This window comes from Dipodomys spectabilis, unplaced genomic scaffold, assembly GCF_019054845.1.
Source record: "Dipodomys spectabilis isolate Male_0828 unplaced genomic scaffold, ASM1905484v1 ptg000102l, whole genome shotgun sequence".
Lineage (NCBI taxonomy): Eukaryota > Metazoa > Chordata > Mammalia > Rodentia > Heteromyidae > Dipodomys > Dipodomys spectabilis.
The window spans coordinates 6,457,420-6,601,598 of NW_024870779.1; positions in this window are offsets into that span (position 1 = coordinate 6,457,420).

The window sequence follows — 144,179 nt, forward strand, 5'->3', positions numbered from 1 at the left end:
CTTATCAGAAAAAGAAGAGAACACACCCAAATAAATAAACTCAGAGATGAGAATGGAAACATCACCACGGAAACAACCAAGATACAGAACATTATAAGGGAATATTTCTCAAAACTTTATGCTAATAAGTTTGAGAACTTGACAGAAATGGACCTTTTCCTAGCAAATATTGACATGCCAAAACTAAACCAAAATGAGTTAAACCAGCTTAACAGGCTCATATCAAGCATTGAAATAGAAACAGCAGTAAGAGACCTTCCATCTAAGAAAAGTCCAGGACCAGATGGTTTTACAGCGGAATTCTACAAGGCCTTCAAAGCAGAGCTCACACCAATACTCCTCAAACTCTTCAATGAAATTGAAAGAGAAAGTTCACTACTGAACACATTCTATGACGCCATCATAACCCTCATCCCAAAACCAGGCAGGGACTCATCAAAGAGAGAGAACTATAGACCCATTTCTTTGATGAACATTGATGCAAAACTTCTCAACAAAATTTTGGCCAATCGACTTCAACAATTCATCCAAAAAATCATACACCACGATCAAACAGGTTTCGTTTCAGGGATGCAAAGATGGTTCAATATACACAAATCAATTAATATTATTCAATACACCCACAGGAGCAAGGATAAGAATCAAATGGTTATCTCAATAGATGCAGAAAAAGCATTCGACAAGATCCAACACCCCTTTATGATGAAGGTTTTGGGAAACTTAGGAATCCATTGGACATTCCTCAATACAATAAAGGCTGTATATGACAAACCTACACCCAGCATTATACTTAATGATGAAAAACTAAAGCAATATTCTCTTAACTCAGGAACAAGACAAACATGTCCACTCTTTCCACTTCTCTTCAATCTAGTATTAGAATGCCTAGCTACAGCAATAAGACAAGATGCAAACATAAAGGGGTCCAACTAGGGAAATAAAACTCTCCCTCTTTGGAGATGACATGATCTTGTATTTAAGGAATCCCATAGCCTCCACTCCCAAATTACGCAAGCTGATTCAAAACTTTGGCAAAGTAGCAGGGTATAAAATGAACCCCCCAAAATCAATGGCTCATCTGTATGCCAACAATGAGAAAAGTGTGGCTGAAATTAGGAAAGCAACTCCATTTGTAATAGCCCCACAAAAAATAAAATAACTAGGAATTAACTTAACCAAAGAAGTGAAGGACCTCTATGATGAAAACTTTAAAAACTTGAAAAAGAAAATCAAAACAGAACTTAGAAAGTGCAAAAACTCCCATGCTCCTGGATTGGAAAGATTAACATCGTGAAAATGGCAATACTTCCCAAGGCTATCTACAACTTCAAACAATAACTATCAAAATTACAACCTCGTTCTTCAAGGAAATAGAAGAGGCAATCCAAAAATTCATATGGAACAATAAAAGACCCCGAATAGCAAAATCACTCCTCAACAGAAAGAACACTGCTGGAGGAATATCAATACCAAATTTCAAACTCTACTCTAAAGCCATATTAATCAAAACAGCTTGGTACTGGCACAAGAACAGACCTCACGACCAATGGAATAGAACTGAAAACCCAGAAATGAACCTACAGACCTATAGCCATCTAATCTTCGATAAGGGAGCTAAAAAAATAGAATGGAAGAAAGACAGCCTCTTCAGTAAATGGGGCAGGCAATATTGGTTAACTACTTGTAGAAAACTAAAGCTAGATCCTTATATATCACTCTGCACCAGAATCAACTCCAAATGGATCAAAGACCTCAGAGTCAAAGCAGACACTGAAAACATTACAGGATGGAATAGGAGAACCCGAGGTCTCCTTGGCTCAGGCCGAAATTTTCTTAATAGAGACCGGGAAATATAACAAATCAAAGACAGGTTGGACAAATGGGATTGCAGGAAGTTGCATAGCTTCTGCATGGCAAAGTACATAGCTAGCAAGATGAATAGAAAGCCCACAGATTGGGAGAAGTTCTTCACTAGCCATACAATGGACAAGGGTCTCATATCTAAAATATACTTGGCACTAAAAAAATTAAATCCCTAAACAACAAATCTTCAATAAATAAGTGGGGTAAAACTTAAGGAGAAACTTCTCTGAAGAAGAAAGAAGGATGGCCAATAGACACATGAAGAAATGCTCAACATTCCTAGCCATAAAAGAAATGAAAATCAAAACAACATTAAGATACCACCTTACCCCAGTTAGAATGGAAAAATAAAGAACTCTAATAACAACAGATGCTGGAGGGGATGTGGACAGAAGGGAACCTTACTGCATTGTTGGTGGGAGTGTAAACTTGTTCAACCACATTGGAAAATAGTATGACGGTTCATCAAAAGACTCCACATAGAGCTAACGTATGACCCAGCAGTCCCACTTTGGGGCATTTACCCAAATGTTTACAAACAAGGCCACACTAAAGCTATCAGCACAACTATGTTTATTGCAGCATTATTTACTATAGCTAAGATATGGAACCAACCCATGAGCCCCTCAGTAGATGAATGGAACAAGAAAATGTGGTATATATACACAATGGAATTCTATTCCTCCGTCAGAAAGAATGACATTGCCCCATTTGTTAGGAAATGGAAAGACTTGGAAAAATTATATTAAGTAAAGTAAGCTGTGCCTAAATAAACATAGGTCCCATTGTTTCCCTTATTTGCAATTTCTAGTATATGTATGAGTCAAGCAGAAAAGGTCAGATAAGGTGATGTTAGGAAAATGAACCCTAAGATATGTATTCAAATGTTTTTTTTTCTTTCATGCATTTGTTTCTGACGCATTTATAAGATTATTTCTTAGTTGCTTTGTATGTCCTTCCCCTACAACAGCAGTATAACCCCTGCTTTGACTGTATTTTATGTCGGTATAATTAGTGGAGGCGAAGGGAAAAAACAAGTAGTTTCAATAAGGATACAGGTGGACCCATTGCAACAATGAGAAGTACATGTTGTCATGTCGAAAACGAACTTTACTACTTTGGTGAGAGGGGGGAGGAACGGGTGGGAGTCTGGGGGGAGGCTGGGAAGGGATGGGAAGGGGAAACAAAGGAGGAGGAAACAATGCTTGATAAGAAATGTCCTCATTATCGTGCCCATGTAATTGTAACCCCTCTGTATAGTATTTTCACAATAAAAAATAAATTAAAAAAAATAAAATGCATATATAGTCAAAAAAAATTTTTAAAAATATACTCATGGGCTGGGAAGGTGGCACAGTGGTAGAGTGCTGGCCTTGCATGCATGAGGCCCTGGGTTTGATTCCTCAGCACCACATAAGCATAAAGAAAAAAGCCGGAAGTGACGCAGTGGCTCAAGTAGTAGAGTGCAGCCTTGAGATGAAGAGCTGAGGACAGCGCCCAAGCCCAGAGTTCAGACCCCACGACCGGACCCCCCAAAAAAAGGAAAAGAAAAAAAAAAGAAAAAAATGTACTCATTATATTGCCCATGTAATTGTAACCCTCTGTACAATATTTTCACAATAAAAAAATAATTGGATGATAAAGATTGGCCATTGCTCAATAGACGCTATGAAAATTGTAGTTTATAGTTGGTGCTCCTACAATAATGAATAGGTCCTGACAAGTTTGACACACTGAGTGGATGGCAAGTTTTCAGTTTATTGGGATAAGATGTTTCTAGCACAAGGAAGAATACATGAGGCACCAGACTGGAATCCTACCACTGATAGAAGACCATAATCCACATGTTAACAAGCTTTCCAGACTTTCACAGATAAAATACAAAATGATTTGGCTTCTGTGTGTCTGTGTATGTGTGAGTAAGTGTACACAAATATGTGTGTGTGCTGACCTGGGGTTTGAACACTCAGGCTTAATCTCAAGGCCTCAATCTCACTTGCATTTTTCACTCAAAGCTAGTGCTCTACCCCTTAAAATCACATCTTCACTTCCAGATAGTCAATGCATCATTAGAGACAAGATGTTAATGGACTTCTGTGCAGGCTGGATTTGAACCCTGACCCTCACATTTCAGTTTCCTTAGTAGCTGGAATTGCAGGCATGAACTACTGATGTCCTGCTAGCATCAAATTTTCAGGTGCTGCTATGTCACAGCAGGACCTGAACAGTTGTGTGAGTGGTGTTTGCCTCTTAGCATTAACTACAGGACCAGATTGTCAGATTGCCTTTTTACAAGATAAAGAACATCCCTGCCTGATCTGCAATGAAAATAAACAGCCCTGTGCACACAGTTGTGTGCATCTGAGCGTTACTTAGGAACTCTATGGCAGGATACCATATTAAACAAGAAAAAGGACAAAAGAAATACAAATATCAAACACACAGCCCACCTCCCCTTCCCACTCCAAACACACTGGAAACCACTGAACTATCCGCAGCCTTGTTGAAAAACTTTGGGATGGGGCCTCATTAAACTGTTCAGCTGACTTTGAACATGTGATGCTCCCTCCTCAGTTGCCTACATGGCTAGGATTACAGGTATGTGCTACAATTACCTATATACCTAATTACACAAAAACATTGTGATGAAATGCATGCATTTTCATGCACATTCATAAAGAAAAGTTGACTGTAAGCAGGACATGTGGCTGGGATGGATTGTAGCTCATAGTAAACCTTGCTTAGCATGTGCAAGGCCTGGGTTCATCCTCAGCATTGCATGCCAAAATACTGCTATCACTCATAATCAAGAATCCTCATTAAATGGGACAAGCACTGGTAGCTCATGACTATAATCCCAGCTATCCAGGAACATGATAACTGAGGACTGATATTCAAAGCTAGGCTGGGTAGACAAATCTAACAAACTCTTAACTCCAACCAATCAGCACAAAACCAGAACTGAAGGCATGGGTTAAGTTGTGAAACACCAGCCTTGAACAAACCAGTTGAGTGGGAAGGCAAAATACAACATTCAAGCCCCAGTATCAGCAAAACTATACCATGTTTACCAGACCAAACACTCAGAGCTCTTTCCCTACCCTCTCATACCCACTAACTTCTCTACAATACAACATTTTAGTTTTACTTCTATAGAACTTATTACAACCAATACAATTCTCTTTGGGATGGATGTACTATAATGCTTTCCTTATTAATGATTCATATTTCTCCACGTTATTTCAAAGTGCAGGAATAAATTTCTAATTGCACACTGGAGTGTGGTGGAGCACAACTGGAATGCCAGCACTAGGGTAATAAAGAACAATGTTCATGAGTTCAATGTCACACTGCGCAATAGAGAAAGACTCTTGTTTCAAAAACATAATTTCAGGCATTTTTCTTTTGGGAGTCATATCGATACTGAAGCTGGAACTAAGCGCCGTGGACTGGCTAGGCACTCTGCTACTGGAGCTCACTCTTTCAGCTTGAGTCAGTATTTGAATAGGATCGTATGTTTCTGCCAGGACTAGTGTGGCTTGTACCAAATGACAGGCAAATACTACCAAGTCCAGCTTCATTATTTGAGATGAGGTCTCTGAACCCTTTGCTCAGGCTGGCCTCACAGCAAGAACTTCTTAATCTGTCTTCAGAGTAGTTTTCATTACAAAGTAAGCTACATGAATTTTATGTCATAATACCAGTATTTTATTGCATCGTGAGATTATCACAAACCATCATTATAAACTTGGATTATATTTCAGCAGTCCACTAATTAGTCACCAGTTTAAACTTTTCCTCCTTTTTCTGTTTCATTTCTAGAAACAAACAGCATCCAAAATTTCCCTGATATCTTGTTTGTTGGGCTAAAGCTTGCCTAATAATTGCATCTGAATTAGAAAGGCATTCAGCATCCTTTCCTTCAAGGATTAAAAGAGTTCTTGGGCTTCAGACACTGAACAAGCCACACCCGTCCTCATCCACACTCCAGATGTATTTCTCACCCACCAAATTTCCCCTTCCATTAAAAGACCCATCTCCTGAATAAGAATCTTGAGGGAAAGGAGCTGACACAGAGCTCTTCCTGTAAGAGGAGCTGCTGGATTACCAAGAGAACGTTCTTCATGAAGACACAGGAGATCAGTGGTTGGTTTGCTGTTTCTCAATGGCAGCCTGGAGTCTGCTCTTTTTCTTCCCAAAGAGGAGTCTTACACTGTCTCTGTAACTCACTGAAATCTGCCTTCATGATCACTGTGTGTCTCTTCCTAGACATATGCATATTCTGGCTGCTCAGAGTGGTCTTCATTCCCCCACCTGATGCTCCAAACACATACTTCTTTATTTATCTCTCTCCATCTCTGTTTTTCTCTGTCTCTCTACATATGTTATTATATGGTGTGTGTGAATGCGTGTATGGGTATGCACATGTGTCTGTGGTGGAACTGGAAGTCAGGACCTCTGCTTTCACTTGACTTTTTTGCTCAGGGCTAGAGCCACAGTGCCAAATACACATTTGCAGGTTAATTGGGAAAAATGTCTCACAGACTTCACTTCCATGTCTGGTTTCAATTCAAGAACCTCAGATCTCAGCCACCTGAATAGGAAAGATTGTAGGCATAAGCCAGCAGCACCTGGCTTGATGTCTTTGTTCAGATGGAATCTTACTGTGGAGTCCAGGCTAACCCAAAACTCATGATCCTCTTGCCTCTTTCCCAAGTGCTGGGATTACAAGCATGCAGATTCAAATTTTTAGGATACTAAAGTTCTCATTACAACAGCACATCTCAATTCAGATTGTTCCCACATTACATTTCAATTGCTAAAGTGACACCTCTGAATTACTGGCTACCTTTGGGTTCTAGAAAAATCTTCAGTGGCCAACTGCATAGGAGGGAGACATGCCCTCACAATGTCTACTTATGTGCTATCCAGAAGAAATTCTGGAGTTGCAATCACTAGCATAAAAATTTTAGGATGGCTGGAGATACGGCACAATTGGTACAGCATAGTAGATTAAGGTGAGTTGAAATTTCTGATCCATTTGCCCTTTTATTTTTGCTCTTGTTTTGTATTGTTAGTTTCCTATTTTCTCTCTACAGTCAGAGATGGAAGATAGAATTGTCCTGATGTGAAATTCACTGAGATTTACTTCATATCTTAATATGTGATCAAGTTTTTAGTCTTCCTTAAAGCTTGAAAGAAAAGATGTCTTCGAATTGTAGGGAAAATTCTGTTATTTTCATTTGAATTCTTATTTGTTCAAATGCTCTGTGTCTCATTATATACAGTCTTGTTCTTTTGCTCATTGAAGGACTGAGAATGTTCCAGTCTCTTCCACAAAGTATATATTTTAATATGTTTCCACTAACTTTACAAATGTTTTATAACTTTATCTGCTATGTTCAAGTCTCCCAGTCGATGAATACAGTGACTCTGTGTATGTCAACATGTATAAAATGATACAACTAGGTTGTTGGTGGCTTCCACTTGAAATCCAATCCTGATAGCCAGGCAAGAAGCCTGCTGGGCAGGAAAGTCTGAAAATCTTATCTCCAGTGAACCAGCCAAAAGCCACAGTAGAAGTGCTCTCAACTGGTAGAGAGCCAGCCCTGAGCACAAAAGCTGAGGGACAGTGCACTGCCGTGAGTTCCAGCCCCAATACTGGCACAGTCATTTCAAGCAGCTGTCAGTGGACTGGCAGGTTATCAGACCACTGCTGCACCTGGCCAGCTGGCAGAGCTGGGACTTGGATTCCTGTGTGAGATTGCCACCTCCCTGTCCCAGCCTGGCTGCCTTAGGAATTATGTGCCAAGGAGGTTGTGTGTTTGTGTGTGACTATATTGAAAGAACACAAGGGAAAAGCCAGAAGCCATCTGCTCTGCCCGGAATGCCCCATCTAATGGGCACCTGGACTAAAAGGTCAGCACATTCAGGAAGTTCCCAGGCTCCCTCTAGTGTTTGAAGTTTAAGTTGACAGTTACAAAATTACCATAGTGGGTGTTTCACATTTTTCTGGGTATGACCAAGTCCAGGTCTTGAACTGACGATCTTGTGCTCTCATTCAAACCACATCCCCAGTTCCATCTTATTGCTTGCTAATTAGAGATAAGAGTCTCATAGGCTTTATGTCTAACCTGGCATCAAACCTGAATTCTTAGATTTCAGCCTTCTGAGTAACCAGATTGAGAAGTTTAATTCAGATGAATTCAGATTTTACTATACCTATTGAATTTTGTAACTTTTTATGACATTGATCCTTCTACTAATAGAAGAATTGCACCATGTCTAAAAGAAGAAAGGACTTCATTTTAGAAATGTATGTTGCACATGCTTTATCTAATTGATCTCATGGTCCAGGCATTGTCTCCAAGCTTCAGTGCTCAAGGCCAGTGCTCCACAGCTTGAGGCAGACCTCCAGGCCCAGCTCCTTGGTTAACCAGAGATAAGTTAAGTGTCTCTTGGACTTTCTGGTTCAGGCTGGATTTCAAACCACAATTCTCAATCTCAGCCCGCTAGTAGATAGAATTATAGACATGAGCCACCTGTGCTCAAAGAATGTATGCTTTTAGAAATATCTAACATGTGTACTCTGTGTGGCACAAAAGAAACATGTAGTGAGGTCTCTTTTCTATTTTACATTAATACATGTACGTTTTTATGCATTAAACATACATATCTTACATGTTTTTGAAGATGAGGAGAAAGAGGACTGAGGAAGAAGGAAAGAAGATTTGGAGTGTCACACAAAGTGCCAAATGAAACAGCTTCAAGAGAAAATACTAAGTGAGAGGAAGTGTAAATTGTAAGCATTTTATCATTTGTGCAAAAAATATGAATATTTGGCCAGGTGTGCAGACTTTGGCCTCAAATTCTAGTTAATGCAGGGGCACAGATGTGGAAAACCAAAATTGTGACCAGTGGAGGCGAAAGGGTAGCAAGATTCCTATGAATCAATGGAAAATGGAAGGGGTGGTGCTCACCTACATTCCAAAATCAGGAGGTTATCAGTCCAGACTGGCCAGGCAAAAAACGCAAAGCCTTATAAGAAATCTAAGAAAATCACAAAAGTGTGGAGGTATATTTCAATTGATAAAATGCTTGCCTTGGAAGCTTAAGGCCAAGAGTTCAGACGCAGAACTAGGTAGGTGGGTGGGTGGGTAGGTAGGTAGATAGATAGATAGATAGATAGATAGATAGATAGATAGATAGATAGATAGATAGATAGATAGATAGATAGATAGATAGTTGGATAGATAGATACATAGACAAATAAATAGATAGATAGATACAAAGATAGACAGATACATAGATAGACACATAGATAGAGAGATACATAGATACATAGATAGATAGATACATACATACATAGATACATAGATAGATACATAGATATATAAATACACAGATAGATAGATACATACATACATACATACATAGATGAAGAGATACATAGATAGATGCATTCTTGGGAATGCTAAATGTCATTCTCTTTGTTGGGGAAGTGCATGACAAGTCAAATTGCTCTTTGAGTAGCTCTTTCAATGACACCACAATATCTGGGTGAAATGTTGGGCAGTCTAGAAGCTTGAACTTCAGTTTTAGCCTCACCTAACTGTTCTGCTGGATCCCCTGCATGCTTTATGGGTTTTGCTTTTCTTAGGCTTTCTTTTTTCAACCTGCCACTGGGGATTGAAAGGAAGTCTCTGCTCTCAAAATTAAGCTATTTAGCTCAAGGCTGGTGATCTACCACTTCAACCAAAGCTCCATTCTGGATTTTTGAATGTGAATTGGACAGAAGAGTCTAATGCACTTTTCTGCACAGGCTGCTTGAAACATTAACCCTCAGATCTCAACCTCTTGAGGAGCCAAATTTACTACAATTATCCACCAGCACCCAGCTTCCTCCCCACTCCCCACCTCCAATTGGATGTGGGGCTTGAACTCAAAGCCTGGGCACTGTCTTTGTGCTTATGGCAAGCATTTAGACTTGAGCCACAGTGCCATTTGCAGGTTTTGTCTGGTAAATGGGAGATTAGGGTCTCATGGGGGCTTTTCTTCCAAAATTGGCTTCAAATCCCAAACATCAGATCTTAGCCTCCTGAGTAGGTAGCATTACAGGCATGAGTTACTGGTGCCCATTATAGAGCCTGGCCTTTGGTTTGGATTTGCATTCATGTTATGCTCAAGTCTCAAGACCTCTGGCCCTGCAATTTCCCTTACACTTCCTTGTCTCTACGGCTCCCACATAGAGCACAGGTTTGAATTCTGACAGGTGTTCTGTGGCTTGGTCTGGGCATTATGCTCCAATGACCAATACCAGACTTTGTTGTAGCTTCCTATTCTTAATGAGTTTTCCTATTCTTAATTAGTGGGAGAGAAAAGCGTACAGGAAAATGTGGTTTAGACAACAGAGACATTGAAAGTGTGGAATGAACTTCCCTCCTACCTTGCTAGGATTAGAGGAACAGCAGGTGGGCATCAAGAAAATAGGGCAGAGGCTTGTTGAGGAGGAGGAACAGTTTAGTACACAATTGGAAGTACAGGAGTGGAAGAGGGTGATCAAGAGCCATTACACAATGCACAGGGAAATCCCAGCTCAGTCTCCAGCTCACCAAAGCTCTTTTGTCTGCAGGGAGACTCCAGCATGGCCATTCCAAGAAGTTTGAGACTCTTGTGTCTCTGCAGCAGGCAGAAGGGACTCCATAACAGGTGCTCAGAAGCCTCTTATGGTGCACACCTGGTTCCAGTACAAGTCCATGAAGAGTCCTGGAGCGGGTCGTCTGGAGGCCTGGCTGGCCAGTGAGAGCCTCCTGGGTTCAAGTGGGAGTCAATGAAAACTCATGCAGGCTGCTGTTGTTTTCCTTCTGTGATAGATGCTGGTGAGCAGGAATGTAAACACTCCTAAAAATCATCAGGGCATTCCTCAAGATGTGTTGATGGGAAGGCATAAGGAAAGGGAAGGGCTTCCTCCAGCACTGAGGGTTGTGTGAGCATCTCCCTGAGACACATGGCGTCTGTTCCCTGCTGACAGCAAGAGTCACTGGCTGTTAGGTGCTTCCTCTATGCCCCTTAACCAACAGCACCTGGCTTTGCCTGTACTCAGGCCACTGAGTCCTCACTGGGAAAGCTTTCTAAGCTGCTGCAACTCTATAGAATATGATGGGATGAGAAAACCTCTCCACCCATCCTTGTGGCTGTGATCGTTATGGGTTTGTGAAGTCCCTGGGGCATATTTCCATTGGGCCGCCAGACTTTTCCATTTATTATGGTATTGGGACTTGATCTCAGAGCCTAACCTCTGTATCTTTGCATTTCTACTCAAGGCTGGTGCTCAATTACTTGAGCCATATGCTAGTTTTGACATTTGCTGGATAACTGGAAATAAGAATCTCAAGAACTTTTCTGTCCCTGGTGGCTTCAATCTGTGATCCTCAGACCTGAACCTCCTGATCAGTTAGGATCACATGTGGGAGCCACTGGGCATCAGGCTGCTACCACACACTTGCCAGAGGAGGGAACTACTGTAGGAGAGCTGGTCTGCACTGCAGTGATCCTCAACTCTTACCCAGGTCACCTGAGGTTGCACCAGGCTTAAGAGGAGAGAAACACAGTCTCAGTGCTTCCCCCTCCTCTCCCCAAATCAGATGAATTTATACACAACTAAAGGGAACAAAAATCAAAAATATCAACAGAGGCAATAAATAAAAACAGAGAAGAAAGGAACTGCAAACAGTACCATGGGACAGAGAAGCACAGAAATGGGGGGGAAAGGGTTATCCAATTGAGCAGTGAAACTCCCTAGATACCTTGTTGGAAATAACCTATAACCTTGGGGGGAGATGGCTGGGAGGGGAATAACGGGGAGAAATTGAGGGAGAAAGTCAAAATATTTAAAAGGAAATTTCACATTACCTGACTTGTATAACTGTACATCCTCTGTCCACCACATTTACAACAACATTTTTAAATCTAAAGAAACAAAAGAAAAACCAACATTACCTTCTGCATTCATATTTTGTTCTGATTATATATTTTAGAGAAAAATATTGCCTCATAAGGCTAGTAGTCATCAATGTAAGGTGATGCTTATTTGATTTTAACAACTTGATTCGCTGATGCCAATTTTCAGTCAAAGCAAATACTAGCGCAGTGTCTTTTCAGTCTTCCTCCATTAGAGAAAAAATAAAATCTTGATGGCATAGATAATATCTTGATGTTTTTGTCGGTTGTGGTACTTCCTCACTCTGTGGCGCTGATGAAATTCATTTATTTTGGCATTTTTTCCCTCCCTCCCTCCCTCTCTCTCTCCCTCTCTCTTTTGTCAGTTGTGGGTTCTGAACTCTGGGACTGGGCACTGTCCTTCAGCTCTTCAGCTCAAGGCCAGTGCTCTACTACTTGAGCCAAAGCACCACTTCCAGGTTTTCTGCTTATGTGTTGCTGAGGATAGAACCCAGGGCTTCATGCATGCAAGGCAAGCACGGTACCTGAGCCACTTTCCCAGACTCTGAGCTTAAATTCAGCACTTTGACCCAGACTTGGTTTTCTTGTTCAAGGCTGTAACTCTACTACTTGAGCCACCATACCTTCACTGTGGCATTTTGCTGGTGGGCTGGAAGTCAGAATTTCCTGGGTTCCTTGATCCAGATGTGATGTGAACCATGATGTTCAGATCTCAACCTTCTGAGCAGCTAGGAATTGGGGCATGATCCAGCAATGCCTGGTTGCAAGCCAATCCTTTCAAAATAATTAGATGAAGAAACATAGGTCCCATGGTTTCCCTTATTTGCAATAACTAGTGTATGTCTGAGTCAAGCAGAAAAGGTCAGATAAAGTGATGTTAGGGAAATGAACCCTAAGATATGTATTCAAATGTTTTTTTTTCTTTCATACGATTGTTTCTAACATATTTGTAAGATTATTTCTTTTTTGCTTTGTATGACCCTCCCCCACAGTATAACCCCTGCTTTCACTCCACACAGAACTCCCTATGAACCAGCAGTCCCACTTTGGGGTATTTACCCAAATGTTTACAAACAAGACCACACTAAAGCGACCAGCACAACTATGTTTATTGCAGCATTATTTACTATAGCTAAGATATGGAACCAACCCAGATGCCCCTCAGTAGATGAATGGAACAAGAAAATGTGGTATATATAAACAATGGAATTCTATGTCTCTGTCAGAAAGAATGACATTGCCCCATTTGTTAGGAAATAGAAAGACTTGGAAAAAATTATATTAAGGGAAGTAAGCCAAGCCCAAAGAAACATAGGTCCCATGGTTTCCCTTATTTACAATATCAAGTATATGTATGAGTCAAGCAGAAAAGGTCAGATAAGGTGATGTTAGGGAAATGAACCCTAAGATATGTACTTAAATGTTTTTTTACTTTTATGCATTTGTTTCTGACACAATTATAAGATTATTTCTAAGTTGCTTTGTATGTCCCTCCCTCACAGTGTAACCCCTGCTTTCACTGTATTTGATGCTGCTATAATTTGTGGAGGGGAAGAGGATAAACAAGTCGTTAAAATAAGGATACAGGAGGACCGCTTCCAACAATGAGAAGTACATGTTGTCATGTCGAAAACGAACTTTACAACTTTGGTGGCTGGGGGGAGGATTATGGGTGTTGGGGAGGCTGGGAAGGGAGAGGAAGGGGAAACAAATGAGGACACTACAATGCTTGATAAGAGATGTACTCATTATCTTGCCCATGTAATTGTAACCCCTCTGTACAGTATTTTCACAATAAAAAATAATTTAAAATAAATAAATAAAATGCATAAAGTAGTCAAAAACAATTAAAAAAAAAAAAAAAAAGATATGTACTCATGGGCTGAGAAGGTGGCCCAGTGGTAGAGCATTTGCCTTGCATGCATGAGGCCCTGGGTTTGATTCCTCAGCACCACATAAGCAAAAAGAAAAAAGCCAGAAGTGGCGATGTGGCTCAAGTGGTGGAGTGCAGCCTTTTGCTGAAGAGCTGAGGGACACTGCCCAGGCCAGATTTTAGGCCCCAGGACCGGCCCCAAAACAAAAAAAGAATAAAAAAGAAAAATACATACTCATTATCTTCCCTATGTAATTGTAACCACTCTATACAGTATTTTTACAATAAAAAAGATAATTGGATGATAAAAATTGGCCATTGCTCAATAGACGCTATGAAAAATATAGTTTACAATTGGTGCTCATACAACAATAAATAGGCACTGACAAGTTTGAGACACTGAGTGGATGGCAAGTTTTCAGTTTATTGGGATACAATGTTTCTAGCACAATAAGGAAGAATACATGAGGCACCAGACTGGACTCCTACCACTGACATAAGAACATAATCCACATGTTAACAAGCTTTGCAGAATATCACAGATAAAATACAAAATTATTTGGCTTCTGTGTGTCTGTACATGTGTGTAAGTGTACACAAATATGTGTATGTGTTGATCCTAAGGCTTGAACACTTGGGCTTAATCTCAAGGCCTCAATCTCACTTGGATTTTTCACTCAAAGCTGATGCTCTACCCCTTGAATCACATCTTCACTTCAAGATAGTCAATGCATCATTAGAGACAAGATGTTAATGGACTTCTGTGCAGGCTGGATTTGAACCCTGACCCTCACATTTCAGTTTCCTCAGTAGCTGGAATTGCAGGCATGAACCACTGATGTCCTGCTAGCATCAAATTTTCAGGTGCTGCTATGTCACAGCAGGACCGGAACAGTTGTGTGGGTTGTGTTTGCCTTTAACATCAACTACAGGACCAGATTGTCAGATTGCCTTTTTACAAGATAAAGAACATCCCTGCCTGATCTGCAATGAAAATAAACAGTCCTGTGCACACAACTGTGTGCATCTCAGCATTACTGGAAGTAAGAATCTATTAGGTTCATTTATCCAGATGAGATGTGAACCATGATTTTCAGAACTCAACCTTCTGAGCAGCTAGGAATTGGGGCATGATCCAGCAATGCCTGGCTGCAAGACAATCTTTTGAAAATACTGAGATGAAGAAACATAGGTCCCATGGTTTCCTTTATTTGCAATATCTAATGTATGTGTGAGTCAAGCAGAAAAGGTCCGGTAAGGTGATGTTAGGGAAATGAACCCTAAGATATAAATTCAAATGTTTTTTTTTCTTTCATGCATATGTTTCTAACATATTTATAAGATTATTTCTTTGTTGTTTTGTATGTCCCTCCCCCACAGTATAACCCCTGCTTTCACTGTATTTGATGTCCGTATAATTTCTGGAAGGGAAGGGGAAAAACAAATCGTTTCAATAGGGATACAGATAGACCCATTGCAACAATGAGAGGTACAAGTCGTTATGTTGAAAACAAACTTTACAACTTTGGTCCCATGGAGGTGGCCGTGGGGAGGATTGGGTGGACGAGCAGGGGAAGATGGGAAGGGTAAACAAAGGAGGAGGCTACAATGCTTGATAAGAAATGTACTAATGAAATTGAAAGAGAAAGTTCACTACCGAACACATTCTATGAAGCCATCATAATACTCATCCCAAACCCAGACAGGGACTCATCAAAGAAAGAGAACTATAGACCCATTTCCTTCATGAACATTGATCCAAAACTTCTCACACAAAATTTTGGCCAATCGACTTCAACAATTCATTCAAAAAACCATACACCACCATCAAACATGTTTCGTTTCAGGGATGCAAAAATGGTTCAATATATGCAAATCAATTAATATTATTCATCACATCCACAGAAGCCAGTATAAGAACCACATGGTTATCTCAATAGATGCAGAAAAAACATTCGACAAGGTCCAACACCCTTTTAGGATGAAGGTTTTGGGAAAATTAGGAATCCATGGAACATTCCTCAATACAATAAAGGCTGTATATGACAAACCTACAGCCAGCATTATACTTAATGGTGAAAACCTAAAACCATGTCCTCTTAACTCAGGAACAAGACAAGGATGTCCACTCTCTCCACTTCTCTTCAATCTAGTATTAGAATGCCTAGCTACAGCAATAAGACAAGATGCAAACATAAAGGGGATCCAAATAGGGAAAGAAGAAATAAAACTCTCCCTCTTTGCAGATGACATGATCTTGTATTTAAAGAATCCCATAGATTCCACTTCCAAATTACTCGATCTGATTCAAAACTTTGGCAAAGCAGCAGGATATAAAATGAACCCCCCAAAATCAATGGCTCTTCTCTATGCCAACAATGAGAAAAGTGTGGCTGAAATTAAGAAAGCAACTACATTTGTAATAGCCCCACAAAAAATAAAATACCTAGGAATTAACTTAACCAAAGAAGTGAAGGACCTCTATGATGAAAACTTTAAAAACTTGAAAAAAGAAATCAAAACAGAACTTAGAAAGTGGCAAAAACTCCCATGCTCCGGGATTGGAAAGATCAACATCGTGAAAATGGGAATACTTCCCAAGGATTTCTATAAATTCAGTGGGATACCTCTCAAAATTCCAAACTCATTCTTCAAGGAAATAGAAGAGGCAACCCAAAAATTCATATGGAACAAAAAAAGACCCCGAATAGCAAAAACGCTCCTCAACGGAAAGAACACTGCTGGAGGAATATCAATACCAAATTTCAAACTCTACTATAAAGGAATAGTAATCAAAAGAGCTTGGTACTGGCACAAGAACAGACCTCAAGACCAATAGAATGGAATTGAAAACCCAGAAATGAACCCACAGACCTATAGCCATCTAATCTTGGATAAGGGAGATAAAACAATAGAATGGAAGAAAGACAGCCTCTTCAGTAACTGGTGCTGGCAAAATTGGTTAACTACTTGTAGAAAACTAAAGCTAGATCCTTATATATCACCCTGCACCAGAATCAACTCCAAATGGATCAAAGACCTCAAAGTCAAAGCAGACACTCTGAAAACATTACAGGATGGAATAGGAGAAACCACAGGTCTCCGGAAACACAACAAATCAAAGAAAGGTTGGAAAAATGGGACTGCATGAAGTTGTAGAGTTTCTGCATGGCAAAGGACATAGCTAGCAAGATCAATAGAAAGTCCACAGATTGGGAGAAGATCTTCACTAGCCATACAACAGACAAGGCTCTCATATCTAAAATATACTTGGAACTCAAAAAATTAAATCCCCTAATAACAAATCCTCAAAGAAACAACTGCCCAATAAATAAGTGGGCTAAAGACTTATAGAGAAACTTCTCTGAAGAAGAAAGCAGGATGGACAATAGACACATGCAGAAATACTCAACATCCCTAGCCATAAAAGAAATGCAAATCAAAACAACACTGAGATACCACCTCACTCCAGTTAGAATGGCAAAAATCAAGAACGCTAACAACAACAGATGCTGGAGGGGATGTGGACAGAAAGGAACCTTACTTCATTGTTGGTGGGAATGTAAACTTGTTCAACCACTTTGGAAAGCAGTATGGAGGTTCCTGAAAAGACTTCACATAGAGCTCCCCTAGGACGCAGCAATCCCACTGTTGGGCATTTACCCAAATGTTTACAAACAAGACCACAGTAAAGCTACCAGCACAGCTATGTTTATTGCAGCATTATTTACCATAACTAAGATATGGAACCAGCCCAGATGCCCCTCAGTAGATGAATGGATCAAAAAAATGTGGTATATATACACAATGGAATTCTATGCCTCCATCAGAAAGAATGGCATTGCCCCATTTGTTAGGAAATGGAAAAACTTGGAACAAATTATATTAAGTGAAGTAAGCCAGGCACAAAGAAACATAGGTCCCATGGTTTCCCTTATTTGCAATATCTACTATATGTATGAGTCAAGCGGAAAAGGTCAGATAATGTGATGTTAGGAAAATGAATCCTTAGATATGTATTTTATTGTTTGTTTGTTTTTTTTTGGTCCAGTTGTGGGGCCTAAACTCTGGGCCTGGGCACTGTCCCTCAGCTCTTCAGCTCAAGGCTAGCGCTCTACCACTTGAGCCACAGCGCCACTTCTGGCTTTTTTCTTTTTGCTTATGTGGTGCTGAGGAATCGAACCCAGGGCCTCAGGCATGCAAGGCAAGCGCTCAACCACTGAGCCACCTTCCCAGCCCTAGATATGTATTTTAATGTTTTTTTCCTTTCATGCATTTGTTTCTAAGGCATTGATAAGATTATCTCTTTGTAGCTTTGTATGTCCCTCCCCCACAGTATAACCCATGTTTCACTATATTTGATGTCAGTATAACTTGTAGAGGACATGGGGAAAAACAAGTCGTTTAAGGATACAGGTGGACCAGTTGCAACAATGAGAAGTACAAGTTGTCATGTCCAAAACTGAGCTTTACAATGTTGGTTGGGGGTTGAAGGGGGGAGGATTGGGTAGCAGTTGGGGGGGAAGGCTGGGAAGGGATGTGAAGAGTAAACAAAGGAGGAAGCTGCAATGCTTGATAAGAAATGTATGCATTAACCTGCCCATGTAATTGTAACCCCTCTGTACAGTGTGTTCACAAAAACTAAAAATAAAAATAAAAAAAAAAAAAGACTAGGACTATTCAGGAATCTGAGAATCTAGATGTTCCCACAGTGCAAGACCCCAGAGTAAACCATATTATGAATCAATTCATTGTGGGAGGAAAATACGAATGGGTTCCCATAGAGCGGTGGGTGTGCTGGGTTTTCTCTTACCTCTCCCCTCCTTCTCCTTGTCCCCACACAGACTATTTGTGCTATTTGTGTACATACACACACACATGTGCACACGCACACAAGCACACACAGAGAGCCATCAGGTAGTGATGTGATACTGATATTCAGATAATTTGGAAGATTGTTCCATGTTTGTATGTACACTGTTTGTGCAGTTTATAAAGTATCTTTCTTTTCTCAGTGCTGATGGCTTATGCTAATAACCTTAGCTCGTCAGCAAGCTCAGATCTTATCATGTTGTTTGAAGCCAGACAGACAAGAACGTTCCTGACTCATATATTCAATTAACCAACAAAAAATCAGAAGCAGAGCCAGGGTTCTGAGTTAATGAGTACAAGGCTTGAGCAGAAAAAATCACCTATGCACTGAGATTGAAGCCTAAGATGGACAAAAGGAAAACAGAGAATCTTTCGTTGTATGGTTAATTTCTTCCACAGGGTGTGTGTGTGTGTGTGTGTGTTTGTGTGTGTGTGTGTGTGAGTGTGTGTGTTTGTGTGTGTGTGTGTGTTTGTGTTTGTCAGTCATGGTGCCTGAACTCTGGGCCTAGGCACTGTCCCTCTGCTCTTCAGGTCAAGGCTAGTGCCCTACCACTTGAGCTACAGCAATACTTCTAGCTTTTCTTGCTTATTTAGTGCAGAGGAATCCAACCCAGGACCTAATGCATGCAAGGCAATCACTCTACCACTGAGCCACCTTCCCAGCCCAGTATGTTTTTAATACTAAGAATAGTCTGTGTGATGTTTTCAGCTTTTGTTTTTGTTCTTTGGTTTGCAGTAGGGCTTAAACTCTGGGTCTGCACACTGTCTCTCAGCTCTTTAACTCAAGGCAAGAGCTGTATCTATTGAACGACAGTACCACTTGTGGCTTTTTTCTATTTATGTGGTGCTAAGGAATCGAACCCAGGGCCTTATGCTTGAAAGGCAAGCACTGTACCACTGAGCCACCTTCTTAGCCCCTATTTTCAGCTTCTTAAAACTCTTTAGGCCTATTACTTTAAGAGAGGATGTCCATTAGTTCTCTATCAACTTCAAAATTAGGTTTCTTTTTCCTGACACTTTTCTTCCAAACAGATTTTAATCAGCATTGTCTTTGCTATTTTATAGATTATTTCATATCACTACATTTGGACTACTTGATTTATCAGTTTAATAGAATACTTTTAACTCTAAGGTATTACCTATGCAAAGAAATAATATATTTTGTCACTTTTCTTCCCTATTGCAATTTCCCTAATTGAAGTATATAAAACATTTTCCCTTTTCTTATGCCCCATTCTGCACCTGCTTTGGTCTTGTTCTGTAGTGAAATATAAGCAATGCTCACAGACAACCCTACTGCAGTAAAATCTCCACTTATTTCTCAGTCACCAGAAGTCACCTCACCATAATGGAGTTTTGGTCAACATCTGAAAAAGTAATTCAGCCTGTTCCCTAGAAATGCGGAAGGACAGCTGGGACAAAAGCCTGTGTTCAACAACCTAATGATTTCAGATATGAGGAATGAGAGACCAGGGAGAAGGAAAGAATGGATGCATGCAGGACAGAGTTAATATGCACTCTAAGAAAATAGCCCTTGTACTCACAGGGATAGACTGGAAACTCTATGAAATGTGTTTTGAAACTGTCTCCCCAAACAATGACTGTATTTCCCCTCTGACTCTTAGACTGGCCAGTGAAAGCCCTTCACCATCCCAAAATTCTGCTTTGAGAATCTATGTGTGGTGGACAGGACTCACCATAGGATGAGGTGATTTGCAGACACTGAGGTTGTAATCTCTGTTGTCAAAGAGAGACACCAGGAAGGCAGGGTAACACCAAATGGAAGGGAGATGGTACACAAGAGGCAGCACAACACTTAATATTTAACACATCTAAGTAGCTATACCAAGAGGTTTCCATTCATGCTAGATTATGAGTACAATGCATCCTCTCCTCAATGTGCCAAACCCAGCAATCCCATCAAGTTACTGGTTGCTTTTATATATGGACATTGACTCCAATGACGGTAGTGGCTCACCCTTCTCTCCATTTATTTGCTCCATTTACCTTCCCAACAGTACATGTTTCAGCACTGTAGTATGCATCTTATAAAACTAGAAGTTAGTTTTCTAAGGAGTTACACCAAACCAACCTCCTTTAGTTATACCACACTTCAGTCAGTGTATTCATGTTTATGTGCTGGTACATGATTTCATATATGATTATATCCAGTATGAATAATGCCTTTGAGTAGATTAAGGTGAGTGGAAATTTCTGATCCATTTACCATTTTATTTTTGCTCTTCTTTTGTATTATTAATTTCATATTTTTTCTCTACACTCAGAGATGCAAGATAGAATTGTCCTGATGTAGAATTCACTGAGATTTACTTGAAAGCTTAATATGTGATCAAATTTTTAGTCTTCCTTAAAGCTTCAAAGAAAAGATTTCTTCCAATTATAGAGAAAATTCTGTTATTTTCATATGAATTCTTATTTATTCAAATGATCTGGGTCTTGTTTTGTACAGTATTGTTCTTTTGCTCATTTAAACACTGAGAGTGTTTAAGTCTCTTCTACAAAGCATGCATTTTAATGTCTTTTCACTAACTTTCCTAACTTTTTATAACTTTATCTGCTATGTTCAAGTCTCCCAGTCAATGAATACAGTGACTCTGGGTATGCGAACTTGTATAAAAAGATAAACAACTAGGTTGCTGGTGGCTCCCACCTGAAATCCAATCCTGATAGCCAGGCAAGAAGCCTGCCTAGGCAGGAAAGTCTGAGATTCTTATCACCAGTGAACAAGCAAAAAGCCATAGTAGAAGTGCTCTCAACTGGTAGAGAGCCATCCCTGTGCATAAAAGCTGAGGGATACTGCACAGCCATGAGTTCCAGCCCCAATACTGGCACAAACAGTCATTTCAAACAGCTGTCAGTGCACTGGCAGGTCATCAGACCACTGCTGTGCTTGGGGAACTGGCAAAGCCGGGTCTTGGACTCCTAAGCGAGCGATGGGGACCTCCCTGTTCCAGCATGGCTGCCTTAGGAAATATGTGTGAAGCAGGTTGTGTGTTTGTGTGTGACTACAATGCATAAACACAATGAAAAATCCTGAAGCCATCTCCTCTGCCCTGAATGTCCCATCTAATTGGCACCTGGACTGAAAGGTCAGCACATTTAGGAAGTTCCCAGGCTCCCTCTAGTGTTTGGAGTTTAACTTGACAGTTACAAAATGACCATATTAGGTGTTTGACATTTTTCTTGGTAAGGCCAAGTCCAGGTCTTGAAATCAGGATCTTGTGCTCTCATTCAAACCACTTCCCCAGGTCCAGCTTATTGCTTGCTAATTAGAGATAAGAGTCTCATAGGCTTTATGTCTAAACTGGCATCAAACCTGGATTCTTAGATTTCAACCTTCTGAGTAACAAGATTGAGAGGTTTAATTCAGATGAATTCAGATTTTACTATACCTATTGAATTTTGTAACTTTTTGTGACATTGATCCTTCTAGTAATAGAAGAATTTCACCACGTCTAAAAGAAGAAAGGACTTCATTTTAGACCATGTATGTTGCACATGAATTATCTAATTGATCTCATGGTCCAGGCATTGTCTCCAACCTTCATTGCTCAAGGCCAGTGCTCCACAGCTTGAGGCAGACCTCCAGGCCCAGCTCTTTGGTTAAACAGAGATAAGTTAAGTGTCTCTTGGACTTCTAGTTCAGGCTGGATTTCAAACCACAATTCTCAATCTCAGCCTCCAAGTAGATAGAATTATAGACATGAGCCACCTGTACTCAAATAATGTATGCTTTTACAAATATATAAAATATGTATACTGTGTGGCACAAAAGAAACATATATTGAGGTCTCTTTTCTAGTTTACATTAATACATACTAGTTTTTAGACATAAACACATATATCTTACATGTTTCTGAAGATGAGGAGAAAGAGGACTGAGGAAGAAGGAAAGAAGATTTGGAGTGTCACACAAAGTGCCAAATGAAACAGCTTCAAGAGAAAATGCTAAGTGAGATGAAGTATAAATTGTAAACATTTTAGCATTTGTGCAAAAAATATGAATATTTGGCCAGGTGTGCAGACTTTGGCCTCAAATTCTAGTTAATGCAGGGGCACAGATGTGGAAAACCAAAATTGTGACCAGTGGAGGCGAAAGGGTAGCAAGATTCCTATGAATCAATGGAAAATGGAAGGGGTGGTGCTCACCTACATTCCAAAATCAGGAGGTTATCAGCCCAGACTGGCCAGGCCAATAACGCAAAGCCTTATAAGAAATCTAAGAAAATCACAAAAGCTTGTAGGTATATTTCAATTCCTAAATTGCTTGCCTTCGAAGCTTAAGGTCAAGAGTTCAAACGCAGAACTAGGTAGGTAGGTAGATACATAGATAGATAGATACATGCATACATACATACATAGACACCTTCTTGGGAATGCTAAATGTGATTCCCTTTGTTGGGGAACTACATGGAAACTCAGATTGCTCTTTGAGTAGCTTTTTCAATAACACCACAATATCTGGGTGAAATGTTAGGCAGACTAGAAGCTTGAACTTCAGTTTTAGCCTGACCTAACTGTTCTGCTGGATCCCCTGCATGTGTTATGGCTTTTGCTTTTCTTAGGCTTTCTTTTTTTAACCTCCCAATTGGGATTGAAATAGGTCTCTTCTCTCAAAACTAAGCTATTTAGCCCAAGGCTGGTGATCTATGGCGAAGTGGACAGAAGAGTCTAATGCATTTTAATGCACAGGCTGCTTCAAACATTAACCCTGAGATCTCAACCTCTTGAGGAGCCAAAGTTACCACTATTATCCACCAGTGCCCAGCTTCCCTCCCAACATCTCCCCCCACATTGTATGTGGGGCTTGAACTCAGAGTCTGGGCACTGTCTTTGTGCTTATGGCTAGCATTTAGACTTGACCCACAGGGATATTTCCAGGTTTTGAGTGGTAAATCGGAGATTAGAGTCTCATGGGGGCTTTTCTTCCCAAACTAGCTTCAAATCCCAAAACACAAATCTTAGCCTCCTGAGTAGGTAGCATTACAGGCCTGAGTTACTGGTGCCCCTTATAGAGCCCGGCCTTTGGGTTGGTTTTGCATTCATGTTATGCTCAAGTCTCAAGACCTCTGGCCCTGCAATTTCCCTCACATTTCCTTGGCCTTTAGAGCTCCCACAGAGAGCACAGGTGGAGTGGGATTGAATTCTGAGAGGTGTCCTGTGGCTTGGTCTGGGCATTATGCTCCAAAGACCAATACCAAACAGTGTTGTAGCTTCCTATACTTAATGGGTGTTCACAGGTGGTGCACTGAGTGGAAGAGAAAAACATACAGGGATATTGTGTGGTTTAGACAACAGAGACATAGAAAGTGTGGAGTGAACTTCCCTCCTACCTTGCTAGGATTAGAGGAACATCTGGTGGGCATAAGGAAAATAGGGAGGAGGGGTTTTGTGGAGGAGGAACAGTTTAGTATACAATTGGAAGCACAGGAGTGGAAGAGGGTGATCAAGAGCCATTAAATACGGCACAGGGGAATCCCAGCTCAGTCTCCAGCTCACCAAAGCTACTTTGCCTGCAGGCAGACTCCAGCATGGCCATTCCAAGAAGTCAGAGACTCTTGTGTCTCTGCAGCAGGGAGAAGGGACTCCATTGCAGGTGCTCAGAAGCCTCTCATGGTGCCCACCTGGTTCCAGTAGAAGTCCCTGATGAGTCCTAGAGCACGTCGCCTGGAGTCCTGGCTGGGAGAAAAGACATATATTGGGAATAGGTAGGGGTGGAGATATCCTTCTAACCCCAGTGAGAGCCTCCTGGGTTCAAGTGGGAGTCAACGAAAACTCAGGCAGGCTGCTTTTGTTTTCCCTATGTGACAGCTGCTGGTAAGCAGGAATGTAAACAGTCCTAAAAATCATCAGGGCATTCCTCAAGGTGTGTTGATGGGAAGGCATAAGGAAAGGGAAGGGCTTCCTCCAGCACTGAGGGTTTTGTGAGCATCTCCCTGAGACACATGGCGTCTGTTCCCTGCTCACAGCAAGAGTCACTGGCTGTCGTGTGCTTCTTCTATACCCCTTGACCAACATCACCTGGCTTTGCCTGTACTTAGGCCCACTGAGTCCTCACTGGGAAAGCTTTCTAAGCCGCTGGGACTCTATAGAATATGATGGGATGAGAAAACCTCTCCACCCATCCATATGGCTGTGATCGTCGTGGGTTTGTGAAGTCCTTGAGGCATATATCCATTGGGCCACGGGACTTTTCCATTTATTGGGGTACTGGGACTTGCTCTCAGAGCCTGGCCTCTGTTCTTAACATTTCTACTCAAGGCTGGTGCTCAATTACTTGAGCCACATCCTAGTTTTGACTTTTGCTGGATAACTGGAAATAAGAATCTCAAGAACTTTTCTGTCCCTGGTGGCTTCAATCTCTGATCCTCAGACCTAAACCTCTTGATCAGTTAGCACCACATGGGGAATCCACTGGGCATCAGGCTGCTACCACACACTTGCCAGAGGAGGGAACTACTATAGGAGAGCTGGGCTGCACTGCAGTGATTCTCAACTCTCACCCAAGTCACCTGAGGTACCACCAGGCTTAAAAGGAGAGAAACAGTCTCAGTGCGTGACCCTCCTCTCCCCAAATCAGATAAATTTATACACAACTAAAGGGAACAGAAGTCAAAAAACATCAACAGAGGCAATAAATCAAAAACAGAGAAGAAAGGAACTGCCAACAGTACCATGTGACAGAGAAGCACAGAAATGGGGGGGAAAGGGTGATCTAATTGAGCAGTGAAACTCCCTAGACACCGTGTTGGAAATAACCTGTAACAGTTGGGGGGAGATGGCTGGGAGGGGATTAACGTGGAGAGAATGAGGGAGAAAGTCACAATGTTTAAAAGGAAATGTACTGATTACCTGACTTATGTAACTGTACATCCTCTGTCCACAACCTTTACAACAACATTTTTAATTCTATAGAAACAAAAGCAAAATCAACATTAGCTTCTGCATTCATATTTTGTTCAGATTATACATTTTAGAGAAAAATATTGCCTCATAAAGCTAGTAGTCATCAATTTAAGGTGTTGCTTATTTGATTTTAACAACTTGATTTGCTGATGCCAGTGCTCTACCACTTGAGCCACAGCACCACTTCTGGCTTTTTCTGCTTATGTGGTGCTGAGGATAGAAACCAGGGCTTCATGCATGAAAGGCAAGCACTGTACCTGAGTCACTTTCCCAGCCTGTTTTTTTAAAATGCCAGCATCTGAGCTTGAATTCAGCACTTTGACTCTTACTTGGTTTTCTTGTTCAAGGCTATAACTCTCTTACTTGAGCCACCATACCTCTACTGTGGAATATGCTGGTTGGCTGGAAGCAAGAATACCTTGGGTTCGTTGATCCAGATGAGATGTGAACCATGATTTTCAGATCTCAGCCTTCTGAGCAGCTAGGAATTGGGGCATGATTCAGCAATGCCTGGCTCCAAGCCAATCCTTTAAACATAATTGGATGAGGAAATATAGGTCCCATGGTTTCCCTTATTTGCAGTATCTAGTATATATCTGAGTCAAGCAGAAAAGGTCAGATAAGCTGATGTTAGGGAAAGGACCCCTAAGATATATATTCAAACGTTCTTTTTCTTTCATGCGATTGTTTCTAACACATTTATGAGATTATTTCTTTGTTGCTTTGTATGTCCCTCTCCCACAGTATAACCCCTGTTTTCACTGTATTTGATGTTGGTATAATTTGTGGAGGGGAAGGGGAAAACCAACTCGTTTAAATAGGGATATAAGTGGACCCATTGCAACAATGAGAAGTACAAGTCGTTATGTCTAAAACAAACTTTACATCTTTGGTGGGGTAGGCCTGCGGATTGGATGGGGTGGGTGAGGGAAGGATGGGAAGGGATGGGAAGGGGAAACAAAGGAGGAGGTTACAATGCTTGATAAGATATGTACTCATGCACTGGGAAGGTGGCCCAGTGGTAGAGTGCTTGCCTTGCATGCATGAGGCCCTGGGTTCAATTCTTCAGCACCACATAAACAAAAAGAAAAATGCCGGAAGTGGCACTGTGGCTCAAGTGGTAGAACGCAGCCTTGAGCTGAAGAGCTGAGGAAGAGCGCCCAGGCCCAGAGTTCAAGCCCCACGACCGGACCCAACCCCCCCCCCTCAAAAAAGAAAAGAATTGTACTCATTATCATGCCCATGTAATTGTTACCGCTCTGTACAGTATTTTCACAATAAAAAAAAATTGGATGATAAAGATTGGCCATGCTCAAAAGACGCTATGAAAAATGTAGTTTACAGTTGGTGCTCCTATAATAACGAATAGGCCCTGACAAGTTTGAGACACTGAGTGGATGGTAAGTTTTCAGTATATTGGGATACGATGTTTCTAGCACAATAAGGAAGAATACATGAGGCACCAGACTGGAATCCTACCACTGATGGAAGAACATAATCCACATGTTAACAAGCTTTGCAGACTTTCACAGATAAAATACACAATTATTTGGCTTCTGTGTTTCTGTGCATGTGTGAGTAAGTGGACACAAATATGTATGTGTGCTGACCTGGTGTTTGACCACTTGGGCTTAATCTCAAGGCCTCAATCTCACTTGCATTTTTCTACCCCTTGATTCACATCTTCACTTCCAGATAGTCAATGCATCATTAGAGACAAGATGTTAATGGACTTCTGTGCAGGCTGGATTTGAACCCTGACCCTCACATTTCAGTTTCCTCAGTAGCTGGAATTGCAGGCATGAATTACTGATGTCCTGCTAGCATCAAATTTTCCTGTGCTGCTATGTCAAGGAAGGATCTGAACAGTTGTGTGAGTGGTGTTTACCTCTTAACATCAACTACAGGACCAGATTGTCAGATTGCCTTTTTACAAGATAAAGAACATCCCTGCCTGATCTGCAATGCAAATAAACAGCCCTGTGCACACAGTTGTGTGCATCTGAGCATTACTTAGGAACTCTATGGCAGGATACCATATTAAACAAGAAAAAAGACAAAAGAAGTACAAAAATGACACACACAGCCCCCCTCCCCTTCCCACTCCAAACACACTGGAAACCACTGAATATGCCCAGCCTTGTTGAAAAACTTTGGGATGGGGCCTCATTACACGGTTCAGCTGACTTTGAACATGTGATCCTCCTTCCTCAGTTGCCTACATGGCTAGGATTACAGATATGTGCTAATATTACCTATACAGCTGAATTACACAAAACCTCGGGATGAAATGCATGGATTTTCATGCACATTCATAAAGAAAAGTTGACTGTAAGCAGGACATGTGGTTGGGATGGATTGTAGCTCATAGTAAACCTTGCTTAACATGTGCAAGGCCTGGGTTCATCCTCAGCATTGCATGCCAAAATACTGCTATCACTCATAATCAAGAATCCTCATTAAATGGGACAAGCACTGGTACCTCATGAGTATAATCCCAGCTATCCAGGAACATGATAACTGAGGACTGAGATTAAAAGCTAGGCTGGGTAGACAAATCTAACAAACCCTTAACTCCAACTAATCAGCACAAAACCAGAACTGAAGGAATGGGTTAAGAAGTGAAACACCAGCCTTGAACAAACAAGTTGATTGGGAAGGCAAAATCCAGCATTCAAGCCCCAGTATCAGCAAAACTATACAATGTTCACCATACCAAACACTCAGAGCTCTTTCCCTACCCTCTCATACCCACTAACTTCTTTACAATACATCATTTTAGTTTTACTTTTATAGAACTTATCTCAACCACTACAATTCCCTTTGGGATGGATGTACTTTAATCCTTTCCTTATTACTGATTCATATTTCTCCACGTTATTTCAAAGTGCAGGAATAAATTTCTAATTGCACACTGGAGTGTGGTGGAGCACACTGGAATCCCAGCACTAGGTATTAAAGAACAATGTTCATGAGTTCAATGTCACACTGCGCAATAGAGCAAGACTCTTGTTGCAAAAACAAAAAGTTCAGGCATTTTTCTTTTGGGAGTCATATCGATACTGAAGCTGGAACTCAGCACCTTGTACTTGCTAGGCACTCTGCTACTGGAGCTCACTCTTTCAGGTTGAGTCCGTATTTGAATAGGATCTTATGTTTCTGCCAGGACTAGTGTGCTTTTACCAAATGACAGGCAAATCACCAAGCCCAGCTTCATTAGTTGAGATGAGGTCTCTCAACCCTTTGCTCAGGCTGCCCTCACAGCATGAACTTCTTAATCTGTCTTCAGAGTAGTTCTCATTACAAAGTAAGCTACATGAATTTTATGTCATAGTACAAGTATTTTATTGCATCATGAAAATATCACAAACCATCATTATAAACTTGGATCATATTTAAGTGGTCCAATAATTATTCACCAGTTTAATCTTTTCCTCCTTTTACTGTTTCATTTCTAGAAACAAACAGCATCCAAAATTTCCCTGATATCTTGTTTGTTGTGCTAAAGCTTGCCTATTACTTGCATCTGAATTAGAAAGGAGTTCAGCATCATTTCCTTCAAGGATTAAAACAGACACTGAATAAGCCACACCTGTCCTCATCCACACTCCAGATGTATTTCTCACCCACCAAATTTCCCCTTCCATTAAGAGACCCATCTCCTGAATAAGAATCTTGAGGGAAAGGAGCTGACACAGAGCTCTTCCTGTAAGAGGAGCTGCTGGATTACCAAGAGAACGTTCTTCATGAAGACACAGTGAGAACACTGCTTGGTTTGCTGTTTCCCATTTGGCAGCGTGGAGTCTGGTCTTTTTCTTCAGAAGGAGAAGGAGTCTTACACTGTCTCTGTAACTCACTGTAATCTGCCTTCATGATCACTATGTGTCTCTTCCTAGACATATGCATATTCGGGCTGCTCAGAGTGGTCTTCATTCCAACAGCTGATGCTCCAAACACATACTTTTTTATTTATCTCTCTCCATCTCTGTTTTTCTCTGTCTCTCTACATATGTTATTATATTGTGTATGTGGGTGTATGGGTATGCACATGTGCCTGTGGTGGAACTGGAAGCCAGGACCTGTGCTTTCACTTAGCTTTTTCGGTCAGGGCTAGAACCACAGCGCCAAATCCACAATTGCAGATTAATTGGGAAAAATGTCTCGCAGACTTCACTTCCATGGCTGGCTTCAAATCAAGAACCTCAGATCTCAGCCACCTGAATAGGAAAGATTCTAGGCCTAAGCCACCAGCACCTAGCTTGATGTCTTTGTTCAGATGGAATATTACTGTAGAGTGCAGACTAACTTCAACCACAAGATCCTCCTGCCTTTTTCCCAAGTGCTGGGATTACAAGCATGCAGATTCAACTTTTTACCATACTAAAGTTATAATTACGACAGCATAGCTCAATTCAGATTGTTCCCACATTACTTTTCAATTGCTTAACTGACACCTCTGAATTACTGGTACCTTTGGGTTCTAGAAAGGTATTCAGTGGCCAACTGCATAGGAGGGAGACATGCCCTCACAATGTCTGCTTATGTGCTATCCAGAAGAAACTCTGGAGTTGCAATAACTAGCATGAATATTTTAGGATGGCTGGAGATGTGACTCTATTGGTAGAGCAACAGAATACTGCGCTCAAAGACTGAGAACCAGCCTACTCCGACTGCACCACCAATCTCCTGGTGGAGACAAAAAGGGATACAGAAAAAGGGCTACAGGTGGTTTCATTGCAACATTGAGATCTACAAAATGCTATATTGAAAAACAAACTTTACAACTTTGGTGGTAGAAGGGAGGGAGTGCAGTTGTGGAGATGGAAGGGCAGGGATGGTAAGTTAAAAACAAAGGAGTAGACAATAATGCTTGATAAGAAATGTTCTTATTACCTTATTACATTGCTCATGTAATTGTAACCCCTCTGTGCGCTATTTTCACACTAAAAAAAACTTATTAAAAATGAAAAAAATCTAAAAAAAAAAAAAAAACACCTTCAAGATAGGAAGAAACTATAATTCCTGGCTGAATCCTAGAAGGCCCAGGCTAGGACATTGGATGTCTGTATAGTATCTTCCTGAGATGTTCACTTGTTCATTGTCTGTCTGGTCTATGACAACACTACACAGGGATGGAAAGGGAGCACTTACCATGTCCTTAGGTAAAAGCCAAGCTCCTTCTAAGCAGCTTTTCTTCACTCTCTCCAGTGTCAATAATCACTCATGGCTTTCATTGCTCAGTTTGCAGGAATTCTCTGAAGAAGTCAGCTAATAGGGTTAGGAACTAAGCTGGGCACCAGTGGCTAGTGACTCTAACCCTAGCTCCTCAGAGGCTGAGACAGGGAGCATGACAATTCCAAGCCAAAGGGGCAGAGAAGTCTGTGTGTGAGATTCCCCCTTCAAATAACCAGGGGAAAAAAACAAGGCCAGAGGCATGGTTCCAGTGGTAGAGCATCAGAGAAAAACCAAGCCTAAGGAGTGCATGTCCTTGAATCCAAACTCTATCACATGCAAAGCCTGGAACTGGGTGGACCAAGTCCAGGTTGTGACCATGTTCACACATGTCTCATCACTATAAATCAAACATCTGATCCCAGAAACTTTTCTATGCATCCACCCCAACATCAAAAAGCATTTTTCTTGATCACACATGTATAGTTTTGATCTGGAAGGTTCTCTACAGGCCATGTGGTAAAGACATGGTTCCCAGTGTGGTGCTATTGAGAGTTGATGGAACCTTTAAGGGTGACAATGAGAGAGAGGTTGTTGGGTCATTGGGCATTCCGTTGATAAGGACTAGGGAGATCATACCTTAATAAAGTAAGGTGTGGTGGTACATGTCTGCATCTCTGTTACATGGAAGGTCTGAGTAGTAGTATTTTAGTTCTAGCACAAAGCATGAGACCCTATCAGAAAAGAAAGGAAAGAAAGGAAGAAAGGAGTAGGGGCACCATGGTCAAAAGCTTCCTTTAGCAAGAATGAGACTCACAGTTCAAATACTAGTACTTGACAAAACAGTATAAAATAATTTAACTGGAATCTACTTACTCTCACACTTAAAATTAGATTAAAAAAACCACAAAACATAACAAGGCAGTGCAATTAACAAACCTCCAGAAAAAAAAAAAACAACTTTTGGTCTGTGTCATGGGGTTGAACTCAGCCTGGGCACTGTCCCTCAGCTTTTCAGCTCAAGGTGAGGGCTCTACCACTTGAGCCACAGTGCCACTGCTGGTTTCTGGTGGTTAATTGGAGATAAGAGTGTCACAAACATTTCTGCCCATGCTGGCTTTGAACCATGATCCTGAGATCTCAGTTTCCCTGAATAGCTAGTATTATAGACATGAACCACCAACCCCAGCTTCTAGAAAACTTCAAGACAGCAATAATATCACTGAAAGAAATTCTAAAATGGGCCAGGTGTGTTGGCACATAACCAGTGTGGCCAGCACTGCAGATGCTGAAGACAATAAGAAACTTGTGCCATTTCCTGTGTCTTCACATTTATCGATATCAACTTGTATCCCCTCTGATCTGTGCCAGGCCTCCACTCTCAGAGTCACCTGACTCCCAGTTCTGTTGGTGGTTTTCCTGTTCTTCCTCTCTCCTTTTCTGTTCCTAAGGCAGGAGGACAGATACCTCCACTGCATGGAGGAGCACAGCCACACCCTCATTCAGCTGGAGTCCTGGTTCACAGTCACAGGCCACAACCACGTCACTGTGGTGGGTCCACCCAGGGCCAGGCAGTGGCTGATGGGCATGATATGGCTTTTGGAGCCCAGGAACTTTCACTATCAAGTTCGAGGTAAGTGTCTGTGATCTAACTGTGGTTGAGGCTTGATGCCAAACTTGGTTCTCATACATGGATCTTAAAGACTAGGACTGCTCAGGAATCTGAGAATGGAGATGTTCCCACATCCCCCAGCACTGCAGGACCCCATAGTCAACCATATTATGAATCAATTCATTGTGGTTGGAAAATGAAGTGGGGGCATATGAATGAGTTCCCATAGAGGGCTGGGTGTGCTGGAATGTCTCTTACCTCTCCCCTTCTTCCCCTGTGTCCCCACACAGGCTTTTTGTGCTCCTAGACTGTCTGACCTTTCTTCTTCCTGCCCAGGCTACCAGGTGCTACAAAGTGTGTGGAGCCAGCCCCTACCCCAGAAGGACTTGAGTGCCAGTCTCAGTGTCAGCTTGACTCCGTGGTGGTAAAAGGCCCTCAGGAGGAGTGATCCAGCTCTCCGCTTTCCTCAGGATTCCTTGAGCTGAGGACTTGATTTTCTTAGGCTCCCTCATACTTCATTATCCCAGGAAGGCCTACCTCCTCTGCATAGCTAAGTGAAGCCATGGCAGACAGTGGTGGAGGTGGACATATTTGCCTTTGTTATCTCCATGAGGACTTCTAGGCACATATCTGAGGGCAGTCTTCTAAAGTCTGTGTTCTGCTGGTGAATGAATGATATCCAATAAACCCGTTCTGCAGGCTACATAGCTTCTATATGGCTCCCTCTCTCTCTCTTCCCTCACTCTTTCTCTGTAAGATTTTCCTGCCCATTCATTTCCCCCAAATCCCTCCCAACTTCGAAAAAACACAGCCTCTCTCAAGAGATCTCAGATTTCTTACCTTTCCAGTTAGTGTATGTAAGGTTCCCGTGGAACCATTGATTACATTGTGTTCTCAAAGCAGGAAACAATCATGGTTTGCATTTGTCTCCTGAAAGCAGTGTGTTCAAAAATGGGATGTCATGTGGCAAAATCATCACTTTACCTGCTACCAAGTCTCCGGTTCAACCAGCTAACAGTGACTTTCTTTATATCAACTTGAATGAAAATAACAAAAAGCTTGCGTGCTGAGTCATTCCTATATTCCTAGCTTCTCAGGCGGCTGAGGTTGGTTTAGGAAGCCAGCCCATGCAGGAATATTTGGGAGAAAGTAATCTCCAAGTCATGAGCAAAATCACAAGTTTTGGCTCAAGGGGAAGGGATACTAGGGCCATCGGGCCTCCTCACAGTGTGAGGCAGGAGACCGGGGCTGGTTATGGGCCTGGGTGACAGGATGGCCAGGGAGGACAAATCTGTAGTGCAGCACGAGTGGTTTACCTGAGACTCAGCTGCTGCTACCTCTGTCTTCCAGCCACAGGATCTACACACCTGTCCTCTGATTCTGCAGAAATTCAGTGTAGGGGGCTGGGAAGGTGGCTCAGTGGTAACGCACTTGCCTTGCATGCATGAGGCCTTGGCTTCGATTCCTCAGCACCACATAAGCAAAAAGAAAAAAAGCCAGAAGTAGCACTGTGGCTCAAGTGGTAGAGCACTAGCCTTGAGCTGAAGAGCTGAGGGGCAGTGCCCAGGCCCACAGTTCAGACCCCACGACCGGACCTAAAAGAAAAAAAAAAATATTTAGTGCAAACCTGACCCCACCTCTGCCCTGGACAAGCCACCACCTTGTGTCCTGTGATTCCCAACAGCCTCCCTATGGTCATTTGGCAGCTGATTTTACAGAGCCCAAGTGATGGCCACCTCTGAAGACTCTCAGCTCAGCCACCAGAAACCCAAGGTGCAAGAGAAAGAGCTGGCCCCACCCCCCTTATCTCCACCCTGCCTCCCCTCCCCACTACACACAGCCTTGGGCACACAGGGGACAGGAGATCCACACACCACTGCATTTTGTTTGCCTTCTTCCAACCCTGGGTGTGCCTAGACTTTCTTTCCACAGATGAAGAGCTGGGAAAAGCTTTTCTGAGCACACAGTCCATGTCTCTTAACTATGAGGGGCCTTGCCTCAGATGCAAGTGCACCCACACAAGGCTAGATCCATGGCCACTCCTCTCACTGTCACCTGCTCCCTGCACACCATGGCCTTCCCTCCCACCTCCTCCAGGTAGCTGTGAGGGTCCTCCCCTCAGGAACACAGGCTTCATGTGGGGCTGCTTCAGTAAGCAGCTGGAGCTCATCGTTCTAGAACAGGGAGCTGGATTAGTATGAATGATGCAACTCAAGTGAATAACAGTAAAGTTTTATTAAAATACATCTTTAAATTACATAAAGAAAAAAATAAACAGGAACAATTCCCTGCAGATAATTGGCAAGCAGAGGGAAAGGACTTGTTTAAGTGCTGCAGCTGGGCTCAGGGCAGCTCAGGACTTCCTGAGTCTCTACCTCCACACCCAGAGTTGTGCTCCCAGTGTTAATAGGGAAGCACACATGGGTGTATCTGCTGGTGCTAAGTTGCCCTCTGCAGGTAAAAGTGGGTCCAGATCACACAGTCTGTGGAGCCTGTGACATCTCTAGAGCAGCAAGGACACTCACAGGTTGGAGTCCATTTGTTCTGTTGTGTGCCCTTGGGAAACTGGAGACCAAAGTCAGATATAATGTGGAATTGCTCTTCAGACATCCACTGGAGGAAGAGTGTTTTCTTCATAAGCATCGCTCAGAGACGCCTTCTGATGCCAGCAAAATAGTGCTTTACCTTGTGGTTGTTCTTCGTCTTCCTCCTTTGGTGGAATAGAGTCTGTGTCAGATACACTGGACAGCTCTGGGTCAGCAAAACAGAGTTGTGCTTCTTCATCTTCTGACTCATGTGCAGAAGAGTCTGTCTCAGATGTCAGAGACAAGTAATCCTCCAGGTACAGATCAGCTGCCCCCTGCTTGGAAGTTTTAGCTGCCACAAGTGGAAACTGTTCTTCCTCTCCTGATGCAGGCAGAGGCTCATTGAGGGCCTCATCAATGGAGCCCTGTGGTTGTTCTGAGTCATTTGCCTCTGATGGAGAGGTGTCCTCATCATGTGCCCTAGGAAGATCCATAACAAGATGCAGAACTGCTCTTCTGGACTGTGGATCCTCTGCTGCTGTTTCTAGCGGGACTGGGACTGTCTCCACAACTGTGCACACATCCACTGGGAGATCCACGTGGGTACATGGCAGTGCTGGTTCTACTGCAGACACAGCTGGACATGCAAGGATCTGACGTGAAGAGGACTCGGCCATCCTGGCCTCCAGGTCAGCTCGAGCACATGCTGATTCTTCAGCTGCTATCTCAGCCCCACACAGCTTTGTCTTCAGTGCAGTGGGCACAGCCCACTTGGTGTCCACCACACTTGGCACCTGGGGTTGGCTTGGAGGAGTCACAGCAGTGTCCCCATCCCTGCTGTCCTGGGCTGGGCTGCCAGGTGCCACTTGCCTGTCTCTCCTTAGGAACTGCCAGAAGGTTCTTCTGGGTCTGGGTTGGGGCTGGGGTCTGGGTCGGGGGTTGATCCAGTGTCTGCAGGTGTCAGCCAGGCGCTCTCTGCAGGATCTCCTGGAGTCTGAGGTAGTGAAAAGCCGGCAGCAACAGGAAAACATGTTGCTTTCCTTGCTAACTCAGATGAGTTTTACTGTTGTGGTTCTGGAATGTGGCTACTTGGAGACCTGGGTTCCAAGTTCTCTTTGGTCTTCTGTCAAGTCTGTGGTCACATCCTGGGGTCCTGTTACCTAAGACTCTCCTCCATCAGGACCCCACACTGTGCCCCTGGGCTTCTGCCTGCTCCTCATAAGACACTCACTATTTCCATAACTGTACATAGTTTTACCAGTACACCCCACCATCTCTGAAAAGGCCTGGGTGCAGTCAATGAGTCAGTTTCCAGGAAATGAAGTAGAATTCAGATGATTTAATATCTGTTGCTTTGAATATTGTCATGTATGCATGAGATTCCCAAGGTTTGGTGTTGTAACTAATGCAACAAGTATTTGGTGTTGGAAATGAACTTTTTGGGGAGGGAAGGAGAGATTAGGGGAGAAAAGGAATAGAGGGACAATAAAGGAGGAGTGGGTAACAATGTTCCACAAGAAATGTACTCATTACCTTACTTATTTAACTGCAGCCTGTCTGTAAAACATCTTTAGAATTACAAAAAATCTCATCCCCCAGAGACTCATAGGTAATGGAAACTCTTGTGGAGACTTACATGGGTTCACATAGGTGCACACACTCAAGTAGACACATACATACTCAATTTACATATGGTATCTGAGTATCTGATCTCATCTTCAAGAGGAATATATTAGGAATAAACCCTACTGTGTGGTTCAGTTCAAGTACAGGCATCTACATTAGAACTAATACCTTTATCTATAGGACTAGAAACACATCTCCAATTAACCTTCAAAACACAGGAAGTGAACTGGTTGCCAGTGGCTCACATTTGTATTCCTAGCTACTCAGGAGGCTGAGATCTGAGGGTTAAAGCCAGCCCTGGCAGGAAAGTCCAGGAGACTCTTGTCTCGCATAAACCACTCAGAAATCCAGAAGTGCCACTGTGGCTCAATCGGTAGAGCACTCACCTTGAGCTGAAGAGCACAGAACAGTGCCTAGGCCCAGAGTTCAAGCCCCACAATGGAGAAAAAAAATGCAGCAAGTGGACCAGGGGCTCATACCTGTAATTGTAGCTATTCAAGAAGCTGATGTATGAAGATCCCTTTTCAATATCAGACTGGACAGCAAGTCACAGAGATTTTTAGATTTAATTAACCATTAAATCCAGGAAGTATAGCTGTGGCTCAAATGATAGAGCAATAGCATTGAGCAAAAGAGCTCAGAGACAGTACCCAGGACCTGAGTTAGAGCCCAAGGACCAGGCTGACACATGAGAGTGTACATGCACACATGCCCACATGTGCACACAAACACACACACACACACACACACACACATGTGTGTGCACATGCACACAAGCACACACACAGAGCCATGAGGTAGTGATGTGATATTGATGTGATATTGATATTCAGATAATTTGGAAGATTGTTCTATGTTTTTATGTATACTGTGTTTGCAGTTTAAAAGTATCTTTCGGGCTGGGAAGGTGGCTCAGTGGTAGAGCGCTTGCCTTGCATGCCTGAGGCCCTGGGTTCGATTCCTCAGCACCACATAAGCAAAAAGAAAAAAGCCAAAAGTGGCTTTGTGGCACAAGTGGTAGAGTGCTAGTCTTGAGCTGAAGAGCTAAGGGACAGTACCCAGGCCCAGAGTACAGGCCCAGTGACTGGACCAAAAAAAAAATTAAAAAAAATAAAAAGTATCTGTCATTTTTCAGTGCTGATAGCTTATGTTAATAACCTTAGCTGATCAGTAAGCTCAGATCATATCAAGTTGTTTGAAGTCAGCCAGGCAAAAACATTCCTGCGACTAATATATTCAATTAACCAACAAAAAAAATCAGAAGCAAAGGGGGGTTCTGAGTTAATGAGTACTAGTTTTGAGCAGAAAAAATCACCTATGCACTGAGATTGAAGACCAAGATGGACAAAAGGAAAACAGAATATATTTCATTGTATGGTTTGTTTCTTCCACAGGGGTGTGTGTGAGTGTGTGTCTCTGTGTGTGTGTGTGTGTGTGTGTGTGTGTGTGTGTGTGTGTTTGTCAGTCATGATGCCTGAACTCTGAGCCTAGGCACTGTGCCTCACCTCTTCAGGTCAAGGCTAGTGCTCTACCACTTGAGCTATAGCACTCCTTCTAGCTTTTTTTTGCGTTTGTGGTGCTTAGGAATTGAACCCAGGGCCTCATGCATGCAAGGCAAACACTCTACCACTGAGCCACCTTCCCAGCCCAGTATGTTTTTAATACTAAGTACAGTCTGTGTGGTATTTTCAGCTTTTGTTTTTGTTCTTTGGTCTGTTGTAGAGCTTAAACTCTGGGCCTGGACATTGTCTCTCAGCTCTTTAGCTCAAGGCAAGCGCTCTATCTATTGAGCCACAGTGCCAATTGTGGTTTTTTGTACTAATGTGGTCCTAAGGAATCGAACCAAGGGCCTGATGCCTGAAAGGCAAGCACGGTATCATTGAGCCACCTTTCCAGCCCCTATTTTCAGCTTCTTAATACTCTTTAGGCCTATTACTTTAAGAGAGAATGTCCATTATATCTCTATCAAGTTCAAAATTAGGTTTCTTTTTCCTGACCCTTTTCATCCAAAACAGATTTTAATTAGCATTGTCTTTCCTATTTTATAGATTATTTTATATCACTAAATTTGGACTACTTGGCTTATCAGCTTGATAGAATACTAGTAACTCTAAGGTAATACGTATACAAAGAAATAATACATTATTTCACTTTTCTTCCCCATTTTACTAGATTTAAAATTTCCCTAATTGAAGGATTTAATACATTTTCCCTTTTCTTATGCCCCATTCTGCACCTGCTTTGGTCTTGTTCTGTAGTGAAATATAAGCAATGCTCACAGGCAACCCTACTGCAGTAAAATCTCCACTTATCTCTCAGTCACCAGAAGTCACCTCACCATAATGGAGTTTTGGTCAACGTCTGAAAAAGTAATTCACCATGTTCCCTAGAAATGGGGAAAGACAGCTGGGACAAAAGCCTGTGTTCAACAACCTAATGTGGGAAAGGATTTCAGAAATTAGGAATGAGAGACCAGGGAGAAGGAAAGAATGGATGCATGCAGGAGGGAGTTAATACGCACTCTAAGAAAATAGCCCTTGTCCTCACAGGGATAGACTGGAAACTCTGTGAAATGTGTTTTGAAATTGTCTCCACAAACAACGACTGAATTTCTCCTCTGACTCCCAGACTGGCCGGTGAAAGGCTTATACCACCCCAAAATTCTACATTGAGAATCTATGTGTGGTGGACAGGACTCATTGTAGGATGAGGTGATTTACAAACACTGAGGATGTAATCTCTGCTGTCAAAGGGAGACACCTGGAAGGCAGGTTGACACCAAAAGGAAGGGAGATGATGCACAAGATGCAGCACAACACTTAATATTTAACATATCTAAGTAGCTATACCAAGAGGTCTCCATTCATGCCAGATTATGAGTACAATGCATCTTCTCCTCAATGTGCCAAACCCAGGAATCTCCTCATGTTACTGGTAGCTTGCATAAGTGGACATTGACTCTAATGACTGTATTGGCTCACCCTTCTTCTTTCCATTTATCTGCTCCACTTCCCTTCCCAACAGTACATGTGTCAGCACCATAATATGCATCTTATAAAATTAGAAGTTAGTTCTTCTTAGGAGTTAAACCAATACCAAACTCCGTTAGTTATACCACACTTCAGTCTGTGTGTTCATGTTTATGTCCTGGTACATGATTTCATATATGATTATATCAAGTATGAATAATGCCTTTGAGTAGATTAAGGTGAGTTGAAATTTCTGATCCATTTGCCCTTTTATTTTTGCTCTTGTTTTGTATTGTTAATATCCTATTTTCTCTCTACAGTTAGAGATGAAAGATAGAATTGTCCTGATGTGAAATTCACTGAGATTTACTTGATATCTTAATATGTGATCAAGTTTTTAGTCTTCCTTAAAGCTTGAAAGAAAAGATGTCTTCCAATTGTAGGGAAAATTCTGACTGTTCTTTTCATTTGAATTCTTATTTGTTCAAATGCTCTGTGTCTCCTTATATACAGTCTTCTTCTTTTGCTCATTTAAGGACTGAGAATGTTCCAGTCTCTTCTACAAAGTATATATTTTAGTATGTTTTCACTAACTTTACAAACTTTTTATTACTTTATCTGCTATGTTCAAGTCTCCCAGTCGATGAATATAGTGACTCTGTGTATGCCAACATGTATAAAATGATACAGCTAGGTTGTTGGTGGCTTCCACCTGAAATCCAATCCTGATAGCCAGGCAAGAAGCCTGCTGGGCAGGAAAGTCTGAAACTCTTATCTCCACTGAACCAGCAAAAAGCCACAGTAGAAGTGCTCTCAACTGGTAGAGAGCCAGCCCTGAGCACAAAAGCTGAAGAACAGTGCACTGCCCTGAGTTCCAGCCCCAATTCTGACACAGTCATTTCAAGCTGCTGTCAGTGGACTGGCAGGTTATCAGACCACTGCTGCAACTGGCCACCTGGCAGAACTGGGACTTGGTTTCCTGTGTGAGATTGCGACCTCCCTGTCCCAGCCTGGCTGCCTTAGGAATTATGTGCCAAGGAGGTTGTGTGTTTGTGTGTGACTACATTGAAAGAACACAAGGAAAAAGCCAGAAGCCATCTGCTCTGCCCTGAATGCCCCATCTAATTGGCACCTTGACTAAAAGGTCAGCACATTTAGGAAGTTCCCAAGCTCCCTCTAGTTTTTGAAGTTTAAGTTCACTGTTACAAAATGACCATAGTGGGTGTTTGACATTTTTCTGGGTATGACCAAGTCCAGGTCTTGAACTGAGGATTTAGTGTTCTCATTCCAACCACATCCCCAGTACCCGCTTATTACTTGCTAATTAGAGATAAGGGTCTCATAGGTTTTATGTCTAACCTGACATCAAACCTGGATTCTTAGATTTCAGCCTTCTGAGTAACCAGATTGACAGGTTTAATTCAGATGAATTCAGATCTTACTATACCTATTGAATTTTGTAACTTTTTATGACATTGATCCTTCTTGTAATAGAAGAATTTCACCATGTCTAAAAGAACAAAGGACTTCATTTTAGACCATGTATGTGGCACATGCATTATCTAATTGATCTCACAGTACAGGCATTGTCTCCAAGCTTCCTTCCTCAAGGCCAGTGCTCCACAGCTTGAGGCAGACATCCAGGCCCAGCTCTTTAGTTAACCAGAGATAAGTTAGGTGTCTCTTGGACTTTCTGGTTCAGGCTGTATTTCAAACCACAATTCTCAATCTCAGTCTGCTAGTAGATTGAATTATAGACATGAACTACCTATCCTCAAATAATGTATGCTTTTAGAAATATATAAAATGTGTACTCCGTGTGGCATAAAAGAAACATATCGTGAGGTCTCTTTTCTAGTTTATATTCATACATACATGCTTTTAGACATAAACACATATATCTTACATGTTTTTGAAGATGAGCAGAAAGAGGACTGAGGAAGAAGGAGAGAAGATTTGGAGTGTCACACAAAGTGCCAAATGAAACAGCTTCAAGATAAAATACTAAGTGAGATGAAGTGTAAATTGTAAGCATTTTATCATTTGTGGAAAAAATATAAATATTTAGCCAGGTGTGCAGACTTAGGCCTGAAATTCTAGTTAATGCAGGGGCACAGATGTGGAAAACCAAAATTGTGACCAGTGGAGGCGAAAGGGTAGCAAGATTCCTATTTATCAATGGAAAATAGAAGGGGTGGTACTCACCTACATTCCAAAATCAGGAGGTTATCAGTCCAGTCTGGCCAGGCCAAAACACAACTCCTTATAAGAAATCTAAGAAAATCACAAAAGTGTGGAGGTATACTTCAATTGATAAAATGATTGCCTTGGAAGCTTTAAGCCAAGAGTTCAAACGCAGAACTAGGTAGGTAGGTAGGTGGGTAGGTAGGTAGGTAGATAGATACATACATACATACATACATACATACATACATACATACATACATACATACATACATATATAAATACATAGATACATAGATAGATACATAGATAGATAGATAGATGTATTCTTGGGAATGCTAAATGTCATTCTCTTTGTTGGGGAAGTGCATGGCAAGTCAAATTGCTCTTTGAGTAACTCTTTCAATAACACCACAATTTCTGAATGAAATGTTGGGCAGTCTAGAAGCTTGAACTTCAGTTTTAGCCTCACCTAACTGTTCTGCTAGATCCCCTGCATGCTTTATGGGTTTTACATTACTTAGGCTTTCTTTTTTTAACCTGCCACTGGGGATTGAAAGGAGGTCCGTGCTCTCAAAACTAAGCTATTTAGCTCAAGGCTGCTGATCTACCAAAGCTACATTCTGGGTTTTTGATGGTGAATAGGACAGAAGAGTCTAATGCACTTTTCTGCACAGGCTGCTAGAAACATTAACCCTCAGATCTCAACCTCTTGAGGAGCCAAATTTACCACTATTATCCACCAGCACCCAACTTCCCCCCCCCCCACCATTTGAAGTGGGGCTTGAACTCAGAGCCTGGGCACTGTCTTTGTGCTTATGGCTAGCATTTGGACTTGAGCCACAGTGCCATTTCCAGGTTTTGAGTGGTAAATGGGAAATTAGAGTTTCATGTGGTCTTTTCTTCCCAAACTGGCTTCAAATCCCAAACATCAGATCTTAGCCTCCTGAGTAGGTAGCATTACAGGCATGAGTTACTGGTGCCCATTATAGAGCCCGGCCTTTGGGTTGGTTTTTCATTCATGTTATGCTCAAGTCTCAAGACCTCTGGCCCTGCAATTTCCCTCACACTTCCTCGGCCTCTAGAGCTCCCACGGAAAGCAAAGGTGGAGTGGGATTGTGTTCTGAGAGGTGTCCTGTGGCTTGGTCTGGGCATTATGCTCCAACGAACAATACCAAACAGTGTTGAAGCTTCCTATTCTTAATGAGTGTTCCTATTCTTAATGAGTGGGAAAGAAAAACATATAGGAATATTATGTGGTTTAGACAACAGAGACATTGAAAGTGTGGACTGAACTTCCCTCCTACTTTCCTAGGATTAGAGGAACAGCAGGTGGGCATAAGGAAAATAGGGCCAAGGGGTGTTGAGAAGGAGGAAGAGTTTAGTATACAATTGGAAGCACAGGAGTGGAAGAGGGTGATCAAGAGCCATTAAATAATGCACAGGGGAATCCCAGCTCAGTCTCCAACTCACCAAAGCTCCTTTGCCTGCAGGGAGACTCCAGCATGGCCATTCCAAGAAGTTAGAGGCTCTTGGGTCTCTGCAGCAGGGAGAAGGGACTCCATTGCAGGTGCTCAGAAGCCTCTCATGGTGCCCACCTGGTTCCAGTACAATTCCCTAAAGAGTCCACAGCAGGTCGCCTGGAGGCCTGGCTTGCAGAAAGGACATATATTGGGAATGGGTAGGGGTGGAGATCCTCCTTCTAGCCCCAGTGAGAGCCTCCAGGGTTCAAGTGGAAGTAAATAAAACTCATGCAGGCTGCTTTTGTTTTCCCTCTGTGATAGATGCTGGTGAGCAGAAATGTAAACACTCCTAAAAATCATCAGGGCATTCCTCAAGGTGTGTTGATGGGAAGGCATAAGGAAAGGGAAGGGCTTCCTCCAGCACTGAGGGTTGTGTGAGCATCTCCTGAGACAGGTGGTGTCTGTTCCCTGCTGACAACAAGAGTCACTGGCTGTTAGGTGCTTCCTCTATGCCCCTTAACCAACAGCACCTGGCTTTGCCTGTACTCAGGCCCACTGAGTCCTCATTAGGAAAGCTTCCTAAGCTGCTGCAACTCTATAGAATATGATGGGATGTGAAAACCTCTTTCCACCCATCCTTATGACTGTGATCACCTTGACTTTGTGAAGACCCTGGGGCATATTTCCATTGGACAACCGGACTTTTCCATTTACTGGGGTACTGGAACTTGATCTCAGAGCCTAACCTGTGTATCTTTGCATTTTTACTCAAGGCTGGTGCTCAATTACTTGAGCCACATGCTAGTTTTGAGTTTTGCTGGCTAATTGGAAATAAGAATCTCAAGAACTTTTCTGTCCCTGGTGGCTTCAATCTGTGATCCTCAGACCTGAACCTCCTGATCAGTTAGGATCACATGTGGGAGCCACTGGGCATCAGGCTGCTACCACACACTTGCCAGAGGAGGGAACTACTTTAGGAGAGCTGGACTGCACTGCAGTGATCCTCAACTCTCACCCAGGTCACCTGAGGTTCCACCAGGCTTAAGAGGAGAGAAACACAGTCTCAGTGCTTCCCCCTCCTCTCCCCAAATCAGATAAATTTATACACAACTAAAGGGAACAGAAAGCAAAAAACATCAACAGAGGCAATAAATCAAAAACAGAGAAGAAAGGAACTGCAAACAGTACCATGGGACAGAGAAGCACAGAAATGGGGGGAAAAGGGTGATCCAATTGTGCAGTCAAACTCCCTAGACACCGTTTTGGAGATAACCTATAACAGTTGGGGGGAGATGGCTGGGAGGGGAATAACGTGGAGAGAATGAGGGAGAAAGTCACAATATTTAAAAGGAAATTACTCATTACCTGACTTGTATAACTGTACATCCTCTGTCCACCACCTTTACAACAACATTTTTATATCTAAAGAAACAAAAGAAAAACCAACATTAGCTTCTGCATTCATATTTTGTTCAGATTATACATTTTAGAGAAAAATATTGCCTCATAAAGTTAGTAGTCATCAATGTAAGGTGTTGCTTATTTGAGAACATACTGTACAGAGGGGTTACAATTACATGGGCAGGATAATGCATACATTTCCTACCAAGCATTGCAGCCTCCTCCTTTGTTTACCCTTCACCTCCCTTCCCAGCCTCCCTCCTCCCCCCCACCCAAGCATACCCCTCCTGCCCACCCACCGACATTGTAAAGCTGGTTTTGACATGACATTTTGTACTTCTCATTGTTGCAACAGGTCCACCTGAATCCTTAAACGACTTGTTTGTCCCCATCTCCTCCACATGTTATACTGACATCAAATATAGTGAAAGCGGGGATTACACTGTGGGGGAGGGACATACAAAGCAACAAAGAAATAACCTTATAAATGCGTTAGAAACACATGCATGAAAGAAACAAAAACATTAAAATACATATTTGAGGGTTCGTTTTCCTAACATCACATTCTCTGACTTTTTCCGCTTGACTCATACCTATACTAGATATTGCAAATAAGGGAAACCATGGGACCTATGTTTCTTTGGGCCTGGCTTACTTCACTAAATATAATTTTTTCCAAGCCTTTCCATTTCCTAACAAATGGGGCAATGTCATTCTTTCTGATGGAGGCATAGAATTCCATTGTGTATATATACCACATTTTCTTGATCCATTCGTCTACTGAGGGGCATCTGGGTTGGTTCCATATCTTAGCTATGGTAAATAATGCTGCAATAAACATAGTTGTGCTGGTAGCTTTAGTATGGTCTTTTTTGTAAACATTAGGGTAAATGCCCAAAAGTGGGATTGCTGGGTCATAGGGGAGTTCTATGTGAAGCCTTTTGAGGAACCTCCATACTGCTTTCCAAAGTACTTGAACAAGTTTACATTCCCACCAACAATGAAGTAAGGTTCCTTTCTGTCTACATCCCCTCCAGCATCTGTTGTTGTTAGAGTTCTTGATTTTTGCTGTTCTAACTGGAGTGAGGTGATATCTCAATGTTGTTTTGATTTGCATTTCTTTTATGGCTAGGGATGTTGAACATTTCTTCATGTGTCTATTGGCCATCCTTCTTTCTTCTTCAGAGAAGCTTCTCTTTAAGTCTTTCTCCCACTTACTTATTGGGCAGTTGTTTCTTTGAAGATTTGTTGTTGGGTGGTTTAATTTTTTGAGTGCCAAGTATAAAATGAACCCTCAAAAATCAATGGCTCACATTTTAGGCCACAAAGCAAACTTGTCTAAATTCAGAAACATTGAAGTTATACCTTGCATTCTCTCTGACCACAAGGGAATAAAATTAGAACAAAACACCAAAAGCCACCAAAGAAAGTCCGGTAACACATGGAGGCTGAACAACACACTGCTGAATCATGAGTGGGTCATGGAAGAGATTAGAAAGGAAATTCAAATGTTCATGCTATTCAACAAAAATGAACACACAAAATACCAGCTCCTCTGGGACACAGCAAAGGCAGTACTCAGAGGCAAGTTTATAGCTCTGAGCTCCTACATCAACAAATTGGAGAAATCTGAAACTAACAATTTAATGACACATCTAAACCTCCTTGAAAAAGAGCAGCAAGATAAACCCCAATCCAGTAGACGGAAAGAAATAATCAAAATTAAATCAGAATTAAATGAATTAGAATCCAAAAAAACTATAGAAAAAATCAACAAAACAAAGAGTTGGTTCTTCGAAAAACTCAACAAAATTGACAGACCCTTAGCAAATCTTATCAGAAAAAGAAGAGAACACACCCAAATTAGTAAACTCAGAGATGAGAATGGAAACATCACCACGGAAACAACCAAGATTCAGAACATTATAACGGAATACTTCTCAAAACTTTATGCTAATAAGTTTGAGAACTTGACAGAAATGGACCTCTTCCTAGCAAATATTGACATGCCGAAACTAAACCAAGATGAGTTAAACTATCTTAACAGGCCCATATCAAGCATTGAAATAGAAACAGCAATAAGAGACCTCCCAGCTAAGAAAAGTCCAGGACCAGATGGTTTACAGCGGAATTTTACTAGGCCTTCAAAGCAGAGCTCACACCAATTCTCCTCCAACTCTTCAATGAAATTGAAAGAGAAAGCTCACTACCGAACACATTCTATGAAGCCATCATAACCCTCATCCCAAAACCAGGCAGGGACTCATCAAAGAAAGAGAACTATAGACCCATTTCTTTGATGAACATTGATGCAAAACTTCTCAACAAAATTTTGGCCAACTGACTTCAACAATTCATCCAAAAAATCATACACCACGATCAAACAGGATTCATTTCAGGGATGCAAAGCTGGTTCAATATACGCAAATCAATTAATATTATTCATCACATCAACAGGAGCAAGAATAAGAACCACATGGTTATCTCAATAGATGCAGAAAAAGCATTCGACAAGATCCAACACCCCTTTATGATGAAGGTTTTGGAAAAATTAGGAATCCATGGAACATTCCTCAATACAATAAAGGCTGTATATGACAAACCTACAGCCAGCATTATACTCAATGGTGAAAAACTAAAGTCATTTCCTCTTAACTCAGGAACAAGACAAGGATGCCCACTCTCTCCACTTCTTTTCAATCTAGTATTAGAATGCCTAGCTACAGCAATAAGACAAGATGCAGACATAAAGGGGATCCAAATAGGGAAAGAAGAAATAAAACTCTCCCTCTTTGCAGATGACATGATCTCGTATTTAAAGAATCCCATAGACTCCACTCCCAAATTACTCAAGCTGATTCAAAACTTTGGCAAAGTAGCAGGTTATAAAATTAACCCCCAAAAATCAATGGCTTTTCTGTATGCCAACAATGAGAAAAGTGTGGCTGAAATTAGGAAAGCAACTCCATTTGTAATAGCCCCACAAAAAATAAAATACCTAGGGATTAACTTAACTAAAGAAGTGAAGGACCTCTATGATGAAAACTTTAAAATCTTGAAAAAGGAAATCAACACAGAACTTAAAAAATGGCAAAACCTCCCATGCTCCTGGATTGGAAAGATTAACATCGTGAAAATGGCAATACTTCCCAAGGCTATCTACAAATTCAACGCAATACCTATCAAAATTCCACCCTCACTCTTCAAGGAAATAGAAGAGGCAATCCAAAAATTCATATGGAACAATAAAAGACCCCGAATAGCAAAAACACTCCTCAACAGAAAGAACACTGCTGGAGGAATATCAATACCAAATTTCAAACTCTACTATAAAGCCATAGTAATCAAAACAGCTTGGTATTGGCATAAGAACAGACCTCAGGACCAATGGAATAGAATTGAAAACCCAGAAATGAACCTACAGACCTATAGCCATCTAATCTTCAATAAGGGAGCTAAAACAATAGAATGGAAGACAGACAGCCTCTTCAGTAAATGGTGCTGGCAAAACTGGTTAACTACATGTAGAAAACTAAAGCTAGATCCTTATATATCACCCTGCACCAGAATCAACTCCAAATGGATCAAAGACCTTGAACTCAAAGCAGACACTCTGAAAACATTACAGGATGGAATAGGAGAAACCCTGGGTCTCCTTGGCTCAGGCCGAAATTTTCTGAATAGAGACCCGGAAGCACAACAAATCAAAGAAAGCTTGGACAAATGGGATTGCATAAGGTTGCAGAGCTTCTGCAGGGCAAATGACATAGCTAGCAAGATCAATAGAAAGCCCACGGATTGGGAGAAGATCTTTACTAGCCATACAACAGACAAGGAAGGGTCTCATATCTAAAATATACTTGGAACCTGAGCCACTTTCAAAGTCTCTGAGCTTAAATTCAGCACTTTGACTCTGACTTGGTTTTCTTGTTCAAGGCTGTAACTCTATTACTTGAGCCACCATATCTCCACTGTGCCATTTTGCTGGTGGGCTGGAAGTAAGAATTTCTTGGGTTCGTTGATCCAGATGAGATGTGAACCATGATTTTCAGATCTCAACCTTCTGAGCAGTTAGGAATTGGGGCATGATCCAGCAATGCCTGGCTGCAAGCCATTCCTATGAAAATAATTGGATGAAGAAACATAGGTCCCATGGTTTCCCTTATTTGCAATATCTAGTCTATGTCTGAGTCAAGCAGAAAATGTCAGATAAGGTGATCTTAGGGAAATGAACCCTAAGATATATATTCAAATATTTTTTTCCTTCATGTGATTGTTTCCAACATATTTATAAGACTGTTTCTTTGTTGGTTTGTATGACTCTCCCCCACAGTATAACCCCTGCTTTCACTGTATTTGATGTCGGTATAATTTGTGGAGGCAAAGGGAAAAAACAAGTCGTTGCAATAAGGATACAGTTGGACCCGTTGCAACAATGAGAAGTACATGTTGTCATGTCGAAAACGAACTTTACAACTTTGGTGGGGGGGGGAGGACCGGGTGGCGGATTGGGGGAGGCTGGGAAGGGATGGGAAGGGGAAACAAAAGAGGAGGAAACAATATTTGATAAGAAATATACTCATTATCTTGCCCATATAATTGTAACCACTCTGTACAGTATTTTCACAATAAAAAATAAATTAAAAAAATAAAATGCATATAGAAGAGAAAAAAAAATTTTTTAAATATACTCATGGGCTGGGAAGGTGGCCCAGTGGTAGGGTGCTTGACTTGCATGCATGAGGCCCTGGGTTTGATTTCTCAGCACCACATAAGCAAAAAGAAAACAGCGGGAAGTTGCGCTGTGCCTTAAGTGGTAGAGCGCAGCCTTGAGATGAAGAGCTGAGGGACAGAGCCCAGGCCCAGAGTTCAGGCCCCATGACCGGACCCCCCAAAAAAAGGAAAAAAAAGAAAAAAATGTACTCATTATCTTGCCCATGTAATTGTAACCACACTGTACAGTATTTTCACAATAAAAAAATAATTGGATGATAAAGATTGGCCATTGCTCAATAGGCGCTATGAAAAATGTAGTTTGTAGTTGGTGCTCCTGCAATAATGAATAGGTCCTGACAAGTTTGAGACACTGCGTGGATGGCAAGTTTTCAGTTTGTTGGGATACGATGTTTCTAGCACAATAATGAAGAATACATGAGGCACCAGACTGGATTCCTACCACTGATAGAAGAACATAATCCACATGTTAACAAGCTTTGCAGACTTTCACAGATAAAATACAAAATAACTTGGCTTCTGTGTGTCTGTGCATGTGTGAGAAAGTGGACACAAATATGTGTGTGTGCTGACCTGGGGTTTGAACACTTGGGCTTAATCTCAAGGCCTCAATCTCACTTGCATTTTTCACGCAAAGCTGGTGCTCTACCCCTTGAATCACATCTTCACTTCCAGATAGTCAATGCATCATTAGAGACAAGATGTTAATGGACTTCTGTGCAGGCTGGATTTGAACCCTGACCCTCACATTTCAGTTTCCTCAGTAGCTGGAATTGCAGGCATGAACCACTGATGTCCTGCTAGCATCAAATTTTCAGGTGCTGCTACATCACAGCAGGACCCGAACAGTTGTGTGAGTGGTGTTTGCCTCTTAACATCAACTACAGGACCAGATTGCAGATTGTATTTTTACAAGATAAAGAACATCCCTGCTTGATCTGCAATGAAAATAAACAGCCCTGTGCACACAGTTGTGTGCATCTGAGCATTACTTAGGAACTCAATGGCAGGATACCACATTAAACAAGAAAAAGACAAAAGAAATACAAAAAAGAAACACACAGCCCCTCTCCGCTTCCCACTCCAAACACACTGGAAACCACTGAACTATCCGCAGCCTTGTTGAAAAACTTTGGGATGGGGCCTCATTAAACTGTTCAGCTGGCTTTGAACATGTGATCCTCCTTCCTCAGTTGCCTACATGGCGAGGATTACAGGCTAGGATTATATGGCTACTATTACTCATACAGCTGAATTACACAAGAACCTTGTGACAAAATGTATGCATTTTCATGCACATACTAGAAAGGAACATTGGCTGTAAGCATGACATATGGTTGGGATGGATTGTAGCTCATAGTAAACCTTGCTTAGCATGTGCAAGGCCTGGGTTCATCCTCAGCATTGCATGCCAAAATACTGCTATCACTCATAATCAAGAATCCTCGTTAAATCGGACAAGCACTATAATCCCAGCTATCCTGGAAAATGATAACTGAGGACTAAGACTCAAAGCTAGGCTAGGTAGACAAATCTAACAAACTCTTAACTCCAACTAATATGCACAAAACCAGAACTCAAGGCATGGGTTAAGAAGTGAAACACCAGCCTTGAACAAACAAGTAGAGTGGGAAGTCAAAATCCAGCATTCAAGCCCCTGTATCAGCAAAACTATACAATGTTCACCATACCAAACACTCAGAGATCTTTCCCTATCTTCTCATATCCACTAACTTCTTTACAATACAGCATTTTCCTTCTTTTTATTTTTACTTTTATAGAACTTATCTCAACCAATACAATTCCCTTTGGGATGGATATACTTTAATCCTTTCCTTATTACTGATTCATATTTTCCATATTACTACAAAGTGCAGAATTAATTTCTACTTGCACACTGGGGTATGGTAGAACACAACTGGAATCCCAGCACTGGGATACTAAAGAACAATGTTCATGAGTTCAATGTCACACTGCGCAATTGAGTAAGATTCTTGTTGCAAAAACAAAAAGTTCAGGCATTTTTCTTTTGGAAGTCATATTGATACTCAAGTTGGAACTCAGGCCTTGTACTTGCTAGGCACTCTGCTATTGGAGCTCACTCCTTCAGCTTGAGTCCGATTTTGAATTGGATCTTACGTTTTTGCCAGGACTAGTGTGGCGTGTACCAAATAATAGGCAAATACCACCAAGCCCAGCTTCATTAGTTGAGATGACGTCTCTCAATCCTTTGCTCAGGCTGGCCTCACAGGGTGAACTTCCTAATCTGTCTTCAGAGTAGTTCTCATTATAAAAGTAAGCTACATGGATTTTATGTCATAATACAAGTATTTTATGCATGGTGAAAAAATCACAAACCATCATTATAAACTTGGATCATATTTCAGCAGTCCTCTAATTATTCACCAGTTTAATCTTTTCCTCCTTTTTCTGGTTCATTTCTAGAAACAAACAGCATACAAAATTTCACTGATATCTTGTTTGTTGTGCTAAAGCTTAACTATTAAAAGCAGCTGAATTAGAAAGGAGTTCAGCATGCTTTCCTTCAAGGATTGAAACATTTCCTGGGCTTAAACCACTGAATAAGCCACACATGTCCTTATCCACACTCCATATGTATTTCTCACCCACCAAATTTCCCCTTTCAATAAGAGACCCATCTCCTGAATAAGAATCTTGAGGGAAAGGAGCTGACACAGAGCTCTTCCTGTAAGAGGAGCTGCTGGATTACCAAGAGAACAATCTTCATGAACACACAGTGAGAACACTGCTTGGTTTTCTGTTTCCCATTTGGCAGCCTGGAGTGTGCTCTTTTTCTTCCCAAGAATGAGTCTTACACTGTCTCTGTAATCTCACTCTAATCTGCCTTCATGATCACTGTGTGTCTCTTCCTAGAGATAAGCATATTCTGGCTGCTCAGAGTGGTCTTCATTCCCACAGCTGATGCTCCAATCACATACTTCTTTATTTATCTCTCTCTATCTCTGTTTTTCTCTGTCTCTCTACCTATGTTATTATATGGTGTGTGTATATGCGTGTATTGGTATGCACATGTGCCTGTGGTGGAACTTGAAGTCAGGACCTGTGCTTTCACTTAGATTTTTTGCTCAAAGCTGGAGTTCTCCCCTAGAGCCACAGCGCCAAATCCACATTTGCAGGTTAATTGGGAAAAATGTCTCACAGACTTCACTTCCATGGCTCGCTTCAAATCAAGGACCTCAGATCTCAGCCACCTGAATAGGAAAGATTGTAGGCATAAGCCACCAGCACCTGGCTTGATGTCTTTGTTCAGATGGAATCTTACTGTGGAGTCCAGGCTAACCCAAAACTCATGATCCTCCTGCTTCTTTCCCAAGTGCTGGGATTACAAGCATGCAGATTCAACTTTTTAGGATACTAAAGTTCTCATTACAACAGCACATCTCAATTCAGATTGTTCCCACACTACATTTCAATTACTAAACTGACACCTCTGAATTACTGGCTACCTTTGGGTTCTAGAAAGATCTTCAGTGGCCAACTGCATAGGAGGGAGACATGCCCTCACAATGTCTGCTTATGTGCTATCCAGAAGAAATTCTGGAGTTACAATCACTAGCATGAAAATTTTAGGATGGCTGGAGATGTGACTCAATTGGTACAGTAAGAGACTTCTATGCTCAAAGTCTGAGAACCAGCCCACACCACACCACCACCAGGACTCAAAAAGGGATACAGAAAAAGGGATACATGTGGACTCATTGCAACAATGAGATCTACAAAATGCTATGTTGAAACACAAACTTTACAACTTTGGTGGTAGAAGGGAGGGAGTGAAGTTGTAGAGATGGAAGGGCAGGGATGGTAGGGAAAGAACAAAGGAGTAGACAATAATACTTGATAAGAAATGTTCTTATTACCTTATTACATTGCTCATGTAATTGTAACAGTATTTTCACACTAAAAAATCTTATTAAAAAATGAAAACAATCCAAAAAAAAGAAAAAAAACACCTTCAAGGTAGGAAGAAACTAAAATTCCTCGCTGAATCCTAGAAAGTTCAGGCTAGGACTTTGGATTTCTGTATAGTATCTTCCTGAGCTGTTCAATTGTTCATTGTCTCTCTTTGCTCCATGACAACACTACACAGGGGTGGAAAGGGAGCACTTACTATGTCCTGAGTTAAAAGCTAAGCTCCTTCTAAGCAGCTTTTCTTCACTCTCCTCAGTGTCAGTAATCACTCATGGCTTTCATTGCTCAGTTTGCAGGAACACTCTGAACATGTCAACGGATGGGGTTAGGAACTAAGCTGGGCACCAGTGGCTCCTGACTCTAACCCTAGTTCCTCAGATGCTGAGGCAAGGAACATCACAATTCCAAACCAATGGGGCAGAAAAGTCTGTGTGTGAGATTCCACCTTCAAATAACCAGGAAAAAAAAAGCCAGAGGCATGGTTCAAGTGGTAGACATCAGAGAAAAAGTAAGCCTAGGGAGTGCAAGTGAATCCAAACCCTACCACATGCAAAGACTGGAGCTGGGCTGGACCAAGTCCAGGTTGTGACCACCTTCACACATGTCTGATCACTGTTACTCAAACATTTGATCCCAGGAAATTTTCTATGCATCCACCCCAACATCAAAGAGCATTTTTCTTGATCACACATGTATAGTTTTGATCTGGAAGGTTCTCTAGAGGCCATGTGGTAAAGACAGGGTTCCCAGTGTGGAACCATGAGAGAGTTGGTGGAACCTTTAAGGGTGACAATGAGAGAGAGGTTGTCGGGTCATTGGGCATTACATTGATAGGGACTAGGGAGACCCTATCTTAACCTAGTAAGGTATGGTGGTACATGTCTGCATCTCTGCTATATGGAAGGTCTGAGTAGTAGTGTTTTAGTCAGAGCACAAAACATGAGACCCTATCAGAAAAGAAAGGAAAGAAAGGAAGAAAGGAGTAGGGGCACAGTGGTCAAAAGCTTCCTTTAGCAAGAATGAGACCCACAGTTCAAATACCAGTACTTGACAAAACAGCATAAAATAATTTTTTGGAATCTACTTACTCCCACACTGAAAATGATATTTAAAAACCCCAGAAAACATGAGATGGCAGTGCAATTACAACCCTCCAGGAAAAAGAATAACTTTTGGCGGTGTCATGGGGTTGAACTCAGCCTGGGCACTGTCCCTCAGCTTTTCAGCTCAAGGTGAGGGCTCTACCACTTGAGCCACAGTGCCACTGCTGGTTTCTGGTGGTTAATTGGAGATAAGAGTGTCACAAACTTTCCTGCCCATGCTGGCTTTGAACCATGATCCTGAGATCTCAGCTTCCTGAGTAGCTAGTATTATGGACATGAACCACCAAGCCCAGCTTCAAGAAAACTTCATGACAGCAATAATAGCACTGAAGGAAATACTAAAATGGGCCAGGTGTGTTGGCACATAAGCTGTGTGTCCAGCACTGCAGATGCTGAAGCAAGACAATAAGAAACTTGTGCCATTTCCTGTGTCTTCACATTTATTGATATCAACTTGTATCCCCTCTGATCTGTGCCAGGCCTCCAATCTCAGAGTCACCTGACTCCCAGTTCTGTTGGTGGTTTTCCTGTTCTTCCTTTCTCCTTTTCAGTTCCTACGGCAGGAGGACAGATATCTCCACTGCATGGAGGAGCACAGCCACACCCTCATTCAGCTGGGGTCCTGGGTCACAGTCACAGCCAACACCCAGGTCACTGCGGTGGGTCCACCTAGGGCCAGGCAGTGGCTGATGGGCATGATATGGCTTTTGGAGCACAGAAACTTTCACTGTCAAACTCAAGGTAAGTGTCTGTGATCTAACTGTGCTTGAGGCCTTGATGCCACGCTTGGTGCTCATACATGGCATCTTAAAGACTAGGACTGCTCAAGAATCTGAGAATCTACATGTTCCCACAGCCCCCTGCAGTGCAAGACCCCGGAGTCAACCATATTATGAATCAGTTCATTGTGGGATGAAAATGAAGTGGGCGCATATGAATGGGTTCCCATAGAGGGGTGCATGTGCTGGGTTTTCTCTTACCTCTCCCCTCCTTGTCCTGTGTCCCCACACTGGTTATTTGTGCTATTTGTGTACATACACACACACACCTTTGCACAGGCACACAAGCACACACAGAGAGCCATCATGTAGTGATGTGATACTGATATTCAGATAATTTGGAAGATTGTTCCATGTTTTTATGTACATTGTTTTCCCAGTTTAAAAAGTATCTTTCTTTTCTCAGTGATGATGGCTTATGCTAATAATCTTAGCTCATCAGCAAGCTCAGATCTTATCATGTTATTTGAAGCCAGACAGGCAAGAACGTTCCTGAGACTCATATATTCAATTAACCAACAAAAAATCAGAAGCAGAGCCAGGGTTCTGAATTAATGAGTACTAGGCTTGAGCAGAAAAAATCACCTATGCAAGGAGAATGAAGCCCAAGATGGACAAAAGGAAAACAGAATATCTTTCGTTGTATGGTTCATTTTTCCACAGGGGTCTGTGTGTGTGTGTGTGTGTGTGTGTGTGTGTGTGTGTGTGTGTGTGTGTGTGTCATTTCTTCCACAGGGGTGTGTGTGTGTGTGTGTGAGTGTGTGTGTGTTTGTCAGTCATGGTGCCTGAACTCTGGGCCTAGGCACTGTCCCTCAGCTCTTCAGGTCAAGGCTAGTGCTCTACCACTTGAGCTACAGCACTACTTCTAGCTTTTTTTGCTTATTTAGTGCTCAGGAATCGAACGCAGGGCCTAATGCATGCAAGGCAATCACTCTACCACTGAGCCACCTTCCCGGCACAGTAAGTTTTTAAAACTAAGAATAGTATATGTGATGTTTTCAGCTTTTCTTTTTGTTCTTTGGTTTGCTGTAGGGCTTAAACTCTGGGTCTGCACACTGTCTCTCTGCTCTTTAGCTCAAGGCAAGCGCTCTATCTACTGAACCACAGTGCCACTTGTGGTTTTTTCTACTTATGTGGTGCTAAGGAATCGAACCCAGGGCCTTATGCTTGAAAGGCAAGCACTGTACCACTGAGCCACCTTCTTAGCCCCTAATTTCAGCTTCTTAATACTCTTTAGGCCTATTTACTTTAATAGAGGATGTCCATTAGTTCTCTCTCAAGTTCAAAATTAGGTTTCTTTTTACTGACCCTTTTCATCCAAAATAGATTTTAATTAGCATTGTCTTTCTATTTTATAAATTATTACATATCACTAAATTTGGATTACTTGGTTTATCAGCTTGATAGAATACTTTTAACTCTAAGGTATAATGTATGCAAAGAAATAATATATTTTCTCACTTTTCTTCCCAATTTTATTAGTTTTGCAATTTCCCTAATTGAAGCATATAAAACATTTTCCCTTTTCTTATGCCCCATTCTGCACCTGCTTTGGTCTTGTTCCGTAGTGAAATATAAGCAATGCCCACAGACAACCCTACTGCAGTAAAATCTCCACTTATCTCTCATTCACCAGAAGTCACCTCACCATAATGGAGTTTTGGTCAGCATCTGAAAAAGTAATTCACCATGTTCCCTAGAAATGCGGAAGAAAGCTGGGACAAAAGCCTGTGTTCAACAACCTAATGATTTGAGAAATTAGGAATGAGAGACCAGGGAGAAGGAAAGAATGGATGCATGCAGGAGAGAGTTAACATGCACTCTAAGAAAATAGCCCTTGTCCTCACAGGGATAGACTGGAAACTCTATGAAATGTGTTTTGAAATTGTCTCCCAAAACAATGACTGTATTTCTCCTCTGACTCCTAGACTGGCCAGTGAAAGCCCTTCACCACCCCAAAATTCTACATTGAGAATCTATGTGTTGTGGACAGGACTCACCATAGTATGAGGTGATATGCAGACACTGCGGTTGTAATCTCTGTTGTCAAAGGGAGACACCTGGAAGGCAGGGAGATGGTACACAAGAGGCAGCACAACAGTTAATATTTAACACATTTAAGTAGCTATACCAAGAGGTTTCCATTCATGCCAGATTAAGAGTACAATACATCTTAGTCAATACTCTCCTCAATGTGCCAAACCCACCAACCCCATCAAGTTACTGGTTGCTTTTATGTATGGACATTGACTTCAATGACTGTATTGGCTCACCCTTCTTCTCTCCATTTTTTTGCTCCATTTACCTTCCCAACAGTACATGTTTCAGCACTGTAGTGTGCAACTTATAAAACTAGAAGTTAGTTCTTCTAAGGAGTTAAACCAATACAAACCTCCTTTAGTTATACCACACTTCAGTCAGTCTGTTCATGTTTATGTCCTGGTACATGATTTCATATATGATTATATCTAGTATGAATAATGCCTTTGAGTAGATTAAGGTGAGCTGAAATTTCTGATCCATTTACCATTTTATTTTTGCTCTTCTTTTGTATTATTAATTTCATATTTTTTCTCTACAACCAGAGATGCAAGATAGAATTGTCCTGATGTAAAATTCACTGAGATTTACTTGAAAGCTTAATATGTGATCAAGTTTTTAGTCTTCCTTAAAGCTTGAAAGAAAAGATTTCTTCCAATTGTAGGGAAAAACCCGACTGTTATGTTCATATGAATTCTTATTCATTTAAATGATCTGGGTCTTGTTATGTACAGTCTTGTTCTTTTGCTCATTTAAAGACTGAGAGTGTTACAGTCTCTTCTAAAAAGTACACATTTTAATGTCTTTTCACTAACTTTCCTAACGTTTTATAATTTTATCTGCTATGTTCAAGCCTCCCAGTCAATCAATACAGTGACTCTGTGTATGCCAACTTGTATAAAAAGATAAACAACTAGGTTGCTGGTCCCTCCCACCTGAAATCCAATCCTGATAGCCAGGCAAGAAGCCTGCCTGGGCAGGAAAGTCTGAGATTCTTATCACCAGTGAACAAGCAAAAAGCCATAGTAGAAGTGCTCTCAACTGGTAGAGAGCCATCCCTGTGCATAAAAGCTGAGGAATACTGCACAGCCATGAGTTCCAGCCCCAATACTGGCACAAACAGTCATTTCAAACAGCTGTCAGTGCACTGGCAGTTCATCAGACCACTGCTGCGCTTGGGGAACTGGCAAAGCCGGAGCTTGGACTCCTAAGTGGGAGATGGGGACCTCCCTGTTCCAGCATGGCTGCCTTAGGAAATATGTGTCAAGGAAGTTGTTTGTTTGTGTGTGACTACAATGCATAAACACAATGAAAAATCCTGAAGTCATCTGCTCTGCCCTGAATGTCCCATCTAATTGGCATCTGGACTGAAAGGTCAGCACATTTAGGAAGTTCCCAGGCTCCCTCTAGTGTTTGGAGTTTAACTTGACAGTTACAAAATGACCATAGTGGGTGTTTGTCATTTTTCTAGGTATGGCCAAGTCCAGGCCCTGAACTCAGGATCTTGTGCTCTCATTCAAACCACTTCCCCAGATCCAGCTTATTGCTTGCTAATTAGAATTAAGAGTCTCATAGGTTTTATGTCTAACCTGCCATCAAACCTAGATTCTTAGATTTCAGCCTTCTGAGTAACCAGATTGAGAGGTTTAATTCAGATGAATTCAGATTTTACTATACCTATTGAATTTGGTAACTTTTTGTGACATTGATCCTTCTAGTAATAGAATAATTTCACCATGTCTAAAAGAAGAAATGACTTCATTTTAGAACATGTATTTTGCACATGCATTATCTAATTGATCTCATGATCCAGTCATTATCTCCAAGCTTCATTGCTCAAGGCCAGTGCTCCACAGCTTGAGGCAGACCTCCAGGCCCAGCTCTTTGGTTAACCAGAGATAAGTTAAGTGTCTCTTGGACTTCATAGTTCAGGCTGGATTTCAAACCACAATACTCAATCTCAGCCTCCAAGTAGATAGAATTATAGACATGAGCCACCTGTCCTCAAATAATGTATGCTTTTAGAAATATATAAAATATGTACACTGTGTGGCACAAAAGAAACATATAGTGAGGTCTCTTTTCTAGTTTATATTAATACATACATGGTTTTAGACATAAACACATATATCTTACATGTTTTTGAAGATGAGGAGAAAGAGGACTGAGGAAGAAGGAAAGAAGATTTGGAGTGTCACACAAAGTGCCAAATGAAGCAGCTTCAAGAGAAAATGCTAAGTGAGATGAAGTATAAATTGTAAGCATTTTATCATTTGGGGAAAAAAATATAAATATTTGGCCAGGTGTGCAGACTTTGGCCTCAAATTCTAGTTAATGCAGGGGCACAGATGTGGAAAACCAAAATTGTGACCAGTGGAGGCGAAAGGGTAACAAGATTCCTATGAATCAATGGAAAATGGAAGGGGTGGTGCTCACCTACATTCCAAAATCAGGAGTTTATCAGTCCAGACTGGCCAGTCCAAAAACCCAAAGCCTTATAAGAAATCTAAGAAAATCACCAAAGCTTGTAGGTATATTTCAATTCATTAAATGCTTGCCTTGGAAGTTTAAGGCCAAGAGTTCAAAGGCAGAACTAGGTAGGTAGGCAGATAGATAGATAGATAGATAGATAGATAGATAGATAGATAGATAGATAGATAGATAGATAGATAGATAGACAGACAGACAGACAGACAGATAGGTAGATGTCTTCTTGGGAATTCTAAATGTGATTCCCTTTGTTGGGGAAGTGCATGGCAAGTCAAATTGGTCTTTGAGTAGCTTTTTCAATAACACCACAATTTCTGGATGAAATGTTGGAAAGTGTAGAAGCTTGAATTTCAGTTTTAGCCTCACCTAACTGCTCTGCTGGATCTCCTGCATGCATTATGGGTTTTGCTTTTCTTAGGTTTTCTTTTTATAACCTGCCACTTGGGATTGAAAGAGGTCTCTGCTCTCAAAACTAACCTATTGAGCTCAGGCTGGTGATCTACTACTTCAACCAAAGCTCCATTCTGGCTTTTTGATGGCGAAGTGGACAGAAGAGTCTGATGCACTTTTCTGCACAGGCTGCTTCAAACATTAACCCTCAGATCTCAACCTCTTGAGGAACCAAATTTACCACTATTATCCACCAGTGCCCAGCTTCCTTCCCACACCCTCCCCCATTTGATGTGGGTCTTGAACTCAGAGCCTGGGCACTGTCTTTGTGCTTATGGCTAGCATTTAGACTTGAGCCACGTGCCATTTCCAGATTTTGAGTGGTAAATGGGAGACTAGAGTCTCATGGGGGCTTTTCTTCCCAAATTAGCTTCAAATCCCAAACCACAGATCTTAGCCTCCTGAGTAGGTAGCATTACAGGCCTGAGTTACTGGTGTCCAATATAGAGCCTGGCCTTTGGTTTTTTTTTGCATTCATGTTATGCTCAAGTCTCAAGACCTCTGGCTCTGCAATTTCCCTCACACTTCCTTGGCCTCTAGAGCTCCCACGGAGAGCAAAAGTGGAGTGGGATTGTATTCTGAGAGGTGTCCTGTGGCTTGGTCTGGGCATTATGCTCCAACGAACAATACCAAACAGTGTTGTAGCTTCCTATTCTTAATGAGTGTTCACAGGTGGTGCACCAAGTGGAAGAGAAAAACATAAAGGGATATTATGTGTTTTAGACAGCAGAGACATTGAAAGTGTAGAATGAACTTCCCTCCTACTTTGCTAGGATTAGAGGCAGCACAGGTGGGCAGAAGGAAAATAGGGAGGAGGGGTATTGAGGAGGAGGAATACTTTAGTATACAATTGGAAGTACAGGAGTGGAAGAGGGTGATCAAGAGCCATTAAATAATGCACAGGGGAATCCCAGCTCAGTCTCCAGCTCACCAAAGCTCCTTTGCCTGCAGGGAGACTCCAGCATGGCCATTCCAAGAAGATTGAGACTCTTGTGTCTCTGCAGCAGGGAGAAGAGACTCCATTGCAGGTGCTCAGAAACCTCTCATGGTGCCCACCTGGTTCCAGTACAAGTCCCTGAAGAGTCCCAGAGCGGGTCGCCTGGAGGCCTGGCTGGCAGAAAAGACATATATTGGGAATGGGTAGCAGAGGAGATCCTCCTTCCAACCCCAGTGAGAGCCTCCTGGGTTCAAGTGGAAGTCAATGAAAACTCATGCAGGCTGCTTTTGTTTTCCCTCTGTGATAGATGCTGGTGAGCAGGAATGAAAACAGTTCTAATAATCACCAGGGCATTCCCCAAGGTGTGTTGATGGGAAGGCATAAGGAAAGGGGAGGGCTTTCTCCAGCACTGAGGGTTGTGTGAGCATCTCCTGAGACACATGGAGTCTGTTCCCTGCTGACAGCAAGATTCACTGGCTGTTAGGTGCTTCCTCTATACCCCTTAACCAACAGCACCTGGCTTTGCCTGTACTCAGGCCCACTGAGTCCTCACTGGGAAAGCTTTCTAAGCTGCTGCAACTCTGTACAATATGATGGGATAGGAAAACCTGTTTCCACCGTTCCTTATGGCTGGGATCACCCTGCGTTTGTGAGGTCCCTGGGGCATATTTCTATAAGGCCACCGGACTTTTCCATTTATTGGGGTACTGGGACTTGATCTCAGAGCCTAACCTCTGTATCTTTGCGTTTCTACTCAAGGCTGGTGCTCAAATACTTGAGCCACATCCTAGTTTTGACTTTTGCTGGATAACTAGAAATAAAAATCTCAAGAACTTTTCTGTCCCTGGTGGCTTCAATCTGTGATTCTCAGACCTGAACCTCCTGATCAGTTAGGATCACATGTGTAGCCACTGGGCATCAGGCTGCTACCACACACTTGCAGAGGAGGGAACTACTGTAGGAGAGCTGGGCTGCACTGCAGTGATCCTCAACTCTCACCCAGGTCACCTGAGCTTCCACCAGGCTTAAGAGGAGAGAAACACAGTCTCAGTGCTTCCCCCTCCTCTCCACAAATCAGATAAATTTATACACAACTAAAGGGAACAGAAATCAAAAATCATCAACAGAGTCAATAAATCAAAAACAGAGAGGAAAGGAACTGCAAAGAGTAAAATGGGACAGAAAAGCACAGAAATGGGGGGAAAAGGGTGATCCAATTGAGCAGTGAAACTCCATAGACACTGTGTTGGAAATAATCTATAACAATTGTGCGGAGATGGCCAGGAGGGGACTAATGGAGAGAACGAGGAAGAAAGTAACAATGTTTAAAAGGAAATATACTCATTACCTGACTTGTGTAACTGTACATCCTCTGTCCATCACCTTTACAACAACATGCTTAAATCTAAAGAAACAAAAGAAAAACCAACATTAGCTTCTGCATTCAGTTTGTTTCCATATTTTGTTCAGATTACACATTTTAGAGAAAAATATGGCCTCATAAACCTAATAGTCATCAATGTAAGGTGTTGCTTGTTAACAACTTGATTTGCTGATGCCAATTTTCAGTCAAAGCAAATACTAGTGCAATGTCTTTTAAGTCTTCCTCCATTAGAGAAAAAATAAAATCTTGATGGCATAGATAATATCTTAATTTTTTTTGTCGGTTATGGTACTTCCTCACTCTGTGGCCCTGATGAAAGTCATTCATTTTGGCTTTTGTCCCCTCTCTCTCTCTCTCTCTCTCTCTCTCTCTCTTTCTCTCTCTCTCTCTCTCTCTCTCTCTCTCTCTCTCTCTCTCTCCACCCCTTCTCTCTCTCTCTCCTTTGTCAGTTGTGAGTTCTGAACTTTTGGCCTGGGCACTGTCCTTCAGATCTTCAGCTCAAGGCCAGTGCTCTTGAGCCACACCACCACTTCCGGCCTTTTCTCCTCATGTCTTGCTGAGGATAGAACCCAGGGGTTCATGCATGCAAGGCAAGCACGGTAACTGAGCCACTTTCCCAGCTTCTGAGCTTGAATTCAGCACTTTAACTCCTACTTGGTTTTCTTGTTCAAGGCAGTAACTGTATTACTTGAGCCACCATACCTTCACTGTGGCATTTTGCTGGTTGGCTGGAAGTAAGAATCTCTTGGGTTTGTTGATCCAGATGAGATGTGAACCATGATTTTCAGATCTCAACCTTCTGAGCAGCTAGGAATTGGGGCATGATCCATCAATGCCTGGTTGCAAGCCAATCCTTTCAAAATAATTAGATGAAGAAACATAGGTCCCATGGTTTTCCTTATTTGCAATAACTAGTGTATGTCTGAGTCAAGCAGAAAATGTCAGATAAGGTGATGTTAGGGAAATGAACCCTAAGATATGTATTCAAATGTTTTTTTTTCTTTCATACGATTGTTTCTAACATATTTGTAAGATTATTTCTTTTTTGCATTGTATGACCCTCCCCCACAGTATAACCCCTGCTTTCACTCCACATAGAACTCCCCTATGACCCAGCAGTCCCACTTTGGGGTATTTACCCAAATGTTTACAAACAAGACCACACTAAAGCGACCAGCACAACTATGTTTATTGCAGCATTATTTACTATAGCTAAGATATGGAACCAACCCAGATGCCCCTCAGTAGATGAATGGAACAAGAAAATGTGGTATATATAAACAATGGAATTCTATGTCTCCGTCAGAAAGAATGACATTGCCCCATTTGTTAGGAAATAGAAAGACTTGGAAAAAATTTTATTAAGGGAAGTAAGCCAAGCCCAAAGAAACATAGGTCCCATGGTTTCCCTTATTTACAATATCAAGTATATGTATGAGTCAAGCAGAAATGGTCAGATAAGGTGATGTTAGGGAAATGAACCCTAAGATATGTACTTAAATGTTTTTTTACTTTTAGGCATTTGTTTCTGACACATTTATAAGATTATTTCTAAGTTGCTTTGTATGTCCCTCCCCCACAGTATAACCCCTGCTTTCACTGTATTTGATGCTGCTATAATTTGTGGAGGGGAAGGGGAAAAACAAGTCGTTAACATAAGGATACAGGTGGACAGCTTCCAACAATGAGAAGTACATGTTATCATGTCGAAAACGAACTTTACAACTTTGGTGGCTGGGGGGGAGGATTATGCGTGTTGCGGAGGCTGGGAAGGGATAGGAAGGGGAAACAAATGAGGACGCTACAATGCTTGATAAGAAATGTACTCATTATCTTGCCCATGTAATTGTAACCCCTCTGTACAGTATTTTCACAATAAAAAATAATTTAAAATAAATAAATAAAATGCATAAAGTAGTCAAAAACAATTAAAAAAAAAAAAAAAGAAATGTACTCATGGGCTGGGAAGGTGGGCCAGTGGTAGAGCATTTGCCTTGCATGCATGAGGCCCTGGGTTTGATTCCTCAGCACCACATAAGCAAAAAGAAAAAAGCCAGAAGTGGCGTTGTGGCTCAAGTGGTAGAGTGCAGCCTTTTGCTGAAGAGCTGAGGGATACTGCCCAGGCCAGATTTTAGGCCCCAGGACCGGCCCCAAAACAAAAAAAGAATAAAAAAGAAAAATATATACTCATTATCTTGCCTATGTAATTGTAACCACTCTATACAGTATTTTTACAATAAAAAAGATAATTGGATGATAAAAATTGGGCATTGCTCAACAGACGCTATGAAAAATGTAGTTTACAATTGGTGCTCATACAACAATGAATAGGCACTGACAAGTTTGAGACACTGAGTGGATGGCAAGTTTTCAGTTTATTGGGATACAATGTTTCTAGCACAATAAGGAAGAATACATGAGGCACCAGACTGGAATCCTACCACTGACATAAGAACATAATCCACATGTTAACAAGCTTTGCAGAATATCATAGATAAAATACAAAATTATTTGGCTTCTCTGTGTCTGTGCATGTGTGTAAGTGTACACAAATATGTGTGTGTGCTGATTCTAAGGCTTGAACACTTGGGCTTAATCTCAAGGCCTCAATCTCACTTGCATTTTTCACTCAAAGCTGATGCTCTACCCCTTGAATCACATCTTCACTTCCAGATAGTCAATGCATCATTAGAGACAAGATATTAATGGACTTCTGTGCAGGCTGGATTTGAACCCTGACCCTCACATTTCAGTTTCCTCAGTAGCTGGAATTGCAGGCATGAACCACTGATGTCCTGCTAGTATCAAATTTTCAGTTGCGGCTATGTCACAGCAGGACCGGAACAGTTGTGTGGGTTGTGTTTGCCTTTAACATCAACTACAGGACCAGATTGTCAGATTGCCTTTTTACAAGATAAAGAACATCCCTGCCTGATCTGCAATGAAAATAAACAGCCCTGTGCACACAATTGTGTGCATCTGAGCATTACTGGAAGTAAGAATCTATTAGGTTCATTTATCCAGATGAGATTTGAACCATGATTTTTAGAACTCAACATTCTGAGCAGCTAGGAATTGGGGCATGATCCAGCAATGCCTGGCTGCAAGACAATCTTTTGAAAATACTGAGATGAAGAAACATAGGTCCCATGGTTTCCCTTATTTGCAATATCTAGTGTATGTCTGAGTCAAGCAGAAAAGGTCAGGTAAGGTGATGTTAGGGAAATGAACCCTAAGATATATATTCAAATGTTTTTTTTCTTTCATGCATATGTTTCTAACATATTTATTAGATTATTTCTTTGTTGTTTTGTATGTCCCTCCCCCACAGTATAACCCCTTCTTTCCCTGTATTTCATGTCCGTATAATTTCTGGAAGGGAAGGGGAAAAACAAATCGTTTCAATAGGGATACAGATAGACCCATTGCAACAATGAGAAGTACAAGTCGTTATGTTGAAAACAAACTTTACAGCTTTGGTCCCGTGGAGGTGGCCATGGGGAGGATTGGGTGGAGGAGCGGGGGAAGATGGGAAGGGTAAACAAAGGAGGAGGCTACAATGCTTGATAAGAAATGTACTAATGAAATTGAAAGAGAAAGTTCACTACCGAACACATTCTATGAAGCCATCATAACCCTCATCCCAAAACCAGGCAGGGACTCATCAAAGAAAGAGAACTATAGACCCATTTCTTTGATGAACATTGATGCAAAACTTCTCACACAAAATTTTGGCCAATCGACTTCAACAATTCATTCAAAAAACCATACACCACCATCAAACATGTTTCGTTTCAGGGATGCAAAAATGGTTCAATATATGCAAATCAATTAATATTATTCATCACATCCACAGAAGCCAGTATAAGAACCACATGGTTATCTCAATAGATGCAGAAAAAACATTCGACAAGGTCCAACACCCTTTTAGGATGAAGGTTTTGGGAAAATTAGTAATCCATGGAACATTCCTCAATACAATAAAGGCTGTATATGATAAACCTACAGCCAGCATTATACTTAATGGTGAAAACCTAAAGCCATTTCCTCTTAACTCAGGAACAAGACAAGGATGTCCACTCTCTCCACTTCTCTTCAATCTAGTATTATAATGCCTAGATACAGTAATAAGACAAGATGCAAACATAAAGGGGATCCAAATAGGGAAAGAAGAAATAAAACTCTCCCTCTTTGCAGATGACATGATCTTGTATTTAAAGAATCCCATAGATTCCACTCCCAAATTACTCAAGCTGATTCAAAATTTTGGCAAAGTAGCAGGGTATAAAATGAACCCCCCAAAATCAGTGGCTCTTCTCTATGCCAACAATGAGAAAAGTGTGGCTGAAATTAGGAAAGCAACTCCATTTGTAATAGCCCCACAAAAAATAAAATAACTAGGAATTAACTTAACCAAAGAAGTGAAGGACCTCTATGATGAAAACTTTAAAAACTTGAAAAAAGAAATCAAAACAGAACTTAGAAAGTGGCAAAAACTCCCATGCTCTGGGATTGGAAAGATCAACATCGTGAAAATGGGAATACTTTCCAAGGATTTCTATAAATTCAGTGGGATACCTCTCAAAATTCCAAACTCATTCTTCAAGGAAATAGAAGAGGCAATCCAAAAATTCATATGGAACAATAAAAGACAACGAATAGCAAAAACGCTCCTCAACGGAAAGAACACTGCTGGAGGAATATCAATACCAAATTTCAAACTCTACTATAAAGGAATAGTAATCAAAAGAGCTTGGTACTGGCACAAGAACAGACCTCAGGACCAATAGAATGGAATTGAAACCCCAGAAATGAACCCACAGACCTATAGCCATCTAATCTTCGATAAGGGAGCTAAAAAAATAGAATGGAAGAAAGACAGCCTCTTCAGTAAATGGTGCTGGCAAAATTGGTTAACTACTTGTAGAAAACTAAAGCTAGATCCTTATATATCACCCTGCACCAGAATCAACTCCAAATGGATCAAAGACCTCAAAGTCAAAGCAGACACTCTGAAAACATTACAGAATGGAATAGGAGAAACCATAGGTCTCCGGAAACACAACAAATCAAAGAAAGGTTGGACAAATGGGACTGCATGAAGTTGCAGAGCTTCTGCAGGGCTAATGACATAGCTAGCAAGATCAATAGAATGCCCACAGATTGGGAGAAAATCTTTACTAGCCATACAACGGACAAGGGTCTCATATCTAAAATAAACTTGGAACTCAAAAAATTAAATCCCCTAACAACAAATCCTCAAAGAAACAACTGCCCAATAAATAAGTGGGCTAAAGACTTATAGAGAAACTTCTCCGAATAGGAAAGAAGGATGGACAATAGACACATGAAGAAATGCTCAACATCCCTAGCCATAAAAGAAATGCAAATCAAAACAACACTGAGATACCACCTCACTCCAGTTAGAATGGCAAAAATCAAGAACTCTAACAACAACAGATGCTGGAGGGGATGTGGACAGAAGGGAACCTTACTTCATTGTTGGTGGGAACGTAAACTTGTTCAACCACTTTGGAAAGCAGTATGGAGGTTCCTCAAAAGACTTCACATAGAGCTCCCCTATGACCCAGCAATCCCACTTTTGGGCATTTACCCAAATGTTTACAAACAAGACCACAGTAAAGCTACCAGCACAACTATGTTTATTGCAGCATAATTTACCATAGCTAAGATATGGAACCAGCCCAGATGCCCCTCAGTAGATGAATGGATCAAGAAAATGTGGTATATATACACAATGGAATTCTATGCCTCCATCAGGAAGAATGACATTGCCCCATTTGTTAGGAAATGGAAAAACTTGGAACAAATTATATTAAGTGAAGTAAGCCAGGCACAAAGAAACATAGGTCCCATGGTTTCCCTTATTTGCAATATCTACTATATGTATGAGTCAAGCGGAAAAGGTCAGATAATGTGATGTCAGGAAAATGAATGCTTAGATATGTATTTTAATGTTTTTTTCCTTTCATGCATTTGTTTCTAAGGCATTGATAAGATTATCTCTTTGTAGCTTTGTATGTCCCTCCCCCACAGTATAACCCATGTTTCACTATATTTGATGTCAGTATAACTTGTAGAGGACATGGGGAAAAACAAGTCGTTTAAGGATACAGGTGGACCTGTTGCAACAATGAGAAGTACAAGTTGTTATGTCGAAAACTGAGCTTTACAATGTTGGTTGGGGGTTGAAGGGAGGAGGATTGGGTGGGAGTTGGGGGGGAAGGCTGGGAAGGGATGTGAAGAGTAAACAAAGGAGGAAGCTGCAATGCTTGATAAGAAATGTATGCATTAACCTGCCCATGTAATTGCAACCCCTCTGTACAGTGTGTTCACAAAAACTAAAAATGAAAATAAAAAAAAAAAAAAAAAAAAGACTAGCACTGTTCAGGAATCTGAGAATCTAGAGGTTCCCACAGTGCAAGACCCCAGAGTAAACCATATTATGAATCAATTCATTGTGGGAGGAAAATACGAATGGGTTCCCATAGAGCGGTGGGTGCGCTGGGTTTTCTCTTACCTCTCCCCTCCTTCTCCTGTGTCCCCACACAGGCTAGTTGTGCTATTTGTGTACATACACACACACATGTGCACACGCACACAAGCACAGACAGAGAGCCATCAGGTAGTGATGTGATACTGATATTCAGATAATTTGGAAGATTGTTCCATGTTTTTATGTACACTGTTTGTGCAGTTTATAAAGTATCTTTTTTTTCTCAGTGCTGATGGCTTATGCTAATAACCTTAGCTCGTCAGCAAGCTCAGATCTTATCATGTTGTTTGAAGCCAGACAGACAAGAACGTTCCTGACTCATATATTCAATTAGCCAACAAAAAATCAGAAGCAGAGCCAGGGTTCTGAGTTAATGAGTACTAGGCGTGAGCAGAAAAAATCACCTATGCACTGAGATTGAAGCCTAAGATGGACAAAAGGAAAACAGAGTATCTTTCGTTGTATGGTTGATTTCTTCCACAGGGTGTGTGTGTGTGTGTGTGTGTGTGTGTGTGTGTGTGTGTGTGTGTGTGTGTGTGTGTGTGTGTGTGTGTGTGTGTGCGTTTGTGTGTTTGTCACTCATGGTGCCTGAACTCTGGGCCTAGGCACTGTCCCTCTGCTCTTCCGGTCAAGGCTAGTGCTCTACCACTTGAGCTACAGCAATACTTCTAGCTTTTCTTGCTTATTTAGTGCAGAGGAATCGAACCCAGGGCCTTATGCTTGAAAGGCAAGCACTGTACCACTGAGCCACCTTCTTAGCCCCTATTTTCAGCTTCTTAATACTCTTTAGGCCTATTACTTTAAGAGAGGATGTCCATTATTTCTCTATCAAGTTCAAAATTAGGTTTCTTTTTCCTGACCCTTTTCTTCCAAACAGATTTTAATTAGCATTGTCTTTGCTATTTTATAGATTATTTCATATCACTATATTTGGACTACTTGGTTTATCAGCTTAATAGAATACTTTTAACTCTAAGGTATTACCTATGCAAAGAAATAATATATTTTTTCACTTTTCTTCCCAATTTTATTAGTTTTGCAATTTCCCTAATTGAAGCATATAAAACATTTTCCCTTTTCTTATGCCCCATTCTGCACCTGCTTTGGTCTTGTTCTATAGTGAAATATAAGCAATGCTCACAGACAACCCTACAGCAGTAAAATCTCCACTTATCTCTCATTCACCAGAAGTCACCTCACCATAATGGAGTTTTGGTCAACATCTGAAAAAGTAATTCACCATGTTCCCTAGAAATGCGGAAGAAAGCTGGGACAAAAGCCTGTGTTCAACAACCTAATGATTTCAGAAATTAGGAATGAGAGACCAGGGAGAAGGAAAGAATGGATGCATGCAGGAGAGAGTTAATATGCACTCTAAGAAAATAGCCCTTGTCCTCACAGGAATAGACTGGAAACTCTATGAAATGTGTTTTGAAATTGTCTCCCCAAACAATGACTGTATTTCTCCTCTGACTCCTAGACTGGCCAGTGAAAGCCCTTCACCATCCCAAAATTCTGCTTTGAGAATCTATGTGTGGTGGACAGGACTCACCATAGGATGAGGTGATTTGCAGACACTGAGGTTGTAATCTCCGTTGTCAAAGAGAGACACCTGGAAGGCAGGGTAACACCAAAAGGAAGGGAGATGGTACACAAGAGGCAGCACAACAGTTAATATTTAACACATCTAAGTAGCTATACCAAGAGGTTTCCATTCATGCTAGATTATGATTACAATGCATCCTCTCCTCTATGTGCCAAACCCAGCAATCCCATCAAGTTACAAGTTGCATTTATGTATGGACATTGACTCCAATGATTTTAGTGGCTCACCCTTCTCTCCATTTATTTGCTCCATTTACCTTCCCAACAGTACATGTTTCTGCACTGTAGTAGGCATCTTATAAAACTAGAAGTTAGTTCTTCTAAGGAGTTAAACCAATACCAACCTCCTTTAGTTATACCACACTTCAGTCAGCGTGTTCATGTTTATGTGCTGGTACATGATTTCATATATGATTATATCGAGTTTGAAAAATGCCTTTCAGTAGATTAAGGTGAGTTGAAATTTCTGATAGATTTACCATTTTATTTTTGCTCTTGTTTCAAAATATTAATTTCATATTTTTTCTCTACAATCAGAGATGCAAGATAGAATTGTCCTGATGTAAATTCACTGAGATTTACTTGAAAGCTTAATATGTCATCAAGTTTTTAGTGTTCCTTATAGCTTGAAAGAAAAGATTTCTTCCAATTGTAGGGAAAAATGCGACTGTTATTTTCATAGGAATTCTTATTTATTCAAATGATCTGGGTCTTGTTATGTACAGTCTTTTTCTTTTGCTCATTTAAAGACTGAGAGTGTTTAAGTCTCTTCTACAAAGCATGCATTTTAATGTCTTTTCACTAACTTTCCTAACTTTTTATAACTTTATCTGCTATGTTCAAGTCTCCCAGTCAATGAATACAGTGACTCTGGGTATGCCATCTTGTATAAAAAGATAAACAACTAGGTTGCTGGTGGCTCCCACCTGAAATCCAATCCTGATAGCCAGGCAAGAAGCCTGCCTGGGCAGGAAAGTCTGAGATTCTTATCACCAGTGAACAAGCAAAAAGCCATAGTAGAAGTGCTCTCAACTGGTAGAGAGCCATCCCTGTGCATAAAAGGGGAGGGATACTGCACAGCCATGAGTTCCAGCCCCAATACTGGCACAAACAGTCATTTCAAACAGCTGTCAGTGCACTGGAAGGTCATCAGACCACAGCTGCGCTTGGGGAACTGGCAAAGCAGGGGCTTGGATTCCTAAGTGTGAGATGGGGACCTCCCTGTTCCAGCATGGCTGCCTTAGGAAATATGTGTCAAGGAGGTTGTGTGTTTGTGTGTGACTACAATGCATAAACACAATGAAAAATCTGAAGCCATCTGCTCTGCTCGGAATGTCCCATCTAATTGGCACCTGGACTGAAAGGCTCCCTCTAGTGTTTGATGTTTAATTTGACAGTTACAAAATGACCATAGTGGGTGTTTGACATTTTTCTAGGTATAGCCAAGTCCAGGTCTTGAACTCAGGATCTTGAGCTCTCATTCAAACCACATCCCCATTTCCAGCTTATTGCTTGCTAATTAGAGATAAGAGTCTTATAGGCTTTATGTCTAAACTGGCATCAAATCTGGATTCTTAGATTTCAGCTTTCTGAGTAACCATTGACAGGTTTAATTCAGATGAATTCATATTTTACTATACCTATTGAATTTTGTAACTTTTTGTAACATTGATCCTTCTAGGAATAGAATAATTTCACCATGTCTAAAAGAAAAAAGGACTTCATTTTAGACCATGTATCCTGCACATGCATTATCCAATTGATCTCATGGTCCAGGCATTGTCTCCAAGCTTCATTGCTCAAGGCCAGTGCTCCACAGCTTGAGGCAGACATCTAGGCCCAGCTCTTTGGTTAACCAGAGATAAGTTAAGTGTCTCTTGGACTTCATAGTTCAGGCTGGATTTCAAACCACAATTGTCAATCTCAGCCTCACAGTAGATAGAATTATAGACGTTAGCCACCTGTGCTCAAATAACATATGCTTTTAGAAATATATAAAATGTGTACTCTGTGCGGCACAAGAGAAACATATAGTGAGGTCTCTTTTCTAGTTTACATTAATACATACATTTTTTTAGACATAAACACATATTTCTTACATGTTTTTGAAGATGAGGAGAAAGAAGACTGAGGAAGAAAGAAAGAAGATTTGGAGTGTCACACAAAGTGCCAAATGAAACAGCTTCAAGAGAAAATGCTAAGTGAGATGAAGTGTAAATTGTAAGCATTTTATCATTTGTGGAAAAAATATAAATATTTAGCCATGTGTGCAGACTTTGGCCTAAATTCTAGTTAGTGCAGGGGCACAGATGTGGAAAACCAAAATTGTGACCAGTGGAGGTGAAAGGGTAGCAAGATTCCTGTGAATCAATGGAAAATGGAAGTGGTGGTGCACACCTACATTCCAAAATCAGGAGGTTATCAGTCCAGAAATCCAGGCCAAAAACGCAAAACCTTTTTAAAAAAATCTAAGAAAATCACAAAAGCTTGTAGGTTTATTTCAATTCATAAAATGCTTGCCTTGGAAGCTTAAGGCCAAGAGTTCAAATTTAGAAATAGGTAGGTAGGTAGATAGATAGATAGATACATACATACATACATAGATATAGATAGATAGATACATAGATAGATAGATTGATAGATAGATAGATAGACAGACAGACAGACAGACAGACAGACAGACAGACAGACAGACAGACTGACAGATAGATAGATAGATAGACAGATAGGTAGGTAGGTAGATGTCTTCTTGGGAATGCTAAATGTGATTCCCTTTCTTGGGGAAGTGCATGGCAAGTCAAATTGGTCTTTGAGTAGCTTTTTCAATAACACCACAATTTCTGGGTGAAATGTTGGGCAGTCTAGAAGCTTGAATTTCAGTTTAAGCCTGACCTAACTGTTCTGCTACATCCCCTGCATGCTTTTTGGGTTTTGCTTTTCTTAGGCTTTCTCTTTTTAACCTCCCACTTGGGATTGAAATAGGTCTCTGCTCTCAAAACTAAGCTATTTAGCTCAAGGCTGGTGATCTAACACTTCAACCAAAGCTCCATTCTGGCTTTTTGATGGCGAAGTGGACAGAAGAGTCTAATGCATTTTAGTGCACAGGCTGCTTCAAACATTAACACTCAGATCTCAACTTCTTGAGGAGCCAAATTTACCACTATTATCCACCAGTGCCCAGCTTCCTTCCCACCCTCCCCCCCCCCATTGGATGTGGGGCTTGAACTCAGAGCCTGGGTACTCTCTTTGTGCTTATGGCTAGCATTTAGACTTGAGCCACAGTGACATTTCCAGGTTTTGACTGGTAAATGGGAGATTAGAGTATCATAGGGGCTTTTCTTCCCAAATTAGCTTCAAATCCCAAACCACAGATCTTAGCCTCCTGAGTAGGTAGCATTACAGGCCTGAGTTACTGGTGCCCATTATAGAGCCCGGCCTTTGGGTTGGTTTTGCATTCATGTTATGCTCAAGTCTCAAGACCTCTGGCCCTGCAATTTCCCTCACACTTCCTTGGCCTTTAGAGCTCCCACAGAGAGCACAGGTGGAGTGGGATTGAATTCTGAGAGGTGTCCTGTGGCTTGGTCTGGGCATTATGCTCCAAAGACCAATACCAAACAGTGTTGTAGCTTCCTATTCTTAATGAGTGTTCACAGGTGGTGCACTGAGTGGAAGAGAAAAACATACAGGGATGTTGTGGGGTTTAGACAACAGAGACATTGAAAGTGTGGAGTGAATTTCCCTCTTACCTTGCTAGGATTAGAGGAACAGCAGGTGGGCATAAGGAAAATAGGGAGGAGGGGTGTTGAGGAGGAGGAACAGTTTAGTATACAATTAGAAGTACAGGAGTGGAAGAGGGTGATCAAGAGCCATTAAATAATGCACAGGGGAATCCCAGCTCAGTCTCCAGCTCACCAAGGCTCCTTTGCCTGCAGGGAAACTCCAGCATGGACATTCCAAGAAGATTGAGACTCTTGCGTCTCTGCAGCGGGGAGAAGAGACTCCATTGCAGGTGCTCAGAAACCTCTCATGGTGCCCACCTGGTTCCAGTACAAGTCCCTGAAGAGTCCTAGAGCAGGTCGCCTGGAGTCCTGGCTGGCAGAAAAGACATATATTGGGATTGGGTAGGGGTGGAGATCCTCCTTCTAACCCCAGTCAGGGCCTCCTGGGTTCAAGTGGGAGTCAATGAAAACTCATGCAGTCTGCTTCTCTTTTCCCTATGTGACAGCTGCTGGTAAGCAGTAATGTAAACAGTCCTAAAAATCATCAGGGCATTCCTCAAGGTGTGTTGATGGGAAGGCATAAGGAAAGGGAAGGGCTTCCTCCAGCACTGAGGGTTGTGTGAGCATCTCCCTGAGACACATGGAGCCTGTTCCCTGCTGACAGCAAGAGTCACTGGCTGTTAGGTGCTTCCTCCATGCCCCTTAACCAACAGCACCTGGCTTTGCCTGTACTCAGGCCACTGAGTCCTCACTGGGAAAGCTTTGTAAGCTGCTGCAACTCTATAGAATATGATGGGATGAGAAAACCTCTCCACCCATCCTTATGGCTGTGATCACCTTGGGTTTGTGAAGTCCTTGGGGCATTTTTCCATTGGGCCACCGGACTTTTCCATTTATTGGGGTACTGGAACTTGATCTCAGAACCTGGCCTCTGTTCTTAACATTTCTACTCAAGGCTGGTGCTCAATAACTTGAGCCACATCCTATTTTTGACTTTTGCTGGATAACTGGAAATAAGAATCTCAAGAACTTTTCTGTCCCTGGTGGCTTCAATCTGTGATCCTCAGACCTGAACCTCCTTATCAGGTAGGATCACATGGGGAAGCCACTGGGCATCAGGCTGCTACCACACACTTGCCAGAGGAGGGAACTACTATAGGAGAGCTGGGCTGCACTGCAGTGATCCTCAACTCTCACCCAAGTCACCTGATGTTCCACCAGGCTTAAGAGGAGAGAAACAGTCTCAGTGCGTGACCCTCCTCTCCCCAAATCAGATAAATTTATACACAACTAAAGGGAACAGAAATCAAAAAACATCAACAGAGGCAATAAATCAAAAACAGAGAAGAAAGGAACTGCAAACAGTACCATGGGACAGAGAAGCACAGAAATGGGGGGGAAAGGGTGATCCAATTGAGCAGTGAAACTCCCTAGACACCGTGTTGGAAATAACCTATAACAGTTGGGGGGAGATGGCTGGGAGGGGATTAACGTGGAGAGAATGAGGGAGAAAGTCACAATGTTTAAAAGGAAATATACTCATTACCTGACTTATGTAACTGTAAATCCTTTGTCCATCACCTTTACAACAACATTTTTAAATCTAAAGAAACAAAAGCAAAACCAACATTAGCTTCTACATTCAGTTTGTTTCCATATTTTGTTCAGATTATACATTTTAGAGAAAAATATTGCCTCATAAAGCTAGTAGTCATCAATGTAAGGTGTTGCTTATGTGATTTTAACAACTTGATTTGCTAATACCAATTTTCAGTCAAAGCAAATACTAGTACAGTGTCTTTTCAGTCCTCCTCCATTAGAGAAAAAATAAAATCTTGATGGCATAGATAATATGTTGATTTTTTTTGTTGGTTGTGGTATTTCCTCACTGTGGCCCTGATGAAAGTCATTCCTTTTGGTTTTGTTTCCCTCCCCCAATCCCCGAACTCTGTCTTTTGTCAGTTGTGGGTTCTGAAGTCTGGGCCTGGGAGCTGTTCTTCAGCTCTTCAGCTCAAGGCCAGTGCTCTACCACTTGAGCCACAGCACCACTTCTGGCTTTTTCTGCTTATGTGGTGCTGAGGATAGAAACCAGGGCTTCATGCATGCAAGGCAAGCACTGTACCTGAGCCACTTTCCCAACCTCTTTTTTTTTAAATGCCAGCATCTGAGCTTGAATTCAGCACTTTGACTCTTACTTGGTTTTCTTGTTCAAGTCTATAACTCTATTACTTGAGCCACCATACCTCCACTGTGGCATTTTGCTGGTTGGCTGGAAGTAAGAATCTCTTGGGTTCGTTGATCCAGATGAGATGTGAACCATGATTTTCAGATCTCAACCTTCTGAGCAGCTAGGAATTGGGGCATGATCCAGCAATGCCTGGCTGAAAGCCAATCCTTTGAACATAATTGGATGAAGAAACATAGGTCCCATGGTTTCCCTTATTTGCAATATCTAGTCTATGTCTGAGTCAAGCAGAAAAGGTCAGATAAGGTGATGTTAGGGAAATGAACCCAAAGATATGTATTCAAATGTTCTTTTTCTTTCATACGATTGTTTCTAACACATTTATGAGATTATTTCTTTGTTGCTTTGTATGTCCCTCTCCCACAGTATAACCCCTGCTTTCACTGTATTTGATGTTGGTATAATTTGTGGAGGGGAAGGGGAAAACCAACTCGTTTAAATAGGGATACAGGTGGACCCATTGCAACAATGAGAAGTATAAGTCGATATGTCTAAAACAAACTTTACATCTTTGGAGGGTGGGCCTGGGGATTGGATGGGGTGGGTGAGGGAAGGATGGGAAGGGATGGGAAGGGGAAACAAAGGAGGAGGCTACAATGCTTGATAAGATATGCACTCATGCACTGGGAAGGTGGCCCAGTGGTAGAGTGCTTGCCTTGCATGCATGAGGCCCTAGTTTCAATTCCTCAGCACCACATAAGCAAAAAGAAAAAAGCCGGAAGTGGCACTGTGGCTCAAAAGAGCGCAGACTTGAGCTGAAGAGCTGAGGAACAGCGCCCAGGCCCAGAGTTCAAGCCACACGACCGGACCCAACCCCCCCACCCCCAAAAAAGAAAAGAATTGTACTCATTATCTTGACCATGTAATTTTAACCGCTCTGTACATTATTTTCACAATAAAAAAAATTGGATGATAAAGATTGGCTGTTGCTAAATAGACGCTATGAAAAATGGAGTTTACAGTTGGTGCTCCTACAATAATTAATAGGCCCTGACAAGTTTGAGACACTGAGTGGATGGCAAGTTTTCAGTTTATTGGGATACGATGTTTCTAGCACAATAAGGAAGAATACATGAGGCACCAGACTGGATTCCTACCACTGATAAAAGAACATAATCCACATGTTAACAATCTTTGCAGACTTTCACAGATAAAATACAAAATTATTTGGCTTCTGTGTGTCTGTGCATGTGAGAGTAAGTGGACACAAATATGTGTGTGTGCTGACCTGGGGTTTGAACACTCAGGCTTCATCTCAAGGCCTCAATCTCACTTGCATTTTTCACTCAAAGCTGGTGCTCTACCCCTTGAATCACATCTTCACTTCCAGATAGTCAATGCATCATTAGAGACAAGATGTTAATGGACTTCTGTGCAGGCTGGATTTGAACCCTGACCCTCACATTTCAGTTTCCTCAGTAGCTGAAATTGCAGGCATGAACCACTGATGTCCTGCTAGCATCCAATTTTCAGGTGCTGCTATATCACAGCAGGACCCGAACGGTTGTGTGAGTGGTGTTTGCCTCTTAACATCAACTACAGGACCAGATTGTCAGATTGCCTTTTTACAAGATAAAGAACATCCCTGCCTGATCTGCAATGAAAATAACCAGCCCTGTGCACACAGTTGTGTACATCTGAGCATTACTTAGGAACTCTATGGCAGGATACCACATTAAACAAGAAAAAAGACAAAAGAAATACAAAAATCAAACACACAGCCCCCCATCACCTTCCCACTCCAAACACACTGGAAACCACTGAACTATCCCCAGCCCTGTTGAAAAACTTTGGGATGGGGCCTCATTAAACTGTTCCTGTAAGAGGAGCTGCTGGATTACCAAGAGAACGTTCCTCATGAAGACACAGTGAGAACACTGCTTGGTTTGCTGTTTCCCATTTGGCAGCCTGGAGTCTGCTCTTTTTCTTCCCAAGGAGAAGGTGTCTTACGATGTCTCTGTAACTCACTCTAATCTGCCTTCATGATCACTGTGTGTCTCTTCCTAGAGATAAGCATATTCTGGCTGCTCAGAGTGGTTTTCATTCCCACAGCTGATGCTCCAAACACATACTTCTTTATTTATCTCTCTCCATCTCTGTTTTTCTCTGTCTCTCTACCTATGTTATTTTATGGTGTATGTATATGCGTGTATGGGGATGCACAGGTGCCTGTGGTGGAACTCGAAGTCAGGACCTATGCTTTCACTTGGATTTTTTGCTCGAAGTTGGAGTTCGACTCCTAGAGCCACAGCACCAAATCCACATTTGCAGGTTAATTGGGAAAAATGTCTCAGACTTCACTTCCATGTCTGGCTTCAAATCAAGAACCTCAGATCTCAGCCACCTGAATAGGAAAGATTGTAGGCATATGCCACCAGCACCTAGCTTGATGTCTTTGTTCAGATGGAATCTTACTGTGGAGTAAACAAAACTCATGATACTCCTGCCTTTTTCCCAAGGGCTGGGATTACAAGCATGCAGATTCAACTTTTTAGGATACTAAAGTTATAATTACAACAGCACATCTCAATTCAGATTGTTCCCACATTACATTTCAAATGCTTAACTGACACCTCTGAATTACTGGCTACCTTTGGGTTCTAGAAAGATCTTCAGTGGACAACTGCAGAGGAGGGAGACATGCCCTCACGATGTCTGCTTATGTGCTATCCAGAAGAAACTCTGGAGTTACAATCACTAGCATGAAAATTTTAGGATGGCTGGAGATATAGCACAATTGGTACAGCAACAGACTACTACGCTCAAAGTCTGGAACCAGCCCACACCGACCACACCACCACCAGGAGACAAAAAGGGATACAGAAAAAGGGATACAGTGGACTCATTGCTACAATGAGATGTACAAAATCCTATGTTGAAAAACAAACTTTACTACTTTTGTGGTAGAAGGGAGGGAGTGCAGTTGTGGAGATGGAAGGGCAGGGATGGTAAGTTTAGAACAAACGAGTAGACAATAATGCTTGATAAGAAATGTTCTTATTACCTTATTACATTGCTTATGTAATTGTAACCCCTCTGTGCGGTATTTTCACACTAAAAAAAAAGGATTAAAAAATGAAAACAATCTAAAAAAAAGGAAAAACAACACCTTCAAGATAGGAAGAAACTATAATTTCTGCCTGAATCCTAGAAGGCCCAGGCTAGGACATTGGATTTCTGTATAGTATCTTCCTGAGCTGTTCAATTGTTCATTGTCTGTCTGGTCTATGACAACACTACACAGGGGTGGAAAGGGAGCACTTACTATGTCCTTAGGTAAAAGCCAAGCTCCTTCTAAGCAGCTTTTCTTCACTCTCCCCAGTGTCAATAATCACTCATGGCTTTCATTGCTCAGTTTGCAGGAATTCTCTGAAGAAGTCAGCTAATAGGGTTAGGAACTAAGCTGGGCACCAGTGGCTCCTGACTCTAACCCTAGCTCCTCAGAGGCTGAGACAGGGAGCATGACAATTCCAAGCCAATGGGGCAGAGAAGTCTGTGTGTGAGATTCCCCCTTCAAATAACCAGGGGAAAAAAACAAGGCCACAGGCATGGTTCAAATGATAGAGCATCAGAGAAAAACCGAGCCTAGGGAGTATAAGGCCCTGAATCCAAACTCTATCACATGCAAAGACTGGAACTGGGTAGACCAAGTCCAGGATGTAACCATGTTCACACATGTCGCATCACCATAAATCAAACATCTGATCCCAGAAACTTTTCTATGCATCCACCCCAACATCAAAGAGCATTTTTCTTGATCACACATGTATAGTTTTGATCTGGAAGGTTCTCTAGAGGCCATGTGGTAAAGACATGTTTCCCAGTGTGGTGCTATTGAGAGTTGGTGGAACCTGTAAGGGTGACAATGAGAGAGAGGTTGTCGGTCATTGGGCATTCCTTTGATAGGGATTAGGGAGACCCTATCTTAGCCAAGTAACGTGTGGTGGTACATGTCTGCATCTCTGTTACATGAAAGGTCTGAGTAGTAGTGTTTTAGTTCAAGCACAAAGCATGAGACCCTATCAGAAAAGAAAGGGAAGAAAGGAAGAAAGGAGTAGGGGCACAGTGGTCAAAAGCTTCCTTTAGCAAGAATGAGACTCACAATTCAAATACCAGTCCTTGACAAAACAGTATAAAATAATTTAACTTGAATCTACTTAAACTCACACTTAAAATGAGATTAAAAAACCCCACAAAACATAAGATGGCAGAGCAATTAACAAACCTCCAGAAAAAAAAAACTTTTGGTCTGTGTCATGGTGTTGAACTCAGCCTGGGCACTGTCCCTCAGCTTTTCAGCTCAAGGTGAGGGCTCTACCACTTGAGCCACAGTGCCACTGCTTGGTTCTGGTGGTTAATTGGAGATAAGAGTGTCACAAACTTTCCTGCCCATGCTGGCTTTGAACCATGATCCTGAGATCTCAGCTTCCCTGAATAGCTAGTATTATAGACATGAACCACCAACCCCAGCTTCTAGAAAACTTCAAGACCGCAATAATATCACTGAAAGAAATTCTAAAATAGGCCAGGTATGTTGGCACATAAGCTCTGTGCCCAGCACTGCAGATGCTGAAGACAATAAGAAACTTGAGCCATTTCCTGTGTCTTCACATTTATCGATATCAACTTGTATCCCCTCTGATCTGTGCCAGGCCTCCACTCTCAGAGTCACCTGACTCCCAGTTCTGTTGGTGGTTTTCCTGTTCTTCCTCTCTCCTTTTCTGTTCCTAAGGCAGGAGGATAGATACCTCCACTGCATGGAGGAACACAGCCACACCCTCATTCAGCTGGAGTCCTGGTTCACAGTCACAGGCCGCAACCACTTCACTGTGGTGGATGCACCTAGGGCCAGGCCGTGGCTGATGGGCATGATATGGCTTTTAGAGCACCGGAACTTTCACTATCAAGCTTGAGGTAAGTGTCTGTGATCTAACTGTGGTTGAGGCTTTGATGCCAATCTCTGTGCTCATACATAGATCTTAAAGAGTAGAACTGCTCAGGAATCTGAGAATATAGATATTCCCATAGACCCCGGCACTGCTGGACCCCAGAGTCAACCATGTTATGAATCAATTCATTGTGGGAGGAAAATGAATTATGGGTTTATGAACGAGTTCCCATAGAGGGGTGGGTGTGCTGGAATACCTCTTACCTCTCCGCTCCTTCCCCTCTGTCCCCACACAGGCTTTTTGTGCTCCTAGACTGTCTGACCTTCCTTCTTCCTGCCCAGGCTACCAGGTGCTACAAAGTGTGTGGAGCCAGCCCCTACCCCAGAAGGACTTGGCTGCCAGTCTCAGTGTCAGTTTGACTCCGTGGTGGTAAAAGGCTCTCAGGAGGAGTGATCCAGCTCTCCGCTTTCCTCAGGATTCCTTGAGCTGAGGACTTGATTTTCTTAGGCTCCCTCATATTTCATTATCCCAGGAAGACCTACCTCCTCTGCATAGCTAAGTGAAGCCATGGCAGACAGTGGTGGAGGTGGACATATTTGCCTTTGTTATCTCCATGAGGACTTCTAGGCACATATCTGAGGGCAGTCTTCTAAAGTCTGTGTTCTGCTGGTGAATGAATGATATGCAATAAAACAGTTCTGCAGGCTACATAGCTTCTATACGGCTCTCTCTTCCCTCACTCTTTCTCTGTAAGATTTCCTGCCCATTCATTTCCCCCAAATCCCTCCCAACTACTAAAAAACACAGCCTCTCTCAAGAGATCTCAGATTTCTAACCTTTCCAGTTAGTGTATGCAAGGTTCCCGTGGAACCACTGATTACATTGTGTTCTCAAAGCAGGAAACAATCATGGTTTGCATTTGTCTCCTGAAAGCAGTGTGCTCAAAAATGGGATGTCATGTGGTAAAATCATCACTTTACCTGCTACCAAGTCTCCGGTTCAACCAGCTAACAGTGACTTTCTTTATATCAACTTGAATGAAAATAACAAACAGCTTGCGTGGTGAGTCACTCCTATATTCCTAGCTTCTCAGGAGGCTGAGGTTGGTTTATGAAGCCAGCCCTTGCAGGAATATTTGGGAGAACGTAATCTCCAAGTCACAAGCAAAATCAAAAGGTTTGGCACAAGGGGTAGGGATACTAGGGCCTTCGGGCCTCCTCACAGTGTGAGGCAGGAGACTAGGGCTGGCTATGGGCCTGGTGACAGGATGGCCAGGGAGGACAAACCTGTAGTGCAGCACGAGTGGTTTACCTGAGAATCAGCTGCTGCTACCTCTGTCTTACAGCCACAGGATCTACACACCTGTCCTCTGATTCTGCAGAAATTCAGTGCAGGGGCTGGGAAGGTGGCTCAGTGGTAGCGCACTTTCCTTTCATGCATGAGGCCCTGGGTTCGATTCCTCAGCACTACATAAGCAAAAAGAAAAAAGCCGGAAGTAGCACTGTGACTCAAGTGGTAGAGCACTAGCCTTGAGCTAAAGAGCTGAGGGACAGTGCCCAGGCCCACAGTTCAGGCCCCACGACTGGACCTGAAAAAAAAAAAAGAAATTCAGTGCACACCTGACCCCACATCTGCCCTGGACAAGCCACCACCTTGTGTCCTGTGATTCCCAACAGCCTCCCAATGGTCACGTGGCAGCTGATTTTCCAGAGACCAAGTAATGGCCACTTCTGAAGACTCTCAGCTCAGCCACCAGAAACCCAAGGTGCAAGAGAAAGAGTTGGCCCCACCCCCTTAGCTCCACCCTGCCTCTCCTCCCCACTACACACAGCCTTGGGCACACAGGGGACAGGAGATCCACACACCATTGCGTTTTGTTTACCTTCTTCCAACCCTGGGTGTGCCTAGGCTTTCATTCCACAGATGAAGAGCTGGGAAAAGCTTTTCTGAGCTCACAGTCCATGTCTCTTAACTATGGGGTCCCTGCCTCAGATGCAATTACACCCGCACAAGACTAGATCCATGGCCACTCCTCTCACCTTCACCTGCTCCCTGCACACCATGGCCTTCCCTCCCACCTCCTCCAGGTAGCTGTGAGGGTCCTCCCCTCAGGAACACAGGCTCCATGTGGGGCTGCTTCAGTCAGCAGCTGGAGCTCATTGTTCTAGAACAGGGAGCTGGATTAGTATGAATGATGCAACTGTAGTGAATAACAGTAAAGTTTTATTAAAATACATCTTTAAATTACATATAGAAAAAAAAAACAGGAAAAATTCCCTGCAGATAATTGGCAAGCAGAGGGAAAGGACTTGTTTAAGTGCTGCAGCTGAGCTCAGGGCAGCTCAGGAGTTCCTGAGTCTCTACCTCCACACCCAGATTTCTGCTCCCAGTTTTAATAGGGAAGCACACCTGGGTGTATCTGCTGGCGCTAAGTTGCCCTCTGCAGGTAAAAGTGGGTCCAGATCACACAGTCTGTGGAGCCTGTGACATCTCTAGAGCAGCAAGGACACTCACAGGTTGGAGTCCATTTGTTCTGTTCTGTGCCCTTGGGAAACTAGAGACCAAAGTCAGATGTAATGTGGAATTGCTCTTCAGACATCCACTGGAGGAAGAGTGTTTTCTTCATAAGCATCGCTCAGAGACACCTTCTGATGCCAGCAAAATAGTGCTTTACCTTGTGGTTGTTCTTCGTCTTCCTCCTTTGGTGGAATAGAGTCTGTGTCAGATACACTGGACAGCTCTGGGTCAGCAAAACAGAGTTGTGCTTCTTCATCTTCTGACTCATGTGCAGAAGAGTCTGTCTCAGATGTCAGAGACAAGTAATCCTCCAGGTACAGATCAGCTGCCCCCTGCTTGGAAGTTTTAGCTGCCACAAGTGGAAACTGTTCTTCCTCTCCTGATGCAGGCAGAGGCTCATTGAGGGCCTCATCAATGGAGCCCTGTGGTTGTTCTGAGTCATTTGCCTCTGATGGAGAGGTGTCCTCATCATGTGCCCTGGGAAGATCCATAACAAGACGCAGAACTGCCCTTTTGGACTGTGGCTCCTCTGCTGCTGTTTCTAGCGGGACTGGGACTGTCTCCACGACTGTGCACACATCCACTGGGAGATCCACGTGGGTACATGGCAGTGCTGGTTCTTCTGCAGCCACAGCTGGACATGCAAGGATCTGACGTGAAGAGGACTCGGCCATCCTGGCCTCCAGGTCAGCTGGAGCACATGCTGATTCTTCAGCTGCTATCTCAGCCCCACACAGCTTTGTCTTCAGTGCAGTGGGCACAGCCCACTTGGTGTCCACCACACTTGGCACCTGGGGTTGGCTTGGAGGAGTCACAGCAGTGTCCCCATCCCTGCTGTCCTGGGCTGGGCTGCCAGGTGCCACTTGCCTGTCTCTCCTTAGGAACTGCCAGAAGGTTCTTCTGGGTCTGGGTTGGGACTGGGGTCTGGGTCGGGGGTTGATCCAGTGTCTGCAGGTGTCAGCCAGGCGCTCTCTGCAGGATCTCCTGGAGCCTGAGGTATTGAAAAGCGGGCAGCAACAGGAAAACATGTTGCTTTCCTTGCTAACTCGGATGAGTTTTCCTGTTGTGGTTCTGGAATGTGGCTATTTGGAGACCTGGGTTCCAAGTTCTCTTTGGTCTTCTGTCAAGTCTGTGGTCACTTCCTGGGGTCCTCTTACCTAAGACTCTTCCTCCATCAGGACCCCACACTGTGCCCCTGGGCTTCTGCCTGCTCCTCATAAGACACTCACTATTTCCATAACTGTACATAGTTTTACCAGTACACCCCACCATCTCTGAAAAGGCCTGGGTGCAGTCAATGCCTGAGTTTCCAGGAAATGAAGTAGAATTCAGATGATTTAATATCTGTTGCTTTGAATATTGTCATGTATGCATGAGATTCCCAAGGTTTGGTGTTGTTACTAATGCAACAAGTTTTTGGTGTTGGAAATGAACTTTGTGGGGAGAGAGGAGAGTTTAGGGAGGAAAGGAATAGAGGGACAATAAAGGAGGAGTGGGTAACAATGTTCCACAAGAAATGTACTCATTACCTTACTTATTTAACTGCAGCCCCTCTGTACAAAATCTTTAGAATTAAAAAAAAATCTCATCTTGCAGAGACTCATAGGTAATGGAAACTCTTGTGGAGATGTACATGGGTTCACATAGGTGCACACACTCAAGTAGACACATACATACTCAATTTACATATGGTATCTGAGTATCTGACCCCCCTCCCCCAATTCATATATTGTGATCTCATCTCTAAGAGGAATATATTAGAAATAAGCCTTACTGTGTGGTACAGTTCAAGTACAGGCATCTACATTATAACTAATACCTTTATCTATAGGACTAGAAACACATCTCCAATTAACCTTCAAAACACAGGAAGTGAACTGGTTGCCAGTGGCTCACATTTGTATTCCTAGCTACTCAGGAGGCTGAGATCTGAGGATTAAAGCCAGCCCTGGCAGGAAAGTCCAGGAGACTCTTGTCTCGCATAAACCACTCAGAAATCCAGAAGTGCCACTGTGGCTCAATCGGTAGAGCACTCACCTTGAGCTGAAGAGCACAGAACAGTGCCCAAGACCAGAGTTCTAGCCCCACAATGGAGAAAAAAATGCAGCAAGTGGACCAGGGCTGGTGGCTCATACCTGTAATGGTAGCTATTCAAGAAGCTGAAGTATGAAGATCCCTCTTCAATATCAAACTGGACAGAAAGTCCCAGAGATTCTTAGATTTAATTAAACATTAAATCCAGGAAGTATAGCTGTGGCTCAAATGGTAGAGCAATAGCATTGAGCAAAAGAGCTCAGAGACAGTACCCAGGACCTTAGTTAGAGCCCAAGGACCAGGCTGACACATGAGAGTATACACGCACACATGCCCACATGTGCGCACACACACACACACACACACACACACACACACACACACACACGTGTACACATGCACACAAGCACACACACAGAGCCATGAGGTAATGATGTGATATTAATATTCAGATAATTTGGAAGATTGTTCTATGTTTTTATGTACACTGTGTTTGCAGTTTAAAAAGTATCTTTCGGGCTGGGAATTTGGCTCAGTGGTAGAGCACTTACCTTGCATGCCTTTGGCTCTGGGTTGGATTCCTCAGCACCACATAAGCAAAAAGAAAAAAGCCGGGAGTGGCATTGTGGCACAAGTGGTAGAGTGCTAGCCTTGAGCTGAAGAGCTAAGGGACAGTGCCCAGGCCCAGAGTACAGGCCCTATGACTGGACCAAAAAAAAAATTAAAAAAAATAAAAATTATCTTTCATTTTTCAGGGCTGATAGCTTATGCTAATAATCTTAGCTCATCAGCAAGCTCAAATCTTATCAAGTTGTTTGAAGCCAGCCAGGCAAGAACATTCCTGAGACTCATATATTCAATTAACCAACAAAAAAATCAGAAGCAAAGGGGGGTTCTGAGTTAATGAGTACTAGGTTTGAGCAGAAAAATTCACCTATGCACTGACATTGAAGACCAAGATGGACAAAAGGAAAACAGAATATATTTCATTGTATGGTTTGTTTCTTCCACAGGGTGTGTGTGTGTGTGTGTGTGTGTGTGTGTGTGTGTGTGTGTGTGTTTGTCAGTCATGATGCCTGAACTCTGAGCCTGGGCACTGTCCCTCACCTCTTCAGGTCAAGGCTAGTGCTCTATCCCTTGAGCTACAGCACTCCTTCTAGCTTGTTTTGCATTTTGTGATGCTTAGGAATTGAACCCAGGGCCTCATGCATGCAAGGCAAGCACTCTACCACTGAGCCAACTTCCCAGCCAAGTATGTTTTTAATAATAGTACAGTCTGTGTGATATTTTCAGCTTTTGTTTTTGTTCTTTGTTCTGTTGTAAGGCTTAAACTCTGGGCCTGGACATTGTCTCTCAACTCTTTAGCTGAAGGCAAGCGCTCTATCTATTGAGCCACAGTGCCACTTGTGGTTTTTTTCTACTTATGTGGTCCTAAGGAATCGAACCCAGGGCCTTATGCCTGAAAGGCAAGCACTGTATCAATGAGCCACCTTCCCAGCCACTATTTTCAGCTTCTTAATACTCTTTAGGTCTATTACTTTAAGAGAGGATGTCCATTATATCTCTATCAAGTTCAAAATTAGGTTTCTTTTCCTGATCCTTTTCATCCAAAACAGATTTTAATTAGCATTGTCTTTCCTATTTTATAGATTATTTCATATCACTAAATTTGGACTACTTGGTTTATCAGCTTGATAGAATATTTTAACTCTAAGATATTAATTATACAAAGAAATAATACATTAATTCATTTTTCTTCCCAAGTTTATTAGTTTTACAATTTCCCTAATTGAAGCATATAAAATATTTTCCGTTTTCTTATGCCCCATTCTGCACCTGCTTTGGTCTTGCTCTGTAGTGAAATATAAGAATGCTCAGAGTCAACCCTACTGCAGTAAAATCTCCACTTATCTCTCAGTCACCAGAAGTCACCTCACCATAATGGAGTTTTTGGTCAACATCTGAAAAAGTAATTCACCACCTACAACTCCATAGATTTCTGGTATCCAGCACTGTCATGTTCCCTAGAAATGGGGAAGGACACCTAGGAAAAAAGTCTGTGTTCAACAACCTAATGTGGGAAAGGATTTCAGAAATTAGGAATGAGAGACCAGGGAGAAGGAAAGAATGGATGCATGCAGGGAGAGTTAATATGCACTCTAAGAAAATAGCCCTTGTCCTCACAGGGATAGACTGGAAATTCTGTGAAATGTGTTCTGAAATTGTCTCCACAAACAACGACTGAATTTCTCCTCTGACTCCCAGACTGGCCAGTGAAAGGCTTATACCACCCCAAAATTCTACATTGAGAATCTATGTGTGGTGGACAGGACTCATTGTAGGATGAGGTGATTTACACACACTGAGGTTGTAATCTATGTTGTTAAAAGGAGTCACCTGGAAGGCAGGGTGACACCAAAAGGAAGGGAGATGGTACACAAGAGGCAGCACAACACTTAATATTTAACATATCTAAGTAGCTATACCAAGAGGTTTCCATTCATGCCAGATTATGAGTACAATGCATCTTCTCCTCAATGTGCCAAACCCAGGAATCTCCTCAAGTTACTGATAGCTTTTATAGGTGCACATTGACTCTAATGACTGTATTGGCTCACCCTTCTTCTCTCCATTTATCTGCTCCACTTCCCTTCCCAACAGTACATGTGTCAGCACCATAATATGCATCTTATAAATTTAGAAGTTAGTTCTTGTAAGGTGTTAAACCAATACCAACCTCCTTTATTTATACCACACTTCAGTAAGTGTGTTCATGTTTATGTCCTGGTACATGATTTCATATATGATTATATCAAGTATGAATAATGCCTTTGAGTAGATTAAGGTGAGTTGAAATTTCTGATCCATTTGCCCTTTTATTTTTGCTCTTGTTTTGTATTGTTAATTTCCTATTTTCTCTCTACAGTCAGAGATGGAAGATAGAATTGTCCTGATGTGAAATTCACTGAGATTTACTTCATATCTTAATATGTGATCAAGTTTTTAGTCTTCCTTAAAGCTTGAAAGAAAAGATGTCTTCCAATTGTAGGGAAAATTCTGACTGTTCTTTTCATTTGAATTCTTATTTGTTCAAATGCTCTGTGTCTCATTATATACAGTCTTGTTCTTTTGCTCATTGAAGGACTGAGAATGTTCCAGTCTCTTCTACAAAGTATATATGTTAATATGTTTTCACTAACTTTACAAAATTTTTATAACTTTATCTGCTATGTTCAAGTCTCCCAGTCGATGAATACAGTGACTCTGTGTATGTCAACATGTATAAAATGATACAACTAGGTTGTTGGTGGCTTCCACTTGAAATCCAATCCTGATAGCCAGGCAAGAAGCCTGCTGGGCAGGAAAGTCTGAAACTCTTTTCTCTAGTGAACCAGCCAAAATCCAGAATAGAAGTGCTCTCAACTGGTAGAGAGCCAGCCCTGAGCACAAAAGCTGAGGGACAGTGCACTGCCGTGAGTTCCAGCCCCAATGCTGGCACAGTCATTTCAAGCAGCTGTCAGGGGACTGGCAGGTTATCAGACCACTGCTGCACCTGGCCAGCTAGCAGAGCTGGGACTTGGATTCCTGTGTGAGATTGCGACCTCCCTGTCCCAGCCTGGCTGCTTTAGGAATTATGTGCCAAGGAGGTGGTGTGTTTGTGTGTGACTATATTGAAAGAACACAAGGGAAAAGCCAGAAGCCATCTGCTCTGCCCGGAATGCCCCATCTAATGGGCACCTGGACTAAAAGGTCAGCACATTTAGGAAGTTCCCAGGCTCCCTCTAGTGTTTGAAGTTTAAGTTGACAGTTACAAAATGACCATAGTGGGTGTTTGACATTTTTCTGGGTATGACCAAGTCCAGGTCTTGAACTGATGATCTTGTGCTTTCATTCAAACCACATTCCCAGTGCCAGCTTATTGCTTGTTAATTAGAGATAAGAGTCTCATAGGCTTTATGTCTAACCTGGCATCAAACCTGGATTCTTAGATTTCAGCCTTCTGAGTAACCAGATTGACAGGTTTAATTCAGATGAATTCAGATTTTACTATACCTATTGAATTTTGTAACTTTTTATGACATTGATCCTTCTAGTAGTAGAAGAATTGCACCATGTCTAAAAGAAGAAAGGACTTCATTTTAGAAATGTATGTTGCACATGCTTTATCTAATTGATCTAATGGTCCAGGCATTGTCTCCAAGCTTCATTGCTCAAGGCCAGTGCTCCACAGCTTGAGGCAGACCTCCAGGCCCAGCTCTTTGGTTAACCAGAGATAAGTTAAGTGTCTCTTAGACTTTCTGGTTCCGGCTGGATTTCAAACCACAATTCTCAATCTCAGCCCGCTAGTAGATAGAATTATAGACATGAGCCACCTGTGCTCAAATAATGTATGCTTTTAGAAATATCTAACATGTGTACTCTGTGTGGCACAAAAGAAACATATAGTGAGGTCTCTTTTCTATTTTACATTAATACATATATATTTTTATGCATAAACATATATATCATACATGTTTTTGAAGATGAGGAGAAAGAGGACTGAGGAAGAAGGAAAGAAGATTTGGAGTGTCACACAAAGTGCCAAATGAAACAGCTTCAAGAGAAAATACTAAGTGAGATGAAGTGTAAATTGTAAGCATTTTATCATTTGTGGAAAAAATATGAATATTTGGCCAGGTGTGCAGACTTTGGCCTCAAATTCTACTTAATGCAGGGGCACAGATGTGGAAAACCAAAATTGTGACCAGTGGAGGCGAAAGGGTAGCAAGATTCCTATGAATCAATGGAAAATGGAAGGGGTGGTGCTCACCTACATTCCAAAATCAGGAGGTTATCAGTCCAGAATGTCCAGGCCAAAAACGCAAAGCCTTATAAGAAATCTAAGAAAATCACAAAAGTGTGGAGGTATATTTCAATTGATAAAATGCTTGCCTTGGAAGCCTAAGGCCAAGAGTTCAGACGCAGATCTAGGTAGGTACGTAGGTGGGTAGGTAGATAGATAGATAGATAGATACATAGATAGATACATAGATAGATACATAGATAGATAAATAGATAGATACATAGATAGATACATAGATAGACACATAGATAGATAGATACATAGAGAGATAGATAGATACATACATACATACATACATACATACATAGATAGATACATAGATAGATAAATAGATACATAGATAGATACATAGATAGACACATAGATAGATACATAAAGAGATAGATAGATAGATAGATACATACATACATACATACATACATAGATAAATACACAGAGAGATAGATAGATAGATAAAGAGATACATAGATAGATGTATTTTTGGGAATGCTAAATGTGATTCCTTTTGTTGGGGAAGTCCATGGCAAGTCAAATTGCTCTTTGAGTAGCTTTTTCAATAACACCACAATTTCTGGGTGAAATGTGAACTTGAACTTCAGTTTTAGTCTCACCTAACTGTTCTGCTGGATCCCCTGCAAGCGTTATGGTTTTGCTTTTCTTAGGCTTTCTTTTTTTAACCTGCCACTGGGGATTGAAAGGAGGTCTCTGCTCTCAAAACTAAGCTATTTACCTCAGGCTGGTGATCTACCACTTCAACCAAAGCTCCATTCTGGCTTTTTGATGGTGAATTGGACAGAAGAGTCTAATGCACTTTTATGCACAGGCTGCTTCAAACATTAATCCTCAGATTTCAGCCTCTTGAGGAGCCAAATTTACCACTATTATCCACCAGTGCCCAACGTCCTTCCCACCCCCCCCCCATTGGATGTGGGTCTTGAACTCAGAGCCTGGGCACTGTCTTTGTGCTTATGGCTAACATTTAGAATTGAGCCACGTGCCATTTCCAGATTTTGAGTGGTAAATGGAAGACTAGAGTCTCATGGGGGCTTTTCTTCCCAAACTGGCTTCAAATCCCAAACCACAGATCTTAGCCTCCTGAGTAGGTAGCATTACAGGCATGAGTTACTGGTGCCCAATATAGAGCCTGGCCTTTGGGTTGGTTTTGCATTCATGTTATGCTCAAGTCTCAAGACCTCTGGCCCTGCAGTTTCCCTCACACTTCCTTGGCCTCTAGAGCTCCCACGGAGAGCACAGGTGGAGTGCGATTGAATTCTGAGTGGTGTCCTGTGGCTTGGATTGGGCATTATGCTCCAAAAACCAATACCAAACAGTCTTGTAGCTTCCTATTCTTAATGAGTGTTCACAGGTGTTGCACTGAGTGGAAGAGAAAAACATACAGGGATATTATGTGGTTTAGACAACAGAGACATTGAAAGTGTGGAATGAACTTCCCTCTTACTTTGCTAGGATTAGAGGCCCCACAGGTGGGCAGAAGGAATATAGGGAGGAGGGGTGTTGAGGAGGAGGAACAGTTTAGTATACAATTGGAAGTACAGGAGTGGAAGAGGGTGATCAAGAGCCATTAAATAATGCACAGGGGAATCCCAGCTCAGTCTCCAGCTCACCAAAGATCCTTTGCCTGCAGGGAGACTCCAGCATGGCCATTCCAAGAAGTTTGAGACTCTTGTGTCTCTGCAGCAGGCAGAAGGGACTCCATTGCAGGTGCTCAGAAGCCTCTCATGGTGCCCACCTGGTTCCAGTACAAGTCCTTAAGAGTCCCAGAGCGGGTTGCCTGGAGTCCTGGCTGGCAGAAAGGACATATATTGGGAATGGGTAGGGGTAGAGATCCTCTTTCTAAACCCAGTGAAAGCCTCCTGGGTTCAAGTGGGAGTCAATGAATACTCATGCAGGCTGCTTTTGTTTTCCCTCTGTGATAGATGCTGGTCAGCAGGAATGTAAATAGTTCTAATAATCACCAGGGCATTCCCCAAGGTGTGTTGATGGGAAGGCATAAGGAAAGGGAAGGGCCTCCTCCAGCACTGAGGCTTGTGTGAGCATCTGTTCCCTGCTGACAGCAAGAGTCACTGGCTGTCAGGTGCTTCCTCCATGCCCCTGAAACAACAGCACCTGGCTTTGCCTGTACTCAGGCCACTGAGTCCTCTCTGGGAAAGCTTTCTAAGCTGCTGCAACTCTGTAGAATATGATGGGATGAGAAAACCTCTCCACCCATCCTTATGGCTGTGATCGTCTTGGGTTTGTGAAGTCCCTGGGGCATATTTCCATAGGGCCACCGGACTTTTCCATTTATTGGGGTACTGGGACTTGATCTCAGAGCCTAACCTCTGTATCTTTGCGTTTCTGCTCAAGGCTGGTGCTCAAATACTTAAGACACATCCTATTTTTGACTTTTGCTGGATATGTGGAAATAAGAATCTCAAGAACTTTTCTGTCCCTGGTGGCTTCAATCTGTGATCCTCAGACCTGAACCTCCTGATCAGTTAGGATCACATGTGAAGCCACTGGGCATCAGGCTGCTACCACACACTTGCCAGAGGAGGGAACTACTGTGGGAGAGCTGGGCTGCACTGCAGTGATCCTCAACTCTCACCAAGTCACCTGAGGTTCCACCAGGCTTAAGAGGAGAGAAACACACTCTCAGTGCTTCCCCCTTCTTTCCCCAAATCAGATAAATTTATACACAACTAAAGGGAACAGAAATCAAAAAACATCAACAGAGGCAATAAATCAAAAACAGAGAAAAAAGGAACTACAAACAGTACAATGGGACAGAAAAGCACAGAAATGGGGGGAAAAGGGTGATCCAATTCAGCAGTGAAACTCCATAGACACTGTGTTGGAAATAACCTATAACCGTTGTGGGGAGATGGCTGGGAGGGGAATAATGGGGAGAAAATGAGGGAGAAAGTCAAAATATTTAAAAGGAAATTACACATTACCTGACTTGTATAACTGTACATCCTCTGTCCACCACCTTTACAACAACATTTTTAAATCTAAAGAAACAAAAGAAAAACCAACATTAGCTTCTGCATTCATATTTTGTTCAGATTATACATTTTAGAGAAAAATATTGCCTCATAAGCCTAGTAGTCATCAATGTAAGGTGTTGCTTATTTGATTTTAACAACTTGATTTGCTGATGCCAATTTTCAGTCAAAGCAAATACTAGCCCAGTGTCTTTTCAGTCTTCCTCCATTAGAGAAAAAATAAAATCTTGACGGCACAGATAATATCTTTATTTTTTTGTCCGTTGTGGTACTTCCTCACTCTGTGGCCCTGATGAAATTCCTTTCTTTTGGCATTTTTCCCTCTCTCTCTCTCTATCTCTCTCTCTTCCTCCTTCCCTTTCTCTCTCTCTCTCTCTCTTTTGTCAGTTGTGGGTTCTGAACTCTGGGCCTGGGCACTGTCCTTCACCTCTTCAGCTCAAGGCCAGTGATCTACTACTTGAGCCATAGCACCACTTCCAGCTTTTTCTGCTTATGTGGTGCTGAGGATAGAACCCAGGGCTTCATGCATGCAAGGCAAGCATGGTACCTGAGCAACTTTCTCAGTCTCTGAGCTTAAATTCAGCCCTTTGACTATGACTTGGTTTTCTTGTTCAAGGCTGTAACTCTATTACTTGAGCCACCATACCTCCACTGTGGCATTTTGCTGATGGGCTGGAAGGAAGAATCTCTTGGGTTTGTTGATCCAGATGAGATGTGAACCATGATTTTCAGATCTCAACCTTCTGAGCAGCTAGGAATTGGGGCATGATCCATCAATGCCTGGCTGCAAGCCAATCCTTTGAAAATAATTGGATGAAGAAACATAGGTCCCAAGGTTTCCCTTATTTGCAATATCTAGTCTATGTCTGAGTCAAGCAGAAAAGGTCAGATAAGGTGATCTTAGGGAAATGAACCCTAAGATATATATTCAAATATTTTTTTCTTCATGTGATTGTTTCCACCATATTTATAACACTGTTTCTTTGTTGGTTTGTATGACTCTCCCCCACAGTATAACCCCTGCTTTCACTGTATTTGATGTGGGTATAATTTGTGGAGGGGAAGGGGAAAAACTAATCGTTTAAATAGGGATACAGGTGGACCCATTGCAACAATGAGAAGTACAAGTCGTTTTGTCAAAAACAAACTTTACAACTTTGGTGGGGGGGACGGGAGGGGGCCGGGTGCCATGGGGAGGTTTGGGTGAAGGGCAGGGAAAGATTGGGAAGGGGAAACAATGGAGAAGGCTACAATGCTTGATAAGAAATGTACTAATGAAATTGAAAGAGAAAGTTCACTACTGAACACATTCTATGAAGCTATCATAACCCTCATCCCAAAACCAGGCAGGGACTCATCAAAGGAATTGAACTATAGACCCATTTCTTTGATGAACATTGATGCAAAACTTCTCAACAAAATTATGGCCAATCGACTTCAACAATTCATGCAAAACATCATACACCACAATCAAACAGGATTCATTTCAGGGATGCAAAGATGGTTCAATATACACAAATCAATTAATATTATTCTTCACATCCACAGGAGCAAGGATAAGAACCACATGGTTATCTCAATAGATGCAGAAAAAGCATTCGACAAGATCCAACACCCCTTTATGCTGAAGGTTTGGGGAAACTTAGGAATCCATGGAACATTCCTCAATACAATAAAGGTTGTATATGACAAACCTACAGCCAGCATTATATTTAATGGTGAAAAACTAAAGCCATTTCCTCTTAACTCCAGAACAAGACAAAGATGTCCACTGTCTCCGCTTCTGTTCAATCTAGTATTAGAATGCCTAGCTACAGCAATAAGAAAAAATGCAAACATAAGGGGGTCCAAACAGGGAAAGAAGAAATAAAACTCTCCCTCTTTGCAGATGACATGATCTTGTATTTAAAGAATCCCATAGCCTCCACTCCCAAATTACTCAAGCTGATTCAAAACTTTGGCAAAGTAGCAGGGTATAAAATGAACCCCCAAAAATCAATGGCTCTTCTCTATGCCAACAATGAGAAAAGTGTGGCTGAATTTAGGAAAGCAACTCCATTTGTAATAGCCCCACAAAAAATAAAATACCTAGGAATTAACTTAACCAAAGAAGTGAAGGATCTCTTTGATGAAAACTTTAAAAACGAAAAAGGAAATCAAAACAGAACTTAGAAAGTGGCAGAAACTCCCATGCTCCTGGATTGGAAAGATTAACATCGCGAAAATGGGAATACTTCCCATGGATTTCTATAAATTCAGTGGGATACCTCTCAAAATTCCAAACTCATTCTTCAACGAAATAGAAGAGGCAATCCAAAAATTCATATGGAACAATAAAAGACCCCGAATAGCAAAAACGCTCCTCAATGGAAAGAACACAGCTGGAGGAATATCAATACCAAATTTCAAACTCTACTCTAAAGCCATAGTAATCAAAACAGCTTGGTACTGGCACAAGAACAGACCTCAGGACCAATGGAACAGAACTGAAAACCCAGAAATGAACCTACAGACCTGTAGCCATCTAATCTTTGATAAGACAGCTAAAAAAATAGAATGGAAGAAAGACAGCCTCTTCAGTAAATGATGCTGACAATATTGGTTAACTACTTGTAGAAAACTAAAGCTACATCCTTATATATCACCCTGCACCAGAATCAACTACAAATGGATCAAAGACCTCGGAAACAAAGCAGACACTCTGAAAACATTACAGGATGGAATAGGAGAAACCCTAGGTCTCCTTGGCTGAGGCCGAAATTTTCTTAATAGAGACCGGGAAACATAACAAATCAAAGAAAGGTTAGACAAACGGGATTGCATGAAGTTGTAGAGCTTCTGCATGGCAAAGGACATAGCTAGCAGGATCAATAGAAAGCCCACAGATTGGGAGAACATCTTCAGTAGCCATACAATGGACAAGGGTCTCATATCTAAAATATACTTGGCACTAAAAAAATTAAATCACCCAACAACAAATCTTCAATAAATAAGTGGGCTCAAACTTAAAGAGAAACTTCTCTGAAGAAGAAAGAAGGATGAAGAAATGCTCAACCAACCTAGGCATAAAAAAATGCAAATCAAAACAACATTAAGATAGCACTTCACCCCAGTTAGTATGGCAAAAATCAAGAACTCTAATAACAACAGAGGATGGAGCCGATGTGGTCAGCAGGGAACCTTACTTCATTGGTGGTGGGAGTGTAAACTTGTTCAACCACATTGGAAAGTAGTATGGAGGTTCTTCAAAAGACTCCACATAGAACTCCCCTAGAACCCAGCAGTCCCACTTTGGGGCATTTACCCAAATGTTTACAAACAAGACCACACTAAAGCTATCAGCACAACTATGTTTATTGCAGCATTATTTACTATAGCTAAGATATGGAACCAACCCAGATGCCCTTCAGTAGATGAATGGAACAAGAAAATGTGGTATATATACACAATGGAATTCTATGCCTCCATCAGAAAGAATGACATTGAACAATTTGTTAGGAAATGGAAAGACTTGGAAAAATTATATTAAGTGAAGTAAGCCAAGCCCAAAGAAACATAGGTCCCATGGTTTCCCTCATTTGCAATATCTAGTATATGTATGAGTCAAGCAGAAAAGGTCAGATAAGGTGATGTTAGGAAAATGAACCCTAAGTTATGTATTCAAATGTTTTTTTTCTTTCATGCATTTGTTTCTGACACATTTATAAACTTATTTCTTAGCTGCTTTGTATGTCCTTCCCCCACAATCGCAGTATAACCCCTGCTTTCACTGTATTTGATGTCGGTATAATTTGTGGAGGCGAAGGGAAGAAACAAGTCGTTTAAATAAGGATAAAAGTGGACCGGTTGCAACAATGAGAAGTACATGTTGTCATGTCGAAAACGAAATTTACAACTTTGGTGAGGGGGGGGAGGAACCAGTGGCGGTTGGGGGAGGATGGGAAGGGGAAACAAAGGAGGAGGCAACAATGCTTGATAAGAAATATACTCATTATCTTGCCCATGTAATTGTAACCCCTCTGTACAGTATTTTCACAATAAAAAATAAAATACATATAGAAGTAAAAAAAAATTTAAAAAAATATACTCATGGGCTGGGAAGGTGGCCTAGTGCTAGAGTGCTTGACTTGCATGCATGAGGCCCTGGCTTTGATTCCTCAGCACCACATAAGCAAAAAAAAACAAGCCGGAAGTGGCGCTGTGGCTCAAGTGGTAGAGCGCTAGCTTTGAGCTGAAGAGCTGAGGGAAAGCGCCCAGGCCTAGAGTTCAGGCCCTGTGAACGGACCCCCCAAAAAAAGGAAAAAAAAGAAAAAAATGTACTCATTATCTTGCCCATGTAATTGTAACCCCTCTGTACAGTATTTTCACAATAAAAAAATAATTGGATGATAAAGATTGGGCATTGCTCAATAGATGCTATGAAAAATGTCGTTTACAGTTGGTGCTCCTACAATAATGAATAGGTCCTGACAAGTTTGAGACACTGAGTGGATGGCAAGTTTTCAGTTTGTTGGGATACGATGTTTCTAGCACAATAAGGAAGAATACATGAGGCACCAGACTGCATTCCTACCACTGACAGAAGAATATAATCCATACTTTAACTAGCTTTGTAGACTTTCACAGATAAAATACAAAATGATTTGGCTTCTGTGTGTCTGTGCATGTGTAATTGTACACAAATATGTGTGTGCGCTGATCCTAAGGCTTGAACACTTGGGCTTAATCTCAAGGCCTCAATCTCACTTGCATTTTTCACTCAAAGCTGGTGCTCTACCCCTTGAATCACATCTTCACTTCCAGATAGTCAACGCATCATTAGAGACAAGATGTTAATGGACTTCTGTGCAGGCTGGATTTGACCCTGACCCTCACATTTCAGTTTCCTGAGTAGCTGGAATTGCAGGCATGAACCACTGATATCCTGCTAGCATCAAATTTTCAGGTGCTGCTATGTAACGCAGAACCAGAACACTTGTGTGAGTGATGTTTGCCTCTTAGCATTAACTACAGGACCAGATTCTCAGATTGCCTTCTTACAAGATAAAGAACATCCCTGCCTGATCTGCAATGAAAATAAACAGCCCTGTGCACACAGTTCTGTGTATCTGAGCATTACTTAAGAACTCAATGCCAGGATACCACATTAAACAAGAAAAAGGCAAAAGAAGTACAAAAATGACACACACAGCAACCCTCCCCTTCCCACTCCAAACACACTGGAAACCACTGAACTATGCCCAGCCCTGTTGAAAAACTTTGGGATGGGGCCTCATTAAACTGTTCAGCTGACTTTGAACATGTGACCTTCCTTCCTCAGTTGCCTACATGGCTAGGATTACAGATATGTGCTACTATTACATATACAGCTGAATTACACAAAAACATTGGGATGAAATGCATGCATTTTCATGCACATACATAAAGAAAATTTGAGTGAAAGCAGGACATGTGGTTGGGATGGATTGTAGCTCATAGTAAACCTTGCTTAGCATGTGCAAGGCCTGGGTTCATCCTCAGCATTGCATGCTAAAATACTGCTATCACTCATAATCAAGAATCCTCATTAAATGAGACAAGCACTGGTAGCTCATGACTATAATCCCAGCTATCCAGGAACAAGATAACTGAGGACTGAGATTCAAAGCTAGGCTGGGTAGACAAATCTAACAAACTCTTAACTCCAACAAATCAGCACAAAACCAGACCTGAATGCATGGGTTAACAAGTGAAACACCAGACTTGAACAAACAAGTTGAGTGGGAAGCCAAAATCCAGCATTCAAGTCCCAGTATCAGCAAAACTATACAATGTTCACCATACCAAACACGTAGAGCTCTATCCCTACCCTATCATACCCATTAACTTCTTTACAATACAGCATTTTCCTTCTTTTTATTTTTATTTTATAGAACTTATCTCAACCAATACAATTCTCTTTGGGATGGATATACTTTAATCCTTTCCTTATTACTGACTCATATTTCTCAAATTATTTTAAAGTGCAGAATTAATTTCTAATTGCACACTGGGGTGTGGTGGAACACAACTGGAATCCCAGCACTAGGGTACTAAAGAACAATGTTCATGAGTTCAATGTCACACTGCGCAATAGAGCAAGACTCTGGTTGCAAAAACAAAAAGTTCAGGCATTTTCTTTTGGAAGTCATATCGATACTGAAGCTGGAACTCAGGCCTTGTACTTGGTAGGCACTTTGCTATTGGAGCTCACTCTTTCACTCATTAAATGGGACATTTAATTAAATGGGACTCATTAAATAAGTCCTTTTTTGAATTGGATCTTATGTTCTTGCTAGGACTAGTGTGGCGTGTACCAAATGATAGGCAAATACCACCAAGCCCAGCTTCATTAGTGGAGATGACGTCTCTCAATCCTTTGCTCAGGCTGGCCTCACAGCGTGAACTTCCTAATCTGTCTTCAGAGTAGATCTCATTATAAAAGTTAGCTACAAGGATTTTATGTCATAATACAAGTATTTTATGCATGGTGAAAAAAATCACAAACCATCATTATAAACTTGGATCATATTTCAGCAATCCTCTAATTATTCACCAGTTTAATCTTTTCCTCCTTTTTCTGGTTTATTTCTTGAAACAAACAGCATACAAAATTTCACTGATATCTTGTTTGTTGTGCTAAAGCTTACCTATTAAAAGCAGCTGAATTAGAAATGAGTTCAGCATCCTTTCCTTCAAGGCTTAAAACATTTCCTGGGCTTAAAAAACTGAACAAGCCACACATGTCCTCATCCACACTCCAGATGTATTTCTCACCCACCAAATTTCCCCTTTCAATAAGAGACCCATCTCCTGAATAAGAATCTTGAGGGAAAGGAGCTGACACAGAGCTCTTCCTGTAAGAGGAGCTGCTGGATTACCAAGAGAACATTCTTCATGAAGACAGTGAGAACAGTGCTTGGTTTTCTGTTTACTATTTGGCAGCCTGGAGTCTGCTCTTTTTCTTCCCAAGAAGGAGTCTTACACTGTCTCTGTAACTCACTCTAATCTGCCTTCATGAACACTTGTGTGTCTCTTCCTATAGAAAAGCATATTATGACTGCTCAGAGTGGTCTTCATTCCCACAGCTGATGCTCCAAACACATACTTCTTTATTTATCTCTATCCATCTGTTTTTCTCTGTCTCTCTACCTATGTTATTATATGGTGTGTGTATATGCGAGTATGGGTATGCATATGTGCCTGTGGTGGAACTTGAAGTCAGGACCTGTGCTTTCACTTAGCTTTTTGCTCAAAGCTGGAGTTCTACCCCTAGAGCCACAGCACCAAATACACATTCAGAGGTTAATTGGGAAAAATGTCTCACAGACTTCACTTCCATGTCTGGCATCAAATCAAGAACCTCAGATCTCAGCCACCTGAATAGGAAAGATTGTAGGCATAAGCCACCAGCACCTGGCTTGATGTCTTTGTTCAGATGGACTCTTACTGTGGAGTCCAGGCTAACCTCAACCTCATGATCCTCCTGCCTCTTTCCCAAGTGCTGGGATTACAAGCATGCAGATTCAACTTTTGAGGAAAATAAAGTTATAATTACAACAGCACATCTCAATTCAGATTGTTCCCACATTACATTTCAATTGCTTAACTGACACCTCTGAATTACTTGCTACCTTTGGTTTCTAGAAAGATCTTCAGTGGCCTCCTGCATAGGAGGGAGACATGCCCTCACAATGTCTGCTTATGTGCTATCCAGAAGAAATTCTGGACTTACAATCACTAGCATGAAAATTTTAGGATGGCTGGAGATGTGACTCAATTGGTACAGTAACAGACTGCTATGCTCAAAGTCTGAGAGCCAGCCCACACCGACCACACCACCACCAGGACACAAAAAGGGATACAGAAAAAGGGATACATGTGGACTCATTGCAACAATGAGATCTACAAAATGCTATGTTGAAAAACAAACTTTACAACTTTGGTGGTAGAAGGGAGGGAGTGTAGTTGTGGAGATGGAAGGGCAGGGATGATAAGGAAAGAACAAAGGAGTAGACAATAATGCTTGATAAGAAATGTTCTTATTACCTTATAACATTGCTCATTTAATTGTAACACTATTTTCACACTAAAAAAAACTTATTAAAAAATGAAAACAATCTAAAAAAAGAATAAAATCACGATCAAGATAGGGAGAAACTAAAATTCCTCGCTGAATCCTAGAAAGTTCAGGCTAGGACATTGGATTTCTGTATAGTATCTTCCTGAGCTGTTGAATTCTTCATTGTCTCTCTCTGGTCTATGACAACACTACACAGGGGTGGAAAGGGAGCACTTACTATGTCCTGATTTAAAAGCTAAGCGCCTTCTAAGCAGCTTTTCTTCACTCTCCTCAGTGTCAGTAATCACTCATGGCTTTCATTGCTCAGTTTGCAGGAACTCTCTGAACATGTCAACTGATGGGGTTAGGAACTAAGCTGAGCACCAGTGGCTCCTGACTCTAACCCTAGCTCCTCAGATGCTGAGGCAAGGAACATCACAATTCCAAACCAATGGGGCAGAAAAGTCTGTGTGTGAGATTCCACCTTCAAATAACCAGGAAAAAAAAAGCCAGAGGCATGGTTCAAGTGGTAGACATCAGAGAAAAAGTAAGCCTAGGGAGTGCAAGGCCCTGAATCCAAACCCCACCACATGCAAAGACTGGAGCTGGGCTGGACCAAGTCCAGGTTGTGACCACGTTCACACATGTCTCATCACTGTTACTCAAACTTTTGATCCCAGAAAATTTTCTATGCATCCACCCCAACATCAAAGAGCATTTTTCTTGATCACACATGTATAGTTTTGATCTGGAGGTTCTCTAGAGGCCATGTGGTAAAGACATGGTTCACAGTGTGGTGCTATTGAGAGTTGGTGGAACCTTTACGGGTGACAATGAGAGAGAGGTTGTCGGGTCATTGGGCATTACATTGATAGGGACTAGGGAGACCGTATCTTAACCAAGTAACGTGTGGTGGTACATGTCTGCATCTCTGCTATATGGAAGGTCTGAGTAGTAGTGTTTTAGTTCAAGCACAAAGCATGAGACCCTATCGGAAAAGAAAGGGAAGAAAGGAAGAAAGGAGTAGGGGCACAGTGGTCAAAAGCTTCCTTTAGCAAGAATGAAACCCACAGTTCAAATACCAGTACTTGACAAAACAGTATAAAATAATTTATTGGAATCTACTTACTGCCACACTGAAAATGATATTTAAAAACCCCAGAAAACATGAGATGGCAGTGCAATTACAACCCTCCAGGAAAAAAAAAAACTTTTGGCGGTGTCATGGGGTTGAACTCAGCCTGGGCACTGTCCCTCAGCTTTTCAGCTCAAGGTGAGGGCTCTACCACTTGAGCCACAGTGCCACTGCTTGGTTCTGGTGGTTAATTGGAGATAAGAGTGTCACAAACTCTCCTACCCATGCTGGCTTTGAACCATGATCCTGAGATCTCAGCTTCCTGAGTAGCTAGTATTATGGACAGGAACCACCAAATCCAGCTTCTAGAAAATTTCATGACAGCAATAATAGCACTGAAGGAAATACTAAAATGGGCCATGTGTGTTGGCACATAAGCTGTGTGTCCAGCACTGCAGATGCTGAAGCAACACAATAAGAAACTTGTGCCATTTCCTGTGTCTTCACATTTATTGATATCAACTTGTATCCCCTCGGATCTGTGCCAGGCCTCCACTCTCAGAGTCACCTGACTCCCAGTTCTGTTGGTGGTTTTCCTGTTCTTCCTCTCTCCTTTTCAGTTCCTACGGCAGGAGGACAGATACCTCCACTGCATTGAGGAGCACAGCCACACCCTCATTCAGCTGTGGTCCTGGTTCACAGTCACAGCCAACACCCAGGTCAGTGTGGTGGGTCCACCTAGGGCCAGGCAGTGGCTGATGGGCATGATATGGCTTTTGGAGCACAGAAACTTTCACTGTCAAACTCAAGGTAAGTGTCTGTGATCTAACTGTGCTTGAAGCCTTGATGCCAAGCTTGGTGCTCATACATGGCATCTTAAAGACTAGGACTGCTCAGGAATCTGAGAATCTACATGTTCCCACAGCCCCCTGGAGTGTAAGACCCCAGAGTCAACCATATTATGAATCAATTCATTGTGGGATGAAAATGAAGTGGGCGCATATGAATGGGTTCCCTTAGAGGGGTGCATGTGCTGGGTTTTCTCTTACCTGTCTCCTCCTTGTCCTGTGTCCCCACAATGGTTATTTGTGCTACTTGTGTACATACACACACACACCTTTGCACAGGCACACAAGCACACACAGAGAGCCATCATGTAGTGATGTGATACTGATATTCAGATAATTTGGAAGATTGTTCCATGTTTTTATGTACATTTTTTTCCCAGTTTAAAAAGTATCTTTCTTTTCTCAGTGATGATGGCTTATGCTAATAATCTTAGCTCATAAGCAAGCTCAGATCTTATCATGTTATTTGAAGCCAGACAGGCAAGAACTTTTCTGAGACTCATATATTCAATTAACCAACAAAAAATCAGAAGCAGGGCCAGGGTTCTGAGTTAATGAGTACTAGGCTTGAGCAGAAAAAATCACCTATGCCCTGAGAATGAAGCCCAAGATGGACAAAAGAAAAACAGAATATCTTTCGTTGTATGGTTCATTTCTTCTACAGGGGTCTGTGTGTGTGTGTGTGTGTGTGTGTGTGTGTGTGTGTGTGTGTGTGTGTGTGTGTGTGTGTGTGTGTGTATGTATGTGTGTCATTTCTTCCACAGGGGTGTGTGTGTGTGTGTGTGTGTGTGTGTGTGAGTGTGTGTGTGTTTGTCAGTCATGGTGTCTGAACTCTGGGCCTAAGCACTGTCCCTCAGCTCTTCAGGTCAAGGCTAGTGCTCTACCACCTGAGCTACAGCACTACTTCCAGCTTTTTTTGCTTATTTAGTGCTCAGGAATCGAACGCAGGGCCTAATGCATTCAAGGCAATCACTCTACCACTGAGCCACCTTCCCGGCACAGTAAGTTTTTAAAACTAAGAGTAGTATATGTGATCTTTTCAGCTTTTCTTTTTGTTCTTTGGTTTGCTGTAGGTCTTAAACTCTGGGTCTGCACACTGTCTCTCTGCTCTTTAGCTCAAGGCAAGCGCTCTATCTATTGAACCACAGTGCCACTTGTGGTTTTTTCTACTTATGTGGTGCTAAGGAATCGAACCCAGGGCCTTATGCTTGAAAGGCAAGCAGTGTACCACTGAGCAACCTTCTTAGCCCCTATTTTCAGTTTCTTAATACTCTTTAGGCCTATTACTTTAATAGAGGATGTCCATTAGTTCTCTATCAAGTTCAAAATTAGGTTTCTTTTTCCGACCCTTTTCATCCAAAACAGATTTTAATTAGCATTGTCTTTCCTATTTTATAGATTATTACATATCACTAAATTTGGATTACTTGGTTTATCAGCTTGATAGAATACTTTAACTCTAAGGTATTATGTATGCAAAGAAATAATATATTTTCTCACTTTTCTTCCCAATTGTATTAGTTTTGCAATTTCCCTAATTGAAGCATATAAAACATTTTCCCTTTTCTTATGCCCCATTCTACACCTGCTTTGGTCTTGTTTCGTAGTGAAATATAAGCAATGCCCACAGACAACCCTACTGTAGTAAAATCTCCACTTATCTCTCATTCACCAGAAGTCACCTCACCATAATGGAGTTTTGGTCTACATCTGAAAAAGTAATTCACCATGTTCCCTAGAAATGGGGAATGACAGCTGGGACAAAAGCCTGTGTTCAACAACCTAATGATTTCAGAAATTAGGAATGAGAGACCAGGGAGAAGGAAAGAATGGATGCATGCAGGAGAGAGTTAATATGCACTCTAAGAAAATAGCCCTTGTCCTCACAGGGATAGACTGGAAACTCTATGAAATGTGTTTTGAAATTGTCTCCCCAAACAATGACTGTATTTCTCCTCTGACTCCTAGACTGGCCAGTGAAAGCCCTTCACCATCCCAAAATTCTGCTTTGAGAATCTGTGTGTGGTGGACAGGACTCACCATAGGATGAGGTGATTTGCAGACACTGAGGTTGTAATCTCCGTTGTCAAAGGGGACACCTGGAAGGGAGGTGGTACACAAGAGGCAGCACAACACTTAATATTTAACACATCTAAGTAGCTATACCAAGAGGTTTCCATTCATGCTAGATTATGAGTACAATGCATCCTCTCCTCAATGTGCCAAACCCAGCAATCCCATCAAGTTTCTGGTTGCATTTATGTATGGACATTGACTCCAATGATGGTAGTGGCTCACCCTTCTCTCCATTTATTTGCTCCATTTACCTTCCCAACAGTACATGTTTCTGCACTGTAGTATGCATCTTATCAAACTAGAAGTTAGTTCTTCTAAGGAGTTAAACCAATACCAACATCCTTTAGTTATACCACACTTCATTCAGTGTGTTCATGTTTATGTGCTGGTACATGATTTCATATATGATTATATCCAGTTTGAAAAATGCCTTTCAGTAGATTAAGGTGAGTTGAAATTTCTGATCCATTTACCATTTTATTTTTGCTCTTGTTTTGAATTATTAATTTCATATTTTTTCTCTACAATCAGAGAGGCAAGATAGAATTGTCCTGATGTAAAATTCACGGAGATTTACTTGAAAGCTTAATATGTGATCAAGTTTTTAGTCTTCCTTATAGCTTGAAAGAAAAGATTTCTTCCAATTTTAGGAAAAAATCCAACTGTTATTTTCATAGGAATTCTTATTTATTCAAATGATCTGGGTCTTGTTATGTACAGTCTTTTTCTTTTGCTCATTTAAAGACTGAGAGTGTTTAAGTCTCTTCTACAAAGCATGCATTTTAATGTCTTTTCACTAACTTTCCTAACTTTTTATAACTTTATCTGCTATGTTCAAGTCTCCCAGTCAATGAATACAGTGACTCTGGGTATGCCATCTTGTATAAAAAGATAAACAACTAGGTTGCTGGTGGCTCCCACCTGAAATCCAATCCTGATAGCCAGGCAAGAAGCCTGCCTGGGCAGGAAAGTCTGAGATTCTTATCACCAGTGAACAAGCAAAAAGCCATAGTAGAAGTGCTCTCAACTGGTAGAGAGCCATCCCTGTGCATAAAAGCGGAGGGATACTGCACAGCCATGAGTTCCAGCCCCAATACTGGCACAAACAGTCATGTCAAACAGCTGTCAGTGCACTGGAAGGTCATCAGACCACAGCTGCGCTTGGGGAACTGGCAAAGCAGGGGCTTGGATTCCTAAGTGTGAGATCGGGACCTCCCTGTTCCAGCATGGCTGCCTTAGGAAATATGTGTCAAGGAGGTTGTGTGTTTGTGTGTGACTACAATGCATAAACACAATGAAAAATCTGAAGCCATCTGCTCTGCTCAGAATGTCCCATCTAATTGGCACCTGGACTGAAAGGCTCCCTCTAGTGTTTGATGTTTAACTTGACAGTTACAAAATGACCATAGTGGGTGTTTGACATTTTTCTAGGTATGGCCAAGTCCAGGTCTTGAACTCAGGATCTTGAGCTCTCATTCAAACCACATCCCCATTTCCAGCTTACTGCTTGCTAATTAGAGATAAGAGTCTCATAGGCTTTATGTCTAAACTGGCATCAAATCTGGATTCTTAGATTTCAGCTTTCTGAGTAACCATTGACAGGTTTAATTCAGATGAATTCATATTTTACTATACCTATTGAATTTTGTAACTTTTTGTGACATTGATCCTTCTAGTAATAGAATAATTTCACCAAGTCTAAAAGAAAAAAGGACTTCATTTTAGACCATGTATGTCGCACATGCATTATCTAATTGATCTCATGGTCCAGGCATTGTCTCCAAGCTTCATTGCTCAAGGCCAGTGCTCCACAGATTGAGGCAGACCTCCAGGCCCAGCTCTTTGGTTAACCAGAGATAAGTTAAGTGTCTCTTGGACTTCATAGTTCAGGCTGGATTTCAAACCACAATTGTCAATCTCAGCCTCACAGTAGATAGAATTATAGACATGAGCCACCTGTGCTCAAATAATGTATGCTTTTAGAAATATATAAAATGTGTACTCTGTGCAGCACAAAAGAAACATATAGTGAGGTCTCTTTTCTATTTTACATTAATACATTCATGTTTTTAGACATAAACACATATTTCTTACATGTTTTTGAAGATGAGGAGAAAGAAGACTGAGGAAGAAGGAAAGAAGATTTGTAGTGTCACGCAAAGTGCCAAATGAAACAGCTTCAAGAGAAAATGCTAAGAGAGATGAAGTGTAAATTGTAAGCATTTTATCATATGGGGAAAAAATATAAATATTTAGCCATGTGTGCAGACTTTGTCCTAAATTCTAGTTAATGCAGGGGCACAGATGTGGAAAACCAAAATTGTGACCAGTGGAGGCGAAAGGGTAGCAAGATTCCTATGAATCAATGGAAAATGGAAGGGGTGGTGCTCACCTACATTCCAAAATCAGGAGGTTCTCAGTCCAGAATGGCCAGGCCAAAAACGCAAAACCTTATAAAAAAAATCTAAGAAAATCACAAAAGCTTGTAGGCTTATTTCAATTCATAAAATGCTTGCCTTGGAAGCTTAAGGCCAAGAGTTCAAACGTAGAAATAGGTAGGTAGGTAGGTAGATAGATAGATACATACATACATAGATATAGATAGATACACACATAGATAGATAGATTGATAGATAGATAGATAGACAGACAGACAGACAGATAGATAGATAGATAGATAGGTAGATGTCTTCTTGGGAATGCTAAATGTGATTCCCTTTGTTGGGGAAGTGCATGGCAAGTCAAATTGGTCTTTGAGTAGCTTTTTCAATAACACCACAATTTCTGGATGAAATGTTGGGCAGTCTAGAAGCTTGAATTTCAGTTTTAGCCTGACCTAACTGTTCTGCTGTATCCCCTGCATGCATTATGGCTTTTGCTTTTCTTAGGCTTTCTCTTTTTAACCTCCCACTTGGGATTGAAATAGGTCTCTGCTCTCTAAGCTATTTAGCTCAAGGCTGGTGATCTACCACTTCAACCAAAGCTCCATTCTGGCTTTTTGATGGCGAATTGGACAGAAGAGTCTAATGCATTTTAATGCACAGGCTGCTTCAAACATTAACACTCAGATCTCAACCTCTTGAGGAGCCAAATTTACCACTATTATACACCAGTGCCCAGCTTCCTTCCCACACTCCCCCCCCCCCTCCATTGGATGTGGGGCTTGAACTCACAGCCTGGGCACTCTCTTTGTGCTTATGGCTAGCATTTAGACTTGAGCCACAGTGACATTTCCAGGTTTTGACTGGTAAATAGGAGATTAGAATATCATGGGGGCTTTTCTTCCCAAATTAGCTTCAAATTCCAAACCACAGATCTTAGCCTTCTGAGTAGGTAGAATTACAGGCCTGAATTACTGGTGCCCATTATAGAGTCCGTCCTTTGGGTTGGTTTTGCATTCATGTTATGCTCAAGTCTCAAGACCTCTGGCTCTGCCATTTCCCTCACACTTCCTTGGCCTTTAGAGTTCCCACAGAGAGCACAGGTGGAGTGGGATTGAATTCTGAGAGGTGTCCTGTGGCTTGGTCTGGGCATTATGCTCCAAAGACCAATACCAAACAGTGTTGTAGCTTCCTATTCTTAATGAGTGTTCACACGTGGTGCACTGAGTGGAAGAGAAAAACATACAGGGATATTGTGGGGTTTAGACAACAGAGACATTGAAAGTGTGGAGTGAACTTCCTTCCTACTTTGCTAGGATTAGAGGAATAGCAGGTGGGCATAAGGAAAATAGGGAGGAGGGGTGTTGAGGAGGAGGAACAGTTTAGTATACAATTAGAAGTACAGGAGTGGAAGAGGGTGATCAAGAGCCATTAAATAATGCACAGGGGAATCCCAGCTCAGTCTCCAGCTCACCAAAGCTCCTTTGCCTGCAGGGAGACTCCAGCATGGCCATTCCAAGAAGATTGAGACTCTTGTGTCTCTGCAGCAGGGAGAAGAGGCTCCATTGCAGGTGCTCAGAAACCTCTCATGGTGCCCACCTGGTTCCAGTACAAGTCCCTGAAGAGTCCTAGAGCGGGTCGCCTGGAGTCCTGGCTGACAGAAAAGACATAGATTGGGAATGGGTAGGGGTGGAGATCCTCCTTCTAACCCCAGTGAGAGCCACCTGGGTTCAAGTGGGAGTCAATGAAAACTCATGCAGGCTGCTTCTCTTTTCCCTATGTGACAGCTGCTGGTAAGCAGGAATGTAAACAGTCCTAAAAATCATCAGGGCATTCCTCAAGGTGTGTTGATGGGAAGGCATAAGGAAAGGGAAGGGCTTCCTCCAGCACTGAGGGTTGTGTGAGCATCTCCCTGAGACACATGGAGTCTGTTTCCTGCTGACAGCAAGAGTCACTGGCTGTCAGGTGCTTCCTCTATGCCCCTTAACCAACAGCACCTGGCTTTGCCTGTACTCAGGCCCACTGAGTCCTCACTGGGAAAGCTTTCTAAGCTGCTGCAACTCTATAGAATATGATGGGATGAGAAAACCTCTCCACCCATCCTTATGGCTGTGATCACCTTGGGTTTGTGAAGTCCTTGGGGCATTTTTCCATTGGGCCACCGGACTTTTCCATTTATTGGGGTACTGGAACTTGATCTCAGAACCTGGCCTCTGTTCTTAACATTTCTACTCAAGGCTGGTGCTCAATAACTTGAGCCACATCCTATTTTTGACTTTTTCTGGATAACTGGAAATAAGAATCTCAAGAACTTTTCTGTCCCTGGTGGCTTCAATCTGTGATCCTCAGACCTGAACCTCCTTATCAGTAAGGATCACATGGGGAAGCCAGGGGGCATCAGGCTGCTACCACACACTTGCCAGAGGAGGGAACTACTGTAGGAGAGCTGGGCTGCAATGCAGTGATTCTCAACTCTCACCCAAGTCACCTGAGGTTCTACCAGGCTTAAGAGGAGAGAAACAGTCTCAGTGCGTGACCCTCCTCTCCCCAAATCAGATAAATTTATATACAACTAAAGGGAACAGAAATCAAAAAACATCAACAGAGGCAATAATTCAAAAACAGAGGAGAAAGTAACTGCCAACAGTACCATGGGACAGAGAAGCACAGAAATGGGGGGGAAAGGGTGATCCAATTGAGCAGTGAAACTCCCTAGATACCGTGTTGGAAATAACCTATAACAGTTGGGGGGAGATGGCTGGGAGGGGATTAACGTGGAGAGAATGAGGGAGAAATCACAATGTTTAAAAGGATATGCACTCATTACCTGACTTATGTAACTGTAAATCCTCTGTCCATCACCTTTACAACAACATTTTTAAATCTAAAGAAACAAAAGCAAAACCAACATTAGCTTCTACATTCAGTTTGTTTCCATATTTTGTTCAGATTATACATTTTAGAGAAAAATATTGCCTCATAAAGCTAGTAGTCATCAATGTAAGGTGTTGCTTATTTGATTTTAACAACTTGATTTGCTAATGCCAATTTTCAGTCAAAGCATATACTAGTGCAGTGTCTTTTCAGTCCTCCTCCATTAGAGAAAAAATAAAATCTTGATGGCATAGATAATATCTTGATTTTTTTTGTTGGTTGTGGTATTTCCTCACTGTGGCCCTGATGAAAGTCATTCCTTTTGGCTTTGTTTCCCTCCCCCAATCCCCGCCCCCTGTCTTTTGTCAGTTGTGGGTTCTGAAGTCTGGGCCTGGGCGCTGTTCTTCAGCTCTTCAGCTCAAGGCCAGTGCTCTACCACTTGAGCCACACCACCACTTCTGGCTTTTTCTGCTTATGTGATGCTGAGGATAGAACCCAGGGCTTCCGGCATGCAAGGCAATCACTGTACCTGAGCCACTTTCCCAGTCTCTTTTTTTTTAAAATGCCAGCATCTGAGCTTGAATTCAGCACTTTGACTCTTACTTGGTTTTCTTGTTCAAGTCTATAACTCTATTACTTGAGCCAACATACCTCCACTGTGGCATTTTGCTGGTTGGCTGAAAGTAAGAATCTCTTGGGTTTGTTGATCCAGATGAGATATGAACCATGATTTTCAGATCTCAACCTTCTGAGCAGCTAGGAATTGGGGCATGATCCAGCAATGCCTGGCTGCAAGCCAATCCTTTGAACATAATTGGATGAAGAAACATAGGTCCCATGGTTTCCCTTATTTGCAATATCTAGTCTATGTCTGAGTCAAGCAGAAAAGGTCAGATAAGGTGATGTTAGGGAAATGAACCCTAAGATATGTATTCAAATGTTCTTTTTCTTTCATGCGATTGTTTCTAACACGTTTATGAGATTATTTCTTTGCTGCTTTGTATGTCCCTCTCCCACAGTATAACCCCTGCTTTCAGTGTATTTGGTACTGGTATAATTTGTGGAGGGGAAGGGGAAAACCAACTCGTTTCAATAGGGATACAGGTGGACCCATTGCAACAAGGAGAAGTACAAGTCGATATGTCTGAAACAAACTTTACATCTTTGGTGGGTGGGCCTGCGGATTGGATGGTGTGGGTGAGGGAAAGATGGGAAGGGATTGGAAGGGGAAACAAAGGAGGAGGCTACAATGCTTGGTAAGATATGCACTCATGCACTGGGAAGGTGGCCCAGTGGTAGAGTGCTTGCCTTGCATGCATGAGGCCCTGGGTTCAATTCGTCTACACCACATAAACAAAAAGAAAAAAGCCGGAAGTGGCACTGTGGCTCAAAAGAGTGCAGCGTTGAGCTGAAGAGTTGAGGAACAGCGCTCAGGCCCAGAGTTCAAGCCACACGACCGGACCCAACCCCCCCCCCCCCCAAAAAAAAAGAAAAGAATTGTACTCATTATCTTGACCATGTAATTTTAACCGCTCTGTACATTATTTTCACAATAAAAAAAATTGGATGATATAGATTGGCCGTTGCTCAATAGACGCTATGAAAAATGTACTTTACAGTTGGTGCTCCTACAATAATTAATAGGCCCTGACAAGTTTGAGACACTGAGTGGATGGCAAGTTTTCAGTTTATTGGGATACGATGTTTCTAGCACAACAAGGAAGAATACATGAGGCACCAGACTGGATTCCTACCACTGATAGAAGAACATAATCCACATGTTAACAAGCTTTGCAGACTTTCACAGATAAAATACAAAATTATTTGGCTTCTGTGTGTCTGTGCATGTGTGAGTAAGTGTACACAAATATGTGTGTGTGCTGACCTGGGGTTTGAACACTCAGGTTTAATCTCAAGACCTCAATCTCACTTGCATTTTTCACTCAAAGCTGGTGCTCTACCCCTTGAATCACATCTTCATTTCCAGATAGTCAATGCATCATTAGAGACTAGATGTTAATGGACCAATGTGCAGGCTGGATTTGAACCCTGACCCTCATATTTCAGTTTCCTGAGTAGCTGGAATTGCAGGCATGAACCACTGATGTCCTGCTAGCATCTAATTTTCAGGTGCTGCTATGTAACAGCAGGACCGAAACAGTTGTGTGGGTTGCATTTTTACAAGAAAAAGAACATCCCTGCCTGACCTGCAATGAAAATAAACAGCCCTGTGCACACAGTTGTGTGCATCTGAGCATTACTTAGGAACTCTATGGCAGGATACCACATTAAACAAGAAAAAAGACAAAAGAAATACAAAAATCAAACACACAGGCCCCTCACCTTCCCACTCCAAACACACTGGAAACCACTGACCTATCCCCAGCCCTGTTGAAAAATTTGGGATGGGGCCTCATTAAACTGTTCAGCTGACTTTGAACATGTGACCCTCCTTCCTCAGTTGCCTAATATGGCTAGGATTACAGGCTAGGATTATATGGCTACTATTACTCATACAGCTGAATTACACAAAAACATTGTGATGAAATGTGTGCATTTTCATGCACATACTAGAAAGAAGAGTTGATTGTAAGCATAACCTGTGGTCGGGATGGATTGTAGCTCAAAGTCAACCTTGCTTAGCATGTGCAAGGCCTGGGTTCATCCTCAGCATTGCATGCCAAAATACTGCTATCACTCATAATCAAGAATCCTCATTAAATGGGACAAGCACTGGTACCTCATGGCTATAATCCCAGCTACCCAGGAACATGATATCTGAGGACTGAGATTCAAAGCTAGGCTAGGTAGACAAATCTAACAAACTCTTAACTCCAACTAATATGCACAAAACCAGAACTGAAGGCATGGGTTAAGAAGTGAAACACCAGCCTTGAACAAACAAGTTGAGTGGGAAGGCAAAATACAACATTCAAGCCCCAGTATCAGCAAAACTATACAATGTTCAGCATACCAAACACTCAGAGCTCTTTCCCTACCTTGTCATACCCTCTAACTTCTTTGCAATACAGCATTTTAGTTTTACTTTTATAGAACTTATCTCAACGAATACAATTCTCTTTGGGATGGATGTACTCTAATGCTTTCCTTATTAATGATTCATATTTTTCCACGTTATTTCAAAGTGCAGGAATAAATTTCTACTTGTAGACTGGGGTGTGGTGGAACACAACTGGACTCCCAGCACTAGGGTACTAAAGAACAATGTTCATGAGTTCAATGTCACACTGTGCAATAGAGCAAGACTCTTGTTGCAAAAACAAAAAGTTCAGGCATTTTTCTTTTAGGAGTCATATCGATACTGAAGCTGGAACTCAGCACCTTGTACTTGCTAGGCACTCTGCTATTGGAGCTCACTCTTTCAGCTTGAGTCCGATTTTGAATAGGATCTTATGTTTCTGCCAGGACTAGTGTGGCTTGTACCAAATGACAGGCAAATACCACCAAGCCCAGCTTCATTAGTTGAGATGATGTCTCTCAATTCTTTGCTCAGGCTGGCCTCACAGCATGAACTTCCTAATCTGTCTTCAGAGTAGTTCTCATTACAAAGTAAGCTACATGAATTTTATGTCATAACGCAAGTATTTTATTGCATCCTGAAAATATCACAAACCATCAGTATAAACTTGGATCATATTTCAGCAGTCCACTAATTACTCCACATTTTAATCTTTTCCTCCTTTTTCTGGTTCATTTCTAGAAACAGACAGCATACAAAATTTCACTGATATATTGTTTGTTGTGCTAAAGCTTGCCTAATAATAGCAGCTGAATTAGAAAGGAGTTCAACATCCTTTCCTTCAAGGCTTAAAACAGTTCCTGGGCTTCAGACACTGAACAAGCCACACCTGTCCTCATCCACACTCCAGATGTATTTCTCACCCACCAAATTTCCCCTTTCTATAAGAGACCCATCTCCTGAATAAGAATCTTGAGGGAAAGGAGCTGACACAGAGCTCTTCCTGTAAGAGGAGCTGCTGGATTACCAAGAGAACGTTCTTCATGAAGACACAGTGAGAACACTGCTTGGTTTGCTGTTTCCCATTTGGCAGCCTGGAGTCTGCTCTTTTTCTTCCCAAGGAGAAGGAGTCTTACACGGTCTCTGTAACCTCACTCTAATCTGCCTTCATGATCACTGTGTGTCTCTTCCTAGAGATAAGCATATTCTGGCTGCTCAGAGAGGTCTTCATTCCCACAGCTGATGCTCCAAACACATACTTTTTATTTATCTCTCTCCATCTCTGTTTTTCTCTGTCTCTCTACCTATGTTATTATATGGTGTGTGTATATGCGTGTTTGGGGATGCACAGGTGCCTGTGGTGGAACTTGAAATCAGGACCTGTGCTTTCACTTGGATTTTTTGCTCAGGATTGGAGTTCTCCCCTAGAGCCACAGCACCAAATCCACATTTGCAGGTTAATTGGGAAAAATGTCTCACAGACTTCACTTCCATGGCTGGCTTCAAATCAAGAACCTCAAATCTCAGCCACCTGAATAGGAAAGATTGTAGGCATAAGCCACCAGCACCTGGCTTGATGTCTTTGTTCAGATGGAATCTTACTGTGCAGTCCAGGCTAACCCAAAACTCATGATCCTCCTGCCTTTTTCCCAAGGGCTGGGATTACAAGCATGCAGATTCAACTCTTTAGGATACTAAAGTTATAATTACAACAGCACATCTCAACTCAGATTGTTCCCACATTACATTTCAATTGCTTAACTGACACCTCTGAATTACTGGCTACCTTTGGGTTCTAGAAAGACCTTCAGTGGCCAACTGCAGAGGAGGGAGACATGCCCTCACAATGTCTGCTTATGTGCTATCCAGAAGAAACTCTGGAGTTGCAATCACTAGCATGAAAATTTTAGGATGGCTGGAGATATAGCACAATTTGTACAGCAACAGACTACTACGCTCAAAGTCTGGAACCAGCCCACACCGACCACACCACCACCAGGAGACCAAAAGGGATACAGAAAAAGGGATACAGTGGACTCATTGCTACAATGAGATGTACAAAATCCTATATTGAAAAACAAACTTTACAACTTTTGTGGTAGAAAGGAGGGAGTGCAGTTGTGGAGATGGAAGGGCAGGGATGGTAAGTTAAGAACAAACGAGTAGACAATAATGCTTGATAAGAAATGTTCTTATCACCTTATTACATTGCTTATGTAATTGTAACCCCTCTGTGCAGTATTTCCACACTAAAAAAAAGTATTAAAAAATGAAAACAATCTATAAAAAAGGAACAACAACACCTTCAAGATAGGAAGAAACTATAATTCCTGGCTGAATCCTAGAAAGCCCAGGCTAGGACATTGGATTTCTGTATAGTATCTTCCTGAGCTGTTCAATTGTTCATTGTCTGTCTGGTCTATGACAACACTACACAGGGGTGGAAAGGGAGCACTTACCATGTCCTTAGGTAAAAGCCAAGCTCCTTCTAAGCAGCTTTTCTTCACTCTCCCCAGTGTCAATAATCACTCATGGCTTTCATTGCTCAGTTTGTAGGAATTCTCTGAAGATGTCAAATGATGGGATGAGGGACTAAGCTGGGCACCAGTGGCTCCTGACTCTAACCCTAGCTCCTCAGAGTCTGAGACAGGGAGCATGACAATTCCAAGCCAATGGGGCAGAGAAGTCTGTGTATGAGATTCCCCCTTCAAATAACCAGGGGAAAAAAACAAGGCCAGAGGCATGGTTCAAGTGGTAGAGCATCAGAGAAAAACCAAGCCTAGGGAGTACAAGGCCCTGAATCCAAACTCTATCACATGCAAAGACTGGAACTGGGTAGACCAAGTCCAGGTTGTGACCATTTTCACACATGTCGCATCACCATAAATCAAACATCTGATCCCAGAAACTTTTCTATGCATCCACCCCATCAAAGAGCATTTTTCTTGATCACACATGTATAGTTTTGATCTGGAAGGTTCTCTAGAGGCCATGTGGTAAAGACATGGTTCGCAGTGTGGTGCTATTGAGAGTTGGTGGAACCTTTAAGGGTGACAATGAGAGAGAGGTTGTCGGGTCATTGGGCATTCCTTTGGTAGGGATTAGGGAGACCTTATCTTAGCCAAGTAACATGTGGTGGTACATGTCTGCATCTCTGTTACATGAAAGGTCTGAGTAGTAATGTTTTAGTTCAAGCACAAAGCAGGAGACCCTATCAGAAAAGAAAGGGAAGAAAGGAAGAAAGGAGTAGGGGCACAGTGGTCAAAAGCTTCCTTTAGCAAGAATGAGACTCACAGTTCAAATACCAGTACTTGTCAAAACAGTATAAAATCATTTAACTTGAATCTACTTACACTCACACTTAAAATGAGATTAAAAAACCCCACAAAACATAAGATGGCAGAGCAATTAACAAACCTCCAGAAAAAAAAAACTTTTGGTCTGTGTCATGGGGTTGAACTCAGCCTGGGCACTGTCCCTCAGCTTTTCAGCTCAAGGTGAGGGCTCTACCACTTGAGCCACAGTGCCACTGCTTGGTTCTGGTGGTTAATTGGAGATAAGAGTGTCACAAACTTTCCTGCCCATGCTGGCTTTGAACCATGATCCTGAGATCTCAGCTTCCCTGAATAGCTAGTATTATAGACATGAACCACCAACCCTAGCTTCTAGAAAACTTCAAGACCGCAATAATATCACTGAAAGAAAGTCTAAAATAGGCCAGGTATGTTGGCACATAAGCTCTGTGCCCAGCACTGCAGATGCTGAAGACAATAAGAAACTTGTGCCATTTCCTGTGTCTTCACATTTATCGATATCAACTTGTATCCCCTCTGATCTGTGCCAGGCCTCCACTCTCAGAGTCACCTGACTCCCAGTTCTGTTGGTGGTTTTCTTGTTCTTCCTCTCTCCTTTTCTGTTCCTAAGGCAGGAGGATAGATACCTCCACTGCATGGAGGAACACAGCCACAACCTCATTCAGCTGGAGTCCTGGTTCACAGTCACAGGCCACAACCACTTCACTGTGGTGGGTCCACCTAGGGCCAGGCAGTGGCTGATGGGCATGATATGGCTTTTGGAGCACCGGAACTTTCACTATCAAGCTTGAGGTAAGTGTCTGTGATCTAACTGTGGTTGAGGCTTTGATGCCAAGCTCTGTGCTCATACATAGATCTTAAAGACTAGAACTGCTCAGGAATCTGAGAATCTAGATATTCCCACAGCCCCCGGCACTGCTGGACCCCAGAGTCAACCATGTTATGAATCAATTCATTGTGGGAGGAAAAGGAATTATGGGTTTATGAATGAATTCCCATAGAGGGGTGGGTGTGCTGGAATATCTATTACCTCTCCCCTCCTTCCCCTGTTTCCCCACACAGGCTTTTTGTGCTCCTAGACTGTCTGACCTTTCTTCTTCCTGCCCAGGCTACCAGGTGCTACAAGGTGTGTGGAGCCAGCCCCTACCCCAGAAGGACTTGGGTGCCAGTCTCAGTGTCAGCTTGACTCCGTGGTGGTAAAAGGCCCTCAGTAGGAGTGATCAAGCTCTCCGCTTTCCTCAGGATTCCTTGAGCTGAGGACTTGATTTTCTTAGGCTCCCTCATACTTCATTATCCCAGGAAGACCTACCTCCTCTGCATAGCTAAGTGAAGCCATGGCAGACAGTGGTGGAGGTGGACATATTTGCCTTTGTTATCTCCATGAGGACTTCTAGGCACATATCTGAGGGCAGTCTTCTAAAGTCTGTGTTCTGCTGGTGAATGAATGATATGCAATAAAACAGATCTGCAGGCTTCATAGCTTCTATATGGCTCCCTCTCTCTCTTTCCTCACTCTTTCTCTGTAAGATTTTCCTGCCCATTCATTTCCCCCAAATCCCTCCCAACTTCTAAAAAACACAGCCTCTCTCAAGAGATCTCAGATTTCTTACCTTTCCAGTTAGTGTATGCAAGGTTCCCGTGGAACCATTGATTACATTGTGTTCTCAAAGCAGGAAACAATCATGGTTTGCATTTGTCTCCTGAAAGCTGTGTGCTCAAAAATGGGATGTCATGTGGTAAAATCATCACTTTACCTGCTACCAAGTCTCGGTTCAACCAGCTAACAGTGACTTTCTTTATATCAACTTGAATGAAAATAACAAAAAGCTTGCGTGGTGAGTCACTCCTATATTCCTGGCTTCTCAGGAGGCTGAGGTTGGTTTATGAAGCCAGCCCTTGCAGGAATATTTGGGAGAACGTAATCTCCAAGTCACAAGCAAAATCAAAAGGTTTGGCCCAAGGGGTAGGGATACTAGGGCCTTCGGGCCTCCTCACAGTGTGAGGCAGGAGACTAGGGCTGGCTATGGGCCTGGTGACAGGATGGCCAGGGAGGACAAACCTGTAGTGCAGCACAAGTGGTTTACCTGAGAATCAGCTGCTGCTACCTCTGTCTTCCAGCAACAGGATCTACACACCTGTCCTCTGATTCTGCAGAAATTCAGTGCAGGGGCTGGGAAGGTGGCTCAGTGGTAGAGCACTTGCCTTTCATGCATGAGGCCCTGGGTTCGATTCCTCAGCACCACATAAGCAAAAAGAAAAAAGCCGGAAGTAGCACTGTGACTCAAGTGGTAGAGCACTAGCCTTGAGCTGAAGAGCTGAGGGACAGTGCCCAGGCCCACAGTTCACGCCCCACGACTGGACCTAAAAAAAAAAAAAGAAATTCAGTGCACACCTGACCCCACCTCTGCCCTGGACAAGCCACCACCTTGTGTCCTGTGATTCCCAACAGCCTCCCGATGGTCACCTGGCAGCTGATTTTCCAGAGACCAAGTAATGGCCACTTCTGAAGACTCTCAGCTCACCACCAGAAACCCAAGGTGCAAGAGAAAGAGCTGGCCCCACCCCCTTAGCTCCACCCTGCCTCTCCTCCCCACTACACACAGCCTTGGGCACACAGGGGACAGGAGATCCTCACACCATTGCGTTTTGTTTACCTTTTCCAACCCTGGGTGTGCCTAGGCTTTCATTCCACAGATGAAGAGCTGGGAAAAGCTTTTCTGAGCTCACAGTCCATGTCTCTTAACTATGGGGGGCCCTGCCTCAGATGCAATTGCACCCACACAAGGCTAGATCCATGGCCACTCCTCTCACCTTCACCTGCTCCCTGCACACCATGGCCTTCCCTCCCACCTCCTCCAGGTAGCTGTGAGGGTCCTCCCCTCAGGAACACAGGCTCCATATGGGGCTGCTTCAGTCAGCAGCTGGAACTCATTGTTCTAGAACAGGGAGCTGGATTAGTATGAATGATGCGACTGAAGTGAATAACAGTAAAGTTTTATTAAAATACATCTTTAAATTACATAAAGAAAAAAAAAACAGGAAAAATTCCCTGCAGATAATTGGCAAGCAGAGGGAAAGGACTTGTTTAAGTGCTGCAGCTGAGCTCAGGGCAGCTCGGGAGTTCCTGAGTCTCTACCTCCACACCCAGATTTCTGCTCCCAGTGTTAATAGGGAAGCACACTGGGGTGTATCTGCTGGCGCTAAGTTGCCCTCTGCAGGTAAAAGTGGGTCCAGATCACACAGTCTGTGAAGCCTGTGACATCTCTAGAGCAGCAAGGACACTCACAGGTTGGAGTCCATTTGTTCTGTTGTGTGCCCTTGGAAAACTAGAGACCAAAGTCAGATATAATGTGGAATTGCTCTTCAGACATCCACTGGAGGAAGAGTGTTTTCTTCATAAGCATCGCTCAGAGACACCTTCTGATGCCAGCAAAATAGTGCTTTACCTTGTGGTTGTTCTTCGTCTTCCTCCTTTGGTGGAATAGAGTCTGTGTCAGATACACTGGACAGCTCTGGGTCAGCAAAACAGAGTTGTGCTTCTTCATCTTCTGACTCATGTGCAGAAGAGTCTGTCTCAGATGTCAGAGACAAGTAATCCTCCAGGTACAGATCAGCTGCCCCCTGCTTGGAAGTTTTAGCTGCCACAAGTGGAAACTGTTCTTCCTCTCCTGATGCAGGCAGAGGCTCATTGAGGGCCTCATCAATGGAGCCCTGTGGTTGTTCTGAGTCATTTGCCTCTGATGGAGAGGTGTCCTCATCATGTGCCCTGGGAAGATCCATAACAAGACGCAGAACTGCTCTTCTGCACTGTGGCTCTTCTGCTGCTGTTTCTAGGGGGACTAGGACTGTCTCCAGGGCTGTGCAAACATCCACGTGGGTACATGGCAGTGCTGGTTCTACTGCAGACACAGCTGGAGATGCAAGGATCTGACGTGAAGAGGACTCGGCCATCCTGGCCTCCAGGTCAGCTGGAGCACATGCTGATTCTTCAGCTGCTATCTCAGCCCCACACAGCTTTGTCTTCAGTGCAGTGGGCACAGCCCACTTGGTGTCCACCACACTTGGCACCTGGGGTTGGCTTGGAGGAGTCACAGCAGTGTCCCCATCCCTGCTGTCCTGGGCTGGGCTGCCAGGTGCCACTTGCCTGTCTCTCCTTAGGAACTGCCAGAAGGTTCTTCTGGGTCTGGGTTGGGACTGGGGTCTGGGTCGGGGGTTGATCCAGTGTCTGCAGGTGTCAGCCAGGCGCTCTCTGCAGGATCTCCTGGAGCCTGAGGTATTGAAAAGCGGGCAGCAACAGGAAAACATGTTGCTTTCCTTGCTAACTCGGATGAGTTTTCCTGTTGTGGTTCTGGAATGTGGCTACTTGGAGACCTGGGTTCCAAGTTCTCTTTGGTCTTCTGTCAAGTCTGTGGTCACTTCCTGGGGTCCTCTTACCTAAGACTCTTCCTCCATCAGGACCCCACACTGTGCCCCTGGGCTTCTGCCTGCTCCTCATAAGACACTCACTATTTCCATAACTGTACATAGTTTTACCAGTACACCCCACCATCTCTGAAAAGGCCTGGGTGCAGTCAATGCCTCAGTTTCCAGGAAATGAAGTAGAATTCAGATGATTTAATATCTGTTGCTTTGAATATTGTCATGTATGCATGAGATTCCCAAGGTTTGGTGTTGTAACTAATGCAACAAGTATTTGGTGTTGGAAATGAACTTTGTGGGGAGAGAGGAGAGTTTAGGGAGGAAAGGAATAGAGGGACAATAAAGGAGGAGTGGGTAACAATGTTCCACAAGAAATGTACTCATTACCTTACTTATTTAACTGCAGCCCCTCTGTACAAAATCTTTAGAATTAAAAAAAAAATCTCATCTTGCAGAGACTCATAGGTAATGGAAACTCTTGTGGAGATGTACATGGGTTCACATAGGTGCACACACTCAAGTAGACACATACATACTCAATTTACATATGGTATCTGAGTATCTGACCCCCCTCCCCCAATTCATATATTGTGATCTCATCTCTAAGAGGAATATATTAGAAATAAGCCTTACTGTGTGGTTCAGTTCAAGTACAGGCATCTACATTAGAACTAATACCTTTATCTATAGGACTAGAAACACATCTCCAATTAACCTTCAAAACACAGGAAGTGAACTGGTTGCCAGTGGCTCACATTTGTATTCCTAGCTACTCAGGAGGCTGAGATCTGAGAATTAAAGCCAGCCCTGGCAGGAAAGTCCAGGAGACTCTTGTCTCGCATAAACCACTCAGAAATCCAGAAGTGCCACTGTGGCTCAATCGGTAGAGCACTCACCTTGAGCTGAAGAGCACAGAACAGTGCCCAGGACCAGAGTTCTAGCCCCACAATGGAGAAAAAAATGCAGCAAGTGGACCAGGGCTGGTGGCTCATACCTGTAATGGTAGCTATTCAAGAAGCTGAAGTATGAAGATCCCTCTTCAATATCAAACTGGACAGAAAGTCCCAGAGATTCTTAGATTTAATTAAACATTAAATCCAGGAAGTATAGCTGTGGCTCAAATGGTAGAGCAATAGCATTGAGCAAAAGAGCTCAGAGACAGTACCCAGGACCTTAGTTAGAGCCCAAGGACCAGGCTGACACATGAGAGTATACACGCACACATGCCCACAGGTGCGCGCACACACACACACACACACACACACACACACACACACACGTGTACACATGCACACAAGCACACACACAGAGCCATGAGGTAATGATGTGATATTGATATTCAGATAATTTGGAAGATTGTTCTATGTTTTTATGTACACTGTGTTTGCAGTTTAAAAAGTATCTTTCGGGCTGGGAATTTGGCTCAGTGGTAGAGCACTTACCTTGCATGCCTTTGGCTCTGGGTTGGATTCCTCAGCACCACATAAGCAAAAAGAAAAAAGCCGGGAGTGGCATTGTGGCACAAGTGGTAGAGTGCTAGCCTTGAGCTGAAGAGCTAAGGGACAGTGCCCAGGCCCAGAGTACAGGCCCTATGACTGGACCAAAAAAAAAATTAAAAAAAATAAAAATTATCTTTCATTTTTCAGGGCTGATAGCTTATGCTAATAATCTTAGCTCATCAGCAAGCTCAAATCTTATCAAGTTGTTTGAAGCCAGCCAGGCAAGAACATTCCTGAGACTCATATATTCAATTAACCAACAAAAAAATCAGAAGCAAAGGGGGGTTCTGAGTTAATGAATACTAGGTTTGAGCAGAAAAAATCACCTATGCACTGACATTGAAGACCAAGATGGACAAAAGGAAAACAGAATATATTTCATTGTATGGTTTGTTTCTTCCACAGGGGTGTGTGTGTGTGTGTGTGTGTGTGTGTTTGTCAGTCATGATGCCTGAACTCTGAGCCTGGGCACTGTCCCTCACCTCTTCAGGTCAAGGCTAGTGCTCTATTCCTTGAGCTACAGCACTCCTTCTAGCTTGTTTTGCATTTTGTGATGCTTAGGAATTGAACCCAGGGCCTCATGCATGCAAGGCAAGCACTCTACCACTGAGCCAACTTCCCAGCCAAGTATGTTTTTAATAATAGTACAGTCTGTGTGATATTTTCAGCTTTTGTTTTTGTTCTTTGTTCTGTTGTAAGGCTTAAACTCTGGGCCTGGACATTGTCTCTCAACTCTTTAGCTGAAGGCAATCGCTCTATCTATTGAGCCACAGTGCCACTTGTGGTTTTTTTCTACTTATGTGGTCCTTAGGAATCGAACCCAGCGCCTTATGCCTGAAAGGCAAGCACTTTATCACTGAGCCACCTTCCCAGCCACTATTTTCAGCTTCTTAATACTCTTTAGGTCTATTACTTTAAGAGAGGATGTCCATTATATCTCTATCAAGTTCAAAATTAGGTTTCTTTTCCTGATCCTTTTCATCCAAAACAGATTTTAATTAGCATTGTCTTTCCTATTTTATAGATTATTTCATATCACTAAATTTGGACTACTTGGTTTATCAGCTTGATAGAATATTTTAACTCTAAGATATTAATTATACAAAGAAATAATACATTAATTCATTTTTCTTCCCAAGTTTATTAGTTTTACAATTTCCCTAATTGAAGCATATAAAATATTTTCCGTTTTCTTATGCCCCATTCTGCACCTGCTTTGGTCTTGCTCTGTAGTGAAATATAAGAATGCTCAGAGTCAACCCTACTGCAGTAAAATCTCCACTTATCTCTCAGTCACCAGAAGTCACCTCACCATAATGGAGTTTTTGGTCAACATCTGAAAAAGTAATTCACCACCTACAACTCCATAGATTTCTGGTATCCAGCACTGTCATGTTCCCTAGAAATGGGGAAGGACACCTAGGAAAAAAGTCTGTGTTCAACAACCTAATGTGGGAAAGGATTTCAGAAATTAGGAATGAGAGACCAGGGAGAAGGAAAGAATGGATGCATGCAGGGAGAGTTAATATGCACTCTAAGAAAATAGCCCTTGTCCTCACAGGGATAGACTGGAAATTCTGTGAAATGTGTTCTGAAATTGTCTCCACAAACAACGACTGAATTTCTCCTCTGACTCCCAGACTGGCCAGTGAAAGGCTTATACCACCCCAAAATTCTACATTGAGAATCTATGTGTGGTGGACAGGACTCATTGTAGGATGAGGTGATTTACACACACTGAAGTTGTAATCTATGTTGTTAAAAGGAGTCACCTGGAAGGCAGGGTGACACCAAAAGGAAGGGAGATGGTACACAAGAGGCAGCACAACACTTAATATTTAACATATCTAAGTAGCTATACCAAGAGGTTTCCATTCATGCCAGATTATGAGTACAATGTATCTTCTCCTCAATGTGCCAAACCCAGGAATCTCCTCAAGTTACTGATAGCTTTTATAGGTGCACATTGACTCTAATGACTGTATTGGCTCACCCTTCTTCTCTCCATTTATCTGCTCCACTTCCCTTCCCAACAGTACATGTGTCAGCACCATAATATGCACCTTATAAAATTAGAAGTTAGTTCTTCTAAGGTGTTAAACCAATACCAACCTCCTTTATTTATACCACACTTCAGTAAGTGTGTTCATGTTTATGTCCTGGTACATGATTTCATATATGATTATATCAAGTATGAATAATGCCTTTGAGTAGATTAAGGTGAGTTGAAATTTCTGATCCATTTGCCCTTTTATTTTTGCTCTTGTTTTGTATTGTTAATTTCCTATTTTCTCTCTACAGTCAGAGATGGAAGATAGAATTGTCCTGATGTGAAATTCACTGAGATTTACTTCATATCTTAATATGTGATCAAGTTTTTAGTCTTCCTTAAAGCTTGAAAGAAAAGATGTCTTCCAATTGTAGGGAAAATTCTGACTGTTCTTTTCATTTGAATTCTTATTTGTTCAAATGCTCTGTGTCTCATTATATACAGTCTTGTTCTTTTGCTCATTGAAGGACTGAGAATATTCTAGTCTCTTCTACAAAGTATATATTTTAATATGTTTTCACTAACTTTACAAAATTTTTATAACTTTATCTGCTATGTTCAAGTCTCCCAGTCGATGAATACAGTGACTCTGTGTATGTCAACATGTATAAAATGATACAACTAGGTTGTTGGTGGCTTCCACTTGAAATCCAATCCTGATAGCCAGGCAAGAAGCCTGCTGGGCAGGAAAGTCTGAAACTCTTTTCTCTAGTGAACCAGCCAAAATCCAGAATAGAAGTGCTCTCAACTGGTAGAGAGCCAGCCCTGAGCACAAAAGCTGAGGGACAGTGCACTGCCGTGAGTTCCAGCCCCAATGCTGGCACAGTCATTTCAAGCAGCTGTCAGTGGACTGGCAGGTTATCAGACCACTGCTGCACCTGGCCAGCTAGCAGAGCTGGGACTTGGATTCCTGTGTGAGATTGCGACCTCCCTGTCCCAGCCTGGCTGCTTTAGGAATTATGTGCCAAGGAGGTGGTGTGTTTGTGTGTGACTATATTGAAAGAACACAAGGGAAAAGCCAGAAGCCATCTGCTCTGCCCGGAATGCCCCATCTAATGGGCACCTGGACTAAAAGGTCAGCACATTTAGGAAGTTCCCAGGCTCCCTCTAGTGTTTGAAGTTTAAGTTGACAGTTACAAAATGACCATAGTGGGTGTTTGACATTTTTCTGGGTATGACCAAGTCCAGGTCTTGAACTGATGATCTTGTGCTTTCATTCAAACCACATTCCCAGTGCCCGCTTATTGCTTGTTAATTAGAGATAAGAGTCTCATAGGCTTTATATCTAACCTGGCATCAAACCTGGATTCTTAGATTTCAGCCTTCTGAGTAACCAGATTGACAGGTTTAATTCAGATGAATTCAGATTTTACTATACCTATTGAATTTTGTAACTTTTTATGACATTGATCCTTCTAGTAGTAGAAGAATTGCACCATGTCTAAAAGAAGAAAGGACTTCATTTTAGAAATGTATGTTGCACATGCTTTATCTAATTGATCTAATGGTCCAGGCATTGTCTCCAAGCTTCATTGCTCAAGGCCAGTGCTAGACAGCTTGAGGCAGACCTCCAGGCCCAGCTCTTTGGTTAACCAGAGATAAGTTAAATGTCTCTTAGACTTTCTGGTTCCGGCTGGATTTCAAACCACAATTCTCAATCTCAGCCAGCTAGTAGATAGAATTATAGACATGAGCCACCTGTGCTCAAATAATGTATGCTTTTAGAAATATCTAACATGTGTACTCTGTGTGGCACAAAAGAAACATATAGTGAGGTCTCTTTTCTATTTTACATTAATACATATATATTTTTATGCATAAACATATATATCATACATGTTTTTGAAGATGAGGAGAAAGAGGACTGAGGAAGAAGGAAAGAAGATTTGGAGTGTCACACAAAGTGCCAAATGAAACAGCTTCAAGAGAAAATACTAAGTGAGATGAAGTGTAAATTGTAAGCATTTTATCATTTGTGGAAAAAATATGAATATTTGGCCAGGTGTGCAGACTTTGGCCTCAAATTCTAGTTAATGCAGGGGCACAGATGTGGAAAACCAAAATTGTGACCAGTGGAGGCGAAAGGGTATCAAGATTCCTATGAATCAATGGAAAATGGAAGGGGTGGTGCTCACCTACATTCCAAAATCAGGAGGTTATCAGTCCAGAATGTCCAGGCCAAAAACGCAAAGCCTTATAAGAAATCTAAGAAAATCACATAAGTGTGGAGGTATATTTCAATTGATAAAATGCTTGCCTTGGAAGCCTAAGGCCAAGAGTTCAGACGCAGAACTAGGTAGGTAGGTAGGTGGGTAGGTAGATAGATAGATAGATAGATACATAGATAGATACATAGATAGATACATAGATAGATAAATAGATAGATACATAGATAGACACATAGATAGATACATAGAGAGATAGATAGATACATACATACATACATACATACATACATAGATAGATACATAGATAGATAAATAGATACATAGATAGATACATAGATAGACACATAGATAGATACATAAAGAGATAGATAGATACATACATACATACATACATAGATAAATACACAGAGAGATAGATAGATAGATAAAGAGATACATAGATAGATGTATTTTTGGGAATGCTAAATGTGATTCCTTTTGTTGGGGAAGTCCATGGCAAGTCAAATTGCTCTTTGAGTAGCTTTTTCAATAACACCACAATTTCTGGGTGAAATGTGAACTTGAACTTCAGTTTTAGTCTCACCTAACTGTTCTGCTGGATCCCCTGCAAGCGTTATGGTTTTGCTTTTCTTAGGCTTTCTTTTTTTAACCTGCCACTGGGGATTGAAAGGAGGTCTCTGCTCTCAAAACTAAGCTATTTACCTCAGGCTGGTGATCTACCACTTCAACCAAAGCTCCATTCTGGCTTTTTGATGGTGAATTGGACAGAAGAGTCTAATGCACTTTTATGCACAGGGTGCTTCAAACATTAATCCTCAGATTTCAGCCTCTTGAGGAGCCAAATTTACCACTATTATCCACCAGTGCCCAACGTCCTTCCCACCCCCCCCCCCATTGGATGTGGGTCTTGAACTCAGAGCCTGGGCACTGTCTTTGTGCTTATGGCTAGCATTTAGACTTGAGCCACGTGCCATTTCCAGATTTTGAGTGGTAAATGGAAGACTATAGTCTCATGGGGTCTTTTCTTCCCAAACTGGCTTCAAATCCCAAACCACAGATCTTAGCCTCCTGAGTAGGTAGCATTACAGGCATGAGTTACTGGTGCCCAATATAGAGCCTGGCCTTTGGGTTGGTTTTGCATTCATGTTATGCTCAAGTCTCAAGACCTCTGGCCCTGCAGTTTCCCTCACACTTCCTTGGCCTCTAGAGCTCCCACGGAGAGCACAGGTGGAGTGCGATTGAATTCTGAGTGGTGTCCTGTGGCTTGGATTGGGCATTATGCTCCAACAACCAATACCAAACAGTCTTGTAGCTTCCTATTCTTAATGAGTGTTCACAGGTGTTGCACTGAGTGGAACAGAAAAACATACAGGGATATTATGTGGTTTAGACAACAGAGACATTGAAAGTGTGGAATGAACTTCCCCCCTACTTTGCTAGGATTAGAGGCCCCACAGGTGGGCAGAAGGAATATAGGGAGGAGGGGTGTTGAGGAGGAGGAACAGTTTAGTATACAATTGGAAGTACAGGAGTGGAAGAGGGTGATCAAGAGCCATTAAATAATGCACAGGGGAATCCCAGCTCAGTCTCCAGCTCACCAAAGATCCTTTGCCTGCAGGGAGACTCCAGCATGGCCATTCCAAGAAGTTTGAGACTCTTGTGTCTCTGCAGCAGGCAGAAGGGACTCCATTGCAGGTGCTCAGAAGCCTCTCATGGTGCCCACCTGGTTCCAGTACAAGTCCGTGAAGAGTCCCAGAGCGGATTGCCTGGAGTCCTGGCTGGCAGAAAGGACATATATTGGGAATGGGTAGGGGTAGAGATCCTCTTTCTAAACCCAGTGAAAGCCTCCTGGGTTCAAGTGGGAGTCAATGAAAACTCATGCAGGCTGCTTTTGTTTTCCCTCTGTGATAGATGCTGGTCAGCAGGAATGTAAATAGTTCTAATAATCACCAGGGCATTCCCCAAGGTGTGTTGATGGGAAGGCATAAGGAAAGGGAAGGGCTTCCTCCAGCACTGAGGCTTGTGTGAGCATCTGTTTCCTGCTGACAGCAAGAGTCACTGGCTGTCAGGTGCTTCCTCCATGCCCCTGAAACAACAGCACCTGGCTTTGCCTGTACTCAGGCCACTGAGTCCTCTCTGGGAAAGCTTTCTAAGCTGCTGCAACTCTGTAGAATATGATGGGATGAGAAAACCTCTCCACCCATCCTTATGGCTGTGATCGTCTTGGGTTTGTGAAGTCCCTGGGGCATATTTCCATAGGGCCACCGGACTTTTCCATTTATTGGGGTACTGGGACTTGATCTCAGAGCCTAACCTCTGTATCTTTGCGTTTCTGCTCAAGGCTGGTGCTCAAATACTTAAGACACATCCTATTTTTGACTTTTGCTGGATATGTGGAAATAAGAATCTCAAGAACTTTTCTGTCCCTGGTGGCTTCAATCTGTGATCCTCAGACCTGAACCTCCTGATCAGTTAGGATCACATGTGAAGCCACTGGGCATCAGGCTGCTACCACACACTTGCCAGAGGAGGGAACTACTGTGGGAGAGCTGGGCTGCACTGCAGTGATCCTCAACTCTCACCAAGGTCACCTGAGGTTCCACCAGGCTTAAGAGGAGAGAAACACACTCTCAGTGCTTCCCCCTTCTTTCCCCAAATCAGATAAATTTATATACAACTAAAGGGAACAGAAATCAAAAAACATCAACAGAGGCAATAAATCAAAAACAGAGAAAAAAGGAACTACAAACAGTACAATGGGACAGAAAAGCACAGAAATGGGGGGAAAAGGGTGATCCAATTCAGCAGTGAAACTCCATAGACACTGTGTTGGAAATAACCTATAACCGTTGTGGGGAGATGGCTGGGAGGGGAATAATGGGGAGAAAATGAGGGAGAAAGTCAAAATATTTAAAAGGAAATTACACATTACCTGACTTGTATAACTGTACATCCTCTGTCCACCACCTTTACAACAACATTTTTAAATCTAAAGAAACAAAAGAAAAACCAACATTAGCTTCTGCATTCATATTTTGTTCAGATTATACATTTTAGAGAAAAATATTGCCTCATAAGCCTAGTAGTCATCAATGTAAGGTGTTGCTTATTTGATTTTAACAACTTGATTTGCTGATGCCAATTTTCAGTCAAAGCAAATACTAGCCCAGTGTCTTTTCAGTCTTCCTCCATTAGAGAAAAAATAAAATCTTGACGGCACAGATAATATCTTTATTTTTTTGTCCGTTGTGGTACTTCCTCACTCTGTGGCCCTGATGAAATTCCTTTCTTTTGGCATTTTTCCCTCTCTCTCTCTCTATCTCTCTCTCTTCCTCCTTCCCTTTCTCTCTCTCTCTCTCTCTTTTGTCAGTTGTGGGTTCTGAACTCTGGGCCTGGGCACTGTCCTTCACCTCTTCAGCTCAAGGCCAGTGATCTACTACTTGAGCCATAGCACCACTTCCAGCTTTTTCTGCTTATGTGGTGCTGAGGATAGAACCCAGGGCTTCATGCATGCAAGGCAAGCATGGTACCTGAGCAACTTTCTCAGTCTCTGAGCTTAAATTCAGCCCTTTGACTATGACTTGGTTTTCTTGTTCAAGGCTGTAACTCTATTACTTGAGCCACCATACCTCCACTGTGGCATTTTGCTGATGGGCTGGAAGGAAGAATCTCTTGGGTTTGTTGATCCAGATGAGATGTGAACCATGATTTTCAGATCTCAACCTTCTGAGCAGCTAGGAATTGGGGCATGATCCATCAATGCCTGGCTGCAAGCCAATCCTTTGAAAATAATTGGATGAAGAAACATAGGTCCCAAGGTTTCCCTTATTTGCAATATCTAGTCTATGTCTGAGTCAAGCAGAAAAGGTCAGATAAGGTGATCTTAGGGAAATGAACCCTAAGATATATATTCAAATATTTTTTTCTTCATGTGATTGTTTCCACCATATTTATAACACTGTTTCTTTGTTGGTTTGTATGACTCTCCCCCACAGTATAACCCCTGCTTTCACTGTATTTGATGTGGGTATAATTTGTGGAGGGGAAGGGGAAAAACTAATCGTTTAAATAGGGATATAGGTGGACCCATTGCAACAATGAGAAGTACAAGTCGTTTTGTCAAAATCAAACTTTACAACTTTGGTGGGGGGGACGGGAGGGGGCCGGGTGCCATGGGGAGGTTTGGGTGAAGGGCAGAGAAAGATTGGGAAGGGGAAACAATGGAGAAGGCTACAATGCTTGATAAGAAATGTACTAATGAAATTGAAAGAGAAAGTTCACTACTGAACACATTCTATGAAGCTATCATAACCCTCATCCCAAAACCAGGCAGGGACTCATCAAAGGAATTGAACTATAGACCCATTTCTTTGAAGAACATTGATGCAAAACTTCTCAACAAAATTATGGCCAATCGACTTCAACAATTCATGCAAAACATCATACACCACAATCAAACAGGATTCATTTCAGGGATGCAAAGATGGTTCAATATACACAAATCAATTAATATTATTCTTCACATCCACAGGAGCAAGGATAAGAACCACATGGTTATCTCAATAGATGCAGAAAAAGCATTCGACAAGATCCAACACCCCTTTATGCTGAAGGTTTGGAGAAACTTAGGAATCCATGGAACATTCCTCAATACAATAAAGGTTGTATATGACAAACCTACAGCCAGCATTATATTTAATGGTGAAAAACTAAAGCCATTTCCTCTTAACTCCAGAACAAGACAAAGATGTCCACTGTCTCCGCTTCTGTTCAATCTAGTATTAGAATGCCTAGCTACAGCAATAAGAAAAAATGCAAACATAAGGGGGTCCAAACAGGGAAAGAAGAAATAAAACTCTCCCTCTTTGCAGATGACATGATCTTATATTTAAAGAATCCCATAGCCTCCACTCCCAAATTACTCAAGCTGATTCAAAACTTTGGCAAAGTATCAGGGTATAAAATGAACCCCCAAAAATCAATGGCTCTTCTCTATGCCAACAATGAGAAAAGTGTGGCTGAAATTAGGAATGCAACTCCATTTGTAATAGCCCCACAAAAAATAAAATACCTAGGAATTAACTTAACCAAAGAAGTGAAGGATCTCTTTGATGAAAACTTTAAAAACGAAAAAGGAAATCAAAACAGAACTTAGAAAGTGGCAGAAACTCCCATGCTCCTGGATTGGAAAGATTAACATCGCGAAAATGGGAATACTTCCCATGGATTTCTATAAATTCAGTGGGATACCTCTCAAAATTCCAAACTCATTCTTCAACGAAATAGAAGAGGCAATCCAAAAATTCATATGGAACAATAAAAGACCCCGAATAGCAAAAACGCTCCTCAATGGAAAGAACACAGCTGGAGGAATATCAATACCAAATTTCAAACTCTACTCTAAAGCCATAGTAATCAAAACAGCTTGGTACTGGCACAAGAACAGACCTCAGGACCAATGGAACAGAACTGAAAACCCAGAAATGAACCTACAGACCTGTAGCCATCTAATCTTTGATAAGACAGCTAAAAAAATAGAATGGAAGAAAGACAGCCTCTTCAGTAAATGATGCTGACAATATTGGTTAACTACTTGTAGAAAACTAAAGCTACATCCTTATATATCACCCTGCACCAGAATCAACTACAAATGGATCAAAGACCTCGGAAACAAAGCAGACACTCTGAAAACATTACAGGATGGAATAGGAGAAACCCTAGGTCTCCTTGGCTGAGGCCGAAATTTTCTTAATAGAGACCGGGAAACATAACAAATCAAAGAAAGGTTAGACAAACGGGATTGCATGAAGTTGTAGAGCTTCTGCATGGCAAAGGACATAGCTAGCAGGATCAATAGAAAGCCCACAGATTGGGAGAACATCTTCAGTAGCCATACAATGGACAAGGGTCTCATATCTAAAATATACTTGGCACTAAAAAAATTAAATCACCCAACAACAAATCTTCAATAAATAAGTGGGCTCAAACTTAAAGAGAAACTTCTCTGAAGAAGAAAGAAGGATGAAGAAATGCTCAACCAACCTAGGCATAAAAAAATGCAAATCAAAACCACATTAAGATAGCACTTCACCCCAGTTAGTATGGCAAAAATCAAGAACTCTAATAACAACAGAGGCTGGAGCCGATGTGGTCAGAAGGGAACCTTACTTCATTGGTGGTGGGAGTGTAAACTTGTTCAACCACATTGGAAAGTAGTATGGAGGTTCTTCAAAAGACTCCACATAGAACTCCCCTAGAACCCAGCAGTCCCACTTTGGGGCATTTACCCAAATGTTTACAAACAAGACCACACTAAAGCTATCAGCACAACTATGTTTATTGCAGCATTATTTACTATAGCTAAGATATGGAACCAACCCAGATGCCCCTCAGTAGATGAATGGAACAAGAAAATGTGGTATATATACACAATGGAATTCTATGCCTCCATCAGAAAGAATGACATTGAACAATTTGTTAGGAAATGGAAAGACTTGGAAAAATTATATTAAGTGAAGTAAGCCAAGCCCAAAGAAACATAGGTCCCATGGTTTCCCTCATTTGCAATATCTAGTATATGTATGAGTCAAGCAGAAAAGGTCAGATAAGGTGATGTTAGGAAAATGAACCCTAAGTTATGTATTCAAATGCTTTTTTTCTTTCATGCATTTGTTTCTGACACATTTATAAACTTATTTCTTAGCTGCTTTGTATGTCCTTCCCCCACAATCGCAGTATAACCCCTGCTTTCACTGTATTTGATGTCGGTATAATTTGTGGAGGCGAAGGGAAGAAACAAGTCGTTTAAATAAGGATAAAAGTGGACCCGTTGCAACAATGAGAAGTACATGTTGTCATGTCGAAAACAAAATTTACAACTTTGGTGAGGGGGGGGAGGAACCAGTGGCGGTTGGGGGAGGATGGGAAAGGGAAACAAAGGAGGAGGCAACAATGCTTGATAAGAACTATACTCATTATCTTGCCCATGTAATTGTAACCCCTCTGTACAGTATTTTCACAATAAAAAATAAAATACATATAGAAGTAAAAAAAAATTTAAAAAAATATACTCATGGGCTGGGAAGGTGGCCTAGTGCTAGAGTGCTTGACTTGCATGCATGAGGCCCTGGGTTTGATTCCTCAGCACCACATAAGCAAAAAGAAAAAAGCCGGAAGTGGCGCTGTGGCTCAAGTGGTAGAGCGCTAGCTTTGAGCTGAAGAGCTGAGGGAAAGCGCCCAGGCCTAGAGTTCAGGCCCTGTGAACGGACCCCCCAAAAAAAGGAAAAAAAAGAAAAAAATGTACTCATTATCTTGCCCATGTAATTGTAACCCCTCTGTACAGTATTTTCACAATAAAAAAATAATTGGATGATAAAGATTGGGCATTGCTCAATAGATGCTATGAAAAATGTCGTTTACAGTTGGTGCTCCTACAATAATGAATAGGTCCTGACAAGTTTGAGACACTGAGTGGATGGCAAGTTTTCAGTTTGTTGGGATACGATGTTTCTAGCACAATAAGGAAGAATACATGAGGCACCAGACTGCATTCCTACCACTGACAGAAGAATATAATCCATACTTTAACTAGCTTTGTAGACTTTCACAGATAAAATACAAAATGATTTGGCTTCTGTGTGTCTGTGCATGTGTAATTGTACACAAATATGTGTGTGCGCTGATCCTAAGGCTTGAACACTTGGGCTTAATCTCAAGGCCTCAATCTCACTTGCATTTTTCACTCAAAGCTGGTGCTCTACCCCTTGAATCACATCTTCACTTCCAGATAGTCAACGCATCATTAGAGACAAGATGTTAATGGACTTCTGTGCAGGCTGGATTTGACCCTGACCCTCACATTTCAGTTTCCTGAGTAGCTGGAATTGCAGGCATGAACCACTGATATCCTGCTAGCATCAAATTTTCAGGTGCTGCTATGTAACGCAGAACCAGAACACTTGTGTGAGTGATGTTTGCCTCTTAGCATTAACTACAAGACCAGATTCTCAGATTGCCTTCTTACAAGATAAAGAACATCCCTGCCTGATCTGTAATGAAAATAAACAGCCCTGTGCACACAGTTCTGTGTATCTGAGCATTACTTAAGAACTCAATGCCAGGATACCACATTAAACAAGAAAAAGGCAAAAGAAGTACAAAAATGACACACACAGCAACCCTCCCCTTCCCACTCCAAACACACTGGAAACCACTGAACTATGCCCAGCCCTGTTGAAAAACTTTGGGATGGGGCCTCATTAAACTGTTCAGCTGACTTTGAACATGTGACCTTCCTTCCTCAGTTGCCTACATGGCTAGGATTACAGATATGTGCTACTATTACATATACAGCTGAATTACACAAAAACATTGGGATGAAATGCATGCATTTTCATGCACATACATAAAGAAAATTTGAGTGAAAGCAGGACATGTGGTTGGGATGGATTGTAGCTCATAGTAAACCTTGCTTAGCATGTGCAAGGCCTGGGTTCATCCTCAGCATTGCATGCTAAAATACTGCTATCACTCATAATCAAGAATCCTCATTAAATGAGACAAGCACTGGTAGCTCATGACTATAATCCCAGCTATCCAGGAACAAGATAACTGAGGACTGAGATTCAAAGCTAGGCTGGGTAGACAAATCTAACAAACTCTTAACTCCAACAAATCAGCACAAAACCAGACCTGAATTCATGGGTTAACAAGTGAAACACCAGACTTGAACAAACAAGTTGAGTGGGAAGCCAAAATCCAGCATTCAAGTCCCAGTATCAGCAAAACTATACAATGTTCACCATACCAAACACGTAGAGCTCTATCCCTACCCTATCATACCCATTAACTTCTTTACAATACAGCATTTTCCTTCTTTTTATTTTTATTTTATAGGACTTATCTCAACCAATACAATTCTCTTTGGGATGGATATACTTTAATCCTTTCCTTATTACTGACTCATATTTCTCAAATTATTTTAAAGTGCAGAATTAATTTCTAATTGCACACTGGGGTGTGGTGGAACACAACTGGAATCCCAGCACTAGGGTACTAAAGAACAATGTTCATGAGCTCAATGTCACACTGCGCAATAGAGCAAGACTCTGGTTGCAAAAACAAAAAGTTCAGGCATTTTCTTTTGGAAGTCATATCGATACTGAAGCTGGAACTCAGGCCTTGTACTTGCTAGGCACTTTGCTATTGGAGCTCACTCTTTCACTCATTAAATGGGACATTTAATTAAATGGGACTCATTAAATAAGTCCTTTTTTGAATTGGATCTTATGTTCTTGCTAGGACTAGTGTGGCGTGTACCAAATGATAGGCAAATACCACCAAGCCCAGCTTCATTAGTGGAGATGACGTCTCTCAATCCTTTGCTCAGGCTGGCCTCACAGCGTGAACTTCCTAATCTGTCTTCAGAGTAGATCTCATTATAAAAGTTAGCTACAAGGATTTTATGTCATAATACAAGTATTTTATGCATGGTGAAAAATTCACAAACCATCATTATAAACTTGGATCATATTTCAGCAATCCTCTAATTATTCACCAGTTTAATCTTTTCCTCCTTTTTCTGGTTTATTTCTTGAAACAAACAGCATACAAAATTTCACTGATATCTTGTTTGTTGTGCTAAAGCTTACCTATTAAAAGCAGCTGAATTAGAAATGAGTTCAGCATCCTTTCCTTCAAGGCTTAAAACAGTTCCTGGGCTTCAGACACTGAACAAGCCACACATGTCCTCATCCACACTCCAGATGTATTTCTCACCCACCAAATTTCCGCTTTCAATAAGAGACCCATCTCCTGAATAAGAATCTTGAGCGAAAGGAGCTGACACAGAGCTCTTCCTGTAAGAGGAGCTGCTGGATTACCAAGAGAACATTCTTCATGAAGACAGTGAGAACAGTGCTTGGTTTTCTGTTTCCTATTTGGCAGCCTGGAGTCTGCTCTTTTTCTTCCCAAGAAGGAGTCTTACACTGTCTCTGTAATCTCACTCTAATCTGCCTTCATGATCACTGTGTGTCTCTTCCTATAGAAAAGCATATTATGGCTGCTCAGAGTGGTCTTCATTCCCACAGCTGATGCTCCAAACACATACTTCTTTATTTATCTCTATCCATCTGTTTTTCTCTGTTTCTCTACCTATGTTATTATATGGTGTGTGTATATGCGAGTATGGGTATGCACAGGTGCCTGTGGTGGAACTTGAAGTCAGGACCTGTGCTTTCACTTAGCTTTTTTGCTCAAAGCTGGAGTTCTACCCCTAGAGCCACAGCGCCAAATACACATTCCCAGGTTAATTGGGAAAAATGTCTCACAGACTTCACTTCCATGTCTGGCATCAAATCAAGAACCTCAGATCTCAGCCACCTGAATAGGAAAGATTGTAGGCATAAGCCACCAGCACCTGGCTTGATGTCTTTGTTCAGATGGAATCTTATTGTGGAGTCCAGGCTAACCTCAACCTCATGATCCTCCTGCCTCTTTCCCAAGTGCTGGGATTACAAGCATGCAGATTCAACTTTTTAGGATAATAAAGTTATAATTACAACAGCACATCTCAATTCAGATTGTTCCCACATTACATTTCAATTGCTTTACTGACACCTCTGAATTACTTGCTACCTTTGGTTTCTAGAAAGATCTTCAGTGGCCTCCTGCGTAGGAGGGAGACTTGCCCTCACAATGTCTGCTTATGTGCTATCCAGAAGAAATTCTGGAGTTACAATCACTAGCATGAAAATTTTAGGATGGCTGGAGATGTGACTCAATTGGTACAGTAACAGACTGCTATGCTCAAAGTCTGAGAGCCAGCCCACACCGACCACACCACCACCAGGACACAAAAAGGGATACAGAAAAAGGGATACATGTGGACTCATTGCAACAATGAGATCTACAAAATGCTATGTTGAAAAACAATCTTTACCACTTTGGTGGTAGAAGGGAGGGAGTGTAGTTGTGGAGATGGAAGGGCAGGGATGGTAAGGAAAGAACAAAGGAGTAGACAATAATGCTTGATAAGAAATGTTCTTATTACCTTATAACATTGCTCATTTAATTGTAACACTATTTTCACACTAAAAAAACTTATTAAAAAATGAAAACAATCTAAAAAAAATAAAATCACGATCAAGATAGGGAGAAACTAAAATTCCTCGCTGAATCCTAGAAAGTTCAGGCTAGGACATTGGATTTCTGTATAGTATCTTCCTGAGCTGTTCAATTCTTCATTGTCTCTCTCTGGTCTATGACAACACTACACAGGGGTGGAAAGGAAGCACTTACTATGTCCTGATTTAAAAGCTAAGCGCCTTCTAAGCAGCTTTTCTTCACTCTCCTCAGTGTCAGTAATCACTCATGGCTTTCATTGCTCAGTTTGCAGGAACACTCTGAACATGTCAACGGATGGGGTTAGGAACTAAGCTGAGCACCCGTGGCTCCTGACTCTAACCCTAGCTCCTTAGATGCTGAGGCAAGGAACATCACAATTCCAAACCAATGGGGCAGAAAAGTCTGTGTGTGAGATTCCACCTTCAAATAACCAGGAAAAAAAAAGCCAGAGGCATGGTTCAAGTGGTAGACATCAGAGAAAAAGTAAGCCTAGGGAGTGCAAGGCCCTGAATCCAAACCCCACCACATGCAAAGACTGGAGCTGGGCTGGACCAAGTCCAGGTTGTGACCACGTTCACACATGTCTCATCACTGTTACTCAAACTTTTGATCCCAGAAAATTTTCTATCCATCCACCCCAACATCAAAGAGCATTTTTCTTGATCACACATGTATAGTTTTGATCTGGAGGTTCTCTAGAGGCCATGTGGTAAAGACAGGGATCCCAGTGTGGAACCATGAGAGAGTTGGTAGAACCTTTAAGGGTGACAATGAGAGAGAGGTTGGCGGGTCATTGGGCATTACATTGATAGGGACTAGGGAGACCGTATCTTAACCAAGTAACGTGTGGTGGTACATGTCTGCATCTCTGCTATATGGAAGGTCTGAGTAGTAGTGTTTTAGTTCAAGCACAAAACATGAGACCCTATCGGAAAAGAAAGGGAAGAAAGGAAGAAAGGAGTAGGGGCACAGTGGTCAAAAGCTTCCTTTAGCAAGAATGAGACCCACAGTTCAAATACCAGTACTTGACAAAACAGTATAAAATAATTTATTGGAATCTACTTACTGCCACACTGAAAATGAGATTTAAAAACCCCAGAAAACATGAGATGGCAGTGCAATTACAACCCTCCAGGAAAAAAAAAAAAAACTTTTGGCGGTGTCATGGGGTTGAACTCAGCCTGGGCACTGTCCCTCAGCTTTTCAGCTCAAGGTGAGGGCTCTACCACTTGAGCCACAGTGCCACTGCTTGGTTCTGGTGGTTAATTGGAGATAAGAGTGTCACAAACTCTCCTACCCATGCTGGCTTTGAACCATGATCCTGAGATCTCAGCTTCCTGAGTAGCTATTATTATGGACATGAACCACCAAATCCAGCTTCTAGAAAATTTCATGACAGCAATAATAGCACTGAAGGAAATACTAAAATGGGCCATGTGTGTTGGCACATAAGCTGTGTGTCCAGCACTGCAGATGCTGAAGCAAACACAATAAGAAACTTGTGCCATTTCCTGTGTCTTCACATTTATTGATATCAACTTGTATCCCCTCTGACCTGTGCCAGGCCTCCACTCTCAGAGTCACCTGACTCCCAGTTCTGTTGGTGGTTTTCCTGTTCTTCCTCTCTCCTTTTCAGTTCCTACGGCAGGAGGACAGATACCTCCACTGCATGGAGGAGCACAGCCACACCCTCATTCAGCTGTGGTCCTGGTTCACAGTCACAGCCAACACCCAGGTCAGTGTGGTGGGTCCACCTAGGGCCAGGCAGTGGCTGATGGGCATGATATGCTTTTGGAGCAAAGAAACTTTCACTGTCAAACTCAAGGTCTGTGATCTAACTGTGCTTGAAGCCTTGATGCCAAGCTTGGTGCTCATACATGGCATCTTAAAGACTAGGACTGCTCAGGAATCTGAGAATCTACATGTTCCCACAGCCCCCTGGAGTGTAAGACCCCAGAGTCAACCATATTATGAATCAATTCATTGTGGGATGAAAATGAAGTGGGCGCATATGAATGGGTTCCCTTAGAGGGGTGCATGTGCTGGGTTTTCTCTTACCTGTCTCCTCCTTGTCCTGTGTCCCCACAATGGTTATTTGTGCTACTTGTGTACATACACACACACACACCTTTGCACAGGCACACAAGCACACACAGAGAGCCATCATGTAGTGATGTGATACTGATATTCAGATAATTTGGAAGATTGTTCCATGTTTTTATGTACATTTTTTTCCCAGTTTAAAAAGTATCTTTCTTTTCTCAGTGATGATGGCTTATGCTAATAATCTTAGCTCATAAGCAAGCTCAGATCTTATCATGTTATTTGAAGCCAGACAGGCAAGAACTTTTCTGAGACTCATATATTCAATTAACCAACAAAAAATCAGAAGCAGGGCCAGGGTTCTGAGTTAATGAGTACTAGGCTTGAGCAGAAAAAATCACCTATGCCCTGAGAATGAAGCCCAAGATGGACAAAAGAAAAACAGAATATCTTTCGTTGTATGGTTCATTTCTTCTACAGGGGTCTGTGTGTGTGTGTGTGTGTGTGTGTGTGTGTGTGTGTGTGTGTGTGTGTGTGTGTGTGTGTGTGTATGTATGTGTGTCATTTCTTCCACAGGGGTGTGTGTGTGTGTGTGTGTGTGTGTGTGTGAGTGTGTGTGTGTTTGTCAGTCATGGTGCCTGAACTCTGGGCCTAAGCACTGTCCCTCAGCTCTTCAGGTCAAGGCTAGTGCTCTACCACCTGAGCTACAGCACTACTTCCAGCTTTTTTTGCTTATTTAGTGCTCAGGAATCGAACGCAGGGCCTAATGCATTCAAGGCAATCACTCTACCACTGAGCCACCTTCCCGGCACAGTAAGTTTTTAAAACTAAGAGTAGTATATGTGATCTTTTCAGCTTTTCTTTTTGTTCTTTGGTTTGCTGTAGGTCTTAAACTCTGGGTCTGCACACTGTCTCTCTGCTCTTTAGCTCAAGGCAAGCGCTCTATCTATTGAACCACAGTGCCACTTGTGGTTTTTTCTACTTATGTGGTGCTAAGGAATCGAACCCAGGGCCTTATGCTTGAAAGGCAAGCAGTGTACCACTGAGCAACCTTCTTAGCCCCTATTTTCAGTTTCTTAATACTCTTTAGGCCTATTACTTTAATAGAGGATGTCCATTAGTTCTCTATCAAGTTCAAAATTAGGTTTCTTTTTCCGACCCTTTTCATCCAAAACAGATTTTAATTAGCATTGTCTTTCCTATTTTATAGATTATTACATATCACTAAATTTGGATTACTTGGTTTATCAGCTTGATAGAATACTTTAACTCTAAGGTATTATGTATGCAAAGAAATAATATATTTTCTCACTTTTCTTCCCAATTGTATTAGTTTTGCAATTTCCCTAATTGAAGCATATAAAACATTTTCCCTTTTCTTATGCCCCATTCTACACCTGCTTTGGTCTTGTTTCGTAGTGAAATATAAGCAATGCCCACAGACAACCCTACTGTAGTAAAATCTCCACTTATCTCTCATTCACCAGAAGTCACCTCACCATAATGGAGTTTTGGTCAACATCTGAAAAAGTAATTCACCATGTTCCCTAGAAATGGGGAATGACACCTGGGACAAAAGCCTGTGTTCAACAACCTAATGATTTCAGAAATTAGGAATGAGAGACCAGGGAGAAGGAAAGAATGGATGCATGCAGGAGAGAGTTAATATGCACTCTAAGAAAATAGCCCTTGTCCTCACAGGGATAGACTGGAAACTCTATGAAATGTGTTTTGAAATTGTCTCCCCAAACAATGACTGTATTTCTCCTCTGACTCCTAGACTGGCCAGTGAAAGCCCTTCACCATCCCAAAATTCTGCTTTGAGAATCTGTGTGTGGTGGACAGGACTCACCATAGGATGAGGTGATTTGCAGACACTGAGGTTGTAATCTCCGTTGTCAAAGGGGACACCTGGAAGGGAGGTGGTACACAAGAGGCAGCACAACACTTAATATTTAACACATCTAAGTAGCTATACCAAGAGGTTTCCATTCATGCTAGATTATGAGTACAATGCATCCTCTCCTCAATGTGCCAAACCCAGCAATCCCATCAAGTTACTGGTTGCATTTATGTATGGACATTGACTCCAATGATGGTAGTGGCTCACCCTTCTCTCCATTTATTTGCTCCATTTACCTTCCCAACAGTACATGTTTCTGCACTGTAGTATGCATCTTATCAAACTAGAAGTTAGTTCTTCTAAGGAGTTAAACCAATACCAACATCCTTTAGTTATACCACACTTCATTCAGTGTGTTCATGTTTATGTGCTGGTACATGATTTCATATATGATTATATCCAGTTTGAAAAATGCCTTTCAGTAGATTAAGGTGAGTTGAAATTTCTGATCCATTTACCATTTTATTTTTGCTCTTGTTTTGAATTATTAATTTCATAATTTTTCTCTACAATCAGAGAGGCAAGATAGAATTGTCCTGATGTAAAATTCACTGAGATTTACTTGAAAGCTTAATATGTGATCAAGTTTTTAGTCTTCCTTATAGCTTGAAAGAAAAGATTTCTTCCAATTTTAGGAAAAAATCCAACTGTTATTTTCATAGGAATTCTTATTTATTCAAATGATCTGGGTCTTGTTATGTACAGTCTTTTTCTTTTGCTCATTTAAAGACTGAGAGTGTTTAAGTCTCTTCTACAAAGCATGCATTTTAATGTCTTTTCACTAACTTTCCTAACTTTTTATAACTTTATCTTCTATGTTCAAGTCTCCCAGTCAATGAATACAGTGACTCTGGGTATGCCAACTTGTATAAAAAGATAAACAACTAGGTTGCTGGTGGCTCCCACCTGAAATCCAATCCTGATAGCCAGGCAAGAAGCCTGCCTGGGCAGGAAAGTCTGAGATTCTTATCACCAGTGAACAAGCAAAAAGCCATAGTAGAAGTGCTCTCAACTGGTAGAGAGCCATCCCTGTGCATAAAAGCGGAGGGATACTGCACAGCCATGAGTTCCAGCCCCAATACTGGCAAAAACAGTCATGTCAAACAGCTGTCAGTGCACTGGAAGGTCAGCATACCACAGCTGGGCTTGGGGAACTGGCAAAGCAGGGGCTTGGATTCCTAAGTGTGAGATCGGGACCTCCCTGTTCCAGCATGGCTGCCTTAGGAAATATGTGTCAAGGAGGTTGTGTGTTTGTGTGTGACTACAATGCATAAACACAATGAAAAATCTGAAGCCATCTGCTCTGCTCAGAATGTCCCATCTAATTGGCACCTGGACTGAAAGGCTCCCTCTAGTGTTTGATGTTTAACTTGACAGTTACAAAATGACCATAGTGGGTGCTTGACATTTTTCTAGGTATGGCCAAGTCCAGGTCTTGAACTCAGGATCTTGAGCTCTCATTCAAACCACATCCCCATTTCCAGCTTACTGCTTGCTAATTAGAGATAAGAGTCTCATAGGCTTTATGTCTAAACTGGCATCAAATCTGGATTCTTAGATTTCAGCTTTCTGAGTAACCATTGACAGGTTTAATTCAGATGAATTCATATTTTACTATACCTATTGAATTTTGTAACTTTTTGTGACATTGAT